Raw genomic sequence first — 142,015 nt, 5'->3', positions numbered from 1 at the left:
GGACTATCAAGAACTTTAAGGAGAGAAGTTCAATTGCTTCAGCTGCATGGCCCCACCAGAGCTAGGCTCCCCCAGGAATGGCAGCAGGCTGGATGGGAGTGCATCTGTACACATGGTGAGGGGAACACTTTTGGAGGAAGGTGGGTGTCAAGTAGGACGGCAAAGAAGCCACTTCCCTCCAAAAAAGATCCAGAACAAACTGATATACTGCAAAAGGGAGTGGACTGCTGGGAACTGCTGAGGACTTCTAAGAACTGCTTAGGACTGCTGGGGAATTCAGAGGTCTGCTGAGGACTTCTTAGGGCTGCTGAGGATGTCTGCGCCTAGCTAAGGACTGTTGAGGTCTGCTGTGGATTGGGGTAAAGTTATTTTCTCTGGTGAATCCCCTTTCCCTTAGGGGATCTGAAAAAAAGCTTGCTCAGAGAAGATCATTCCTGCCAACAGTGAAGAATCTTCAGACTGTTCCCGTGTTGGGGTTTCTTCTCAGTGGGCTCTTCCATAAACTTTGCTAAAAAATACTGCCATGATCGAAAAAAGGAACCACAATGTCCTCAGATTGGTGCTGATTAATGCATTTTCTAGCATAATGGAGCTCCTACGGCTCAGGGAACAAAACATAAAGATTTTGGGTCCATGGCCAGGAAACTCCTCAGATGTTCATCCCATTGAGAACTTATGGTCAACTATCAAAAGACAGATGGACAAAACAAAACCTGAAAATTCTGACAAACTCCAAGTATCAATGATGTAAGAATGGACAGCTATCAGTCAGGATTTGGTCCAGAAGTTGAGGTCTTGAAAAAGAAGCATCAACACTGTAAATATTGAGTAGTTGCAATAACTTGTCAAGAAAATTTGATAACTTCAAAACACTTGTAATCATCTTTTAGTATGCCATAGAAACATTTGAGAGAACACCTCAAAATCCCAGATGCAGGGGACTTTGTGGAAATTTATATTTGCGTCTTTCTCAAAACGTTTGACCCCGACTGTACAGCACCAACTCGCTGTCATCAGGACGCTGCAGCACTGCGCCCCGGAGGTGCGCACAAGCGATGAGGGAAGGAGGACAGAAGAACATGTCCACCATGTCTTCAGGACCTGTGGATATCCCAGTGGGGCAAAAAAAAAGGAAGGACAAAAGAACAGCCAAAAAGGGAGAATGCAGTCAATCTTTCCATTTCTGGTGTGTCAGACAAACGCAAAAGGATTTTCAAACCCAACATCCCGATCCACTTCAAACCTGTTCATAATCTCAGACAAAAACTGGTTCATCACGAGGACACAGTTCCCATCCACACACAGACTAATGTCGTAAACTCCCTCCACTGTACCTCAAACCGCAATGAACAGGACTTTGGACAGACCAAACAACCATAAGGCTCGCTCTAGTGGTCTAGAGTCTACAGCCCCAAACCCCTCCTTGAAGGTAGGGGGTCTGTAGAGAAAAAGGATGGTTTGAGCGAGGAGTGGAGGAAACTATTGAATAATATAAATGTTTCCTCAATGGCAGCCTCAATCGATCTACAACAGTCTCCTGAAACCCCAACAGTCAAAGTCAAAAAGTCAGAGTCAGCTTTATCTGTCAAATATACTGCATACACATGTTAATATGCAGTACACATGATTTCCTCATTCCTCATGATTTCCTCTTGACCCACAGTGCAAACAGCTTATAAAAATAACAATAATAATAATAATAATAATAATAACAGCAATTTAAACAGGATGAGCCAGTTTCAGCATCATCATGAAGGATCTCATCAGGAGAACGATCCCCCCCCCCCCCCCCCCGGTCTACTTTATGTTTAATTTAAAAAAAAAGGAGAAAATAAACTGCATTCTGGGCTTCAGTCTGCGGAAAGCCATCACAGCTTTATCAATGAGTCAACTGCAGCGTTTATGCTTTCTGTTACAACAGGCCTGCAAGCACTTACACGCATGACTGTCACATAAAGCAGTTCCTTTTTTCCTTTGGCCCCCCCATTACACAAAAAAACTGCTTTCAATCTAAATGCAGAAGTAGTTCTGAATAAAGCGAGTGCAAACAAGAAACTGTCATTACTGTCAGGACATGCCTGCAGCAGACAGACACGGTAAGTCATAAAGAAAAGTGTATTTCGTCATCTGTATCAACAGCTCTCTCGCTTGCAGGAAATACGAACCTTGAAGTGGCAGTGGGGCTTTTTTTAAAAAAGAAAAGAAAACAGCGGTTTAGTGAGAACAATTAACAACTGGTTTAATAGTTTCAGTGTTAAAGAAATAACAGAATAAACCACAGTTTGACCTGTTTTTTGAGAAAAATCCACAGTGAAACTTATTTCTGTTGTAGGCTTTTTCAAGGAAACACTATTTCTTTGAGTCTAAAAGCCACTTCCTGTCTGTATGTGTATGCGTGTTTGTGTGTGTGTGTGTTGTACTGTCAGGTCTAAGTGATGCTCAGTTTTCTCCAGCGCTTGAGTTTGTCCAGAATCGGGCCAAACAATACAGGAACAGCTCAGTCATTGTAGCAGAAAGTCCATAAGTCATGCTGGTAGAAAAGTCGAGTGTTGGAGCTCAGCCAACCTGCCTACTCCTGTGGAGACCAGAATAGAGTCGGTCAGTCAGAGATTCTGTAGGTTCTTCCTCAAAAAAATCTGAGTTTGGTCTGAAATGTTCACCAATACTCAACTATGAGATCGAAAGTAAACAAGAATCCAGGAAATCACATTAAGAATTAGCCCTGTATAACAGAGCAGAAGACGTTTTAATAGTTCACATCAGTAGTTAGTAATGGAACCCTGGTTGGTTATGTCGGAGGTCAAAGTTCTGCTGTTGGTCTTTAGTAGGTTTGGTCCATTCTTCATGCAGATGTTTTGATGCTTTTGCTGGAAAATTCTCTGTTGAATTAAGATCCAGAAATGGAATAGAACAGTCCAGAATCTTAAAACGCTTCATGTGATATGGTGATTGTTAGAGCCAGTTAGATATGCTTTGATAAATTATGCTAAGTTTGATAAGTCTTTGCATGAATGTATGAATGCTGATTGTATTGTTTTGTGCATTATTCTTGCTTTGATTGCTTGAAATAAACCATTTCAAATGAACAAAATAAAAAATGTGATTTTGACATTATTTGCTTAACATTGCCTTACATGAGTTTGTTTAAGAACTTTGTTAAGCTTTGGATTTATTACTGTTACTTGTTGCTCGACACACAGTTGATGGTGGGCGTGTCATTTTTTGTGCAGCACGATTGAACGCAGATGTTTCAAAGCATCAAGCGCAGTGTAATCATTCAGACACTTTGCGCCTATAAGTGACATAGTCTTTTCACTGCCATGTTTGATTAGTTACGCTGTAAATCCTAAATAACAATGTACTGTACATAAATGATGCAAACACAAATGAATGAATGACTGAGAGATCAGAGAAGCGGATTGTTTTCATTGGGACGCCTGGGTGTGGAGGCTGAAGAGTTCACTCCTACAGTGTTCTTGAGGTGAAGCTCAGCATCCTTGTCCATCCAAAAATAGATAAGATAAACACAGAAATACTTTGTTGTTACCCTGTACACTTACCGGCCACTTTATTATAGATCATAACGGGTTGGAGACCCTTTTTGCCTTCAGAACTGCTTTAATCCTTTGGGGTATAGATTCAACAAGGTACTGGAAACATTTCTCAGAGAGTTTGATCCATATGGACATGATAGCATCTCACAGTTGCTGCAGATTTGTTGGCTGCACATCTATGATGCCAATCTCCTGCTCCACCACATCCATCATTCTTGGAATCTTAATCTTACGTCATCAGTCTGACCAATCAGAAGTGGTTAAAGTCTTTACTTCCTTTTTCCGATTCTGCTCATAAAGTCTCTCAGTTCCAACAAAAATACCAGCTAAAGCTCGTCTTTAGCAGTTTAGCTTTCCAAAGAATCCGGTGTCAGACCGTGGAATAAGTGAACAAAACAATGAAACGCTCAGAGAAGCGAGTCTGTCTGTGTTCAGCAGCTGTTTGCACTACATCTCCCATGATGCATTGGGTTAAAGTGACAGCGTCTCAGTGTAAAATGAGTCTTCCCTGGTAAACGTCTTGAAACCACAACGAACACACATCAAACAGTTTTTAAATCTTCTTAATGAAATCAGAGGTAAACAGTTTAGTTCTCCTTCAGTTTATTAACAGCCAAACATCCTGGAGGTTGGTCCAAGTCAACTTTCAAACTAAAACACTTTTCTAATAACATCTGAATTATTTTATATGATAAATTTAAGAAGAAGAAATAACATTTAAGAAAAAGGATTAAGGTGAAGTGGCCAACAGACACAATTAAACTAAACAGAAACAATTTAATAATCTAAAAAGAAACAAAACAATTTTTCAAAGTTTTCAAATACTTCATCTTTGAATAAGACAAATGAAAAACTAATAAAACTTCAACATGTTCACTTTTTGTGTAGCTACAGAAAACAAAAATATAATGTTAGTTTTATTGTGTAAAATTTATCAAACATATTGTGATCATATTATTGTTCAAAAATTACAGTTGCCTTTGAACTAACATAAAAAATAAAAAAATAAATCACTATTTAGAAAGAATATATTTGTTTTTTTGTGAGGTTACATAAAATTGCACGTTAATAAACTGGAGGGAAAAAACAACTACTAGGGTTAAATTTCAAATAATTTAGTTGAAAATTATTACGCAAAACTAACTTTATTGTAGCTTTTAGAAAAAAGCAGCTGCAACTTTTTCTGCCACAATTATCACAAAAATGCATGTGAGATTGCGGGGGGCTGTGCATCAATAGAGACTATGAGTTTCTCCATTTTTTAATTTTTGGATGGCGGTGTGCCACGGGATTTTTGTCAAGGATAAAGTGTGCCTTGGCTCAAAAAAGGTTGAAAAACACTGATCTATTGGGTTGAGATCTGGTGACTGTGGAGGCCTTTTGAGGCCAGTGAACTCATTGTCATGTTCAAGAATCTAGTCTGAGATGATTCCAGCTTTATGACATGGTGCCTTATCCTGCTGGAAGTAGACATCAGAAGATGGTACACTGTAGTCATAAAGGGATGGACATGGTCAGCAGAAATACGCAGGTAGGCTCTGGGGTTGTAATCATGTAATCATGTACTAAGTAGCACAAAGTCTGCCAAGACAATATCTCCCACACCATTACACCACCACCACCAACCTGAACCGTTGACACAAGGCAGCATGAATACATGCTTTTATGTTGTTGACGCCAAATTCTGACCCTCCTAATACAGCGGTGGAAATCGAGACTCGTCTGACAACAACAGGCAACATTTTTCCAGTCTTTTGGTGAGCCTGTGTGAATTATAGCCTCAGTTTCCTGTTCTTAGCTGACAGGAGTGACACATGGTGTGGTCTTCTGCTGCTGCTGTAGCCCATCTGCCTCAAGGTTGGAAGTGTTATACGTTTGGAGATGCTGTTCTGCAGACCTCGGTTGTTACCAGTGGTTATTTGAGTTACTGTTGCCTTTCTATCAGCTGGAATCAGTCTGACCATTTTCCTCTGACCTCTGGCATCAACAAGGCCATTTTCTGATCATTCTCAGTAAACCCTAGAGATTTTTGTGGGTAAAAATCCCAGTAAATCCACAGTATATGAACCAGTCAGACCAGTCCTTTTGGCACCAACAACCATACCACGTTCAAAGTCACTTCAATTACCTTTCTTCCTCATTCTGATGCTCGGTTTAACCCTTGTGCTATCCTGTGACACAACCCTTACATTGACATGTTCTCCCTACCAGGACAAAGGTGGAAAAAGGGGAAGAGGATTTTGTGTAATCCATGGACACCAATGTAGATCACAAATCATTGAAGAAAAGAGGTTCAGCGCACTGTCTTGTGGGTCTAGATGACCCAGCTCCCAATGTTAAAGTGCCTAGGATAGCACAAGGGTTACGCTGCAGCAGATCGTCTATATGCCTAAATGCATTGAGTTGCTGCCATGTGATTGATTAGATATTTGTGTTAATGAGTAATAAAGTGGCCAGTGAGTGTATCTGCATGTAAATAGGCTCTTTGATAAAATAGCACTACAAATATTAATATTAACTGATAATTAAACATCAAATAATTACAAACGCCTCTTGCTGTGTGTAGGTGGACACATTGACAGAGTGAAACTCAAACACAGCCCTCCACACATTAAAACAGTAAATGAGCTAGCTAACGTACAAGAGCAAATACAAAGAGAAAATCCTAAAATTCACTATTGTGAGGAAACTTCAGACTGTCCAATGTTAGCAATTTTAACAGAAATCTGTTCATTTTTTGTCAGTTTCCACCTCTACAGTCCCGCTGACAGCTGTGTGAAAGATTGGTCAGTGTGGAAGTGTCAGGACTGCTCTACAGTAGCATATTTCCACAGCTCTGTCCCTGATGCTTGGAGAGTCTGCAATGATAGCAGACGATTTGTGTTTTATTGTCTTAGTGGACCTGCATGTGCTGTTTCCATGGAGCTGTGATTACACCATGTGTTTGTTTCCTATAGAGTTTCCTTGTGCTACGTGAAGCACCAACGTCCCGTCTTCTCTGCGTGTCTGCTGGAGCTCAAACTGAAGACCTTCTTTTCTACCAGATCAGGTGCACAGAAACAGGTGAGGCAGGAACAGCTGTCTGTGTGTGGAGTCACTGAGTTGTCTCCTAAACAGATTCTTCTGTCACTTTCTGTGCTTCCTTGTGATTCATTGCTTCTGTTAAACCAGTACTAACAGACAACAAAACAAGTTAGACTCTGATGTGATCTGCTGTCTCTCTTTCTGCTCATTGTTTTATACTTGATCTCCTTGGTTCTCATGGTTACCAGTAACAGGATTTAGTTAGTTTAGTTCTAAATAAATGTAATATTTAGTTTTGAATGCATGCATGTTGTAAATCTAAAAAAATACATGTTATTTTGTGACACAGTAAAAAAACTTGAATTACAAAAAGCAAAGTTCCTGTAAAGTTCTTGCATTAACAGGAAGAGAGCTTTTTCGGGGCTTCCTGGTCAAAGTTCTGTTTCCCTTGAGAACATTTTCACACGGATCTTCTGCTCAAACTCTGAAGCTCTTTTTTCTGTGGAACAGCCTTCCAGGTCTCTGGGTCTCGACTGTCTTTCCCAGATTTGGCTCAGCTGGTTCTTTTCTACTCTCTGAGCAGGTAAAAGGTGGCATTTACTTTAAAATGAGATTATCACAAATGTTGAAATGTAGAATCTCCCCTTCATAAACTTCAGCAGCAGCAGTCTGTTCATCAGAATCACTTCAGACCTTCAGAGTTAATCATTTCCTTCGTGTGTGATAGAGATGTTCTGGATGTTTGTCTGTTCATTCCTGGATGGATCCACAACCTAACTGACAAGAACAAAGGTCCTTCCTGTCAGCTTGACCCCAGTGAGTTTTATTTACTTTATTAATCAACCCTTTATGCTTCACCGTGTGTCCTGACATCAATAGAAATACTCTTCTAAATACTTTTAAAACTTTGTGGCATTGGGACCTTTTTTTCCTGCAGACACTTGGCTCTCTACACCGCCTGAATACGAGTCCCAGAAAACAACCAGAATGGAGCCGAGCAGCGTCATGTGCTCCATACAGGTATGTGGTTTGTTTAGGACATTCAAGGACACTTCACATCAAACCCTAACTTCCTCCTTTTTTTTCAAAGAGGAAGCCAGAAAATGTCACTTAAGCTGCTTTGGATAAAATACAGAACTGCTAATAAACTCTGATTTAACTCTTCTTACTTAACCTTTAGTAAGATGATTCCCGGCATTTTGGCGAAAAAATAAAGCTGTAAAACATAGTTTTGAGTCTGTTTTTTCAAACAATATCAAGTTCTCTGGGTTTTTAATGACAGAAATGTTGAACTCTGAAACTCTGAAGACGTTTGTTTTGTTGCTTTTTCAGGAATGATAGCAAAAATAACCTCATATTGTAAACATGTTTCTTTGACTTCTTTTGGGATTTCAGTGAACATTAGTCACAAGTTCAGTAAACATTAGTTACAAGTTAAGTAAAGATCAGTTACAGGTTCATTAAACATTAGTTACAGGTTCAGTAAACATTAGTTGCAGGTTCAGTAAACATCAGTTACAATGTCAGTAAACATTAGTTATAAGTTCAGTAAACATTAGCTACAATGTCAGTAAACATTAGTTATAAGTTCAGTAAACATTAGCTACAATGTCAGTAAACATTAGTTATAAGTTCAGTAAACATTAGTTACAGGTTCAGTAAACATTAGTTGCAGGTTCAGTAAACATCAGTTACAATGTCAGTAAACATTAGTTATAAGTTCAGTAAACATCAGTTACAATGTCAGTAAACATTAGTTATAAGTTCAGTAAACATTAGCTACAATGTCAGTAAACATTAGTTATAAGTTCAGTAAACATTAGTTATACGTTCAGTAAACATTAGTTACAGGTTCAGTTAACGTTAGTTACAGGTTCGGTAAACGTTTATTTAAAAACTAACGTTTACTCTATGTTCTTTGGATGCAGTTTCCTTCAAAAAGCCAAATGTTCTTATGTTTGTTTGGTTCTGCTGACTTCTGTAATGTTGTGTCGATCCAACACAGTTCTATCTTCTATCTTCTGGATTTCTTAGCTGACCTCCACCAACGGGGCACTGTGCATCATTAACCCCCTGTACCTCCATGAGCACGGAGACGACTGGCTTACCCAAAAAGCTCTCCAACCTTCAACTTACAAGCGGCCGCGGCGCTTCAGCAGCACGCGGGTGTGGTCAGGGGCGGGGTTACAAAGTCAGCGTGCCATCTCGTTAGATCAGGATATCTTTGCTGGCGGCACAGAGATCTCAGGTCAGAACCGGAAGCAAATGAGATCATTCATCGTTACATAGAAGAACCAAAGTGTTATTTCTGTTTCCTGTTTGTCTCTTCAGCTCTATCTCGAGCAAGGTCGGCCGACTCCCCTTTCGTTCTAGAAACATCAGCAGAGGTGATCCTCCGGAGGCCCAGTCGGGACCTTGCCTACAGCACCGGGAACCTGTCCAGTCCCTCCACTCTTGGAAGCACCACTCCAGAGTCTCAGCGACACAGCAGCCCCCTGCCTCAGTCTCCTCACAGGGTCTCCTGGATCCAGGATGGATTTTGGCTGCCTCCTCCCAGGCCCTCCTCCTTGCTGCAGCCCCCATCATTGGAGCTGGACTCACTGTCAATCAGCAGCATCGAGGAGGAGGCAGAGTCTCCGCTGCCAAGCCCCGCTCCCCACTCCCCCTCACACCACCGTTTGGCCGACAAAGTCATGCACCGCCTGTCAGCCGTGGGCCAGGTACTGGGGGGGTTGGTGTGCCAGAAGAAAAGGCTGATCAATCGCGTCAAAGAGCTAAGCGAGAAGAAAAGCGGCGTGTTTGCAGACGCTGTGAAGGCGTTTGTTGATACGGCACTGAAGGGAGGGACCAATCCAAGCGGGGTGACAGAGTTCTTACAAGAAGTGAGGTCATCTCTCACGTCACTAAGGGAGACACTACTGGACCATCCTGACATCCAAGCTCTGCTGGACAGCATTACTGACGTCAATGACTCTGAGATCGGTTCGTGTGGTTGTCTTTAGTCTCTATGATGCAGTTTTTGATGGCATGCTCACATCTCATGTCTTCTGACTCTTTTAGACTCCTTCATTGAAGTTTCTCTTCACAAAGTGGCTCTCAAACCCATCTCTGCACACCTGTACAGCTGCATCCTCAGTTTCCGGACCAACGATGGCACTCTGGAGTGTCTTCAGAGCAACCTGCGAGTGCTGGAGAAGAAAGGCATTGAGGGCTTAGGGGGATCTGCAGGAGTTGGGGTTCCTGATTCTGTTACTATGGAGCGCATCCAGCAAAGGTGGATGAGCATGCATGAGGCTTACTCCCCAAACAAGAAAATCCAGATTCTTCTTAAAGTCTGCAAAAGCATTTACCACAGCATGAGTGTCAACGGCAGCTCAGGTACCCTGGTGTGAAGCTGCCATGCTGCTCCTGAGTCTCCTGTCAGGGTGTAGCTAATGAGCTTCTTTTCTGCAGGAGCAGTGTTTGGAGCAGATGACTTCTTGCCCTGCTTGACGTGGGTGCTGCTCCGCAGTAGTTTGACCACCTTACAAGTAGACACAGACTACATGATGGAGCTGCTGGATCCAACTCAGCTGCAGGGAGAGGGTGGGCCAAATGTACTTCCATGTACTGTAAAGTTGCATTTAAGAATTAGTTTTTTTACAGTCTGTTCTCTCATTCACAGGTGGATACTACCTTACTACTCTGTACGCCTCTCTCTTCTACATCAGCAGCTTCCAGCCTCGACTGGCTGCTCGCCAACTCAGCGTGGAGGCTCAAAAGTCCATAAACCAATGGCATCGCAGGCGCACACTGCACTGCAACCAATCCCGCCGCAGCAAGAACCGCAGGACCATTCGCAGGCAAAGCGGCAAAAACGTTGATGCAGAAACTGAGAAAAAAGAGGAACATGGCAGAGAAGATGGTCAAAACGACGGTGTTGAGGCGCAGCAGCAGCAGGTGGAGGGCAGCACGGAGGTCATGCAGACGCTGTCGGAGAAGAAACCAGAAATTAGTGACCTGGAGACAGACGCAGCATCTCAGTCTCACCACGCCGCTCAGCAAGATGTGGAACCATGCAAACAGGAAGAACATCTCTGTCCAGCAGAGCACAAAAAACATGAACAAGCGATCTGAGAGTTTCCTGTCTCCAATTTTGATGTCACAGACAGACCAGGTTCCTCTGAAAGGTACCTGAAAAGATTTTATGGCTTAAAAGTGAGTCTCGGGTCTAAGAAATGTGTAAAAACTGTTTAGATTTTAAACAGTTTAAATGAAATTTACCTCAAAAGATAAAAATATATGTCAAATAGTTATTTCGTAAGGTTTAGTTTACACAAAGTTCAAATGTATTTATATAGCATTCAGCAGATGCTTTTTTGACATATAGAGAGGGGGGGGGGGGGGGTCTTTTAAACATGGCCTGGGAGCTGCAGCCTCTGTGCTTTTTAAAAAATAGCATAAATATTTCAGCGATCACATTGATCACTATAAAGTTGCCTGTTATTGGCTGTCTGTCAACGCATATTAGAAAGCTTTAGTTTCATTCTTTATTTTTTAAGCTTTTCAGAGGAGGGCGGAGTATTGTACTGCTAGTATTTTTTGGTACTGGTTTCTTAGATACAGGACAATTGTATTTAATGTGTAAATGTATTCATATATTGAAAGTAAAGTAAAAACACTGCTTATATTTACTGTGTCTCATTGGCTTCTTAAGCAGTAGCGCTGTTTAACCCTCGGTCTCTGACACACTGGAGTTATAGAGCTCTGAAAATTCTACAAAAGAAATGTTTAATTGTGTAGAACTTTACATTACAAACTCTTGGTATGTACTGTATGGATCAAATAAACATGGTTTAACTTTATTCAAAAGTAGCAAATTTGAAAGGTCTGAATTTTCACAAACTATGTCACCTCTATCATTGGACCACTAGAGGGCAGCATTCTAATGACAGTGAAAAAGGCACTACTGTCCTGACTAACAAAAGAAATCTCAACAGATGAAGTCAAAACTAACTAATGCAGAAAAACTAAAACTACAATAAACACTTTTGACTTCATGTACGAGCAGATGTGTAGAGGAATAACAGGATAAATGCTGAACTCTTAAATGCCTGCACAATCAAAAGGTAAAGTACAAACATCTTTTTAAACCATTGGTTTTATGTTTTACTAACCCAAGACAGTAAAGCAATTGATGTTATTTTCTTATTTTGGTTGTTAAAAATGAATCAAAAATTTTAATAAATCAAAAACTTAGAAGAAAATGAAGGTTAAAGATATGAAATTACACATGAGAGCCTAACCATCCACCACACAACCATCCACTACACAACCATCTACTACAGAACCATCCACTACACAACTATCCACCACACAACCATCCACTACACAACCATCTACTACAGAACCATCCACTACACAACCATCCACCACACAACCATCCACTACTGAACCATCTACTACAGAACCATCCACTACACAACCATCCACCACACAACCATCTACTACACAACCATCTACTACAGAACCATCCACTACACTAGTGTTTTTCAACCAGTGTGCCGCGGCACACTAGTGTGCTGTGGGAGATGGTCAAGTGCGCCGTGGAGAAATTGCCCTCATTAACTGATCTAAAAACATTTTCCATCTCCAGGAAATCAGCTCTTTGTTCATCCAAACAGGCCCTGATAAAACACTGAGTAGTTAGGAATATAAAAGATCTTAAAATTACTTTTTCTTTGTGTTTATTTAATTCTATTAAAGACATTTTGATAAAAATCACGGTACCGCGATTTAGCTGCAGCTATAACTGTGTAAGGAAAAGTCCCGCCCCTTTAACTGTCTCCGCCAATCATTCTTGAAGGCTTAATCACATGTCATCAGTCTGACCAATCAGAAGTGCTTAAAGTCTTCACTTCCTTGTTCTTAATTCTGCTGATAAAGTCGCTCAGTTCTAACAAATATTCCAGCTGAAGACGAGCTTTAGCTGGTGGTTCATCTCTTAGAAAAAAACAGCCGCAACTTCCTGCTTTTTCTGCCACAATTATCACAAAAATTCACGTGAGATTGCGGGGGGGGGGGGGGGGGGGGTGCTGTCGATCAATACAGACCATGAATTTCTGCTTTTTTTTTTTTTTTTCGGGATGCTGGTGTGCCGCGGGACTTTTTCAGGGTTAAAGTGTGCCGTGGCTCAAAAAAGGTTGAAAAACACTGCAATACACAACCATCTACCACACAACCATCCACTACACAACCATCTACCACACAACCATCCACCACACAACCATCCACTACAGAACCATCCACTACACAACCATCCACTACACAACCATCTACTACAGAACCATCTACTACAGAACCATCCACTACACAACCATCCACTACACAACCATCTACTACAGAACCATCCACTACACAACCATCCACTACACAACCATCTACTACAGAACCATCTACTACAGAACCATCCACTACACAACCATCCACTACACAACCATCCACTACACAACCATCCACTACAGAACCATCTACCACACAACCATCCACCACACAACCATCCACTACACAACCATCTACCACACAACCATCCACCACACAACCATCCACTACACAACCATCCAATACACAACCATCCACTACACAACCATCCACTACACAACCATCTACTACAGAACCATCCACTACACAACCATCTACTACAGAACCATCCACCACACAACCATCCACCACACAACCATCCACTACACGACAATCTACTACAGAACCATCCATTACACAACCATCTACTACAGAACCATCCACTACACAACCACATAGCATACATATGAACGTGTCATCTGTAGGGCACAGATGGCCGTGACCTCGGGCATTTTGTAGACTGAACACACAAAACACATGCATGACTCAGATCGTATGTCAGCGTGTTTAGAAAGGGCTGGGGTGCTTATATGTAAAGTCACATGTGTTTGTAAACAGAGGTGGGCACACAGACATGATGGACAAGTCACCCATTTGCAGCGTCTGCTCTGCCAAAGCTCCAGAAGGCAAAGAGTTCGATCAGAAATGTGTCTACAGAATGAATGCATTTTAGCTCCTCACATTCCAGGTTAACTCCATCGTCTCTTTTGTCCTCTTCACCAAAAAACTTCTTTTGATGAGCGTCCTCAAGAGGATAGAGCTGAAAAACGCAAGTAATTCAAACCATGGAAAACAATTACATTATTCCCTCTGAAACTGTCTGATTTACGAGATAGAATTCATATCTGAGAGTTTTCCAGTTGGGAGAAAAAGTTGAGGAAGGTAGAAAAGCGCTATATAAGTATACGCCATTAACCTTTTGCAGCCGCACCTGGACAATGATCCTCTTGGAAAAGTAACTTAAGAAATTCTGAACTCCATCCCTGTTCTGAAGGTTTTTATCCAGTCTATAAACACACGTTTAACATCCTGGAACACAACAACCTTTAACTGGAGTTCCACAAGTTTTAGAAAGAAACCGCTGCATTGTCATCATACAATCAGTTAATTTGCTTTATCCTCCTAACAACAAAAATCCCAACATTTGCCATTGATAGATTGTAAATAAAGCTTCAGCCCAAACATGTTTTAGAATGCAGATTTACAAAGCAAATGCAAAATTACAATTAGAAAAATATGGCAACTAAAACGTGAACAGATTATTTTCAATGATCTCACAGAACAAAACCCCCTGCAGATCTCTGTGCATGCTGGACCTTCAGAGGAAGAAACACAACCAGAAGACAATGAAGAAATGTCTTCTGCCTTTCATCCCTTTCGGGGTCACGGGGCTGCTGGACCCTATCCCACCCACTTTAGGGCGAAGACAGGGGACACCCTGGTCAGGTTGCCAGTCTGTCGCAGGGCCACACACACATTCACTCTCACACTCACACCTAGGGACAATTTAGAGTTTCCAATTGACCTATGAAGCATGTTTTTGGACGGTGGGAGGAAGCCAGAGACCCATGCATGTAAACTCCACACGGTAAGGTTCCCCATTAATGATCTGTTTCAGGTCACCCAGCTTGGACTTGAACTTCTTGCTGTGACGCAAGAGCGCTAACCACTGCGGTACCGTGCAACCCCAATGAAGAAATGAAATCTCATTATCAAGAAAGAAAAGAAAGCAATACTTGTGCTTTAAAAAACATGTATGCACGCAGACTCAGAGATTTTAAATGTTGGATTTTCTTTCATCTTCACTTATATTGAAGTAAAACATCTGCTTCTCTTGTGATCAATGAGATCCAAACCTCCTTCTTATACTTTAAAAATATCTAGTTCAAACTATGAAAGATTCATGAAACTTGGCATATTTTTTAATGAGACCAAAGATAAAAAATATTTTTTTCTATTCAGTACTGAGTAACTTTACTCATTAAAAAGATCATTTTCAACCCAGAAGATAATTTTAATTTTATAAAGCTCAAGAAGGTTCAATCACAAAAAATGAGACAAAGTTCTGCTGAACAAAAGCTGCTGAATATTAAGAAAACGTAAAAAAACCCTGCTGTGTTTCTGAAATAAGCACTGAAATGAAGTCAACAAAAACAAGGTTTTCAGGTTTTAGGTAAAAACCCGCAGAAACCTTTCTTCTCCTTTCAGTCCTCTTGAGCTTAATGTGCTCCTCCTCTTTTCTACTCCTCTGCATTCCTCCTTTCCCCCCTCCATCCAGAGCCCCCTGCCCACTCCTCTGAACTCTGACAGGTGTGTAATTGAATGATTAATGACCATAAGAGTCTCCCCCCTTCAGCCGCATGCTCCCTGCGTGATTGTGCATATTCATGCACACGCAAGCTCACACTTCAGACACACAATCACTGTAACACAACAACTGTAGTGCTTCAGAGCATGAGGTTGATCAACAGTTTACAGATAAATGTCTGTTTTTTACCAACTGAGCTAAAGAAAATCCCATCAACAAATAACCAATAAAAACAATAGAGACATTCAAGCATACAAACAATAAAGGCAAAAAAAGAGAACAGAAATGTCACAACAGAAACAACAGAAAATAACATCAGACAGAGTTAAAGTAGATTTGATTTAGCTGGAAACCCAAACAGACTATAGTAATGAAGTACTTGAATTTATATTTACAATACTTCAGTAACTTTTTAAAGACTGTAAGTTTTGTCTCATCCTTTTACTGAAGATTCGTTGTCTAGAACCGCTCATCTGGATTCTTTTGCAGATGTCAGAAACACTGCAAACAAACAGAAGTTGACTTTTGCTTAACTTTTATTTTAAAATTTATAATACAATTATTTTCTGCCTAATTAAAGTTCTAGAAAATTAATAAATTAGACATTTCACACAAACTATAAACTGGTTCTGGTCAGATGTTTTTTTATCTCTTACTTTGGTTACATTTTTGAATTGATGAATTTTATTTTGAAAGTACGCTACCTTACTGAAAAATAATTCCAGTTCATTTCATCAGTGATGGACTTCTTTCTTCTTAAAATTCAATGTATTTGCAGAAATGCATAAGCCCCCGTTGGGGGGGGGGTTGTTTTGTGGGACAAATCTTCGATACCCCCCCCCCCCCCCGTGCTCCCCACCCCCGTTCCTGTAGGTGGACGACTATTAACATCAGTTTCCTGCAGATTTTTTGCGTTTATTTTAATAAAGTTAAAACATTGTGTTTTTTTTTGTGAGTCTGTGTTTTTCTGTCTCTGTGTTTTTTTATGCTTTTGCTGAAGGAATTTCTTTTTTGCAGAATAATTCTTTATCAAAGCAGAAGGTCTGAAGCTCTGATGGTTCGTAAACCTCTGCAGGCCAGCTTCAATAGAACCTGGATGGATGAAAACAGGAGGTCTGCAGGAGGTGAAAGTGAGGACAAAAAAGATAAAAGGGGAGGGGGACTGAGGTCAAGACTTCAGCGCCAGGAGAACAGCCATTTCCTGTTGACCTCTGTTTGAACTCTGGCCCCTGACCCTTGGAAAGTGGGGGTGGGAGAAGGGTGTGCTCAGGGTCCTGGATGGATGTGGGGCAGCAGAAGGTAGAACTTTGTGAGGAGTTTTGATGGATAAGGCGTCAGTAAGGAAGGTGAAGATCGTGGAAGTGCAAAAACAGGGGTTGCTGCAGTTTCCCTACATTTTTTTACAACAGAGAGAGAGAGAGAGAGAAAAAAATCAGGGTTTGCAGTTAGAAACAGAAATCTCCTCTATATGCTCACTGTGATGACCCCCCCCCCAGCCCTCCCCAACACATAGAACAGTTTTTTAAAAGAAAAAAACCCTCTGGACGTTATGGTTGAATCAACAGAGAAGGGGGTCTCTCCTGTTTGAACAAGAAACATCTCATCCTTCATTTTATCCTTCATCTTGTCCTTCATCTAATCCTTTATCTCATCTTCGCACAGCAGTGAAATCCAGTCCCAAAGTTCACAAAGTTCAGTTCCAAGAGTCCAAACCAAACATGGAGTATGTGCATTTAGCTTATATGTTCCACAGATCTAGAAAAGACTTAGATCAGCTGAAACAATTTCTTTAAATCCAGGTTAAAGACCCACCTGTCCTCAGCTGCTTTTGATTAGTTTGTTTTCACGAATCTATGTCCACACTGTTACTTTAACCCTTGTGCTATCTTAGATGACCCCACCCTTACTTTGACGTGTTCTCCCTACCATGACAAAGGTGGAAAGATTTTGAAGAAAAAAGGTTCAGCGCACCGTCTAGTGGGTCTAGATGACCCAACTCCCAATGTTAAAGTGCCTAGGATAGCACAAGGATTATGGTGACTTTGAATCCAGTTCTTTTGGACTTTCTTTATATTTTTATTTTAAGGATCACTCCTTTAATTATTCTAATAAGTTTTTCTATGACCGTTTTTATGTAAAGCAGTTTAAAATATCACTGTACATGAAAAGTGCTGTACTAATAGACTTACCCTACCTTGTAAACTGACAGCTGTGAAGAGCTATGTTGCTTTAATGGAAAAATTTCACATGATGTCGATAAAAAAGAAGCGTCAAAAACCCAAACCACAATAAAGTTTGTTTATACACAGTGTTAAAATGTAAATAATATTTTTCTAAATACTCAATGCAAATGACAGTCAGCATAATGTTCAAGTCACAAACCATTAGAATGTGTTTATTAAATGTTATTGAAACAAACCTAAAGATAACAGTTTGCTTTTCAAAAATAAAAACCTTCAAATGCACTATTCCACATTTTACGTACAACAGAGTTCCACAACATTTTAGAGATTCTAAAGAACTGAATTGCATTTGTTGCATTTACCCTAGAGCACTGTCATCTGGGGATTCTCACCTGAGCAAAACTATTTACATGAATTTCAACATGTTTTGTGTCAAGAAGTCTGTGCCTTCACCAGGGAAGTCTCACATGTCCCAGAAATGGGTGGACCAAAGACCCAGTTTCTTGAATCATTTTAGTTTTTGGTTCTCAAATTTCTTAAGTCAGTTTTGAGCATGTTTTTAGGATCTTCATGTGTTTTTCTTTTGTTACACATACCACGGTAAAATAAAAGAAAACCACTCTAATTTATCATGTGTTGTCATGTTTTGATCTATTTTTTATGACAAGTACTTTTTGTTGAGTATATTATATCGGGAAAAAATTACCTGGCAAAAGTGATGGTGTAACTTTTTATAGCGAAAGAGTTCAAGGGTTAAGAGGTCATATTTACTGAAATCAAAAGATATTTCAACCAAAAACATTTTAACAGGTTAAGTTACATTTGTACAAAGGACTGCTTATCTTGTAGCAGCTTCACAATTCTTGCATCCATTGAACTTGTGACTTTTTGGAGAGTTTCTGCTTGAATTTCTTTGCAGGAGGTCAGAATAGCCTGTTTGAATGTGAACTGTCTCCACCCTCATAGATATTTTGCTTGAGGATGTTCAGGTTCTCAATAGGGCTGAGATCAGAGAAGGATGGGGGTGCAACACAATCAGTGTGTCTCCTTTTATGTCCATAGCAGCCAATAATACAGAGGTATTCTTTGCAGCATGAGATGGTGCACTGTCATGCATGAAGATGATTTTGTTACGGAAAGGATCCAACCAGCTCTCTCCCCATGATTCTGGCCCAAAACACGACTCCGCCACCTCCTTTCTGATGTGGCAGCCTTGTTTGGACATAGTTGGCATCCACCAACCACCCACTACTCCATCCATTTGGACCATCCAGGGTTGCACGGCACTCATCAGTGAACGGGACTGTTAGAAAATGAGTTTTCATCTATGTCTGCGCCCACTGCAGCTGTTTCTGCTTGTGAGTGTTGCCGAATAGAAGGTTTACGTATACCTGCAAGCCTCTGGAGGATCCTACAGGTGTAGAGACACCAGCAGCTTCATATATGTGCTTGCTTTCTACTTAGTAATGGTTTTATTGAAGCTGTTCTCTTAATCTGATGTAATTGTCTGACAGAAACCTTCCTCATTCTGCTTTTATCTACACCAACCTGCGTGTGTGCTCTAAATTAGCCACAAATCTCTTAAGAGGATGATTGATCACACCTACATTTTCCTGAAATGTCAAATGCTTTCATACCTTGTCCAAGGCATTTAAATATTTTACACTTTTCAGTAGCAGAGAAACCCTCTTTTTCCCATATTGCTTGAAAATGTTGGTCTGCTCAATATTGTGGACCGTCCTTTTGTAGTTTTTCCTTTAATTGAACTCACCTGGAAAAATAATTATCACAGGTGTCTGAGATTGATGTCAGTGATCCAAAAAGCCAAGAGACACAATATCATCCATGAGTTTAATTGAAAAACAAAGAATTTCATCTTTTTGACACTTGCAAAAAGATGAAATTATGCAATTTGCATAATTTCTCCCTTTTCTTTTCTACCATTATCCACCATCTCTATAACTTCCTGCTCTCTCCTCTCTTCTTTTACACCTTGTGTGTTCTGATGAGTCAGCAGCCCCTATTGTAACAGTAAAATCTGTCCAACACAAGAGGCCTTCAGCCAGTATTGTTTGCTCAGCTGCTGGACAGGATAAATTACAAGTTATCTGTATTTAATCTGAAGGAATTTAAAAAATAAAATCTGATTTTGTCCGACCACCATCACACCAGTCCATAGGTTCTGAAAAATGTGTTTTCTTAACCCTTGTGCTATCTTAGATGACCCCACCCTTACATTGATGTGACAAAGGTGGAAGGATTTCATGTAATCCATGGACACCAGTGAGGTTCACAAATCATTGAAGAAAAAAGGTTCCGCGCACTGTCTAGTGGGTCTAGATGACCCAACTCCCAATGTTAAAGTGCCTAGGATAGCACATGGGTTAATAGTATTATTTTAAGGTTTTCATGAATCTGGCTACTTTATTAAGGTGTTTTGTTTCATAAAACTATTTCCAACCATACTTTATAACATCTTAGTGTGTCCAGCTGTACTTTGGAAATCTTTTTTTGAAATTCAGCTAAAAGAAGAAGTTTGTGTTGAAATACTGCAACAAATCCGTGGTTTTCTGACTTCCCCCTCCCTCCCCCCTCAAGTGCTGACAAACACACATCACAAATACGACCATAAAACACATAAGGATTGACAAGTTTACAAAAAACATTTTATTATTCGAACTGTAATCATGATCATTAATGTTTGGGTGGTCCAAGCAGGGAGCAAAGGGAGCCCAAAATGTAGAGTCCTTTGGCTGCAGCCCCCTCCCCCCTGCTCCCAGTGAACCAGGAAGTTGTCCAGAAGTTTGTGTGCCTGGATGGCTTTCTCTGAGTGTGTGTCACAGTGTGTCGCAGTGTTGATGTGTGTCCCTGTGTGTAGCCGTGTGTGTTTGTGGGCGCCCTAAGGAGGTCCATGATACAAGAGCGAGGCAAACTGGAAGTCATTCAAAGTTTGTAGCTTCATGCTAAGGAAGGGCACTCACATCTCAACAAGCTGACATGAAGCTGAAACTCCTGGAGTGAAGAAGACATAAATATAAAAATATATAGAATAAGAAAGGAAGTGGCAGAACGTTCAATGGAAAGGACTGTGTGTTTGTTACAGACAACATGTGCAGGAAGACGGGAGAGGTAATCCACTGACACCCACAGGCTGCAGGTTCAGACCAGCGCCCCCCTGTGGCAGGCCTGCAGCAGGCATGATGGGAAGTGTAGTTTAAAGCATGTCTCACCCACAGGACACAGTGGAAACATCAGAAGAGGAGGAAGCACTTCTATTTTGAAAGAGGTATGGCTTAAAGCTGTGGGTCCAGACAGAGAGTGAAGCTGGAATGTTGCATGCATGTGTGTGTTTGTGTATGTAGGTGTGTGTGTGTGTGTTAGTGTGTGTTAAGCTACATGGAGGTCAGTATCTTTAAGTGGGTTTGTAAACTTTTGGAACAAGTCTTTTCTCTCTTTTTTTAAATAGTGTACTGAATGACTCACAACACACAAGCAGACACACACACCCATCCCAGCACACATACACACATTCACACAGTCACACACGCACACTGGCTGCAGAGCTAGTGTGCATGTATGTCCAGTCCTTGGGCGAGGAGTGGCTCTGCAGGGTGTGGGTGAGGCGGCGGGTGCAGCAGCATTGCCGGGTGAGGGTGCGGGCCCGGGTACGAGTGGATGGACTGTCCTGGGTGTGGAGGGTAGGCAGACTGTGACAGCAGGGCAGCAGGGTAGTCACTCTGCAATGACGACACGCCCTGGAGACCTGCCGAGAAGAAAAATATAAATAAAGAGGTAAAAAAGAATTACCTTTCAGCAGGAAATTAAGTGAAGCAGGAACTTTTTCTGCTTCTGATACAAACGTTTCTAGAATTTCTGGAAAGCAGAGTTCCAACTTGAGTCTTAGGTCCATAACATCTTACAGCATCTTTGGGGTTTGAATCTACATTTTAGTTGTGATTCCAACCAAATATATGTACATTATGTTCAAATTCTTGCTAATTGAATCTCTTTTCTAAAGGTTTTAAAAAAATCAATCTTTCAAAACCTTCTGTTATTTGAAATCATTCTTTTAAGTGAGAGTTTCCTGATCTTTGGAAGAAATTAAACTAATTGTTTACATTTAATGCCAGATTTCTCCCTTAAAACTTATAAATAGCCAGCTACAAAAAGTCAAATAATAATTCCTTTAAATAGCTCCTAAATATTTCAATGTATAAAATTCAACAAGAATAGTTTTTTGACCAAAGTGTTTTTTTCCATGTCATGTTGAAGCTGCGTTGTCCAGAAAAGCTTTAGGACAGAAACTTAAAGATCTTTAGTCGCACTCTGGTTCCCTCTATACAAGGAGTCCAGAGGAGCTCAGCAGCATCAGTGACCTGTTCATCTGTCTTTACTGAATCTTAAGAAAAAATAAACATAATCGTTTGCAGTACCTGCTGTTCGGAGCCCAAGGTGGGCCTGCCCATCCAGCCCATAACCCCCCAGAGCTGCTCCCTCTGGGCTGTATGGACCCCCCTGACCTGTGAGACATATTAAAATACATGCTGAGATCCACACACTCAGATTGAGGGAGGTTCTAAGGAAAAACTGACCTGAGCGGTTTGATTGGTCAATCATTGGTTGAACTATTCTCCGTCTGGCATTGATGAACCTGCACAGGTAAACAGAGAAGGCGGATAGTCTCTGGAGAGAAAAACTAAGTGCCACACAGTTAACCTTTTCCTCTTACAACCACTTATGCCTCTAAAGGGGGGGGGGATAAATAATAATTGAATTGGAGATTATTTTGATTTCTCTCGTTAATTAAATGATCTGAATTAGTCATGTTTCTGTGAGAGACGTGCTGCAGAGGAAACCAAAAAAACATCTGAGTTGTGAAAACAGCTCATCATGAGACTGACAAAAACCCTGACTAAACCTGACAAAAACCCTGACTAAACCTGACAAAAAGACAAAAACCTGACAAAAGCCCTGGCTAAACCTGACAAAAAGACTAAAACCTGACAAAAGCCCTGGCTAAACCTGACAAAAAGACTAAAACCTGAGAAAAACCCTGACTAAACCTGAGAAAAACCCTGACTAAACCTGAGAAAAGACCAAAACCTGACAAAAACCCTGACTAAACCTGAGAAAAACCCTGACTAAACCTGACAAAAAGACTAAAACCTGAGAAAAACCCTGACTAAACCTGAGAAAAACCCTGACTAAACCTGACAAAAAGACTAAAACCTGACAAAAACCATGACTAAACCTGACAAAAAGACAAAAACCTGACAAAAACCCTGACTAAACCTGACAAAAAGACTAAAACCTGACGAAAACCCTGACTAAACCTGACAAAAACCCTGACTAAACCTGACAAAAAGGCAAAAACCTGAAAGAAGCTCTTCCAGGGACTAATAGTTCTTGCAAAAAAGACAAAACTATTTGCTAGAAATTAAAGCAAAGTGTTTAAGTGGGACTTTGAGTGTCTGTACATATAATACGCTTCTGCGTATTATACCCACATTGTACCGGTGGTTACCGGTAGTACTGGATAAAGAACAGAGGAAAGCCGTTGTGGTGGATATGGCAGTGCCAAGTGATGGAACATCAGGAAGAAGGAACATGAAAAAAACTAGAGAAATACCAGGGACTCAGAGAAGAACTGGAGAAAGCATGGAAGGTAAAGGTGACAGTGCTGCTGTGGTAATTGGAGCACTTGGGGCAGTAACCCCCAAGATGGAGGAGTGGCTACAGCCGATCTCTGGAAAGACCTCAGACCTCTCAGTCCAGAAAATCGCAGTGATAGAAACAGCTAAGATCCTGCGCAGGTCTCAAGCTCGAGCTTGAGAGAGAAATATTAAGTGCAGAAAGCAGTAGAGTATTAATCTACAGCTGAAGAAAAAATGCTTTGTGGGACGTTTTGATGCACCATCAGATGAGCATCAGTGAACAGGATTATAATTCTCTCTGAAATTATAATTAACAAGCATTCAGGCTATATTATTATAATTAATATTTGCACTAGAAAAAAACAGACAGCTCCAGTTCTAAAAATAGTCTGGTTGGTGTCATGCTGTAACCCTGGTGCGTCCTCTTTAACTGATCCCTGATAAGCCATAGCCCTGGAATTGGTGTATTTATTAAGGGGCACTGACCAGTTGTTGACCTGCAGGATGGTCAGGCCCGTGTCCTGGGACAGCTGTTTCTTCTGCTCCTCTGAAGGGTACGGATGCTGGAAAACATAAAAACAAATCTTTGCTGAGTGACATTTGCAGAAAGCAGGCCCTTTGCAGATACCTCCTGAGGGTTTTCAGGAGCTCCAAGCTCTTAGTGTGAATCCTGATGACCTCCAGATTACCCCCCGTCTATGTCTGCAGGATTCTCCTTCTGTATTGTAATAACAGGGATGACCCGCCTCATTTAGTTGCTAAGTACTGATTACACACCTCATTTCCATCACTTCCACAGCATTCAATAGCAAGCACATGACTTCCTCTCTTTTTCTTCTCCTTTAATTTAATTGACCTCCATTATCCCCACACATATCTCTGATGTTTCTCTGGATCCAGCAGAAAATCCCTGTTTTTGTTCCATCTTGCATCAAAGTTTCATGAGCATTAATGATCTTGAAGCAGCGGGAAGAAGCTCACCGACAGGTGCTGGAACAACCACGCTCTCATGATGTTAGTGGCCACTTTGGGGAAGATCCCTCTCTTCTTGTTGTTCCTCCTGTCTCTGTCACTTTCATCCTCCTCTCCTGTGCTGGGAGAGGCCACGCCTCCATCAAGACCATCGCCTGGAGGGAGTCAATGCGTGTCTTCTTCAGGCTTACACCACATTTAAAAATATTCTGTTCTACAGGGCTAACATAGAGTATTCATCACGAGTATGCATAAAAAATCCTACTAGAAAAGATGACATTTTTTCGTTTTAAATTCATTTAAAAAACTTACAGAAATGTGCAACAAGACAAAGCAAGCAAATAATGTAATATTGCATTTTTCTTTTATAACATACGAATACTATAAAGTAGATTTCCTGATACATGAAAAATGTGAAGATCTTAAAGTCTGGAATAAATTGATGACCAGGGGTGGACGTATCGATCTGAGTATTGATAGTATCGATACCAAATTTAAGTCTCATTGCTAGTGTGATGAGATCGATACTTTTTGATACTTTTTTTGCAGTTTTTCCTCAATACGTACAGTAAAGAGCTCGAATTTACTTACGGAATTCATGAAAATCTGTCTAGTGTTGCCAGATTGGGCAAAAAACAGCTAAATTTGAGTAAATACCCACCCAATTTGTGCAGGAAACTGCCCAATCTCCAATCATAGTCTGTCTGTGTAAACAGCGCACCTCCTCCTCTCACTGCTGCTCCCACCTTGCCCCTCCCCTCGCTGCTTCATCAGCGTGCGGCGTCATTAAAGAACCACATATTTGCTCCAATGGCAGGATATTTTGTTGGGTTGTTTATATCTTTTCAGTTCTTACAGTGTGGCTATTGTTTTCTTTTTTCCCTAGTAACATTGATATTTTATTCCTGCCTTTTTTTTTTTGAATTAAATATATGTTTATGATGCTGTTATACTTAAATAAATTTTATTTTTTAATTTTGCACTAGTTAATGTTCTCTTACTATTACAGTAGTATGCTATAAGTGTTTTATATTTGATGTATGTTCAGTTCAGATTGTTGTAATGAGTTAATTAGCATTTTAATTTGTCAAAAGTCCCTGTCCTGTGTTTTATTATACATTTAATTATCAAAACATTGTGTATTTCTGAAATTGTTCAATAATACAAGATTTAAAGAAAAAAGTATTGATAATGATGTTGCGATACCGGCCCTGTAATTATATAGAATTGGATCGATACTCTAATCCCCAGTATCGCCCACCCCTAATAAAGACGGATGAGGACACGTGACTAAGTGGTGAAATGTTTCAAAGAAAGAAGACGCCATAACTCAACTTCTGGATAAACCTTCATGGACACATGGCTCAGGTGAGTTCAGGAGTTGTTGCCAGGAGCAGGAAAATATTCTAACAGTTTTTTTTTTGGATCATTCAAAGTCACAGACTCGCCAAAGCTCTAAATAAGAGACTTTTGACCAGTAATGTTCTTGTTCGCTTCCACCTGTTTTTTGATGTCTACGTCCTTTTTGTTGGGACTCATCCAGGAAGCTTCAGAGAGTATTTTCCAACTGCCTGTGTTTTTTTACGTACCTGCATCACTGCAGTTGTCTGCTGTGCTGTGTGAGGGCAGCCCACACGTGCCCGGTGTTCCCAGAGGGGTGGTGGCACATTCATCCGGCTCCCGTAGCCACGACACGTTCTGCAGGGGGAAGAGGGACACGGAGGTTGTAGCTAAAGCATCTCCACCTCCATGAAGTGCAGCACAGTCTTTGACATTCAGGGTCTGACCTGCTCTGACAGGCTGGTACAGGACCCACCAAAGTCCTCTAGATCAGACTTAGAGCCTCCCTCCCGGTCGTCTAGGACAAGGTCTGTGGGCATTTTTCCTTTCAGGCAGGTGATGTATCGATGACAGAAGTTATCACACAGGTCGTGCACCTGGAAACCAATCGTTGTTATCAGGACACACCGAAACCCTTTCCATATCTAAAGTATGATGCATTTTCATCACATTTAAAGGAAGTTACAACGACTTTACTGACGACATTATTAAGATATACAGTAGGTTACAAAGGATCAGGCTGGATATCCTCAGAGAATTTCAGAGGAGGCAATGAAAAGCTAAAGAATAATGATTTTGCCTCTGGTTAAATATTGTAACTTGTTTTAACGTGTCTATACTGTAAAGCAAAGGCTCTGCATTAGATCTCATGCATTTGTGGGGATCATGTTGCAACGCACCAACACATCATGCGGCGTCGCATTAAAACTCTTTGTACTCCGCAATACTGTTTAATCTAATACATGTTGTGTTAGGGCAGGGATGTCAAACTCATTTTCACCGATGGCCACATCAGCATAGTGGCGGTCCTCAAAGGGCCAGATATAACGTATACATGTAACTAAATGTAATGAAAAATAAATGTAACTACTCCTTAATGTTAAATAGCTCATTATTTATTTACTATGACTTTTTAAAGTGACTATTATGGTTGTATAGTAAATATGTTTGTTGTTACTATAGCATAAATCCTTTTACATTTGATTCTGTCAGGTTAGGTTAGTGTTTAAGTCCTAATGTTTAGTTGCCCAATCTGATATTTCAAGTCCATTTCCCCCTAGATATGAATAAATACACACCAATTTTTTATTTTAAGAAATTAAAAACTTTGAAGCTCTCGCGGGCCACATAAAATGACATGGGGGGCCACATTTGGCCCCCGGGCCTTGAGTTTGACACATGTGTGTTAGGGTGTAGCATAGACATTTAATTAGCACACAATCTTTTACCCTTAAAAATATGAGCAATGAAAAAAAACGCTGATATCTCTCTGACCTTCTCTAACTCCAGCAAATGAAAGCGAAGGACTTGTATGGCTTGAATCATCTGTGGAGAGAAGAGCTTCCATCAGGAATCTGGACATTTCCATGAACAAAGGACGTTGGTTAGTCTCCTCATACCAAGTTGTCCAGTTCAGGATTGGAGGAAAATATGGGTTTCTCCGAGCGAATCTGCAACGCAAATGCAACCATCTTTGACAACAAAACACTCAACCAGGTTTTTTTTGGTTTCTGATCCAGATCTTCACCGACCTGCTTTGCAAATGCAGCGATGTCATCGTTGAAGGACTCCGAGGAGCAGACGTCGCTGTGATTGGTCATGCCAGGAAGGTGGGAGGTGGCTGTGAGTGAGGAGGAGGAGTCCCGCGGGGAGCAGGTGGCCAGCTCACACTTCTCAAACACTAAGGCCAGCAGTGGAAACAGTGGGTGACTGCTCACACGTGCACACACACACACACACACACACACATAGAGTTAACATATGTAAACACAGTAACTGTGACACCATCATCAAACTGAGCAGAGGGAGGGAACGCTGAATGAACACCGAGGTATTCCTCTCACCCATAGATCAGGTCTTTGTGGTGTTTGAGGGAGTCGGGGAGGGTGGGTCCGTACTGTGGGGGAGGAAGCGCCCTGACATCGTCCCCGTACCCCCCCATTGACATGCCGTCCGACCCTGAGTAGTGCACCAGTTCTTCATACTAAAACACAATCACAGGTAGACACAGTAAAACATGAGACACATCGAAACATACAGAGATTTCATGAAGTGACCAAGCTGTAAGGTGGGGGGTGGAGCTTAGCTACACTGACTTCTGAACCAGTGATTATCCTAAGTTTGATATGTCTTTGTATGAATGTAAAACTGCCGTTTGTAGTGTTTTGTGCATTAATCTTGCTACGATTGCTTGAAATAAACCATAAAAAAAAAAAAAAAACTTCACATTCATGAAGTCTTTCCCTGAAAATGATCATGCTGACAAAATAGTGAGATGTTGATAAAACACTTTTAAAAACTTTTGAGGATTTGCAGCGTGATACATGGATTTCTTCTGAGGAAGAAAATCAGTCTCTGACATGTCAGAAGACGGCAGTCCAGAACCTGTTCTGATCCCTCGTGACCAAACCAGAGTCTACACTGAATCATCTGATGCACATGCGTGCACATCTTGATCATGTGTTGATGTGGATCTAATGTGTGCCAGCTGCAGCTTTCAGCAGAACTGCCTCTGGATCTTCAGAGCTGCTGGGATTGCAGTTTTTGCTCTGAAAATTTCATTTTACATATTTTTGCTTGACTTCTAAACCAAGTCCTAAAAAGCTACAGCCTTAAGGTGACATGTGGGGACATTTGTTCACATGTTTTACCAACATTTAAACAAAAAAGGGGAACATTTGAGGAACATTTTTACAATTATAGAACAGAGATTTTAATCTTTGGATATCCATCTGGAGGCTAACTCCAGGTCACAGGGATGCTGGAGCCAATCCCAGCTACTGCTTCTCTTTGGGCAACTAATTAGTTTATGGAAGACCAACTGCACACACATTCACAAATAGGGGACAATTTAGAACTACTATGCAGTATTTATAAAGCATGTTTTTGAACTGTGGGAGGGAAGCTAGAGAACATGAACCACAAGAACATACAAACTCCACCAGCAGGGATTTGAACCAGGGCCTTCTCACTGTGAGACCTTTTATACCTGTTGACCACTACACCACTTTGTTGATATTTGGATAAGGGAAATCCCCCCACAATCCTTTGACAAACATGTACGTTCTCTGGAGTTTCAGTAGAAGATCATATGTGACCTCTGTCCATGGAAATCTCTAGAACCTTCGGTTGGAAACCACTGTCCTAAACGGCTTGTGGACTTGTTTTGTTTCAGGGTCCCATCTGGCTTCTGGGATCACAGAAAGCACCTGCTCTGAGGCCCTGTCCCGGGACACCTTCTAGTTTTATGGAGACCGACTATTAACACAATCACTGCTATCGGATTGCGAGTCTCTTTTACGCTCAAGCCTGATCGGGTTTCTGTGCATCAAGCGGATCAAAGGGCAGGTGTTTGGATGACAAATTCCACAAACCTGCCTCTTTTGTTAAGGTAGTAAACATACTTCAGTTGGAAATATGACATTTTCGTTATACGCCTGGATTATTTTCAATGTTTTGATTTAGTTTTAGCTTTTTTATTAATTTTTCTTATTTAACTTGTATTAATCAGTTATATGCATGAACATTTGCTTAAAGTCCTGCAAAGTCCTGATTTAGCTGTTAAATGTGGTCATAGTTAAATAGAATTATTGTCATAAAAAAGCAACTGAACTGATTTAAAGTCATTAACAATCGATCCAGCTGCATATTTAGGGCGTGTTTGGATTTTCTTATATTTATTTTAAACAAAACCAACGGGGAATAAAGCCGTTTAAACAACTTTAGTAAAATTCACCTTTTAAACAACAAATATATCAAAAAGTAATATACATTTACAAATATATATTTATAAGAATATTGATGAATATTAATATATATGATGTATAAATAAGAGAATATTTGTACATAATATTAAGAAACAGAAATTCTTTTTGTGTTTTATGATTTCCTATATTTGTGTTTTTTTGTCTTTTTCCATGTTCTACGCATGTTAACAAAAATGTGCTTCACAAATAAATTGACTGATTGAAAAATTAAAAACTTAAATTGATTTTGGAAATAATTACTTTTTAATATAAATAAGCCTGTTGCAGATCTAACCATCAAATTACAAATTTAAAGATAGAAAATTTGAGCAAAATATGGAATTGTTCCGTTTTTTAAATGAATTTTCTCATAGTTTTAGGGGGAAAATGAGAAAACTGCTTGTTAAGAACTTCTATAAATAAAAGTATATTGAATACTATTTGTGAAACCTTAACTCAGAGGAGGACTCACGTCTCCATCCAGATTTTCTGTCTGTTTTTTTCCGCTTCGGTTGGTTTTTAGATCGGTTCTGCTGTCGTGGGTTTTCCGTGCACCGGAGGTCTCCCGCATGGGGGGGCTCGCTCCGCCGCTGCCCGTCCGCGTCTGCCCGCTCGTCAAAACACCGAGCCGCTGACCTACTTACCGGGATTCGGAGCTGCTTTTAACGACCATTTGACTGACAGTCTTAAGTTTGACCGGAGTCTCGGTCTCGAACCCGCATCAGCAGTTGCTGCTTGTTTCGTTAACGGAGCGGAACCTGCTCGTTTCAGAAGATCATAAAGGAATTGGACCAGAAGTTAATTTGCTGCGGTGTTTACGCCGGGCCTGCTGTGCTGGACGCTGCACCCCCGTGTCCAGACCATGTGCTCCTATTATGATGGGATCGTCTCCTCCGCATCGCGGCCCTTCGGGGTCTCGGGAGGATGAAACAATGGTCGGAAGGACACCTACCCTCTTCTCCATGCGCCCCAACTCGTGGACCCGCCGCAGGGATGACGGCGCGCGGCGCTCCGCTCCTTCCGCTGCGTCTGGAAAAAGAATGAGCATCATCAGTTCTCCTCACAAGCATCCCCGGTTCGGATGTAAACATGATCAACATCAATGCGAACAGCGGAACCAGGGCAGAGCGGCTCCCGAGGCGCGTTCCATCTCCATCACGATGTTACACCAGGATGGAGACGGGGGTTAACGGACGCTACCGACCATAGCCCGCGAGCCGCCGTGATAGCCCGGTGCTTTGCGGTGCGCAGAGACTACTAAGCTAATAAAAACCGTTAAGTGATTCCCGCCGCCCCTCTAAAGCTTCCCGATGAACCAAAACAAACGGAACTCCTGAAAAAACCCAGTCAAACGCCCCACCGAGACGAGAGTATCCGCCGGATCCAGTCCCGGGAGGGCCGTGTCCGGTGGAGTCCAGCGAGGGTGAAAGGACCAGCGGCTTCCTGCAGCTCCTCCCCACCGCCTGGCGCGCCTCTCCCTCCGGATCGCGGGGCGTTAGGATGCTCGGTACCGTAGACGACACACGCCGCCGTCCCGCCTCCCTGCTTCCCCCGGGCTCTGTCCCTCTCTGTCGGCGCTCGCAGCAGAAATGTCACGGCCCGGGATGAACGATGCTCTCAGAGAGGGAGGGGGGGGGGGGGGGAGAAGGAGGAGGAGGACTTTAGTGGTGGCTGATTGTGGGGGGGCTTCTTAGGGTCAAAACGCAACGGGCCCCCCCCCCCCCCCCACATTACCTCCCATACCCTTTCCATCCAGTTCTCCTCCTCCTCCTCCTCCTCTTCCTTATCACCACATAGTCTTTTTTACTCCTTCAATTTTATCTCAGCCCTGAGCCCCCCCCCCCCCCCCCCCCCCCCCTTCAAGAAGAATCTCCTCTCTTCTGTCTCTTGGTTCCACAGAACCCACGAAGAAATCCAGACCATCAGACTGACCCGCAGAGCCGGGGTCTGGGTTGTTGCTCATTCACAAATATGATACCACCAATGTTGGCCGCATGAATAAAAAGGAGTGTGGGGTGTGTGTGTCTGTGTGTGTGAGTGTGGCTATAGAAACAGGTTTTAGGTTCAGATCATCATCATCATCACCTCTGATGAAGGAAGAACTTCAGAATCAAATGTCTTTCATTTTTGCTGACCTGACAAAAGCAGAGAAAATCAACATTTTTCTGATGAGAAAGTTAAAGAGAACTTCTCTGGCCTGTTGGTGGCGCTGCAGTGTTGTTGGCCTGTATGACACTTCAGTGACGTCATCATGACCTGCGGCCTCGCTGTGAGGGCCAATGGGCGGATGCACTTCAATCAGTGGCGGCACGGCAGGGATCAACAGCGAGGGAGTCCCTGTGGGGTGGAGCCCCCTGTGGGGCCCCTGCACTGTCTCTGCAGCCGAGGGCCTTTCAACTCCGCCGGGCGCCGACTTCCAATATAGGTGATCACAACCCCCCCACTGACCTGTAAATTCCGCAACAGTTTTTGAATTTCCAGCTGTTTGTTTGTTTGTTTGTTTGAGGGATGGAGTGGATCATACAGGCTCTGTTTTATTTATCTAAAGCTACGATCTAACCATGTAAATCATGTGGTGCATTACACTTCATAAAACACTTAATGGATCAATGGCTTTATGGCGTCTTTGCCACGCCCACTTCCACACAGGACAGAGAAGCTGATTTGAGCATCATCAGATGTCCAAATGGCGACACCTGATTTTAAAAAAAGTTTATTTAAATAATGTGGAATTGAAAAGGTGGAATAACCTAAATATTTTAAACAATTTCCTTCATCACGGGTTGTGGTGTAGTGGTTAGCACTCCTGCCTTGACAGCGAAAACGCCTTGGTTTAATGGTGGATGAATGGACGGGCCTTTCAGTGGTGGAACTATTTAGTCTGTTAAGGCTAGAGGAGAATCTGTAGTCTATCACACACCAATAAACTGAAGTTCCTATTTTGCAATTTGTCGAAAAGTTCAGAGCTCCTCAAGATCCTGAAACTGGAAGTTCCTTTCTCAGCTTCTGTGGTTGTCATCTTCTCATGTTTCTTACAAATATAGTCAGTAAAGTCTGTGAATACAAAGTCTGATGATGCACAACAAATCATCCTGAGAGTTCTACTAAAAAAAAACAAATTCCAGTCCATATACAGACATGTGGTCAATGCAATGACAGAAGTACGAATTTCAAGAAGCTAAGAAAGTCTTAAGAATACAACACATGCTTGAGACTGGGTGGGGGTCTCAGGAAGAGGGTTAAAGATTTTTAACTGACTGATTTACATCAACAACTGCTGACAACAAGCCTCCAGGAACCTGAAGAGTTAGGATCTTCCCACAGGAGCAATGGGACCAAACTAAACAAGAACCAACCATGTCTGAAGTTAAATGTAAAGGATTTGTTTTTGTTACCGAGTATTCCAAAAGGTTTAAATGTAGAAGAAAGTTTCTGCCTTCACGTTTTGACTCATTCCATCTCATTTGCACATAAAGTGTCAGTTTCTCTAAAAGATTTGATTTTGAAGCCGGCCTGCTTCTAAATCTTTAAACTACTGCTGTGGTGCAGAGCAGTGGTTGACCTCTGATCGGAGGGTTGCAGGTTTGGTTCCCACCTTGCCCATGTGTTGAAGTGTCGTTGGGTGAGACACTGAACGCCACTACCATCAGTGTGTGCGAATGTGTGTGTGAATGTGACTTTATTAAGGTAGAAAAATGTTCTTTATTATATGAAAGAAAAAAACATGTATGTAAAATTATTTCTATCAATGAATTTTAATTTTTCAAGCATTAATTAATCTGTTTTTATTCAGGAAATGTAAGTAATCCTGGGAGATTTGTCTTTTTATTTTGTCATGATGACTTCACAAAAGTGTGTCTGATTAATGATTGTTTGAATCAGAATATCTGAAATGTTTAAAATCTAAATTAAGAAAGAGTGATTTCTGAAAAGTTTCTTTTCTGTCTGTTTCATGTGTTTTGTTGACTTTCAGTGTATGAACTGGGATTTAATGGAATAAGTTGATTCTCGTCTCAGCGCCTCAGCTGCACGCAATGGTTTGGTCAAAGAACGGTTCGTGTTCTCCGCCACATGCAGGTGCTCTGTGGGTCCAGTCAGCGTGTCAGCGCTGCCGCAGTTATTCGTTACTGTCACAGCTTCAGCTTTTACTGCTTTCCCTCTGCAAAGGGCCCGGTGTGTGTGTTCACTCATTTGCCTTTGTGCTGGAGGGTCCCAATGCCCCCCCATTGTTACTCTCTGCAGGCAATGGCCAAAGAGAAGAGGAAACTACAAGCAGGAAAGCACTTTTTAAGTGAATTTCTATTCATAAAGGCTGATGAATTGTTTAACTCTAGTCATTCACAGTGTACAAATGTCATCTGCGCATGAAGAAGTGCATGGTGGTGTAGGGGGTTGGCCTTCTCCAGTTTCTTCCCACAGGTCTGAAACATGCTTCATAGCTTTATCATGGCTCTAAATAGTCTTCAGCAGTGTGTGGCCCTGTGACAAACAGGTGACTTGTCCAGGGGGAACCCGGCCTTCATCTAACAGCACTTGGGATAGGCTCCAGCAACCCTATCATCCTGAAAACAATTTAACGGCTACTTAAGAAGGATGGTTGCAAAACAAACAATACTATTTGAACAGTCTCTACGTTTCCATTACACATATGCGCAAAACTTTATCAAAATTCTAGAAATATCGAAAAAACACAGTTTCACAATCACACTGTTTCCATGAATTCATAATTATGCAAATAAATATAAACCAATGCTTTGATTTACTGCAGATACATCCAAATTTCTGCCACGGCACCAGCTTTTGATTGATCATCATCAATCAAAAGAGACGTTGGCGTCTTTTTCAGGCCATGGAGCGGCAAGCTCCTTACACGTGGGAGCGGCTACAGATGAAGCCATTCTGGAAAATTGTGGTTTGTGATTTTACGGAGGAGGTGTGGATCCAACAATTTCACTCAACTTTTGATGAGCTGTGTGATGCTGGGGGAACTCCTGTGGTGCCTGCTCTACAGCCAGTTGCTACCAAGAAGTGCATTGCCATCCGGTTGTTGGTCACCTGACTTATTCAATTAGAAAAAGGTGTTTCCACTGCAGTTTTGCGAATCATGCCCATTTCCATGGTCACAAATGAAGATCACAAATCATTGAAGAAAAAAGGTTCAGTGCACTGTCTAGTGGGTCTAGATGACCCCACTCCCAATGTTAAAGTGCCTAGGATAGCACAAGGGTTACTTAGTCTAGAAAATTTTAGTTGAGGAAAAAAAAACATTTTTAATGCAATGATGAGACCATATATTAAAAACTGCTTCACTTCATCAACAAACCAATCCTCAATAAGATAGCCTTGAAAGATAAAATACAATGGCTTGATGCTGTTACCACTGAATATCCATGATAAACGTGTCAACCTGTTATAAAGCGTAGTTTTTTAAGCATAAAGTAAACATGATTTTACATTTTTGAAAAAACCTTTAGCACCATCAGTTTCCGTCATGAGGTTCATCAGTCGCCATTCACCTTCAACAAGATTTAGGACTAGAAAGAATCAATTCTAAATTTGTGATCAATAATTGTTCTGGCTGTGCCAGGATAGCTTCCTGCTCTTTGTTTAATGTGATGTTGCTGTTGGTTTTGTATATGTCCGTACTTCCATAGTAAATTCTGCTTCGCATGATGAATAGGTGTTTGTAGAATAGAACATAAATGAGAATAAAATAAGGGACTGTCGTATACGGAGTATAAATATGAGAACATTTTGATAAAATAATGAAACAGAAAATTATAATCCATTTCTAAAGAATACCACTGCACAAGAAAGACGATACTTCTAAAATACTGTAAGTTAATGAAAACTATTAAAAGCTGATATAATTGCATTTGAGAAGAGCTGTAAAAACAGTCAACACTTCCTCCTCCATCAACACCACCCATCGTCTGGAGACAGGAAATGTCCACAAAAAGCTGCAGTTGGTGTGTTAGCCTCAGTCTCCTTCCAGAACATCGTTGAACCTTGTTGACTTCAGTGACTCCACCATTAAGGAGATGTGGCTTCTCTGACCCCCACCCGAAACATCAGACAGCCTTCAGAGACGGAGGGGGTGGGGGGTGGGGGGGGGGTCGGAGGGACGGAGGGAAGGGAAGAAGGGGAAAATGAAGAAAGATCCAAAGAAGAAAAAAGAAGGCTAAAGATGGAGAAGCATACGGGTGGTGGGCGGGGGGGGGGGGGGGTATGTATTTTTATGAGCTTGGTATCTCTTGTTTCTCTGTCATGACAAAGAAATAAACTTCCTTTTTTTACATTTTCTTCAAGCATTGTTTTTCCCTCACCCCACAATAATCCAGGTTTTATTCATTAAGGTTCAGCTGTTGTTTCCACCTGGGGGGGCAAAGTACCTGGACCAGTTTCCTTCCAGCCTCCCTTTAGCCTTATATGTATTTTGTTATTATTCTTGTTATGTTTTCTTTTTTTTCTAATCCTCCTCTGCAATTTCTCTTTTGCACCCCCCCCCCCCACCCCCCCCCTTATAGATGGAGATTAACTGGGGAGTGCAGCACCATCCGTCCTGGTGACTGTTTGTTGTTAAGGAGATGGATGGAGGCCCTTTCTGCCAGCCGCATGCAGCTGCAATTACACCAGCCGCCATGATGGATGGAAGGGCGGGAAGGGGGTGGAGATGGAGGGAGATACAGAGAGGGGCATCTATCATGCTTCTTAATCTACCTGTCACTGTACAAGCCTGGAGGAGGGTGTGTGTGTGTGTCTGTGGGGGTGGGGGGGTGGGGGTGGAGGTTTACCTTGACTTCTGGTCAAACGTTTATTTCTTTTCTCTCTGTTTCTTTACTTTATGCAGAAATAAACTCCAACAGATTTAGTAAGACCTGCCATGTGTTCAATGATCCCCCCTCCCTCATACACAGCTGTTTGTTTGTGTGTATATGGGTGTGTGATTGTGTCTGTAGTTATTGTATGTTTTCTGTGTGTATGGTTGTGATTTGGTGTTATTGTGTGTGTATTATTGTGTGTTAACGTGTGTGTGTTTGTGTTTTGTGTGTATGATGGCAAATAAACATGATTGACTGATTGTGTGTTTTGTGAGTGATTGTGTGTGTGTGATTGTGTTTTGTGTGTGATTTGTGTGGGATTGTACGTGTGATAGTGTGTTTTTGTGTGTGTAGTTGTGTTTATTGAGTGTGTAATTGTTGGTGATTGTATTTTTTATGTGTGTTTGTGTGTGATTACATGTCTGATCGATTTGTGTGTGTGATTGTGTGTTTTTTGTGTGATTGCTTGTGTGATGGTGTGTTATTTGTATGTGTATATTTGTATTCGGCAGACTAAGTTTTGTTGTGTAGACATACAGTGTATCACACTGATCAAACTTATTTTGTTTATTTCAATCATTTCTTGTGTTTGTTTGTTTTTCTCAATCTGGCGTTGATTTCTGATGTCCCGTTGCTCCGCCCCCTTACCTGTTGAAGCTCTCTGGTCGTGAACCATCCCAGAATACATCTGCATCTTTTCCTCCTGTAGAGCTGCACGCTGTAAATGTTATGAAAAGTAATCTGAAGGCTCCTGCCCTCTGATCCACCTCCTCCCATCTTGCACCTCCATCTCCTCATCTGTCCAGAGGAGTGAGGGATGGGATGGTGGGATTAATACTCCTCCACCAGCGCCAACCCTGGGAATGATAGATGGAAAGATGCAGGAAGGAAGTGAAAGAGGAGAGACAGATTAAAAGAGAGAAGTCTGAGGGTTCATAAATCCAACATGGGGGGTGGGGGGGGGGCTGCACCACATTCTAATAAAATCTTCAAGAAATCTATGATGATGCAGGCAAAGGAGCAATGAGGAGGAGGTGGGAGCAGCTTAATAACATTAGGTGTAATCTAATGACAGGATGAGTGCGGTGATGAAGATTCACAGCAGCGTGTTGATGTCAGTGTGAGCGGCATGATTGGACGTCAGGCCAACGACATCATAGACTTCTGCTGCAGAGACGTCAAAAAAAAGTCAGTGGCTCAGATGAAGGAAGATCCCGCTGCCAGATGTGAGGAACATCTGCTGATCACCTGATCCAAGCAGTCGGCTCAGCTGCGTCTGCGCAGGAATCAAACCTGTGTGCATGAGTGTTGTTGTGCTGCCGTGACCTGACTCAAAACAGATAGGGGCTTTTTTTTTTTTTTTTTTTACCTCCCCCCTCTTCTCTGCTGCCACATACCCCCCTCCCCAACACCTCCCTTCATCCAGCAGACCACATTTTTCATGGCCCAGCTGTCGGGGGGGGCGTGAGTGGTTGGCCCGGCAGACAGATAGCCGATAGGCTCTGATTAATAGAGGAGCTCCAAGAAGTTCCTCATTGATCAACTGAGCAGGCAGCAGTGGGGAGAAGAAAGTCCTTCTGGGTTTTCTGGTTATCCACATCCTGCATCGGGCGTTTGGGTGTTAGCATGATAAAAAATCAGAAGAAAACAACGTTTTTGGAAAAATAAAGAGGTTTCCACTCCGCCCCACCTTCCACTGTCCTGGAGAACACGCGAAGAAAAAGGTGTAAACATGTTCATAACATGTTCATATCAGCGTTGTCTCCCTGCAGGTCTGTTCAGCCTGTAGCTGATTGATGATCATTACTCCCACAGGGTCAGGGGGGGTCACGACCCTCTGCTTTTGACCCCCCTATTGAGAGGTTCACAGATGTATGTGTTCACACGTGCACGCATGTAAATACACTCTCTCTCACACACTCACCTAAATGCATACACACATACATGCGTACACACACACACACACACACGCACGTACACCCACACACCCACACCCACCCACACACACACACACACACAAATGAACATTGGGAGAACTAAAGTCCTTTCCAAAAACATCCCATTATTTCATGATTTAGTTATTTCATGATTCGCTGTGTCCAGAAAAAGTCAACAAAGTGCTGCACAAAAACACCACAGATACTGTTGAGCAAGACAACAGATTTTATATCAAGATATTTAATATAAAAATCTACAATAAACACTTATAAACACAAGATGAGAAAATGGAAAAGGCTTTTAGGAAAATCAAAATCTACAAATCAAAAGGAGAAAACATATGTTTTTTATTTGTTATTTTTTACATTTCCCAGATGGAAAACAATTAGAAGACATAGGAAAAGCAGAAGGAGGGGAAGGAGAAACAGAGCAGAGCAGGTCACATTATCATCCACTCCTTATCAGTTTCAGAGGACAGTGATAAGAGCTGATCAAGGCTTAATGCCATCTGCTCCTTTGTCCATCTTCTCCAGAGAAGCTGTCCTCAGCCAGTCTGAAACCTGTTTCTCAATCTCCTGTTAGATAAAAGAAAAATAACACATTTGCTTCAAGCCGTCAAAGACCAGTTTTAAATATGCAGAAAATGTTACAAATATGAGACTTTGCAGCAGAAACCGGTTTCATTCATCATTTTGGTACATAATACAGTTTAAAAAGAAACAAAACACAAACACACAGTGCAGACCATATTGTGTTTTCATGTTATTGACTGGTTGCTTTAGGATTATTTAAACCTGTTGATTTGAAACAAAGCAAAAATTAATCTGAGGCTTCCTGCAGATTAGCACCACCACAGACAGGTGCACTCACCTGCCGTGCTCTCCTGAGTGAATCCCGCTTTACAACTCTTCTACTTGACATATCAGCACAGTGTGCAGTGTCCTCAATGAACACGGACTGGACCTCTTGTCCTCCTTGAACCACTGACAGCTCCTTCCATGGATCAATTCCCCCTAAATTGATAGGAATTTATTTCAACTCTGATGATCCGTTCATAATAAAAGGCCTTTTACTGTCTTTACATGTTCTCCTGTGTTGGATTAAAGTCTCACCATTGATGTAAAGCACTCTGTGTGTATGCGGCTCGTCTCCTCCATAGTAGCTGTTAGTGAAGGCGATGTTTGAGGGCAAAGAATGCTGGGAAATTCCAAAGACTGCAGTACACAGTTTAGTCTGAGCCTGCAGATTTATCAGCCCAGAGAAAGGACAGGTGGAGTCCTCGCAAGTCTGGTCTAAACACAAACGCACACATCACAAGTATTTGAGACAAACACAAGAAACAAGTATGACTGTGTATGTGTATTTGTGGGTGTGTGTATCTGCTTGTGCATGTGTTTGTATCTGTTTGGGTCTGTGACGGTATCTATTTGTGTGTGTGAGTATCTTTTTTCGTGTGTGTCTGTGCGTATCTGTTTGTGGGTTTATGTGTGTGCTTGTGTCTGGGTATATGTGTATCTGCTTGCGTGTGTGGGTGTGTAAATTTGTGTTTATCTGTTTGCGTGCATGTATGCATGTGTGTCTGTGTGTGTAACTCTTTGTGTATCTTTTTGTAACTGTTTGTGTATCTGTGTGAATCTGTGTGTGTATTTGTCTGTGTGTGTGTATGTATGTGTGTGTGTGTGTGTTTATCTGCTTGCGTGTATCTGTATGTGAGTGTGTGTGTGTGTTTGTGTCTGGGTGTATGTGTATCTGCTTGTGTGTGTGGGTGTGTGTATTTGTGTTTATCTGCTTGCGTGCATGTGTGTCTGTCTGTCTTTGTGTATTTGTTTGTGAGTCTGTGTTTCTGTGTGGGTTTGAGTGCTTGTGTATCTGTGTGTGTGTGTTGTGTTTATCTGCTTGTGAGTATCTTTGTGTATGTGTGGGTGTCTGTGTTTATCTGCTTGTGTGTATCTGTGTGTGTGTGCTGTACAGAAGCCAAACTCGGTGCAGGTCTGGTAGGTCCATTGTCTCTCAGCTCTCCTGCTGCTGTGGACGGACGTGTCCATCAAGTGTTTTATCGTTTCCTCATGAGAAACGTCCAGACATTTGTCCTCTGTGGAGGATCTGTAAACCTGCACAGAAACAAACGATCTGCTGCTGGGCTCAGAGTTACACATCTGTCTACCGACCTTAGACTCTTTCTTGGCTCTTTAGTGACATCTACTGGTGTTAAGTGGGCATCAAAGCATCATTTAAAGGGTTTTCCATACATACTGTACCTGTGTGAGTTTAATGAGGCGGCTGTAGGCTTCCATGTCTTTATCTTCTCCACTGACGTTGGTCATGAGGTCACATAGCTCTTTGACAGACAACAGCACACCCTCTTCATTGTATTGTACAGTTCCCATGAAAAGATCTGCCAAGTTCTGCATCAACTCAATCTGATTGAAAAAAGATTTCAGATAGAATCATTATTGTAGAGATGGTTGGATAACAAAACTGCTGAGTAAGCAATTTCTCAGAAAAGTTTAAAACACAACATTTAAGGACAATGAACACTCATAATATCACAACACGTAATGAGCTGTTTAATGTAGAATATAGAATACATTTTTAAAGTAAATGTGTAACACAGCAGAAATGGTAGAGCAAACTGCAGAGCTAATCTAAGCGGATCAGCATCATCAACAGAGTTTTATTTTGGAATCAAGCTTTCCTTAACATGCTGAAATGTTTCAGGTAAAAAACTGAAGGCTGAAACTCCCAATGCCAAAGTATTTAAAATCTCTTAATCCCTCAGTTGAAAAAGAAATGGTTCAAATGGTATTTTGTGCTTTTATGTGTTTATTTTTTTTAACTCCTCCTAAATTTTATTCTGCAAATCTTAAATACACATAAAAAAACTTTTCCCCCTGTTTTTAAAAGGACATGTTTCTTATTTGATTTTTTTTTGCATTCAATTTTCTCAAAGCTGGAAAGTCACAAGTACATATAATTTTTGTGTTACTCTGTAAAAAACAACGTTTCCTGTGTATTGGGGTGATTGTGACCTAGAACCTGAATATTATCCATTCATAAGCATCAAACAAAAGAAGAAAAATACATTTATTCAATTACTGCAGTGTGGAGCAGGTTTTCCTTACCTGATCATCCAGATTTTTGGGAATCTGACAGCAGTTGAAGTCTCCGGCCACCTGACTGAGGTTTCCAGTGAGAAGTTCTGCTTCAACAGCAGCAAAGGCCTGCTGTACCTGAGCCCAACACTGCAAGAAGAGCAGGGATAACCAAAACCTGCAGTCAGAAAGGTAAAGGGATGAATCACAGGCATGAAGACAGGTGGACGCATTCACACCTTTTCAGAGCCTCCCACTGCCACATTCTTCAGACTCAGACCAACAACCTAAAACAGAAGAAGAAATGCTGAACGAGTATTTTCTAGTTTAGAACAGCGCTTAGGGATCAATCAGGAACATCAACATTTCTTTCAACTTTAATGGTTTTGATTTAGAGGATAAAAAAATCGCCTATGTCTGTAAAACTGTCCATAAGTCATGTTTTCATGGATTTTTGCGAACATTTACATGATTGTAGTCAGAAAAGTCCAGCTTTGCTTTGATAGGAGCAGATGAGGCCACCGCTGCATACACCAGACTGGGAAACTGAAATTGATGCACAGCGACAGAAGAAAAGGAAATCAACACAGCATAGTAGATCTGTGGAAAAGAAAATCTACTTTATGGATATTAACAGAAGAGAGACCAGGAGCATCATTACAGAAAAAAATGTAATCTTTTGAAACAGGGGTGGGCAAAACAATTTTACATTAACAATCCTTATTAATGTTTGTTTTTCCATGTAATGCTTCTGTCTCTCTATAGATGGTGCTCTACAAATACATTAACTTTTGCTTGGATGCAGAAAGTTATTCTGCTATCATGTGATGGTGTAGGATTTGTTGTTTTTCTGAGGTTTATGTGTGTTTTCAGAGTTGGACAGTCATTTTTCCAATAATTTCAACACCACATGAACGCAGCATTTCTCTAAATTTGTGTGTTTCCCTGAAGAACATCAACCTGTTGGTGCAATTGGTACTATAATGAGGAGAAGAGCCACAGTTTTGAAATAAAAATTTTTTCAAAATGTTTTGTTTTAAAATATTAATTTTCAATCACAATAAAGCATGTTTTTGTCCGGATTGCATGTTATTTCTGTGTATTGTGTGAAATTTTGTGGCCCAGGAGTCACACAACAAATACGTTTTAAATTATGCCCATTTAAACATAAAGTAAAACATGCCTTGTTACACTGGGTAAAAATCCACCATGAAGAATGAAAATACAATCTAATTGGGTCATGAGCTTGGGTTCAGAGTCTATCCAAAAAAACTGAGGACACCAGATAAATGGTATTACTGCAGAAAACTACATTTTAAGCATTAAATGTTAGCATCCAGCTGGATTTTTGTTAGCTTGTTATTAGCCACTTTTTCGTGACCCAGATTTGCAAATGAGTCAATTAAATCACAACTAATGAATTTCAAAAACCATCATTTGCTAAGCTCACTCAAAAGCAGCACACTTTTAAAAGAATATTTGTAAAGTTTCTCCAAAACTATAAATTGAAGCCATTTTCATGGCAAAATCATTCAGTAAACAAATTCTTGTTAAAATTTAGTGATGTTCTACAAATACAGTTTCCCTTTTGGAAAGTTTGCCTATTTTCTTCTTTAGGGCGCATTCTCACTGAGGTATGATTTGAACTGATTCATTGATTTGGAGAGGCCAGGGTTCCTGTCTGGTGTGAAACCTCATCCACAGTCTAGTGTGGCGCAATCTGATGGTCTTGGTTCACTCTTAAAATGGTTTCTTCTCACTGAAAAAAAAAGAAACTAACCCAGCCACGCCCCCAACCACATCCCATGATGACACCAGTATCGACTAAGTGCAGAAGTTCCAAAGGAGATGGAAACAACAGTTAGCCCATCTTTGTTCTTTTCCATGAAGCTGCATCGTCTTGACTTCCTTCATGCTGGTTTGGACCTGTTAGTTTTGATAGTTAAGATGTTCCGATAGTTTTAGCTTAAATAAACACATTTTTTTAAATTATTCCAAATAACCTTCAACTTTACTTTGTACTGTTCCTGAGTATGCTCCTCTGATAGGCAATGGTAAATTCTGAAAAAAAGAACCAAGCTACAGCTTGTGAAGGGCGATAATCAAAGCACATGTTCCTAAATGTGAGGCATGATCGGGTACCTTTCCTCTGAACCAGGCAGACAGAGCTCCAGAGTAGGAGCCTCCAAAGCTGATCCACGGGTTCCTGCTGCTCAGGTTGAAGCTCCGACAGATGTAACCATGAAATGTTGCTAAGTCTGCAAGCCTAAGAACAAAGGGGCATTTTTCAGCACCACAGTTACAAACAAATGAAATGACATACATCTCTGAAAGTAACTCTGAAAAGATGGCACACTGAATCTGATGGCAACTCAGAACAGTGAAGAAACTTCTGCAAGGACTGTTTATTACAAAACATTTGAGCATCAGCTAAAGGAAAGACACAAATGAAAGAGGAGAGGAAAGGAAGAAAGAACCCACACACATGCGAAAACCAATACTAACGCCTGCTGGCTACTCAAGTCGGCCAGACTCTCAGTTTTTAGGCCGTCTGGGTTGATGCTGTCACCATAGAAACGGTGTTCCACTGCAAGCAGCAGAGCCCCGTGCTGTTGAGCCATTTCAACATGGTGACCTGAAAAAAAAAGTTACCAAAGATGTAAAAGTTTAAAGAGGAAGAGGAAAAACATATCGACACACAATAATCAGCTGAAAAACAATAGATGACTGATGATAGTCTGATTGGTACTTATCAAACCAACTGTTGTTTTGTTGCTGGCTATTTTGGGAACAAATAAAAACTTAGTCCTTTTCCCTGTCAGTGGGAGGCGGGGCATCTGCAGTGAGAAGAGGAGCAGAGGGACTGAGTGGTTAATTGTTTTGCTGAGACTTTCTAAATCAGATAAGATGATTTCCAGAACGATGTTGGCTAACCATTTCCCTCAGATCACTTCTTTGAACCTCTGTTTCCAAACCAATAAATGTTAAAAGAATGTTAAAATCACGTCGAAAAATAGTGATATGTACTTTAAAGACATCAATTTAATCTGAAAATATAGTCTTTTTACTGTGTTTTGCTGCTGACGCATCTGACCCAGAATTCTCATTTTGGATTGTTATCTAAGAACATCCTAAGGTATCTAGAGCCTGTAACTCACTGTAACAGTTCTCCACTGTGGGAACAAAAGTCTGCTTCTTCCTGAAGTCTATTAGCATCTCCTTGGTTTCAACGTTTTATTTAATTGACAGATGTTCTTCACAGCAAGAAGGCCCCCAGTTCAAGTCCCGGAAGGGGCACCTGCAACAAAACATCACTGGGGGCCTTTCTGTGTGAAGTTTGCATGTTCTCCCCATGTATGCGTGGGTTTTCTCCAGGGAATCCAGCTTCCTCCCACTGTCCAAAAACATGCTCTATAGGTCAATTGGAAACTCTAAATTGTCCGATGGTGTGAGAGTGTGATTTGTGGCCCTGCAACAGACTGGCAAACAGCCCAGGGTGTACCCTGCCTTCACCCATAAGTGGCTAGGCTCCAGCAGCCTTCTGATCCAGAAAGGCGCAAAACAATAGAAAATGAACAAATGAATGAATGATGAATGTTTTTCACCAAATGGGGATGAAGTCTACCACTAGACTTCACTCCTCTTCCTCATTCTGTTGCAGGATTATCAAGGCTGTGTCATCGGGGACTTTTAAGATGTGCATCTAAGTAAAAGTGAGGAAAAATTCAAGGCAGGTGTTTTTTTAATTGTGTCCTTTAATTGTGTGCTGCATTCAAATGCACTCCAGTGACCTTCACCTCTGTAGTCCCTAAACTCAACCTTCTTTTTAAATAAAAATAAAAAACATATCTTGGTTTGTAAACTTTGTCCAGAGAATGAGAAAAGCCCAACACGTTTTACTGGTTTTTACTTGGAGATGTTGACTACCTGCCAGTACGTCAAAACTAAAGATGGGTCCTTCCCCACCAATGAAGAGGAACACTGGACCATCGGGACGCTGCCAGTGAGCCTCATTCACAAAGAATTTCTGCAAGAGCAAAGGGAGAAGATTAAGACAAAGAAACATAAAACTGAGGAGGATCTGCCCTGAATGTAGTGATGGTCGTAACGGGGAAACAAGGTGAAAACTGAGACTCTTGTTGAATGCGGTAAATGAACCCCTTCAAAATGTTCATCTGGAGATTCTCCTTCAGGCTGTTCTTAGAATCTTTCAGAGTTTACCAAAGTAAAAAGACAAAATTCATTTAACATCACAGTCTTATGAGTTTTGTTGTGTCAAGGGAAATAACACAAAAAGATTTTACTAATTGAATAAAATATGTTTTGTGCTGTCATGGAGACTTTATGAAGAAAATTAAGGAAGTATGAAAAATATTTTTAAACAAACCTTGCATGCATTGACATGTAATTCTGTACCACTGAGGGCTTGTATAACTTTAAAAAAAAAGAATGTTTGTTTTGTTTTTGTTGATCATTACGTCATAACGCCTCCACTGTACCTGAGAAAAGGTCTTGCCTTTCAGTCGGTTGAAGTGGTCCAGCGGCTGCTCCAACCAGGACTCTTTCACCTGTTGGGGAGGCTGTCCTTCGACATTTAACTTCAGGTTAACTTGTTTGTTCTTCTGCAGCTGCTCTTTGATTTTCCACAACGTTTTTCCTGAACGTGAAAGGCGGATGTTCCCTCAGAAGATTGTGTTTGCAATAAACTTTCTTTTTTCTCCAAACCACTAACTAATTCATGAATTTCCCTGTAGAGTTTTCAAAGTAAGAGCAGTACAACAAAATTGTATGGTTCAAGTCTCTCTCTCCAGGGAGGAGGTCCTTCCACCGTACAGAACAAACAAGAACGGATGCACAACTGAGACTGAACAGGGAACACAACTGGCAAAAATGTCCATGAGTTCATTTTTTGTTTATGTTGTTTTCATGGTGTCATCTAACCTCATCATTTTCATTTAAGTTTTATTCTTGTGAAGTTTAAATTTATTTCTCATATTTGTTCGACTGTATTCTCCAAGAAATGTGACTTTTTATAATCATAATGAGACTTCATTCAGTCAACAATGTTGACTTTTACTGATAATATATGTCTTTACTCTATGAAAGTTTTGACTTTTTTACTTATAAATGCACGATTGTTTTCTCAAAAATTTTTGTTTTGTTTCTCATAATTTTACAGCTTTATTCTTGTAATTTTGACAAATTTCTCCCGATATTACCACATTTTTTATATAAATTGTTGACTTTTTTCTCCAAATTGCACAACTTTACTCTCTTAAAAAGCCAACTTTTTTTCATAACTTTAAAATTTTATTCTTCTCAATTTAGACTTTGTTCTCCATAATCTTTCAACTTTTGTCTCATATTTTTATCTTTCTTCTGCTATCGAGGCCTAATACTCTGTCAAAAATTTCAGTTTTACCCTTGTGCTATCCTAGGCACTTTAACATTGGGAGTTGGGTCATCTAGAACCACTAGACAGTGCGCTGAACCTTTTTTCTTCAATGATTTCTGAACCTCACTGGTGTCCATGGATGACATGAAATCTTTCCACCTTTATCCACCTTTGTCATGGTGGGGAGAACACGTCAATGTAAGGGTGGGGTCATCTAAGATAGCACAAGGGTTAAAAATTCAACAAAAAGAAAACATTTTAGGTTAATTCTTCTCTGGTTCTGTGGGTAAAGTGGTAAACTTTTCGGAAATTTGATAAATGAAGCTTGTTTTGTTCCAGGAAGGGTCAATTATTTTATATTAACTGGATGGCCCAGGTGGATGGGAAATCACGGTTTGATTCCCAGGCGCTGCGTTGAGCTTTATCTAGTGTGGGTCTCGGGACAAGACCCTTCATGCTGCTGCCAAACTATGCAGCCACAAGTGGACCCAAGTCGTGGTCTCCCTGTGCCAGTCCCCAGCCTGGATAAAATACAGGCTTCTGTCAGGATGCTAGTCTAGGCATAAAAATCTCTACCAAACCACTAATCAGTGTGAATCAGTAAAAGCTTATTCGCTGTGCACATCCCACAGAAGGGATGTGCTGAAAGGGGAAGAATATTAATCTATTCAGATTCCTGATTTCAAACATTATAATGATCAATTCTATTACGTCAATGTATTTAAAGTAAAGTTTTTCTACTTACCAGAATCTACAGAGCTCAGGAACAGCAGAAACACGAGGCAGCAGCCAGGAAGGTAAAGCATCTTCAATCACTTCAAGATTCCTATCACTGAACTAAATGCTAATGCAGCTGATCAGCTACTGATGGGAGGATGCTCATCAAGCTCTTCCAAAAGCTGCTTTTATAGAAGCTGTCAAAGTGAAGGATAGGATGAACACATGATCTCTGTTTTCCACATGAACTGTGAGAAAGAGAAGCTGCTCAGCAGAGGAGTGTCAGCTTGGGGATGAAACTGGTTTTGCTTCATAATGGCTTTTTAGAGTGATTGAATTACAAGCACAGCTAAGACTAATTCTGCTTTCCAGTCTGCAATGGAAGATAGAAAGAAAATCACTTTTCTTTTTGTTTTCAAGAAGAAAAAAAACTATTTATTCCGTCTGATTTAAATTTTAGTTGGTCACTTAGCATTAATTCTATTTCTTTTATTTTGTCTCATCTTCAATTTTTCTCTAAAGTTCTTGGAGTCTGATATAGTACCCTCACACACATGGTAAATTCACACACGTATGCTTAATTCACACATGGTAAACTCACACACATGGTAAAAACACACACGTATGCTTAATTCACACACATGGTAAATTCACACACATGATAAACTCACACACATGGTAAACATGACATATGGTAATACTATCATACTTTAAAGCCACACAGATGCCTGCAGATTTAGTTTTTTAAAAGTCACAGTTGGTCATGAAGACCAGCCTTAATAAAAAAAAATAAAAAAATTCTTGTTACATAATATTTTTAGTTTTAAATTGATTTGGATGTGACCGACTTATTTTCTGCGTTTGTTGAATGGTTGGAAAGTTTTCGTCAATCGCTGACTTTCATTTGCTCTCCAACATGAACGTTGAAGGAGAGCTAAACTGTATCTCAAACTACTGCGCCCCACCTTTAGCTGTGACTTTTGTTGTAACTAAAAGACTATGAGCCATGTCAACATCACTGCCTCAAGGAAGTGGAGGCATAAGGTTTGATTGGATGGACCCACGACGTTTAGGTTTCTCTCTAGACTTGATTGGCAGATGACAAGAGTTTGATGGTGGAACTTGTTCATAATGAGAGCGACTGGCCAGTGATTCTTTCTGGAAAGTTCTATGGGCTGCCATTAACTTAAAGAGGGAGGTTGTCAGTGTATATATATAGAAATTGTACAACACTTGTTTCAGTCATGTTTATTCACAGACAAAATATATATAGATCAAAAATGGTTCAGTTCAGCTACCATGAGTTTTGTTTGCATGGACTTTAGTCCAGTCTCAGGACTAAGGCTTTAGACGTCGTTTTTACAAAACATTCTCCGAGTGCCACTTTGCTCTGCCCCACAAATACATGCAAAGGCAAAATGTTTCATAGAAGTGAGGAAAAAAGCTAAAAATAGGTTCAACAGAACATGAGTGTGACCTCAAAAGGGTTACTTATAGGAGTGAGTGCAGTCTAAAGCAGCCTTCCTTATGAGCTAGAAAGCAACAAGCAGGCAAGGGAAGATGCACGCAAGCAGCAGGAAATCCTTAAATAATATTTACTTCCAAAAGCAAATCAGCATGCTTTGCACAGATGACTGTTAATTCACCCTCAAGGGATATAAAAAGAAAAAAAATAAAGAAAAAACACGGTCTCCTTGGCAACGCATGGAAACGGTTACCTTCTTACAAATCCCCGAAGAGGAAAAGGAGAGGTCCTGAAATGATCCCTTATTACTGGTTTAAGGATTTGCTACATGAAAATCCTGTGATAGAACCAAAATATCAGTATTGCATCACACTTCAGCTTAACACCTATGAAACAAAAGAGTCAAACAAAAACACAGGCAGGAAGTGGTGGGAAAAAACGTTTACAATAAGACATCAAAAAATCACAAGTAAAGTGCAACTCAGACACGGTGAAATCCACAGGGATGGGGGGGGGGGCGGGGGTGCTACAGTGGCTGGGGTGGTAAGTGGAAACATGTCTTTAGGTGCTTGGCTCTTGATCGCAGATGAGCGTCTCCACCACAAAAGTGTTCTCAAAGTGGCGGATCTTGTGGCAGTCCTTCACCTCCCGCTTGTTGATGCCTGAGGAGAGAAAAAAACCCAGAAACGGGATTAGTCTGGATCTCACCTTCCGCATTTCCTACATCCAGGTCACCTCAGGAAAGAAAGGCTTACGTTTGCGGGCGACGCGGCGGCTAAGGCGGTACGTGTCCTTCCCGTTGCACAGCCGGTAGATGAAAGGTCCCAGCTGACGCATGTTGTGCACTTTGCCTGTCACTACCATTTCTTCATGGATGATGTAAGTCTGAGGCAAGTAGGTTCCCTTCTGTCAGAGGTAGAAACACAAGTCAGAGGGAAAAAGAAGATCTAGCCGGCCTACTAAAGACTTGAACCAAATTGGGGGGAAAAGTCATCAACCAGCAGTTACAATCACTGGCAAATTAATCGGAAAAAGACTAACAGTAACATAAAAAACAGGTTTCTCATTGACATCAGTTTTAGTGATGGAGAAAAGCTTTTCCGCTGCTGGGACGGCAGGTCGACTCTTAGCTCCAACAAATCTGAAGGCATTTCCAGAAAACTCATGTTTTCTTTTTTTCCCCCTCAACTTTTGGGTCACATGACCAAACCCAGCATGATGTGACATACTTAAATGGGTCAGCATGAGATAAAAGTTCATTATCTGTAAAGTTTAATACTTTCTTTGAAAGAGGTAAAAGTTAAAGCTCTAATAACATCCATTAAGTAGCAGTGGGAAAAGATGGAATTCAACTAAACTAGCAAATGTGGAAATGCTCAGAGTGAGCAGGATTCATTCATCCAGGATGGTTCTAAAGAAGAAAAAGTTCATTTGGACTTCAGTTGTTCAGGTCGGACATCCTCATCGATCAGAGACATAATATCTTCAACTAAAATCTGTATGAACTTTTCTTGTGTTTTTGTCAGATGACTAGAAGACGCTTGCATGGAGACGGCGTGTTGCTGCTGTGCTACCTTCACGTTAACCAGGAGCTCCCAAAGACTGCGTGGAGGCATCACAATAGTGGTGTTGAGCTCAATAACGTAGCATTTGTCCAAAGCGATGTCGTGGTAAGCAGTCAGTCCCTGCGACAGGAAAAGGGGAAGCCGTCATGAATATACAGACACCTCTTCATTTGGATGCACATTATACTTTCAATACATTCACTGCTTTAAAATATCAGAAATACAAACAGTAAAGAGATATCCATTTGGGGTAGCAGTAGAAGTCTGCTGGTTCGTAAAAAGACTCAAACTGAGATTTAGAAGGTCGGTAATATGTAGCTAAAAATAAAGTTTTTGGAATTGAACGAATGTGCTCTTCACCCTCTGGAAGTCGTGAATGATGTCTGCAGGGTCGCTGCCTCCAAAGTGAGGCACGGTGATCTTCTCGTAGTTGTCGTTCAGGTAGATGCCCACATTCTCCTGCAGCTCCTGGCGCCCGCGCAGGGGGGCGTACACCGGGTCTTCGTAACGCACCTGGCAGCGGAACAAGTTCTCCTCCGGCATCTGTACAGCAACGCTGGTTAGCATTCAGATTAGCAGAAACAGTTAAGAGGAGAGGTTTGCAGGAGATCTTACATGGGGAATGAAGTAGAAACGGTAGACATAGATGGAGGCCAGGACCAGACTCGCCATGAAGACAACCAGTGTGAAGGTCAGGCAGCAGAGGCCATTGAGGGGAGATTTTTTAGGACGCAGCGGCAGGACCAGCCCCTCCTCATCCTTCAAAGCAAACACAAGGGTTTGTTCAGTCTGTGGCGATCTACATTTCAGTGAAGTCTCTGTGATGAAGAGCTCCAAAAATCACAGCCAGAAGAGGAAGTGCTACTGAAAGCTAGACGGAGATGGTGAATAATCGGTTGTACGCCTCCAGTCTAGCAGCACGTCTGCTGCCGCCAACCTGTGTGGGCGGGTGGCACTACACACAGAGCGTAGCGTCTACATTTACAGCCAGAAGGGCTGACACTCCACAGAAGGAGCTGATGTCCTGCTGACTTCCTGCAACAAAGTGATCAAAGCTTCTTCCTTCATTGAGATCTGCAGCTCCTGCATGTTTCAGGGCAAAAAGCTGCAGCTCCTGCATGTTTCAGGGCAGTGACTCAGATGGAACAGGAAGTCCTGTCTGGAAGTCTAATAGACAGAAGGTCAGGACCAGACCTTCTGCAGGGCCTCTCTGTGTTCCTTCTGACAAACAGGTCCATCTGTGGCTGTGCGGCAGCGTCCTCCAGCTGGACACCTTTCAGGTGAGCTCCGTCATGTTTTGTTGATTAGAGCCCTGACACGCGCGCCAGCACGAGGAAAGGAAGCTCGCGGGCCATTTTGTCAGCCAAAGCAGCATTTTCCAGCGCGCGCCTCTAGGGAGGCCGAACTCCGTTGATAAAGGTGTTTAAGGACGCGCGCGCAGCCGCAGTCCGGAAACTCTAACAAAGAAAGATTCGATTATCAAGCAAATGGCTAATCGGAATGAAATACATAAATAAAATTATCAAACGCTGCAGCTCGTGAACGTGCGCGTGCACAAGCTAATAAGAGGCGGCGTCTTTTCACCATCGGATGAGGGATCAGGATCTCCGTCTTGTCGCCATCGTTCTCCTTCTCCTCCTTCTGTGCTGCGACAGCCTGGAAGCTGATCTTCACCATGGTGAAAATGATGGGTCCGTCGGTTCGGTTCGGGTTTTCCTGCTGCAGCGCGTGAGTGAACGGTCTCCTGTGCTTCCACCGTCAGGATGCTGCTCTGTTTTTGTCCCCGTGCGCCGGAAGTCCCCCCCTCCTCCTCCCTTTGTGGTAGTTAAAGGACCAGGCCGCTTCTTTTTTTTAAACTGAAACAAATACAAACATATATATGTACGTTTAAATTTAATTTGACAACATTTTCTAAAACAAACAATTACAGAACCATTTTAAAACTTCTTCTCTATTAGTGTTAAAATGTGTCAGTATTTCTTTCTTTTTTTTTTTGGTTAGATATAAATGAAGATAAAAGTGATGTGTTTTAAGAACGATGTTATTGTTTTGTGATTTTTTTTTATATTGATCCTTTGAAAAAGTTGTCTCCTTGACTGCAGAGAACAAATCAAATGAAAGAGTCAACAAACTTGGAGTTTCCTTGTAGTTCATTTTGAAAGGTTCAGAGGTCCAACATGCCGGATGCCGGGGTCAGATCCAGTTTCTGAGCAAAGGACTCACAGATGTGTCCCATATGTTCGGGAGGGATCGTCTTGATTTCTCATATGTACACGAAATGACATTTCAATTTAACCCCAACAACAAAATCAGACACAACTGTGTTGCCGCCTCACATCCTCTAACAGGGAATTTTTTCGTTTTGTCTGAGCTTCATGCAGTGTGTCTTAGGAAATGTCAAATTTGATAACCCAGTAATAATAATAATAATAATGGATGGAATTTTTCGGCACTTCTGCGGCCGCTGTAAGGGCTTACAATGTGTCCATTGTTCATTCACTCATCATTCATACTTGGTGATGGTAAGCTACTGATGTAGCCACAGCTGTCCTGGGGCACACTGTTAGAGGCCAGTGTGCCAGTCTGACCATCACAAAACATTCATTTGCATTCACACACCAGTGGGGCTACACTGGAGGCAGGAAGGGGGAAGTGTCTTGCTCAAGACACAACAACAGTTGACTGGGGGGGGAAGTGGGAATCAAACTGCCAATCCTTCGACCATTGCCGACCTGCTCAACCACCTGAGCCACTGTCAGTCCAATCTGAGCTGTTTTGGTTGGACCACTACAGCCAGGAGGAGTCAACACAGCCAGGAGAATCATTGGAGCACCACTCCTCTCCCAGCAGGACTAATACATCACCTGCAAAGCACTAACAATTTTCAGGGATGCACACCACCCTGCACACAACCTGTTCAGCCTTCTGCCCTCAGGGAGGAGGTACAGGAGCCTCCACTCCCGCACCACCAGGCTCAGAAACAGCTTCACACACCAGGCCATCAGGATGCTAAACACCCTCTCCCCTACTCACCACCCATCTCCCCCCATGAACAGTGCTCAAATCAGAATCAGAATCAGAAAAGGTCTTTAATAATCCCTGAGGAAATTTAAAAATGGCCATCTGCTCACACTCATAAAACACATACACATATTAAAAACGATAAAAATAGTAAAAATAGCAATAGACTAAAAAGATTAATAGATAAAAAGATCAACAATTTAAAATCAGTGGGTAAGAAAATGAAATAAAATAAATAAATAAAAACAAGAATTACAAGAAATTGCTTCTAAGATGCCCTGCCAGAGAATTGTATTGCCTGATGGCACGAGGAACAAACGATTGCTTCAGTCTTTCTGTGGAGCAGCACTGGGACAGCAGTCTGTTGCTGAAAGTGCTCCTCCTGCTGGTGAAGGCCTCATGTAGGGGATGTGAGATATTCTTCATGATGGCCCTGAACCTGGTCAGTGTTTTTTGTTCTGCCACATCCTCCACAAGATCCAGCTTCAGTCCCTCCACACAGCTTGCCCTCTTGATGATCTTATTGAGCCTGCAGACGTTCTTCTTGCTGGTATTGCACCAGCACACAGCAGCATAGAGGAGAGCACTTTCCATCACTGACTGATAAAACATGTGGAGCAGTTTAGTGCAGATGTTAAAAGAGCGCAGCCTCCGGAGAAAGTACAGCCTGGATTGGGTCTTCTTGTAAAGCTGGTCCGTGTTGGTAGTCCAGTCCAGCTTGTGGTCCAACACAACCCCCAGGTACTTGTAAGTCTGTACCATCTCCACACTTACTCCCTCTATGTGCATGGGCTGAGGAGTTCGGGCTTTCCTTCTGAAATCCAGAACCATCTCCTTGGTCTTCTGGATGTTCAGCTGCAGCTTATTCTCCCCGCACCAGGCCACAAAGTCCTCCACCAGCCGCCTGTACTCCCCCTCCTCTTCTCCTTTGATGTAAGCTACAATAGCTGTATCGTCCGAAAACTTCTGCATGTGGCAGGTTGAGGTGTTGTAGCGGAAGTCGGACGTATACAGCATGAAAAGAAGAGGAGACAGGACAGTCCCCTGTGGTGCCCCTACACTGCAGCTGAGGGTACTGGAGACAGACCCCCCCATGCGGACATATTGCTGCCTATTGGTCAGATAGTCCATGACCCAGGACACCAAGAATGGTTGCACAGTCATCCTGGTGAGCTTCTCCTGCAGCAGGTGAGGATGGATGGTGTTAACGGCACAGGAGAAATCAAAGAAAAGCATTCTCACAGCGCCGCCTCCTTCATCCAGGTGAGAATAGGTGCGGTGTAGCAAGTAGAGGATTGCGTCCTCCACCCCTACTCTCTCCCTGTATGCAAACTGCAGTGGATCCTGGACGTGCTGCACCTGTGGCTTCAGCTGCTGAAGCACTAACCTCTCAAAGGTCTTCATCACATGTGAGGTCAGTGCTACAGGCCGATAGTCCTTCTTTTCCCTCGGGTGCTTGACCTTGGGGAGAGGAACAATGCACGAGGTCTTCCAGAGGGATGGAACATGTCCTACATTTAGGCTAAGGTTGAAAAGGTGCTGAAGAGGAGACCCAAGCTCATTTGCACACGTTTTCAACAGCCTGGGACACACTCTGTCTGGACCTGCTGCTTTCCTGGTGTTCAGTCTCTGCAGTTCCCTCCTCACCTGATGCTCTGTGATGCGGTGGGGGTACATCCTGCAGGTGGAGGGTGCGGATCACATGTAGAGGACATGGGAAGAGAGAGATCATGGCTGATTAATGATGAAGCAGCAGCCTGAGCAGCTGGGCCCTCCTCTGGCTGAGGGGTAAGGACATGCAGTGGGAAGGGCACTGTGATGGGTGTAGCGTGGACCGGGCTGGTATTGGAAGTGGGGGGAGTGGGGGTGAAATGTCAAACCTATTAAAAAAGGTATTCAGCTCATTGGCTTTTTCTACACTTTCCCCCACTACTTTGGGTGACCCCCCCCTTCCCCGCTGCCTTGAGATACTGCCTTAAGTGCACTTGCACTTTAATAGCTAATGTTGTAAATTGTCTTTCTTTTCTTTCCTTTTATTTATTTTCTTTTTTCTCTTGAACAGACATGAGAGAGTAAGAAACGGAATTTCGATTCATTGTATGTGATGCACATGTGAAAAATCGACAATAAAGTTGACTTTGTCAGGATATAGAAACTGTGGAAGATTCATATTTATTCATCTTGTAAACCCGTTTTGTCCCTTTCGGGGTCACAGGGCTGCTGGAGCCTATCCTGGCCACTCATGGGCGAAGGCAGGGTACACCCTGGACAGGTCGCCAGTCTGTCACAGGGCCACTATGGAGGATGTAATATTGAAATGTAAATATTATGCAAAGCATAAAGACACACTAAAAACAGATTCAATAAATGAAAATTCCATTGAATATGAAATTTAAAAAAACTAGTAATATATATTTGATCAAATTTTTAAGCAGTACACGCCTGATGGGACAAACATAAAATGCCCTGAGTAGGACATGTCAAATCTATTGACATGATAAAGCCCTCGACCCACCTTCCAGACCAGGTGGTGGCGGTAATGTGCTATTCTTTTGTTTGCCAAGCGACGTAAAACAAAGAAATAGTATTAAGTGTACTATTTGCGCATGCGCATTGTGCTCCCAGCGTAAACAACCGACAGATGTTTTTTTTCCCGTCAGATTAAGTAGCATCGGCTACGTCTTTTTTTTTTTGCATCGGCTACGTCTTCTTCAGGTCTGTGCGGATGCGTGACGTTGTCCACGTTGCGTGATCGGTCGCTGTGGTGAGTGATAGAGTGATACCGTTTTCGCTGGCGACCTACGTACGTCCTAACCCCAAACCAACCTTTTTTTCAAAACCTTTATTTAAAACACCAGAAGACAAACGTTGGGAGAGAATTTCCTTGAGAAAAAACCCGTAATTATCAGGAATTAAAAGAGTCAGGAGATTCACGGGTCTTCGGCCTCCATCAAGCCCTCTCCTCATCACACCAACTAGCTCCATCAACATCCTTTGGGTTTTCTTAATCTTAGCTCCAACCTCTATTACGTTTTTTGGCTCCTACCACTCAGCCTCAAAACCAGGAAGCTCAGAGGTAAGATGCCCCCCTTACCTGGAGCAGAGCTCATCCAGACATCTGTGCAGCTGTACAGGTACCTGCTGAGGTGCTGCAGGCAGCTGCCATCCGCCGCCATGCAACAGCACTACAGGCACGCCATCAGACAGGTGAGCGCTCATCTTTACTCAGGTTAAATGTAAACAATTGTACTTTGGATTTGAACCCTCTGTTGGGGAAATGGGTACACTACCATCTTTCAGTCTCAGGGCAGACACTACCTCTCCACCAATGAGTTAGTGATAGTTTGCTCTTTGTCCTCTGCAGAGCTACAACAGCCATTCTGATGAAAAAGACCCAGAAAGGATCCTCCTCATGATAAACCGGGCTGTGGCAGATGCAGACTGGATCCTGGAGAAGGTAAGGATCATGGGAGCTGTAGTTTAATGCAGTATGTAGTGCAGTCAAATGAACCTGCTTTCCTTTACAGTACTGCCAGGGGAAGTGACCGTGCTACCCTCACCCTCTGTTTCCAAATGTGACAAAGCTTGGGAAGTCCTCAATGTTGCAGCGGCTCAAAAGATCAGCAGGTTTCAGGATGACTCCATGATTTTTTACTAAAAAATAAAGGTCCAGCTTAGTGCCAAAAAGGTTTTTGATGTTTTCCTTTTTTTTTTTCTTTCAGGGGAGGAATGTTGTTTTTGCTACTTATAGTGTTTGAATTGTTTATATATTCATCGTGTCTCTGAAGGAAACAGATCTCATTTGAACATGAAAACTTTATTGTACATCTCAGTTACTCAGCGCCCGCTCCACCCTCCCATGCACAGATGTAAACAGCACCTGCTGAGTCCGACCCAGGTTTGAGTTTCAGTTCATGTCCATGTCAGGATCTTGTGTAGCGGGAAACAAACCAGCCGCCTTGATGAGTGTGTGCTCTCTGAGCAAGGGGGTGGAGGGGTCACAGTGTGACAACACATGTGGGACAAACAGGAAGGTGTCCTGGAGCCTCCCACCACCACCACCCCGACCCCACAGCAGGGTGGCTTAAGCTGTAGGCAGCAGCCTCAGACAGGTGAGTCCCGCCTCACTTTTGCAGGATGAATTGGTTGATGAACTCGCTCTGCTCCGCCTCTACCCGGGAAAGGGCTTCGTACTCCACCCGGTACCTTAAAGAAAGTAGCAGCTGTTAGCAGGGAGCATGGACGCCACTCCTGCAGGATTTAGAGGGGTGGGGGGGGTGGGGTACCTCTCCAGCTGCATCTTCTTCTCAGCAATAAGACCCTTTAGCAGCTGCTGATGCTCCTCCCTCTGCTTCGCCACAGATGTCAGAAGGTTCCTGGCTCCAATGGCCTGCAGGAAGTGATATCAGCCAATGAGGAGCAGTTTTTGTTTGATCGGGTTACTGAATGTTTGACATAAACTAAAAACAGTAAATCAAACGCAGCTCCAGCAGCTTTTCCACCACAACATGTCTGTCAGGAGGAAACTGGGCAGCTTACCAGAAGGTGTTGGAGTTCCTCCAATGTAAATAATGTTAAATAAAAGTTTGGGTCTATTTTACTCATTCCAATTGAATTGTTAAAACTGGTCCAAAAAATCTACAAAAAACAGTTTTTCTTTAATGTGAAGTAAATAGTTTTTTCCTGCTAAAATTGGTTACTTTTATTATAGAATAATTCAACTGGTTAAATCTATTACTTATAGGATTAAGTACTGGGTAACTATAACTGCCAACACTGATGAACTGTAGGTTTTGACCTAACCTGAGAAGAGGGGAGCCTCACCTTCATCTTTTCAGTCTCCGCCTCCTTGGCCAACCCGTCCACTGTGCTGATGAGACCGCCCACAATCTTCTGGAATTGTCCGATCTCTGCAGAGACACAGACCTATAGGAGCTTTGGGTGGGACGGGGTGGACAACAGATCCGTGGATTCTTACTGTCCACAAACTCTCTGCACTCCTCCTTCAGCTCCGCCGTGCTCTGGCTCACATCTGGCTCTAGAACCCGCAGCTTGTTTACCTCGTCAAAGTGGAAGCCAGCTTCAGCCAACGGATCTTTAGCCATGGAGTCTCCTGTGGGTCAAATATTGTGTTATTTCCAAAACTCCTCAAACACTCAGCACCAGTTTAACCACCTGACAGACGCAGGAGTTTGATCCACAATGATAAACACTCTTTATAAAGTCTAAAAAGAAAAAAAACATCTTTTAAAATGAAAAAATTATTATAAAGAGTTGTTTCACATATGGATGAATGTATGTAGGCTAGATTTGACTTTATCCTTTTGGATGTAACGGACACTGAAGGACTTGGGACTGATGCTTACCGTTTCTTCCATTCACCATAATACTTTACTGACCGTACCAGAGTTACCAAACATGCTGATACAGTCCAGTGATGTCTAGCGTCAGCCACAAGTCCAGTTATGGACTGTTAACAACCAGCAGGAGTTTAGAAAGATACAATTACTGCCTTACAGGACAAAGATTGAGAAGTAATTTGAAAGCTTTGCATTTTGGCTTGTCTATTTCTTTAACACAACAGATAAATTCCGCAACTGCATTACTTTAGTCCAGTCCAGTAGGACAAAATAATATAATTTACCATAGTATTATGTACTTGGAAGCTTATGAACAGACCTTCAGTCAGTGTTAAAAGTTTTCAGAAACAAATGGAGGAATGAAGATGTCTGTCCAACATTCCGAAACCGCATAAACAGATGTTTATTTAAATTCAAAACTCTAAAATTGCGCTTAAAAGCTTTTACAAAAATAACGTTTTAGCAAATAAAAATAACACACAAATTACACCCATTCCAATTTGCTTCCACACGCCTCTTCACCTCTGAGCTATGTATTTAAAGTCCTCCACCTTCTTCTCCTCTGCTCCCTGTAACCTCACCGTTCCTCTTTAGTTCCTCTCATTTACACATTCAGTCTTTCTGGAGCTAACCTTCATTCCTCTCCTTTCCTGAACAAACCTTTACCTCTCTAAAGTGTTCCTCCTTCTGCTCCCTGCGCTCACTACAGATCCACAGGTCATCTGCAGACATCACGCTCCACAGAGATTCCTGTCAGTCCTTCTGTCAGTCTGTCTAGCACTACAGCAAACAAAAAGGATTAAAGCTGATCCTTGGTGCAGTCCAACCTCCATCCCCCCTGAACAGATGAGTTCAGGATGGATTAATCTGATTAATAATAATAATAACAATAATAATGAAGTGTTTGTGGCAGTTTGCGTAATTGTGTGGCTCTGTTATACCCTCTCTACATCCAAAAAGCGTCAGAAACAAAATATACATTGTTTAGTTTTTGAGCTGGGCTAGACTTTTAAACATTAAAATTAGTGAAATGCTGCCTCCAGCGGTCTTTCATAGCACTGCAGTGTTGGGTACTTCCTGGTTTCGGGGGGGGGGGGGGGGGGTAGTGTTACTGTACAAATTGTTTTCATCTTTATTGTGAATCTTAGTCCATTTAGCACCAATTCAATGAATGAAGATTATTTATTTTAATTTCTACATTTACACCTAAACAACCCCCCTTCATGTTTTTAACCACGTTAAATGATTATCGCGCCGTTCAAAGCTGTAATCCATGCCACAAGAATTGTTTTGGTGACTAATCTGCACACATTGTTTGTGTATTTTAGATAATAAAGTTTTCTTTAAAAAAAAATCTATGGGTGACGTCACAAGCATCGATTTTCTACACTACAGTAAGAAAATACGTCAAAAATAAATGAATAAATAAGCAACAAACTCAGACTAGATCTGAGTAAACAAGAACGTTGAGTTTTTCTGTCCCGGCGACCTCAAAAAATGCCTCTAAACTTGGAGCTCCACAGTCTCAGACTTTGGCAGAAGTGTTTGTACACGTTGTATGAACCTCTCAACCATCTTTTTTTCCCCTCTTCGATTTTTTGCGGCTAACAGCTAACGAGCTAATACGTAGGAGATGACAAATTAACAGCTGTTAGCCTCCGTTAACCATTCGTAAAGAATAGTAAACTAAACTTTGGTTGTGGAAACGGACACTCACCTTAATAAACCCCTGACGTTACTCTGCACGGCTCCGGTCCTCCTCATAAGGGGTCCTACTAAGACGTTCCGCCTCTTCCTCCTCCTGCTACCAAGGCAACCGCACAAAGCGCCACTACGCGTGCGCACTAGCTTACCGCCGACCTCTGGTGGTACACATTCTCGAGAAGTCTTTTTCACGTGTTTCTGATATTATCGTTCATTTAAAAACAAGAATCAATTTACAGTCAGTTTTAAAGCCACCATGTGCGCGTGCAATCATCAGGTTCATCCTCATAGTTAAACCAGGTTAGGCTAAACACCCCAGTAGGTAGACCCACCCAGCGGTAGAAGTTTAGACAAGTCTGGTTCCTTTCGCAAGTTCAAACGTCATGACTGGATGAAGAGATAAGCTCAAAGAACCAACTAGTTCTTTATGAATTGAGATGATAAGACATTTTTTAAAAGACATTTTCGTTCACTCATAAGAACACTTTAAAATGTACAGACATGGATGATGTGGCTTCACTGAAACTTCAAGTGGAAATGAGCAGCAGCTATCTAGACCAGCTGGAGGCGCCAGAGGGGAGCCCATCTGCCTGAGATACATTGTTACAGTGATCCAACGGGGATGTAATGAAAGCATGGAATACTGTTTTATGTTTTTTTTTGGAAAAAATGCACAACTGACATCTCTCTTTTCCCCTTCTTGACCAATTGCAAATTTGTCACATGCAAGATATGACACAAAATCAATACAAGTGTAACATACAAAGAGGATGCACACATGCTTTCATCAGTAGTACATACCTTAAAATCGTAGATTTTTATCAAGGTGTTTATGGGCTGTGTTAAATTTAAAACTAATACAAACACTAAAGAAAAAATATATCCCATTCAGAGTATGTTTTCCTGCATAAAAAACTTTCTTAAGCAGGAAAAAACTAGAAAATCAGATCAACAACTATCAGTATCATTTAAACGCTTTATTAAAGAACACTGTCCCAAAAGTCCCCTTTTTGCAGCATTACTCAGATATTACACCTTTCCGTCAAAACCTTTCATCCTGTATCTGTTCATCCCCTAGTTCTTCTCTGAGACTTCCACTGCAGGAGATAGAAAAAAAAATTATGCATTTGTTAATTAGGCCTTTCATGGAAAACATGGAGGAGTTTTATGGCTGGGGGGGGGGGGGGGGAATCGGAGAACTACTGAGTGCTGCTGGAGTTGTTAATAGCTACAAACATGCTCAGCTGAGGCGGATTGTGAAGCTGGCTCAGGTTCATGTCAATGTAGTTGGAGGCTTCTCAGATAGATCAGGAAGCTTTCATCCTGATATGTCTTGTAGCTGCTGCTCACTGTTAGATTTTTTGTTTTTATTGTTATTACTGCTCTGCACTGGATTATCTCATGGTGTGGATTGGTGGACGATTTACCTGGTTTGTTCTTACCTGGACTTTATTGGCACTGTTGCCTAAAAGCTGAAGTACCCAGCCTCTAAACTCCTCCAGGTACATAATCACCCACATGGACTTCCACTACCTTCACTAAACCTCCACCCAGATATAGCTCTCCGTCTCTGTATAGGAGGGATGGCTCAGTTGCCTGCATGCAGCACTGGCACCTGGGAAACCAGGGGGGGGGGGGGGGGGGGGGGGGGGGGGGGGGGGCGAAGAGCTTCATCCAGTCCTTGGATCCTTGGGAAAAACTCTTGGATGAGTGCTAGACCCTCTTTGCTACTTCCTATCTATGTATAGGCTTGTATCAATAAGGGCATCCGGTGTAAAAATCTCTGCCTAACCGCTTCCTTTGGAGATGCATTACTATGAGAAGTACAAAGGCCTGCTGGTCCCGGTACCTCTGTTTTCCACATTTGAACTATGAATGTATAAATATACCTTCACACCACCCTCAGCAACGTACCTTCAAGCACTTTCAATGAAAAGTCCAGACGCGTCTGTAGACTTGTTTACATATATGTACTGCATATGGAATGTGCATTTCAGGCTTCCTTGGTCAAAACTCTCGCGTTCACACGTAGCTACGCACATTTTAAGACCATTTTTGGGCTCTACGTACAAAACATGTGGCCATTGGACTTGCGTTGAAAGTTAAACCAGTTGAACTTTGACCACTCAGGGATCTACTTTTGGTAGTGATGTATAGATGGCATCCTTTCCAATTTACAGAAGTTCCTACAGTTTAAAAATTGATCACGGAAGAGAGATTAATAATTGTGCTGGAATTATGTGACAGCAAGTCTTTCATATATCATTCAGTTTTTGTGTCTTATTTACTTAAAGAATAAAGGTTTAAGTGTCTCTGTCCAACCAATATTTGGACGCCACCTGAGGTCAGATCTGCACCTCACAAGCCTGACTATAGCACCCCACCGTGTCAACAAGACATCAGTCACACCACTTAAAATGAGTAACAGGAGTTATCACATCACACCACTTATTTCAATTCCAAAAGATAGATGACAAAAGGAAAATGTAGTTGGTTGCTGTGATTGTTTTGTTGCTGTTCCCATGCAGTTCTCATTGCGGCACCATTTCCTGGACCCAAGAACAACATGGTTGTGATGTTTGCAAAAAAGACAAGTTGGATGTCAAACTTCCAAACATGACAACAAAAAGGTCAGTCTTGTTGGCAGGTAAATTCAAGTATCTCCTTGAAATTTGGTTTGACAAGACAAAATTTAATATCAGATCTTTAATATAATGACCCAAGAATGTCACAATAAAATGAATACAAACTGCATGTTAGAGACCCAGAGACACAGTGTCTATATGGCACCAGAACTGACAATAACATGAGTTTTACGCAGAACTGGGGTAGGAGAGCAATCAATCCCCAGACACGTTATTGGCATAAAACAACAGAATAACATAATTTGTCTGCAATTTAATATATTATCTACTTGGAAGTTTATGAACAGAACTTCTGTGTTAAAGTCCTCGCGAACAACTGAAGGGATATAGATATCTGTCCAACATTATGAAACCGCTTAAACAGATGTTTATTTCAATTTAAAACTCTAATATTGTGAAACTCTAAAAATGGTTCTCCATCTGCTTCCTGCTCTCACTACAGATCCACAGGTCACCTGCAAACACCATGGCCCACAGAGATACCCGTTTAACATCCTCTGTCAGTCTGTCCATCACCACAGCAAACAAGAAGAATCAAAGCTGATCCTTAGGTCAACTTGTCTGTTAGACCCAATTCCCACTAGACTTTTTAAATAAACTTTTCCCCTAATTAAAGATTCCATATTAACAATGATAAATACCTCTCTGGAAACGGGTTACGTGCCACAGTCTTTTAAATATGCAGTTGTTAAACCTCTTCTGAAAAAGCCCAGTTTAGATCCTAACAACTTGGCCAACTATAGACCAATATCAAACCTCCCCTTTATTTCTAAAATCCTAGAAAGAGTTGTAGTTAACCAGCTTTACTGCCACCTACAGGACAACAGCCACTTTTAAGACTTTCAGTCGGGGTTTAGACCCCACCACAGCACGCAAACTGCACTAGTTAGAGTCTCTAATGACTTGTTATTGGCCTCAGAAAAGGGACTACTTTCTATTTTGGTCCTGTTAGACCTCAGTGCAGCCTTTGACACTATCGTCCACGGTATTTTACTCCATAGATTAGAGCAGGACATAGGGATCAGAGGATCTGCTCTCCACTGGTTTAAATCCTATCTGTCCGATAGGTATCAGTTCGTTAATGTAAATGGCCATTCCTCTCAGTGCACTCGAGTCCCACAGGTCCTATGGAGTCCCACAGGGCTCAGTCTTATGACCCTTCCTGTTAACGCTTTATATGCTACCCCTAGGAAACATAATCAGGAAACACAGCATTCATTTTCATTGTTATGCCGACGATATGCAGTTGTATTTATCCATGAAACCTGAAAACCATGAAAACTGAATGCCTGCATCAGAGACATCAAGACCTGGATGACAATTAATTACCTCCTCTTGAACCCAGAAAAAACTGAGGTCATTATACTTGGTCCTAAAAACCTCAGAGATACTCTGTCTGCTCAGATAGTCTCCCTGGATGGTGTAAGTATAGCCCCCAATTCCACAGTTAGAAACCTTGGGGTTTTATTTGACCAGGATTTATAATTTAAGGCTAACATATCTCAGGCGTGTAGAACTGCCTTTTTTCACCTGCAAAATATAGCTAAGATCAGAAATATACTTTCTAAGAGTGATGCTGAAAAACTCATCCATGCATTTGTTACGTCGAGGCTAGATTACTGTAACTCCTCGTTAGCAGCGTGTCCTAAGAGTTCCTTAAGAAGTCTCCAGCTTGTTCAGAACGCAGCAGCTAGATTGTTAGCAGGAACTAGCAGAAGAGATCACATCACTCCTGTGTTGGTTTCGCTCCATTGGCTCCCAGTTGATTCTAGAATCAAGTTCAAGATCCTCCTATTAACCTATAAGACCTTACATGGAATGGCCCCGTCCTATATTAAGGACCTCATAGTCCCTTACCACCCAAACAGTACACTTTGCTCGCAAAATGCAGGACTGCTTGTGGTTCCTAGAATTAGTAAAAGTACAGTTGGAGGTGGAGCGTTTAGCTACCAAGCCCCTGTTTTATGGAATGAGTTCCCAGTTCATGTAAGAGAGGCCAACTCAGTTTCTACATTCAAAGTTAGACTGAAAACATTCCTCTTTGGACAGGCTTATTGTCAGACTAGTTAGTACTCAGAGATTATTTAACTTAATGTTAATGTGTTTAAATTAAACTTAATAACAACAACTATTTGTTTTAAAAGGCTGCTAGAAGTTGAAGCTGGGGTAACTATGGTGCACTGGGGTTCTGTCCTCTTTTCTCATCTACTTCTACCCTTCCTCTCCTCTATTTTTGATCATCATTTATCATTTAGTTCTCCATGCCTCTGTTTGGTACAGTGCGATTCATGTATTGTCCCTCTTTTCCTCTCCCCTCCTGGGGAGTGGGAGTGCTTCCAGACTCCAGTTGGCTCATCCGTGCTCCTGTTCCTGACCGAGTACCTCGTCTCTGCTCCTGCTCCTACACCTGGCTGTGGTTCCTGTCTCAGGCTTGACTCGCGCCCCTGACTGTCACCCCAACCACGGCTGGATGAAGCTTGTCTGCTGGACTTTATATATGTAGTTGTAGAGTTAGATAAGTTAATTCTTCTCTAAGAGTTCTGGTAAATCGCCTGTCCGTCCTGGGGGAGGATCCTTCTTTCATGTGGGTAACCCCTGAGGTTTCTTCGTTTTTTCCGGAACCCGTTTTTTTAGGAGATTTTCCCTACCGCGAAGGGTGGTCTAAGGCCAGGGATGCCAGTACAGCTTAGTCAGTTTGTTAGTTCATTTTAGTATTTTCCTATTGAACTCTTTGTATTCATGATCCTTTTGAGTTCATGTTTTACTTCGAAGCCCATCGAGACGACTGTTGTTGTGATTTTGGGCTATACAAATAAAATGTAATTGAATTGAATTAGTGAAGTCCCACCTCCACCCTGAACTCATCTGTTGCACTGAAAGACCATCTCAGCATCTGATTGATAATAATAACGAAGTATATGTTAGAGTGTGTGAAATTGTGTGGCTCTGTGATACAAAAAAAATACCAACAGTATTTTATTGGTATTTCAAGAAATAATAATGAAAATCAAGATTAGAACATCTGAGTCCAACCCTGTTGATCACAGATGTTCCAAAGGTTTTCGATCCATTCTTTGTGAAAACTCAAATTTCCAAGTTAAGACCCGACATTGCTGCTGACTTAAATTACCTGGCAGTAGAAAATGAGAAAATAGCTCATGTGTGGAACTAAAACAGAGTTTGGTTCTTGACCACATGATCAACCTGTCTAGCTAGACCTACCAGGTGTTAGTGTGAGATCAGGAATGCTGCTGGGCTAGAAAACAAGGAAAAGGCTAAACGTACAGGAAACTCACAAGGCAGAAAAAAACAAGGCAAATAAAACTTTCGATTGGACCAGATTAAGTTCACCTCAGCCTACCACACCTGCCAGCAGAGGTTTTTAGACATCCACTTCAGCTTTGGGACCACATTAAAAACCAAAAAAGCGAGGCCTCAGTTCAAAAGGTCCGGCGACAACAAGGGGAAAATGTGGTTTTAAAAAATGAACCCAAACTACATAAAGGAGACATGCAGGAAAAGGTGAATATTTTACACATTTTAAGTCTCTCTTTGCATGAACCACTAAGATGTTTCACAGTGAAATCAAAGACATTTGATGGTACAAAGTGAAAGTAACATACATTTTCATGGACATGACAGACAGATGACTTTTTTGTCACCACATGGGAACATATTTATTAATAGTGGCATGAGAATTGTCTGCAAATTTAAAATCTCTATTTTCTGCAGTTGCAATGTAAACTGTCTCAACCCAGTCCCTCTGGAAGTAAAACACAGTAGCTCTGTAAATTGTGCATGCTTAAATAGTGCTGGATATACCTGAATTAAGCGTCAAAGCACTGGACAGTCACAGTCCTTTACACCCATAAGCACACAATCACACACTGATGGTGGCTCTGCTGCCAAATACTATCATCAACCTCAACTACCAAAAGCAATGTGAGGTTCAGCGTCTTGCCAAAGGACATTTCAGCACGTGGTCAGGCTGGACGAGAACTGAACCTGCAATTCTCCAATCAGAGGTCAATCTTTACATCATGACTGCCCTGTATCAAACCGCATGGTTTGTGATCCAAGTTGCGAGGTCAGTGACCTCAGAGAGGGATTACAGACATGTGTTTAGATTTTTTATAAGTGGTCGCTTGAATGAGTGTCTACCTAGACTTTTCATTAAATGTGGTTGCTTGAAAATGTGTTTACATACTTGTCATAAGTGGTCACTCAAAGGCGACTTTACACAGTCTTTTCATTGGAAGTGGCTGCTTGAACACGTGTACAAAGACTTTTTCAAAGAGGTCGCTTGAACACGCATTTACTTAGACTTTTCAGAAGTGGTTGCTTGAATGCGACTTTACAGTTTTTTTATTGGAAGTTGTTGCTTGAATGCATGCTTACCATGATTTTTCACAAGTGGTCAATTGAATACGCGTCTACATAGACTTCATTGGAAGTGGTTGCTTGGATGTGCTTTGTAGAGGCTGGTGTGAACATAGCTGTAGCATCAAGCTCATTTTCTAGTCTTTGTAGCACATACAAACGTTTATTTCAATACTGCTGTTTTTGTTGTTAATGATTGCATAAATTTTTCACTTGATCAGTTTCAACAATCATCACTTTTAATCTAAAACTTTTTAAGGAAATTATGTTATAGGTTTTTACTGTTAGTTTTAGTAAAGGTTTTATAACAACTGTAACTGTTATTGTAACTCGACGTTGAGATAACTAATCTGTCTTTGTAGGTTTTATGATGACGCTGAGGGTATATATTTAAGATAGGAGACTTAAACTTCTCTCCTTTTTTTCTTTGGCAACATTGCCTTTACACCTAATTTTACTTAATTTAGTTTTGTCGTCCTGCAAAACAGCAGCCCGAAGTCCAGTATATCTGTCAACCGGTGGTCTGCAAGTGACTGAACTGAACCTTCTCTGAATAGGAAATGAAGATGACAGAAAATCAGGTTGAGCCTCACTAAAGAGAGACTCTATTTTCAATGCTTCATTTCAGACCATCCTGACTTCTGACGCCTCGCTGCATGCTGGGTAACATTTTCCTCCTGTTTCTAATGACGTCAATGTTCATTGAAGGCTGCAAAAGAAGCCTCGTGCCACACGATGACGGGAGGGGCTGCTATGGAGATGGCGCACGAGCCTAAATCACCGCTGACAACAGACTGAGACTTGTCAGAACCAAACTGAGTCCGTAATGGTTCGTCACACCGGAGGGGAAGCAAAAAAGCTTAGACATCATCCTCCCAGACAGGAGATTAAGCAGATGCTGAAAAAAGCTCGCAGGTTTCTCTGCGGGGACCCGCACCGGCCGCCCGCCCTCCTGTGATGCGTGAGGAGGGGGCGGATCCTACCGCGACCTGGCTGCGTGACACTCCGGGAAGAGGCGAAGACACGACAAGGAAACGAGCGGCACCGCAGTTCTGGACGGCTGGGAGGAGCGGATCGGGCTGACCCGACTGCGCACAGGCTCTTGCACGCGCGGAGATGGAGGAGGACGAGATCAAAGAGAAGTTGCTATGGAGCGTAAAGCGGGAGGTGAGCTCTTACGCACCCGCTTCATGTGGGATTTACTGTCATAGAGTTATCGATCACCCCCCCCCCCCCCGCGTCTGATTATGTGACAAGTCAGAATGTATACTGTAAAGATTGTGCGCGTGCGCGTGTCCAAGTCCTTCACTAGCTTTGGTTACGTAACAATTTTAGTCTGACATGAAAACAGAGGCAGCAGGCAGCTGCATCGCCTTGACATCAGAATTAATCATTGATTGAACCCGTTCGATACTGAGGATTATTATCATCTTACTGATTTAGATCATCGTGATTGCCACTTCCATAACCACAAATATAGTTTACTCTTGCATCAGAGTATAGATGAAAACTTCCCAATTACAGAATTGGGTTATACCAACTGTAAATGATGGGGCTTGATTTCAGATTCTTTGCTTTTTATGTACCCCTTTTAAGATAAAATGATAAAATAAAATAAAGCGTTTATTGAAATGTTGCCTGTAATTATTTTTTAAAGTGTCAGTCACTATGTTCATTCGTCCAATTTGTAATTACAATAGATCAAAACTGAACCTAAAACTCGAGAATGTTCATTATTTCAAGCAGTAGTATGGAAGTTTCCCCCCCCTACACATATTTCAAAGTAATATTTCATTCTCAATTGACAGTTCAATTTGCTATTTCAAAATAAGAAAACAAAATGTTTTAATTTTATAAAGTAACATATTTTCAGACTATGCAGTGCATCAGGCAAACCAAACAGACAGATAAGTCAAATATTCAACTCATTCACAAACAGTTGAAGCAGTACGGGTCAATCTGCAAGGCTTTGACTATAGTACCCTGTCACGGGGAGCGGATGAAGGAGTACCCAGGTGCAGAGAAGGAGAGGAGGCAGGAGGTTGCAGGGGAACGGGGGCTTTAATAAACAAAACTAAAGACACAAAACCAAAACCACTGCATACGGCAGGCTAGAAACTTGAAACACTAAACACTCGAAAGACTCGAAACAGGGAGAGCAAACTTACATACTATGGACCAGCACAGGAGGAAGGGAATGACAAGACTTAAATACATACAGACAAACGAGACACAGGTGGAAACACTCAGGAAGGATGGGGACCAAAGTAAAACTCAAAACTACAACAAACCAGGAAACACTACAAAATAAAACAGGAAGTTAAACTCAAAACATCACAGAACAAAAAGGAAACCAGGCACAAGGGCAAAGAAACAGAAACTGTAACAGTACCCATAATGTTCCAACAATGCATCAAGCTGTTTTTCTTTCCAAAGCCTCACCTTTTGACAGATCTATGAGTGCCGTGTACCACAGTAATTCAATTTGAGGTTAGTTTGTGCAACCAGGATTTTAAGGTGGACTGTTTGGAATTGAAAATGTAAAAAATGTAGTTAGCTCTGATTTAATTGAATCTTATTAGATTTACAAATTAATGGTAGAGATGCACCCACAATTATAAAATAATCTATCTATCTGTCTGTCTGTCTGTCTGTCTGTCTGTCTGTCTGTCTGTCTGTCTGTCTGTCTGTCTGTCTGTCTGTCTGTCTGTCTGTCTGTCTGTCTGTCTGTCTGTCTGTCTGTCTGTCTGTCTGTCTAGATAGATAGATGTGTGTGTGAGTGTGTGTAAGTTCTCCCACTTAAAAAGTTGAGTCTGAAATTTTCATCATAGGTATTTCTTAACTCCGAGATACAAAATGAGAAAAAAAATCCAGAAAATCCCATTGTCTTATTTTTAAAGAATTTACTTACAAATTATGGTTGAAAAATCAGTATTTGGTCACCCACAAACAAGCAAGATTTCTGGCTCTCACAGACCTGTAACTTCTTCTGTAAGAGGATCCTCTGTCCTCCACTCGTTACCTGTATTCATGGCACCTGTTTGAACTGGTTATGAAAATATAAGACACCTTTAACACAACCTCAATTAGTCACACTCCAAACTCCACTATGGCCAAGACCAAAGAGCTGTCTAAGGACACCAGAAACCAAATTATTGATCTGCACCAGGCTGGGAAGACTGAATCTGCAATAGGTAAACAGCTTGGTGTGAAGAAATCTACTGTGGGAGCAATTATTAGGAAATGGAAGACATACAAGACCACTGATAATCTCTCTCCATCTGGGGCTCCCTGCAAGATCTCACCCCAAGGGGTCAGGATGATCACAAGAACGGTGAGCAAATATCCCAGAACCACACTTGGGGACCTAGTGAATGACCTGCAGAGAGCTGGGACCAAAATAACAAAGGCTACCATTGGTAACACTACGCTACCAGGGGCTCAAGTCCTGCAGCGCCAGAAGTGTCCCCCTGCTAAATCCAGTATATGTGCAGGCCCGTCTAAAGTTTGCTAAAGAGCAGTTGGATGATCCAGAAGAGGTTTGGGAGAATGTCCTATGATCAGATGAAACCAAAATAGAACTTTTTGGGAAGAACTCTACTCGTCGTGTTTGTAGAATAAAGAATGCTGAGTTGAATCCAAACGACACCATACCTACTGTAAAGCACATCATGCTTTGGGGTTGTTTTTCAGCAAAGGAACCCGGATGACTGATCCATGTAAAGGAAAGAAATATTGGGGCTAGGTATTATCAGATTTTGAGGGAAAACCTCCTTCCATCAGCAAGGGCAATGAAGATGAAACGTGACTAGTTCTTTCAGCATGACAACAATCCCAAACACACAGCCCGGGTAACCAAGGATTCATAAGAAGCATTTCAAAGTCCTCGAGTGGTCTAGCCAAATCAGCACTGCTGTAGAGGTGATATGTATGGAGGAATGGGCCAAAATACCAGTTTGTGAAAACCTTGTGAAGACTTACCGAAAACAATTGACTGCTGTCATTACCAATATATAGTAAATAACAAAGTATTGTGTTGAACTTTTGTTATTGACCAAATATTTAGTTTCCACCACAATTTACAAATAAATCCTTTAAAAATCAGACAATGTGATTTTTTTTTCTCATTTTGTCTCTTATAGTTGATGTATTCCTATGATGACAATTACATCTATTTAAGTGGGAGAACTTTTTTTTCACTTATAACATCACACTGCCAACTATTATATTTGCTGCATTGAGATGGTCCAATGTGGGACAGGGTGTCTTTTATTTTGAAAATAAGCCATATGAATCTCTGTAAAGAAATTTCACAAAAAAAAAAAAATTACGTTTAATTTGTGCAAAAAATCCCAACAGTTTATGGAATATTTCTTAGTATCAATAATATTAATGTACCTCCGTTTTTTCTAAAAAGTGAAGTAAAACTTTCTGTCTGCTGGGGGTTGTGGTCAGTGATAATTAGACCTGAATGGCTCTTAAAGTGTTGAAGGATGCAGACCCCTGATCTAGATCTAAGTAGAAAGATAAAGGTGGACGGAGGGTTCAGGTGTGATGCGTGACCAAAGAATTAAAGGAAATGTGGAGAATACTGGTGAAGACTGGTTAAGAGACTCTAAGGCTGCATTTACACTGCAGGTCTTGATGCTCATATCCGATTTTCTAACTATATCCGATTTTTTTGACGACCCGCTTAAATCATCTTTTAAAAGTGACCTGTATCTGATTTTTGCATTTACACTATACAATGCTGAAACTATCAAACGTAGACATTCTGAGGTCTACGTAGCAGCATTTCCGCCTTCCGCGGACCTCCTTCAGACTTTTGTGACTGCGGTTGTCATGGAGGCAACTCAGCGACGAAGGAGGCGTTGCCTTGGGCGCTCCAGAGGGGAGGGGAAAAAGGAGGGCTGCTCGTCTCTCTCTGAATTTTGAATGAGGAAGTTTTTGCAGACGTGCTGCACTAACAGTTTGATCCAAGTGTTGAACCTGTCCTGCGCGATGACTTCTCTTTTTCCAACCGTGGTCAGAAATGCACGGGAGATTTTCTCCAGGGCCGAAGGCGGATTCTCCTTCGGGGTTCACTTTCCCGTTCTGAACCCTCAGCCTCCAGAGTGGGTTAAGAAAGACTCCAAAACTTTTGGGGGAGACACCTTATTTTTAATTTACAGTTCCCCTCTCCTCTCCTTACACACACACACACACACACACACACACACACACACACACAGCACGCGCGGTCCCCATCATACACGCCCCCACTCCGCAACACAAGCAAAGAAATAAACAGCTTCTAGCCTGTTCCAGAGCAACGGTGTCCCGCTTGATTATTTACCGTTTGCGTCCCGACCGGGACCGGACCGGGAATAATAGTGGTTTCCGACTAGGGTCTGAAGCCTGAGGCTGAAAGGTAACACGCTCACAGCAAAATCAGCGCACAAAAGTTGATGTCACTGACGTACGACTCACATTTACTGGGGAATATCCGATTTGTCCGCTTTCATGGCACACCCAAATGCACGTATCCGATTCATATCCGATTTATTTCCACATATGAATGAGGCCTGTATCCGATCTGAGAAAAACGGAATCCATGCGCATGAGAGTAAAAAAATCAGAATTGGGTCACTTGAACCATGCAGTGTAAATGCGGCCAAAGAGACAGGAGGCAGAGCTGGAGGGAGCAGAGATGAAGATGTTGAGGTTTTAGGACCAGGAGGCATAGGTTTAGAAATGAATCCATCAGAGGAACAGATCATGCTGGATGTTTTGGAGATAAATGCAGGGAAGCAAATGGAGTGTTTGGACACATTGAGAGGAGGGACAGAGATGATTTTGGTAAAAGGATGCTGAGGTTGGAGCTGTCAGGAAAAAGGTCTAGAGGAAGACCAAAGAGGAGGTTTATGAATGTAGAGAAAGATGACATGAGGGTGGTTGGTGTTGCTTCAGTTATTTGTATATAAAGATTCTTTCCCTCTGTGCGGTAACCGTGCTTCTTGAGCAGTTTTTTGGATGCGTGTAGTCTTTGCTTTTGTTGTTCAGCTGGGGCAGGATTTTTTGAGGGGGAGCATGACTCTTCAGGTCGCTCTGGCCACCTGTCTTCCAATGGCAACAACTCCTGGACCCCATGGGACATCTTGCAGAAGTTTGGGAGATCTTGCAGCTAATAGAAGCAGTAAATATAGCCTCTGTATTTGACGTCATGCCTTGGCTTATAAGAAAGAGTTTGAGTGGAGCCAGGGACAGCAAACAATAAATCCCCTTGTGATGCCTGGAAACTGAAGATTTTATTCTGTTTGATAAACTGACAAGGTATATGGATAATGGTCTGCTTTTCTTACAGCTCTTTTGCTCTGCTATTTGCTCATTCATTTGTGATACATCTGTGAAAATTTCATGTAAAGACCACAACTTTTCTCACTTTTACCATGTATATTCACATATGACCAACTTTTATCTGTGCAATATGCTTAAATAGTGGCTGTGGGACATGGCCTGGAGAAGCTGAAGACTTTACTTTTTACAGGTGATACAACAAGTTAGGGCTGGGCGGTATGGGCTAAAAATAAAATCTCCAATTTTATGATCAGTTTTGATCCTTTAGTTTGGCGTCAAGATAGTCTGATATCAACCGATTCTGCTTTACAGGTGAAGCAGTTAATGGAGGAAGCTGTCACCAAGAAGTTTGTCCATGAGGACAGCAGCCATGTCATCGCTCTGTGTGGTGAGTCCTAAAGCTGTACTCATGCACAGACATGCACACACTCACATGAACATCAAGGACATTCTTTAAATTCTCAGTGAGAGTTGTTGCATCAGTGCAAAATGACTAGACATTTCTAACTTGGATCTTAGCTGCTGTTTTTGCTGCAGAGTTTGTCTTAAGGATATTTTCAAAGTTAGTATTGGGTTATAAATGATGATGAGATGCAGTTAGGGCTGGGTTGATAAGGTCAGTTAATCAATCTGAATCGATCCAAGCTTTATAAACCAACAATCGATCCATAACAGTAGAGATTAATCTTTTATGCCTTTCCTTTTCTGGTGACCTAACACATAATAACAGTTAAAAAGTTCACTAGCTTCATGCTAATGTATAATGGAATTTCCCATAAGGGGCGGGTAATGCTAATGATCGGTTGACCTAAACGTACATTGCTGCCTAGTTGAACAGCTTTATATACTGACAGGCATTCATTTTCCAAACTCTTTTAAGGAAACATTTTTTAAAGTAACTATTTGTGGTCTAAAGCACTGGTTTTTGCTACAATCTCCTTGAATAAAGTATAATGCTACAGTGCAAGCTCCACCTGCAACGCCCCTTTGGAGAGGCAGAACATAATTTTTTTTGGGGCTTCTCTGTTTGAAAAATAATATAACACTGTATGGTGTTAATGATCCATTGGTTTATTATTTCACTAATACATTTTACAGTATGTGAACTGTATCACTCATCTTGGTAGATGGAGAGGCTTTGGGGTATTTCAAATTTAGTGTTGGTGATATTGTTAGGTTCATTTTTACATACTGCAACAATGTTTTGATGTTGGTATGCGGGTTGCAATGTGAATTCCCCTTTTATCTGCTGAGTTAACGACAGTTTTGTTGAAGTTAGTGCCTGTTAAATTATTCACTTAAGTTTTAGTTTCAAAGTTAGCTTCAGTGAAATTTAGTCATTTGCTAAGATGTTGCCAGTAGCAACAACAGTGTCTTCTTGAATTTATCAAGGTCCAATGTGAGAATTATGTCTTTGAAGAAGGAACTGTTAGATTAAGCTTTAGTTAAGGCAAAAACAGTAGGTTTCTGCTGGGATTGATGCATTTCCAAGTTTGATACATACACCCAAACCTCCAGCTTTTTGCTGTATGAGGCTCTCATGGAAGTCAAGTCAATGTTCTTTATCACCAGCCTTTTACATCTTTCTCTAATGGTTTTTTTCATCCATGCTCTACTCTCTCTTAGTCCAGAAGAAGACTATTTCTGTTGCCTAGCAACAGAAATACCCCCCTTAGAGATACTTGCTCTGTGAGGAGAGAGTTGCTGATTTCATGATCTAACAGGGGATGAGCTTCAGTTTTTCATTTCATGACAAACATGGTTCACTGACTGGGACTCTGTAATGTACATGTGCCAACAAAACCAACAACAAAAGGTTGAACAGAACCTATATAATAAACAGGAAATTCTCCTGAAAAGTAAAAATTTTAGATTTCCATTTAGTGTTTAAAACTCATTTTGAAATAGGGAAGTCTTCCTCAGTTTCACTCTAACCAGCAGTTTTACTTAGCTGCTCTTCTGTTACTAAAGAGGGTGTTGTGTTGGTGTTGTGTGCTGGTTTCTTTATGGCATAGTCTGGAACATCTCTTCTTATAGCCTGGTTCTTTGGTCTGTCTTTAGAACCTGCAGTAACTAACTCACATCTTTGTTTGCTGAATGATGTAACGTAGCTATGCTGACAAAACCCAAGGTGTCCCAAGAACCAAACCTAGAGGAGCTCCTCATGAGGTCATCATAGGTACAATAACATTGTGGCAGTGAAGCTCTGCTCCTTTTAAACTAGTCTGCACAGTGGAACATTTTGCTTCTGAGTTTGTCTTGCAAGGTTCAAGACAAAACAGACAGAAGGTGGGCTAGACTTAGAACAGCGTCTGATCTTCCTCTGGGTCTGAAACTGAAGCAGAGCTCTGAACAGAATGTTCCAAGAATTCTGACTGAAATGCTCTAGCTGTTGGATATGGAGTCCTGTACTGTTCATAGTTAAATAAATAAATATGACCCCATGCAAATACACAATCAACCAATTAATATCTGATAAATATACAAAAGATCATTCAATATATTTCATTTTGCTTTAAAAACCTGTTCATTATTTTAAAACAGCATTTTAAAATATTCATTTTAATCATGTTGAATATTATTATAATTCTATGTCTTTTTTCAGAACCTCGGATTTCCAAAACAATATTTTCCAAAGTAGCTTTGTTTTTATTTCACATTGCTGTTTTTCAGAATGACTTATTTATTTCATGAAGAGCTTTTTCAGCAGAATGAGTCTGTCTGTCAATCAGTGAAAGTGGGTGGGTTTATAGTGGACATCTTATGACAATGCTCCTCTGCTTAGTTGTAGTGTACAGACACAAAGGTGTGTAGGTAAAGGCATTCAGACACCATGCCTTAGTCACAATCGCCTTTACAGGTAGATATGGGCTGTCAGTAGGGGGAAAATGGGCAAGCCTGTATGGGGCATGCAGGGGGTCCACGCAAAAGTTTAAGATCGTCGACTGATAAGTAAAGTCAGGGGCTGAGAAGCTCTGAAAAAAATTAACCGGACAAAATTTTTGGTTTGAAGTGAAGTCAGGGGCCTTAAAAGTTTTCAGAGTAGGAGGCTACCACCTGAACACTGCAGGCGTGAGGCGTTGACTGATGGGAGATCTAGGGGGAGTCCTCCCCCAGGTAAAATTTAAAAAAATAGCGCCCTTTTTCTAGGCATCTGGGGTCATTATTTCAGAGCTGTGTCAGTCAGTCACCTGTAGTCGGAACCAGGTAAAGATTACAAAAATGATTTTCTTAAGTTGTTAACGAAAATGAAATTGCATACAAGTAACTCATAGATTGTTGAAATACATCCTTAATGTCATCTGACTATAAATTTAAATTAAAACATGCTCAGAAAATGAGCACAGATTTTCAAGAGGGGGTAAGATTGGCAAAATGCCCTCTTTTCCTAATTCTGCCCCCAGATGATTTCTTTTTATGTGAAATTATAACATAACTGGTTCATCAGCCAACGCTACATGGAGGTGAATTAACAGAAGTGATGGAGTGGAGAGTTTAATTCATGTGTCGCGTGTGCTTGTGTACCTCGCGCGCTGGTCAGTAAGGGAGAAGCATTAAAGAAATTCAACAATAGGAGGGCTAACATGCATGGCTAATTTAGCGCAAACATTAACTCACCATGCTCGCAGTTGGAGAGTGCCAAGTGTTAATATGGGACCCTGCTTACACAGATCATTTGCTGCAAAGTATTAAATCAAACTATTGTTTCTTTATCAAAAAGTAGCCGGCGACTGGTTCCCTCACAGGTGAGTACTTTTCAAGCTTCTGAAAGTGAACATATTCATGCCCGTTTGGTTTCTATGGGCATGCTGCAGGCAGTAGGTCATAGCAAACACTTTAACAAAACATAAGGATACAGTAAGGTTAGATGCAGGCATGTCGTACTGATATTTCACTTTTTCTACACCCCTCCCACCCTCTGATCTCTGTGCACTGGGACCATTGATGATGTTAAAGTGATCAGTGCACATTCTTTGTGTGCAGCCTGACTGTTAGAAATGAGGAAATTAGACAACCAGAGTGTAGTTTGTCTGAGTATCCTATGAGCACTTACGGATCACGTGCGCGGGCAGTACTTGCACCCCACTAATGACTATAGTGCAGCGCAAGGACACTGTATGACAGCATTACCCATACGTCACAAGTGTGTGTAACTTACATCATGCTCACAAATACTTCAAAATACATTTACCAAATGGACGACAATTGTACGTTCCATTTTCATGGTGTCCCTAAAGGATCTTGAGGCTCAATGGAACTGCAAGACACACCTGAACTCTCTTGAACGTCTCTCATGTAGTATATTTATATATATATATATATATATATATTTGTGTGTATGTATTGAAGATTTGTGCAGCTTCTTTTCCGTCTTTGTGATCCAACGGAGTCATTGAAGATGAATAGCTAATGGATGCATTGCAAATGAGTAGATGTTTAGAAGGATAATAAATGCAACCATGAAAGGATGGATGGTAAATGTTTTCCTGCTTAGTCTGTGTTTAAAACTGGATTTTTGTCAAAAGAAAAAGAGTAAGTTGTTCCTTGTCTTTTCTTCAGTCCATCATCTTTCTACCCTTTTTTGCCCTGTCTCCCCTCTATCTATTTTAGTCCTTAAAAGCAATCCTTTGTCAGCCTTAATTATTTTGACTTTAGTCTGTAGTGGTCTCAGGAGGAGAAGCATGACTCATGAAGTCAGAAGGGAAGAAAGCCACCTTAGTGGCTAAAAATAGCCGTTAGTCTATTTAAATTCAGGCTTCAGATGAAGTAATGTTTAATAATTTGTAGAGAATCAATGAACTTGATGAAGTCCATCTGGACTAGACTTGACTTCATTGTGCCAGAAATAGATTTAGCTGGTAGAATCTAATCCAGACTATTTACAGACGTGAGTTAAAAGTAATTGGAAGACAGACACGAAGAGCTGATATTTCTAGCTCCTTGTGAAGATCTTGGTAGCTCTGCTTTAGATATATTGTAGTTTCTGGGGACTTTATTTGATGCTACGATAATCCTGTCTGGAGGAAACAAAGACGTCGGCTAACTTCTCAGGATCAGGTAGGGGCAGAAGCATGGATGTGTCCTTAAGATGAAAAATAAAAAAAACTTTGCAGGGATGTCTGATTTGAGCTTCAAATAAAATTTAGGGGTACTATTTGATCCCGCTATAAACCCCCCACCTTAACATGGTGGGGGGTTTGAGGAAACAGAGTAAGAGGAATTGTAATGTATTATATTAAAACTTTTAAAACAAGATCTGCTTCATCTTCGGGAATGATGTAACCAAAATCCAGTTCTGTAGCTAAGTCTGGGATTTGCAAACAAGCTGCCTTTGGCTAGGCTTCCTCTCACGTCAGCCGACAAGACTCAACCGAAAAAGACTGTGGAAATGACATTAAAATTTTGAAGTCACTAACCATTAAGGCACGTACACACCGGGATGAATTTCGCGCGTGATATTCGCCGACGTTTGACGCCTCGTGACTAAACAAAGGGCACCAATGTGAGTGTGCACACCGACGCGAAAAACGCCACGCGTAAAAGTGGCATTTTTTAAAAAACGCCTCGGGTTCGTTTTTTTGGTTTGACGCGCCACGTCAAAAACTATACGACCAATGCGAATGGCGCTTTTGCACACGTGTCTGGAGCTTCTGAAGTTACAGTAAAACACAACTTGGGGGCGCTCAAACAAAAAACTGCCTTTCTGAGCACACAAACCAGCGAAGAAGATATACGCCAAGTAGCATCTACACTGCCGCAAAGAAATAATGACGGACATTCTAAAATATCCCCGAAAACGCTCATGATACATTTTCAGCTCTTGTACCAGTCGATAAAACTCCCCATGCTCTTCTCTTCTCGTAACTATGGGATGTACCCAAAATCGGCGTCTTTTCCGGCGTCTTTCATCATTCAACAGAACAATAATTTCTTCATCGCTGGAACTGGAGCTACTGGTGCTTGAAATATTCATGTTTTCTTTGTATGATTCTGACAATCGCGTAAATACTTGCTCTCTTCTTCTGAGTGAAAAGCGACGTTAAGAAGCGTAAAGTTGCGCAGCGCCACCTTGTGTACAGGAGTATTTCTGTTTTACATTAAGCGCCATCTAATGTCAGGGAATGAAATTGCATGTTCGCTCGGCTCATCGTCAGCGAAAATCGCCTGGGTGTGAACACAAAAAACGTTTTAAAAAACGCTGGCGAAAAACGGCTGGCGAATAATCGTCCCGGTGTGTACGGGCCTTTCGAGTATATATTTAAGTCATTATACACACCTCCTAAAGATATCACTATTTTTTTCAGACATAACAACTTTCAAAAGAACTATTCCACATTATTAAGTACAACAGGATTCCACAACATTTGAGAGATTTTAAAGAACTGAAAATGGTTATTTGTTGAATTTGTCGCATTAAGAGGTCATATTTACTGAAATCAAAAGATATTTCAACCAAAAACATTTCAACAGGTCAAGTTACATTTGTACAAAGGACTGCTTATCTTGTAGCAGCTTCACAATTCTTGCATCCATTGAACTTGTGACTTTTTGGAGAGTTTCTGCTTGAATTTCTTTGCAGGAGGTCAGAATAGCCTGTTTGAATGTTAACTGTCTCCACCCTCATAGATATTTTGCTTGAGGATGCTCCAAAGGCTCTCAATAGGGCTGCGTTCAGGGAAGGATGGGGGGGCCACACCATCAGTGTGTCTCCTTTTATGTCCATAGCAGCCAATGATAGAGGTCTTCTTTGCAGCATGAGATGGTGCACTGTCATGCATGAAGATGATTTTGTTACGGAAAGGATCCAACCAGCTCTCTCCCCATGATTCTGGCCCAAAACACGACTCCGCCACCTCCTTTCTGATGTAGCAGCCTTGTTTGGACATAGTTGGCATCCACCAACCACCCACTACTCCATCCATATGGACCATCCAGGGTTGCACGGCACTCATCAGTGAACGGGACTGTTAGAAAATGAGTTTTCATCTATGTCTGCGCCCACTGCAGCTGTTTCTGCTTGTGAGTGTTGCCGAATAGAAGGTTTACGTATTCCTGCAAGCCTCTGGAGGATCTTACACCTTGATGTTCAAGGTGTAGAGACACCAGCAGCTTCATATATGTGCTTGCTTTCTACTTAGTAATGGTTTTATAGAAGCTGCTCTCTTAATATGATGTAATTGTCTGACAGAAACCTTCCTCATTCTGCTTTTATCTGCAAGAACTCGTATGTGTATGTGTGCGCTCTGAATCAGCCACACATCTCTTAATAGTACAATGATCACATCTATGTTTTTGTGAAATCTCCAACATTTTCATACCTTGTCCAAGGCATTTAACTATTTGACGCTTTCAGCAACAGAGAGATGCTTATTTTCTGATATTGCTTGAAAATGTTGGTCTGCTCAATAATGTGGATCGTCCTTCTTTATTAGTTATTCCTTTAATTGAACACACCTGGCAAACTAATTATCACAGGTGATGAAATTGATGACAGTGAGCCAAAGAGCCTCAACACATGATATAAGCCATGAGTTTAATTGAAAAACAAAGAAATTCATCTTTTCAAAACTTAAATACAATTTGCGTAATAATTTGGAACGGACTGTATATTTATTATGTAATACAATACAAATAAAATCTGTCAGTACTGACACTCCTCCTGTCTCTACAGCTACCATCGAGGCCTGTCTGGGTCATCTGCTGAAGAGAAGAGCAGCTGGTTTTCTGCGCAGTGATAAGATTGCTGCCCTTTTCACCAAGGTGGGCAAAGTGAATGACACCGTCGCCGATGTCTGCCGCAAGGTTCAAGCACAGCTGCAGCAGCAGGCTGATCTCAGCAGGTGAGACGTCTGAGGGCCTGCCGGTATTCCCCACACAAAATTCCCATATTAGTGTTTTAATTCTCATAGAGCAGCAAAAGAGACTGGTTTGTAATAATATTCTGCATGTAGGAAGAAGTATGGTTCAGAGCAGTCTTTTCATGATGGCAGTGTCAATTGAAGATGTTAGAACATCAGTGTCTTAATCATATAAATAGACTTTTGCCTGTCCCGCCCAGTTTGCATGAAAGCTGTACCTTTCAGTGAGTACTCATCAGAACCTCAGCTCAGATTAGTGTTTACCCAAGATCACCCATGTGTACACGGGGTAATGTGTCTTAAGACCAGCTCAGTTGTGTGCACATGGAGGTGTGTATACTGTGTGTAGATGTAGACACAAAATACACAACTATCTGCTTTCTGCAAGCTCTATGCTACTTACCAAGCATTTTCCAGTTTAATTGTGTACCAGGTTGTGTGTCTCCAGGCTGCTTTTTTGGCAATAAAATAGTACATACATGTTTGGTTTTTGGCACCAAGCATGTACAGTATGTACTCGAGCAACTACTGCAGCCGTAAAGGTGGAAAACATAGTCATAGTGACAGAGCTGGCGATTGGTGGAGGTAAACACCGTAAAGGCAAGCAGATCACCTCCCATCTGCACACGAGGTGCTACCCCCCCCCCCCCCCCCCACACTGTCACATCTCATTGGCCTCTATCTCCCCACACAGAGCACACAACTTGAAAGCCTGCTGTACCAGGAGCCACACATGCATACACACACACACACACATGTGAATATCCTCCTCCAACATCAGAGCTCTCATTTGCTCTGGTCTCCATAGTAACATGATATGCGCCACTGGCGGTGGAAAAAGAAAAAAAGAAAAAAAAAAGGAGAACAATGGGAAAGAGAGAGGACAGGAGCTGAGACAAAGACTGACATAATGACAACAGCACTACTTCCATTACTGTCATAGACACCATGTTTGTTTATTAAGCTACGATGGAAGGAAACCACACAATTTCAGACTTGAGGAGACCAACAAAGACGTCATGCACATACTTGAAGCTGCTCACAAAAAACTAATGAAAAGATTTAGGACACATTTTTATTAAACTGAGTTCTGTATAAAGTTTGCAAGTGGAAAGATGTGCAAGTAAGACCTTCTCACTCATCCTGCTGCTGCTGTTACCGAGCAGACACCCATGTCCAGGTCCATCATGGGTAACACGGTAAATATAGCCCTGGCCAAGCAATGGGGTCAATTGCTTTCGTAGCCTAATAGACTAAAGGTCCTGGTTGGGAATGAGCTTAAGCCATTCTCTGATAAGCCCCTGACAAACGTTTGGGTTTTTATTTTATCTTTGAACATCAAAACTCTGTATTCTTTATGGTTTGTTTTTAGGCTCTTCATCATTATAGGTGTGAATAAAAACAATAAAGAAATGATGACAAAACACAAAATTGTCATGCACTCCAGCCACATGCTCCCAGAGGAAGCAGCCCTAAAATGTCTAAACAATTTTTCCGTTTTTATTAATTCTGAAAATAAAAAATTCTTTTGAAACATCAGTGAAAAAGAAGTCTACACCCATTTGTGTGACTTAGTATAAAACTGGATACAAAGCTGTTTGATTTCACCTTAAAAGTCATGAACGATAAAAGTGTACCAACAATGAGCAAAGTTCAAAAACCTCTACTAGCTCTTCACCAGCAGAGCCTGATGCTCACAGTTCCATTAGGCTTTCATGCTCTCCGTCTCCTAGAGGTCAAAGAAGAAATGTCTTCAAGAGCAGTCAGCTGGATCGGGTTCTTTTCAGTCAATCAGAAACGGGGCTCACTCAATCCAGCTAATCGCCAATTACTGAAGCAGTGTTAGCTGCTAAACAAGCAGGGCAGGAGATCACGAGGATCAAGAGGTATTGGAGACACCTATTCTAGAGCAGGGGTGTCCAACTCCAGGACTCAAGGGCCACCCAGAAATCCTGTCTCACCTGCTGCTGATGACCTAAATCAGGTGTGCTTAGCCAATCAGGGGCGTCAATGGCAGGTTGGTTGGGAAACATGTAGGACATGGGTCCTAGCCTGGATTTTGATGTTCTGGAGCATCTGTTCACTCTCAAATGTTGGCCTGAACGTTCCACCCTGAACTCATGGGGGCGGCTCACTGCTGCTATTCCTGGCTTTTGTCATTGCCAATGCTTTCCATGCTCCTCACAGCTGTCTTCTGTGTCTTTAGGAGACTCCAGAGTGTGGGCCAAGAGGCTCTCAGGAGACAGGGCTCCTCCACAACCAGCCGTACCCCTCAACCGCTCTCTGCTCAGGCCATCAAGCATATTTGGGTCCGAACAGCTCTCTTTGAAAAAGTTCTGGATAAGATTGTTCAGGTCATTGTGGACAACTCCAGGTGAGTGGTGTCTATTCCTCTGTTGGGTGACCCATTCCTTTTTGTGCACATCTGAGCTTGTACTCATCCTTTGGTCACGTTTCATCTGTTGTTCCTGTATAGACCACATACAGTTAAAAAAAAAAACAGGCTAAACTGATAGTTGGCAGATTTGTTGGATCAAGCTCATTTTTTTAATCTGGCTCAGATATCTGTTGTGTGTGAACATATATCTGCACATGTATTTGCTCATGTGTCTGCATGTGTCTAGACACCTGCTTTCAAACGAGTTTGCACATGTCTGAATGTAAGACATGTCTATCCTCATGTGTTCTCATATATATATCTAGACATCAGCTTTAAAAAAAAAAAAAAAAGTCAACACGTGTCTTAATTTACATATCGGCACATGCGTCTCTTCATATTCATTATTCCATCTGTTTTCAAATATGTCTTCTCAATACTGAATGTATAATCTCAGATGTACCACTAGACGCGTGTTTTCACATGTATCTTCATATTTTTCTTTTTATTTGTTTTTGAATCATTTTGAATATGGGTGTAAGTATAAATCTGCATATTATATGTCTGCACGTCTCTGAACATGTGTCTACATATTTATCGAGACATCTATTTCAGATGTATCTGCACATGTATGGTCTGCTGCAGTACAAGTTACCTTTTACATTTGTGACAGGTAACAAATTGTAATAATTACCTGAAAAAGTTAGCCAACTTTTCAAACATTTGCCAGATTTCTATGACCTTTCTAAAATGTGAACATGAAAGTTTAATGTAATGCAAACTTAAAAAATGAAAATGTTTAATCTTAATAAAAAAAATATATATGTTAAATCTAAAAGCTACAAAAAAGTCCAAACATGTCAGAGCCACGCCCACACCACTGTACTGTGACACTGCAAAACTGAAAAGACCACATTGGATGGTCTCAAAAATTTCTTATGTGTCGTGGTGCTATGTATGTATCTGTCACTTTTCTACTGCAAATAAATGATTGGTCTACTGCTTCAGTAACTTGTTTGTAATATATATTTTTAGCACGCCACATTTCAGTTAAAATATTGGAGATGATACGGGTCAATCCCCATATGGGAACATGTAACTAAGGCTTAACCCTGGTGTAGATTTACGTCGTTATTAGCTAAACCTGGCTAATCCAAAATATTTATTAATCAAACTGGGATGAGGTAGCATTTTCACAGAGAAAACTGTTTGAGGACTGTATTCACAACTTGCAAAAAGTAACAAAAATACAAAGTTACATTGTTTGAGTTGTCCCTTTTTATTATGAATGTTTTTTTTTTAGCATTCATGAATGTTAATGTTAGATGTAAATAAATATATATTATTATTATTATTATTAATAATAATAATAATAATAATAAATAAAAAAATAAAAAAACAAAAAAAAATATATATATATATATTAAAAAACAATTGGCGAGAGGGATAAAAATCATATTGTGGTGTTCGTACCAATTTTGAAATGGTAGTTACTTGATAAAAATGACATGATATACTTTTTAATTCGTCTGTTCATATACCCTTTAATGCATTGGCAAATGTGTGCATATTTTTCTACGTTGTAATAGGTCTTTGTCTACTGGTTGATACTTTCTTCTCTTTCTGTCCCTGCAGTAAATACTATGAGAAGGAGGCTCTGATGCACGATCCAGTCTTCGGGCCTATCCTAGCTGCGTTACTTGGTGAGGTTTCACTTCCATCCTTCCATGTTCTACATCCGCCTATTCCTGTTTGGAGTCACAGTATTGCCAGTCCATTGCAGGGCCGCACAAGATGGACAATTGTACACACCCCCAGGACAAGTTATTCACTAATTCAACTACGAAGCATGTTTTTGGACTGTGAGAGGAAGCGGTAGTGCTTTGAGAAAAACCATGCACGCACAGGAAAACATGGAAACTCCACACAGAAAGGTGGTGCAAAAAGTGAAAGAAATTGTTCATATGTTCTTGGTTAGTTGGGAATGATGTTGAAATGCGTTTTTTTTAAGTAATATGAAAAGGTATGTTGGAGATGGAACAAAGTTTGTTTAAATCAGTGGGATCTGAACCTGGCTCTTTCATGAGATGAGAGAAGGCTGCTGTTCTGAAGGGGGTGAGAACAAGACCAGAGGTGAGTGAGGTGTGGATAATAGAGAAAATCAAATGGAGGGGATGTTGGATTTAAGGCTGCAGGGAGGTGGTTGAGCTGGTGTGGAAATGTTTGGTTTAAAAATGAGGTTTGAAATTGCTGTAGATCTGCACATATCAATATCATGCCAAAACTATGGTGCATCTTTAGAAAAAAGTGCACAAATGTTACAAAGTAATTCAACTGAAACAAAAACATGACCATGAGCAGCATGATATGAATTATGTTTGTTAAGGTGTTGAGATGATAAAGCTGCAGGATTTCTGGTCGAGCAAGTTTCTTGTGGTCCTGCTTTAACAGGCAGCTGCGTTTTACAAGATACGGTTATTTGGCGATTTCAAATCCCGGCTGGGATCTTTCTGTGTGGGGTCTGCGTGTCCTCCTCGTTCATGCCTGAGTTTCCTCCGGGCACTCCGGTCTTCTCCCACAGCCAAAAAACGTACTTCATAGATTCAATGGTGTCTCTATATTGTCCTTAGGTGAGAATGTGAGTCCGGCAACAGACTAAACTGTCAAAAGTAGCTGGGTTGGCTTCAGCAACCTCGTGACCATGAAAGGGATTCAGCAGGTTCTAAAGATCGGATGAATGGATGGATGGTAATTTAGATGAGTCAGACATGATGTCAGCAGGTTTCTGTTGCAGAAGCTTTTTTGGTTTTGTTTTGTTTTCCATGGTCGTCATACGAACACTAATGTTTGACAAATGTCCTGAACTTCTGAGTGCAACTAATTAGTTTTAATTTGCTAGAAGTCGTGAGCTGAAGATCTGCCCACATCCAGAGGACGAGGTTTATGTACAGACAGCCTCCACATGCAAAGTCACTGAAACACAGAAAGTTAAAGCTGCATCTTGCCAGTCTGAAATGTTCTTAATGGGAGTTGCTGGTTAAAAGCTCTATCTTGGTGTATTACATTCTCAGTGGGGCCTTGTGCTCTGGAGTATACCAAGTTGAAAACTTCGGATCATTTCTGGACTGACCCCTCAGCTAACGAGCTAGTTCAGCGCCACCGGATCCATGGGGCACATCGAACCCTGGACGTACCTGCCAGCCGTCGGCCCGCTCTTGGGGTGAGTGTTTAGAAGGTGTTGGTAGTCTTTGAGTGCCTGTCTGGGCGAGCATTCCCTTGTGGGGTGAATATACGCCTCAACTGACTGTAAAATTTCCTCTAGATTCAGAAGAGACAGTCCAGCGGCAGCATGTCAGAGGACCGTTTTGCTGCATCTGCCAGAGAGTATGTTGAGTCTCTGCACCAGAACTCCAGAACCCACCTTCTGTATGGCAAAAACAATGTCCTGGTGCAACCGGTATGACAACCATCCTGCTTGTTGGCTACAGTGCTGCCTTATAAAGTTCTCCCACTTAGAAATTACGGGGGGATCTGAAATTTTCATCTTGGGTGTATGTCCACTGTGAGAGACATAATCTAAAAAAATGTTTTAAAATTACGTTGCATACATTTTTAAATCATTTATTTGTATGCTCCTGCTGCGAATAAGTACTCAAACACCTGAGAAAATCAATGTTAATATTTGGTACAGTAGCCTTTGTTTGCGGTTACATAGGTCAAACGTTTCCTGTCATGTTTCACCAGGATTGTACACACCGCAGGAGGATTTTGGCCCACTCCTCCACACAGATCTTGTCTAGATCAGTCAGGTTTCTGGGCTGTCTCTGAGAAACACAGAGTTTGAGCTCCCTCCAAAGATTTTCTATTGAGTTGAGGCTCGGTGTGCCTCTAAAGTTTCAGATAAATAATTGTCAATAGAATTTAGGTGAGCAGTATCCAGGGACTATGTGCTGAGGCAAGTGGGAGATGTAGTGAGTCAATAGTCCAGGGATGGCTCCCGCCGGTGACCGAAGGGGTAGACTGAGCTCTTACTCCTGACAGTTACTCCTTTCTTACGCTCCATCACCCTAAACATCCTCTTCACCCTCTTTCTCTTTTTGATCATGTCAAAAACCTCAAAGATTTACATTATAACTATTTTCTTTTTAAACAAATTTAAAAAAATTAGTTAATGCATAAATACACCTTGTGTGGCCTAAGTCCACATAACCCCTTATTGTAACAATAAATCTATCCTATATAAAAGGCTGTTTCTGTCTACTGAGCTAACAGAAAGATCAAGTAAGAAAAGAACCAAACACCTCTGCTCTACCGTCTCCAAGCAACATAAACCCGTGGGTCAGTGAGGAAAAGTTTATGACTTTGCTCTTGTCAGAGGAGGACATATGATAATGTGACACTCTGAAAGTGGATGAACCAGCAGGTTTGGATAATCTGTCAATGACAAGGAGAACAGGTTTAAGAAATGTTGGGATGTAGGTCAATGAAGCAGCCAATCAGCATTGCCCAGACATGTGCCTATACATTATTATAGCCTCCACCCCCTAAAGTAGCAAGCAAATTATTAAAAATTGTTCCCTTTTGTTTGTTTTCACCATTTTGGCTTTCTCTCCAACCTCCACCCTGGTAGAAGAAGGACATGGAGGTGCTGCGGGGGTACTTGTCGCTCCACCAAGCAGGAGATAACCTGACTTTGAAGTGGACGCCTAACCAGCTGATTAATGGCACTATGGGGGACTGTGACCTGGAGAAGAGGTTACCAGTTCTAACTGATAGTTCAACTACTTACTGGCTAAATATGTGACAGAAGGCTTTCCTGACCCACTGACATCTGCTTCTTTTAGCATCTACTGGGACTACGCATTGACTGTTCCCATGCGCCAGATTGTCTGCATCCACTGTCATCAGCTACGTAAGCATCCTCTGTTGCCCATCCTCACCCACTGCATGTCCTCCTTTAGATGCCAGCTCTGATGTTCCCTTCTGTTCTGTGCTAAAGCTGATTCTGGAGGCACCCTGGTTCTGGTTAGTCAGGATGGGATCCAGCGCCCCCCCCTGCACTTTCCTGCAGGAGGTCACCTCCTTGCCTTCCTTTCTTGTTTAGAAACAGGCCTGCTTCCACGAGGGCAGCTGGAGCCCCCCCTTTGGTCCCAGAGGGGAAAGGTAATGCATAAAAGTTATGTTAGTAAGTAAGTTAGGACATTATGGCTACAAAGCTCCCAGGTTTTTTTTTTGATGTTCCCTTTCTAAAGGTAGTAGGTAATATATTTTCTTAAACAGAATTTGTACCAAAATTGATTACTTTGAGAATGAGTTGATTATAGGTGCAACTAGTGAGGGAATAAAATATGATTCTGTGGATTTTACAGGCTAATAGGGCTGCTGACCCGACACTTCCACCTTCAACTTGAGGCTAGCTGGAGCCAGTTCAGTTTACCATGTACCGGTTACTACTAGGAGGCTTATTGTAGAATGAAGTCAGTCTTCATTCACTTCTATTTAAAATAGTTCAAACTAACAACAGAAATGAACAATCTTGCAGTCTAATAAAAATATTTTTTTCCATAATAAGAATATATAGATACTTAAAATATAAAATGTAACAAATAAATAAAAATTAATAAAAAAACAAAAATGGGTTTATACAAATTTACACCCTGGTTACCCAAAGATACATAACCTCTTTTTGTAATAGTGAAACCTGTTCAACACAAAAAGCCTTCAGCTCTCATCAATTTGCTCAGTTGTTGGACAGAACAAGTTAAAAAAAATAAAATCTTTTTTCCCCCCTCATCTATGGTAAGAGTCAGGGAGCCGGTTTAGCTTTCCGCCTTCCGTTCGTGAAACCAGGGTTCGAATCCGGGCTGCTCCTTGTTCCCATCTCCGCTTCTGTGCCGGTCCCAAGCCCGGTTACAATTGAGAGGGTTGCGTCAGGAAGGGCATCCGGCGTAAAATATTGCCTAGTTAACCTAGACTCATTCTCAGAGGAGAGGTTGTTTCACTGTGGCGACCCCTGATGGGAAAAGCCAAAAGAGAAAGAACATCTATGGTAAGAGTCAATAGCAGCAGTGAAGTGCACCCAGCTTGAAGCTGCAGTTACATCTGGGCTGTAAAAGCATTTGTTTGTTTAAGCAGGGAGCCTTGGGGTTTTAATCTTGCCCTATGGCATGACAGTGAACCTTTTACCTATCAGCCTCACGGAGAGCACACCACCACTAGGCCACTGTATGGGTGTGAATAAATAGATGCCCCCATTGACCTTATTTTAACAACTCAAAAAGGTATCACATGTCCCTCTGTGCTCCTGGTGATTGGACAGTTTTTACAGAAAAAGAAACAATAAACTCTTCAACAGTTAAGTTTAGTTTAACTCTGTATACTTTGGAAACATCCATACACAACGGCATTTGTCTTAAGATAACACACAACATACAAGAAACCTCAAATTAAGAAACCTAAAATACCAATATGATCCAATTCAGTCCAGATAATTTCAAGAATAGTGTTTTTTCCTATAAGCTTCCAACAGATAACGTGGAAGAGTTTATGGTGTTATCTCTGCACTGACCTACTAATACAAACAATAAAAAGGCAATATAGAGAGGTAATTATTGTGACATTGTCTGAGCCTGTTTAAAAATTATTAGGCAGACTCACAAATGCCATAATCTTTTTTAATTCAGATTTGTCTGAAGAACACACACAATCAGTTTTATTTTTATGTTTTTACAAGTGGTTTTAATTGACTGAATATGGCTGTCCAGTGCTGGTAGCCTTTACCTACCTGCTGCTAATTGCCAGCATCAGGTGATTCTAGGTTTTAACAGCAAAACAAAAAGAATTTAGTAATCAGCAGCAGACAGAACAGAGACAGCTGAAAAACTAGCAAAGTGATACATTTCCACAGGTGGGATTGGGCTGCCATGACTTCATTTCCTAGTTCTTCACCCTTATTACAAATAACTTTTAACTCTACACACAGCTCAGTTCACAGTGACTTGGCCACACTTTATCACTTGAATAACTGAACTACTTGTGTCTTCAGGGAAAAGTGTTCCCTAAACTGAGGAAGAGGAGCAGTGCTGCCAGGCTAATAGACCAAGACAGAAACAGTGAAGAGCAGACAGCAGCTGACTATGTGTTTCGCATAGTTTACCCCGGTTACCGATATGATGCCAGTAAGTAAAACACTTAAAATTCCTTGATCTCTGCTGCAAAACATCTCAAAATCAAAAGGCTGCTTCTTCTTTTTGTGGCTAAAGCTCAGTATGTCTACATGAGTTCCCTACAAATGATTGGTCTTTGACATTTTAAATCAGTAAGCATACATCAGTACGTTGGTCCTGTTATAACACATAAATCAAGCACAATGAATCAGTTAAATAAACATAAAGATTTTTTTATATCTTTGATCAAGCTTTATATAACACCAAAACCATATTTTCTGGTTTGTCTGCTTTAAAAACAACAACAAAAGAAACCCAATAATAAAAACTAATTCTCACAGCAAAACCAGCATCTGCAAACTTTCTGGTTTGCTGGCTCTGCATTTGGTCTTCAGTTAAAAGTACTCAAAGCATTGAGGCACAGTGGAGAACAAAATCAACTCAATCAACATACCCAAGGGTTAGGGTCAGACAGTCCAATCTTGTCCAGTCTTGACAATAAATGGAAATTAACTATTAGCATTGGTGCATGGAACGTCATCTGACTGAGTGGGAAAGAGCCTGAGCTTGTGCGGCTAGGGTTAGAGTTAGGGTTAGGCTAAACATACCGGAGATACTGGAGATATTCCGGCTCCCCTTAGTGCTTTGGCTTTGAAACTCAACTCATTGAGAGTGGTTGAAATCTCCTCTACTCTGCAGTTGAAATTTAAGTCACACCAGTTGTCATACACCTTGGTCTGGCTAAATTGTTCTCTGCATTGACCAATCCCCCAGGGAAGTGGTAAGCTGCAATCACAGACACACTCAGGAGCTAATAGGTGGTCTTTTGCGACATCGCGTGGTTGTTAGAGACAGTTCCCCATGACTGGCATACTGCAATGGGAAGACCAGATTGTCTGCTTAAACTGCAGGGGGATCATATTAATCAAAGGCAGAGTCGGAACTGCTAAAGGAAAAGTCCACTCTAGAGTAATAATAAAGAGAATCTAACTATTAGTCAAACCTCTGATTTCGAAGGTACAATGGGATTTTCATCCCATTTGTGGAAAGGAGGTTTAGCTCTACACCTTACAGTGTAGCTGGGGGTCCTAAAGAGTTCAGGCATCCAATCAACATGAGTGTTATTCATTTAAAGAAATGCTTGATCTCGTGTCTCGCAGTGTTTTGTGCTATGTGCTCTGGGAATATTGGGTCCCGGACCCCTTACTAAGGGCCTCAGAACTTTGTACAAGAATAGGAGCTTGGTTTGCATTGCTGACAATAAGTGGGACCTATTGGCAGTGCATGTCGGACTCTAACAGGGATGCCCTTTGTACATAATTTTTATAGACAGAATTTCTGGACACATCCAAAGCCCAGAGGGAGTCTGGATCTAGGACATCAGGATTTCATCTCTGCTTTTTGCAGATGATGATGTTCTGTTGGTTTCATCAAATCAGTACCTTCAATGTGCACTATGGTAGTTTGCATCCAAAGCCCCTCTCCGGTTATATTCTGATCTATTAACAAAGCATTGTGAATGTTTTGTATTTATTTATGATTATGCTGTTTTAGGTTCAATCACAAAATCCTGTGTCGTTTTCTAGGACATTAAGTCTTGTTAGGAAGTTGGGAATGAGTGGAGTTTGACAGGTAAAAAAGGTGCAGCAACTATGTTCCTACTCTCATCTATGGTCATGAGCATTTGGTCATGTCAAAGAGGATGGGATCCTGGATACAAGCGACTGAAAAGAGCTTCCCCTATAGGGTGGGAGTAAAGTTGGTACCCCTCCACATCAAAAGGAGCTAGTTTAGGTGGTTGTGGAATTTCTTTAAGATGCCTCCCTTTGAGAGGTATTCCTGTCCTGTCCCACTGGCAGGAGGCCCCTGTGTAGACCACAGACAAGCTGAAAAGACTATGTCTCTGAGATGGTCTGGTAGCGCCTTGAGGTTCCCCAGCAGGATTGGAGGAAGTTTCTGTGTAGAAGGAGCTCTGGGCATCTCTGCCAGGACTGCTGCCCCCTTCACCGGAAGATAAAAGGATGAAGAAACTTTTTAAACTTAACTAAAACTAAATAAACTGAACAGAATTGAATCCTAACCCTAAACTTAACAAATCTAATGAATTTCATATAACTAAACTGAACTTGACTAAGCTAAACTGAACATAACAGAATTTCACCAAACTGAAAGACCAACTATCTTAACCTAAACTGAAACAAAAAGAATTGAACTAATCTGTAGTGACTCACATTGAACTAAACTCAAACAAACATAACAGAACTGAGCTGAACTAACCTGAATGATATGAACTAAACAGAGCTAAACATATCTAAACTAAACATATGGGCTATGTCTGAATTCCCACCCTGCTCCCTAACTACAAAAAAACTATAAAGTGTGAGACTATGTAGTGCCCTGGATTTTAAAGGAAATTCAGACACCATGCTCACTACTTCTTTTTTTTTTAAACGTCGGATATGACGTCATCAAATTCACGAAGTGAAAATCTCATTGATATGAGCGTTTTGCGACGACCATAAGATGAAAACACAGATGAACACACTAGTTTTTCGCAGAGTCTTCTGGGAAATTTCTAGGACACTTGATTTTGGAATTGTGGATCCGGACAACACTACAAAATGGCACTATTTAGTGAATAGTGAAGGAATTAGTGAAGGCATGTTCTCCCTTTGTCATAGTTCCTGTGGGGTCAGTGATAAAGAAATAGTCGGAATTTATCTTGTGGAATCAATGGAGTATTGAACTTTACAGTTCAAAGAGACATTAGAGGATGGTGAAGATGATTTGCTTTGGTTACTCCTGAGGGGCAGCTGAAAGAGTAGGACATGGAGACATACTGAGCCTCTTTGCCTGCTGTGTCTGTTACGGCTCTGTCATGGCTTCTGTCCTACAGCAATCCTGAAGAGGCTGACAGGAACCCTCTTTTCTAACTGTGATCTCTGTTGTTCTGCTGGTGTGAGCAGTCACCATAAACTACCACCACACCACGGGCAGCCGTGCTCCATCACTGGATGATGACGAAGAAGAGGAAGATAGGCTCCATGCTATGATCTCAATGATCTGCTCGCGGAACCTCACAGACCCTAATGTCATGAAAGGTTTTTATCACCTGAACACACCCACCAAACCCCATCTCCTCAACCCTGAGACCAAGCTTCAGACAAGCTCCCTGCCTCTTCTCTCTCCATTGTCTTCTATCTAGCCATCCTTCTGAGCTGTATTCAACTCCCCAACCCATCTATGCCTGCCTGGACTGTGTGTATGCTTTCTGAAGCTAAGCCCAACAGTGATGAGAAACTAATGTCAGCAGGTGTGTGATGAGGGTTTGGGTCATGAATAAAAACTGACCATGAGATTGCTAAAACAATGAAAGCTTTTTATCTAAGACTACATATGGGACAGAGATGAAAACCAGATTTCTCCCCAAGAGCTTCATTGTTGAGGTCTGAGGCTAGGAAGTCTGCTTAGCACTAAAACCCAAAGAATAATAGTCTATGGTGGTCTGAAAGGGCTTGAAAGAGGTTAGTACCTTTTTTCTAGTGGATTTTTTATTGGCTGTGTTTTATTGACAGAAGTACATCAAAGGATTATGTTGACATCTACAACTCAGGGGACTACGTACAACAACCACCTTTATTTCCCAGTGTCCACTTTTTTGCTTTTTGACTCTTTTGGCTAGTTGCTGCAACAATTTCCAGCTGTTTTCACTTGTAAATGCCAAACATTTTTTAAGTAAAAGTGTTGTTCACATAGAGGAGAAGGAAACATTTGTAATGGTGAGCTGCGTGACTCACTTTTCAATGCAAATAAAAGAAAATAAATCTGGCTTGAATTCATTTACATTCAAGTTAAAAGACGTGATCAGCTGGGGAATGGCAGCAACCAATGTATTTTCATACAGTTTTAGCTATCAGGTGAAAGATGTTACAAATAAAATTGTTGATTTAGTTTATCTGTATGAACTCCTCTTAAAGATGGTTGCTAATCCTGGTTGTGGATGATCAGAAATGATTAGAATGTTTGAGCTTCGAAGGTCATAAGGCTCTTAGGTAAACAAGTATAGGAAGTTTTACAATGCATCTGTGGATAAGTAACAATGTGATGGATACTTGTGTCTTTGCTCACAAAAGTAAAACATTTCAAAGTGAGAAAAATGCATCTCCAGGGGCCTCATTTATAAAACTTTGCGTAGGATTTGCGTCAGAAGTGGCGTACGGATGAAACATAGGACGTGCGTACGCACAGAAATATTCGGATTTATAAAACCGTGCGCACGCACATCCTACGCATCTTTCCCTTTATAAATCACAACCGATTCTAAATGCAGCGCAGCTTTTGCGGCTACATGACACGCCCATAGTTGCCCATAAATAGTCCGTGAAACGCCCACAAATTAATATTTATGGCTTGCTAAATCATGGCAAACACAGAGGGGAAATCAAAAAAACGTAACTTCACTCAATGTGAAGTAGAAGTTATCTTTGGCGAGCTGGAAAAGAGGAGAAAAGTGTTGTTTGGAGGGCACAGTGTGGGCATTGCTAATGCCAAAAAGGCACGTGAGCGGCAAACGGTGGCAGACGCCGTAAATGCTGTAGCCTCACAACCTCGGACCGTGGCCGAAATAAATAAGAAATGATCGGACATCAAAGTCGAGGCAAAAAAACGTCTAGCGCTGCATCGGCAGAGTGTGTCCGCCACGGGGGGGTGGGGGGGGTGGGGTGGGGGACCGGAGCTGACCCCTCTTGATGAGAAACTGGCCGCTATTATTGGGGAATCCCTATTAAGTCCCCCTTATCGGCGTCCTCCTCCGTCTCAGTCACGGAGGGGACGCCGACGCGCCAGGGTCAGGCTGACACAGGTAAGAGAAATAATTCAAATGAATGCAGTCAAGTCACATGTATGCGGGCTACACAATTACAGATTATTAATATAGAAAAATTTTATTTTAGCTGCTGGGTGTTCCAGCGGGGCCAGTGGTTACGATGCTGCAGCTGAGCAGCCGTCGGGACCCAGCGTCTCCATGGCACGCGGCTCTCAACCCTCCAGCATTGGACGTGTCCTCACCGATGCAGTCCTTGAAATGCAGCGGGAAGTCATTAGTTCAATCAGAGAGGTGGCCAAGGAGTTGGGCGAAATCAAGACTGACTGAAATAAACTGCACGATGAGGGAATTCTTAAATAAATAATATTTTCCACACCTTTTGTTGTTCTTCACAAGCGACGCATCACTTCCAAACGCTGGCGCACAGCAGCATTTGGCTCAAATGCGTGGGGATGGGGTTCAGGGTCGGGGCCAACACAGCAATCGGCGCCAGGGGTGTAGAGGCATGTTTTTAGGCTGTGCCACATTGTGTAGCACAGCACATGCCGGCACGATTTGGCACACACTGTCACTTTCACGTGTTTCTTCCATCTGCCGACGGTGTCGCCGTTTCTCATTTCACCCGTTTTTGTGCGTACGCCTGGGTCAGAGCTTGCGTGGAGGACCGCACATTTTCCCGTCAAGTTTGCTTTTTATAAATCTCAACTATTGCGTAGAGAGTGGCGTACGCCTTCTTTTGTGCGTACGCAACGTTTATAAATGAGGCCCCCAGATCCTTTTATTGGGTCATGGGTGTTTGATACAATCTTTTTTCTGCACGCCCTTATCAGTCTGATGATGCACTTCAGATTCAAATGGTTTGCCAATGTTCCACTTTGATGTGTTTAAATCAGCTGCTTTTGTCGTTTCATTTTTAGGGCAGGAATGATAGATCTGAGTAGTTTCACTCTACATATAACAGTTCAGTGCTGTTTTGGTTCAACGAAAAATGCTTAATTTCACCAGACTGCTAGTTGGTAGGTAGAGCAATCATCTGATTGAGAAGGTCACCGGTTCAATTCCTGCCTTGCCTGCCCATATTTAGAAGTGTCTGAACCTCACATTGCTCCTGGTGGTTACAGGTTAGCGCGCTGTACTTCGGTGGAGCTGTCATCAGTGTGTGAATGGCTTGAATGGGGACCTGAACCTACGTAACCCTTTGGGGAATTCTATCAAGGCAGAGAAGAGCTATATAGGTATACACAATGTTTACAATATTGTACTGTAGTGAGAGATGAATGGAGCACCACTTCTGTGGACATCTGACTCCTCCCTCTGTCTTGTTCTCAATGCTGATTGAGTCTGTTTTTGCGGGATTTTAATGCAGTTGTGTGACACACTCACATATTTACAAATGCAGGAGCAGCTTGTCTTTATAGTCTTTGGATCTGTGGTGCTAGTTTCTGCTTGGTCCCCCTTGGTTTTGTCAGGACAACACCTCAGCACTGTTGGGTTTAAAAAAAAAAGTGCTTCTTTTTCCTCCAATTTGCCCCTTACTTCATTTGACGAACCACTCTGGTGGTTCCTCGCCCTTCCTACCCCAGCCACATGCTTGTCAGTCTGTGCATGAGGATATGCAGCATCGTCTCTGTGTTTCTCTGGTTTGAAGTGGGATCATGTCTCTCCGTTCTTGTGATGAAGAAGTTTCCTTGCTCCAACCTTCATGGTTGTTTGTTGTTTATGTGTGCAATGCTGTTCACTGTAATTCTTCACCGCCCCCCTCCCTCCCCGTCCTTTCCTACACCCTCATGATGGTCCTGTGGGGTTCCGCAGTAGTAGAGACGAGGAAACTGGTCTGAGGCCAGAACCAGTTCTGGTCATGCCTAGAAAGGGGTGGGGGGGGGGGCAAATATGGGCCTTGCTCCAGCTGTTGTTTTGGTCATTTTTTTCCTGTTGATTATCTGCGTCATATGGGCGGGGGGAGGGGGGCACAGAACAGCTTCATATTTATGACAACAGGTCATCAGCTCCAACCTGAAGAATTAAGGTTAAGAGCATTTAACAGTCTCTGGTTTTCTTCTCCCTCCTGTGTGTCCCCCTCCGCCTCCCCGTGAAGTCCATTTGTTTCTATTGCTTCTTTCAGTGTCTGTTGTCTTCTTCTGTCGTTTCGTTTCCTGCAATGTCTGACTGTGAGCTTTGCCCCGTCCCAATCTCAGCGTCTTCCTCCTTTTGATCTGTGTGCTGTTCTTTCTCAGCTTCCCACCCCTTTTAGACAGCATGGACCCCCTTGCATCCTTCCTGCATTTCCCCCCAGAGCTCTCCCCCTGCTTCTTCCGCCTTCCATTTTGGTTTTCTTTCCCTCTCAGTATTTCTTCCCCCACAGTTCCAAACCCTTCATTCACCCGTCCATCTCCTCCATACATTTGCAGAAGTGTTTTTGGTTGAGCTGAGGAGCCGAGGTCATAATATGCAAGACACTACATCAAGGCAGAATAAAGGGGTTTAAAAAATAGGAATATGAGTTATTTGTGCAATTATTGACACTTTTGCCTTCTTACTGTCGTTCTGCCTTCTTCAGACCACGGGGAGGTGATGGAGAGCCAGGCTTTTGGATGCAGTCCGTTGTCGTGGCAACTGGCTGAGGCAGCAGCTCAGGAATCCCTGTGCCACTCATGTTCCACACTCGGCAGCAACACGTCATTTGACTATGCAGCAAGCTGTACCTGCACGCAGCAACCATCAGATATTCACATGTACGCAGTAAGAGCCTCTGCTGGATCCTGTGCTGAGTCTGCATCAGGGTCAGAACCAGGGATTTCAGTCTGCGGGACAACTGAGATGTTAGACTCAACAGACATGCACAAGACAACAGTCTAGCAGATCTAAGACCAGCTCACACAGCAGCATCAGCAGAGGCCTTCCTTCTCTGAACACACTTTTTGAACACTATGTAGTTAAAGGTGTGACTAGTCTGAAAAATTGAACGAGCGGATATTGTGTTTCCACAGAATCCCTTTGAAGATGCTTTGCCATAACATGAAGAAGCAGATCGTCTCTCGAGCTTTCTATGGATGTGAGTACACCAGGCTCCTTCTACTGTGTGTTAAAGCTGCTTTGGCAATGTTTAGTCATGTCTGACATATGTAGTAATGTGTGGCAGCAGTATTTTGTTTTTCATTGGTTTGCTATTGTGCTTAACCTGTATGTAATAAAGCTCCATTCACTCCAATTGCAGAAGCTTAAAATCTGAGGCTTTAGAAATGGCGAAGGGGTTAAAGCGTCAACCCTGAGTCTTAATGAGCTTTTCCAGTTATTAATATAGCCTACAACTTTTCTGAATATCCTCTGAACTGCTAGTTGTTAAAGGATAGCATGCAGCTAAACATGTCCTCATTGATATAATTTGGCAAGGGCCTTTAGAAACCACTCAGTCCAATGTTATTTTTGTATAATTGCAGATTAATTTTGGTGACCTCAGATTAACAGAAACAAGTGTCATCACCTAAAAGAGGAACAATTTTATTAAATTTATCCTTAGACATCAGTTTTAGACATGTATCAACCTTTCAAAGAATATTAATGCTTTTGACTATGGATGTTAGTTTATCTAATGCAATGACTACGGAACTCCTAAGTTTTAATGCAGGACTCTGCAGCTTCCCGACAGTCATCTACCCAGTCTAAAGGTTGTGTCACACATCCACTATATTTTGCACATTTTCCGTATATGAAATTTGGGTCTTTTGTGATACATCTGTGATATACGTAATTCGTAAGGGTCTCTTGCGTTCGCCATTTGTCGATGAGCGCAGATGTCCGTTGAGGGTTTAGGCCGACACGTCTTTATGTTAATTCGGTTTTGAGATACTGGTACTCAAAGGTTTTTCGTCGGTCTAGGATTAAGCAGTTTATGCGTATTTCATGTAGTTTATACGCAATTATTACATAAATCTTAGGCATTTATGCAGTTCAAGGGCTTCCTTTTAATTGCATTCCACGTGTCCGCCAGGGCTGGCATACTGCCGACATCTGTCCACTGTGCGTACCCACCTGTCGGCTCTGGTCAACCACAACATTGTACCCCCTGACAGACCTGGTGAGGCATCTGGTGGGCTTAGCAAAGAGGTGTGGAGTAAATACCAGAAAGACTGTAAGGTGAGTGAGCTTGTGACGCCCACAAACCACATGATCTACAAAAACACTTAGCAGAGGCCGACGTGGTTCTCTGGTACAGCCTTTTTTAATTCTTTTTGGTGAAGGTTCGTTACATTACTCTGCTTCAATCCAATCCAATCCACTTTATTTATATAGCACATTTCTCAAACAGGCAGTTTCCAGACATGACGAGAGCTTTTCTTTCCCAGGATTCAGGGAGTTAGGATCATATTTGTCTGTTCCAAGAAAGCATGTCTATTTTGCAGATGTTAACCAGAAATAAAATAAAAAACTAATTTTTAAGATGTCACCCAGATGATGCCCTGTGATTAAATTATGATTGAACAGTCATTGATGCATTATCTTTAAAAAGAAATGCATATAAAATTGGATATTTTTGTTATGCCAATATTTTTTTAAACTTGAGTATATTTAAGATAAGTTAATAAAAAAATACTCTAACAATAGTCTAGAATCCCTTAATCCCTGAAGTGATGGCTTCAACCAATCATCACCCATCTTAAATATTGATTAGCTTGGAGTGAAAACACCTCATGTTCCAGACCAGGTAAACCTTCAAGGTGTCTTTTTCTTCTTTACAAATGGCCGCCATTTTTGATTTTTCTGTTGTGGCTTACATGCTTTCCTGTAAGAGGGGATCCTAGGTTACATCCATGCCAAATTTGGTGCTCGTACCACAATTTGTCTGAAATATCAAACCATTCGGCTCTGCAGAAGGAGCCACAGTAGTCTCTGGAGAAGCAGAAACAAAAACATTAAGACCAAACAACACCAACCCTGTGACAGCCAAGTGTCTTGAGGATAAGTGCAGGGATGCCACATCACAATGGTTTGGACACATTTAAATAATTCAGTGAATTAATGTGTGGCAGGACTGTGAAGGGGGCATCATCTCTCACTGGAACACTAAATTGCTTTTTACTCTTCCTTTGTCTTCATCAATCTTCTGTCACCCTCGTTAGAATCTGAGTCCATTTTCTAAACGATGCATTTTCTCTTAATACCCTTCTGTAACACCCTTCTTTTCCTGACACAGTTGTTATTAACATGTGTGTGCAGAATTACAAGGAGCTGGAACTGCTCCGGCTGGTTTACTATGGTGGAGTGGAACATGGCATCAGGAAAGAAGTCTGGCCTTTCCTGCTGGGACACTACAAGTTTGGGATGGGAAAAAATGACATGAGTCAGGTAAACATAACCCCTCCCCCCCACACAGGTAACTGCATACACATAACACACGTCTACCCCCCCGCACAGGCATGCACAAGGACGTGCCCCGATAGGCCCTAATGTTGGCTCAAATTCTTCTTTGAAAATGTCCCTCTTTGTACAGATCAATGCAAAGATCAGCGAGCGATACCAACAGGTTATGAAGGAGTGGAAGGCCTGTGAGCTCATCGTCAAGCAGCGCGAAAAAGAGATGCAATCAGCCATTTTTTCCAAGCTGTCATCCGGAAGCAGTATTGACAGTCATGTGTTGCGGCTTGCGCACAGAGACTCCACTATCAGCAACGAGGTGATTTTTCACTATTATTGACAAATAAATAAGCAGCAATCCATGCACTGCTGTAGAGACATAAAGGCAATAGATTTTTGGATCAAAGAGTTTTCTGTTCTACTTTCTGTTCAATAGCTGACCTTAAAGTTCCACTCTGATCATCTTTTGATCTAGCGTAAATGCCTAAAAAAAACCTGTGTCATTTTCTAGGACATTATTTCTGCAGAGCGGCAGGAGTTCATTAGAAATAAGCATCATGAGTTGTGGGCGGGGCTGTTGAAGAGCACTAGCTTACAGCCCCTCACAACCCCAAGCTGACATTAACGGTTCAGCAAAAATGGCGAGCAATATCTGAGATTTTCAGCCATACTGTTTTAAAACAGATGCCAGCTCAGATGAGGAAAATGAAAAAGTTAACGTATCTATAAGTCCATCAGAATTGGAGCAGAGCGGGGAGCTTGTGGTCACACCGATTGTAGTTTGTATATAACATCTACAAGCTTTTTCAAACCGTTTTTTCATCTGTTCCTGATTATCTCGATTTGAATGAAGAAATACTCAAAAATACAATTTTTATCGTACTTTTCTTAATGTCTTCCATCATGAAAACCCCTACAAGAAGATGTTAAAAACACCAAAAACGCTATTTTTATTGGAGTGGGTCTTTAAACTCAAATAATTTTTTTTCTTTTTCCCATGGTAGTAAAATTGTTAACAGTTAAAAATAAATATAACAACTTGGACTAATTCAGTTGGTTTGACATTCTCCAAATCATCACCATTTTCAGTCTTTGCATAATGTTTCATGTGATTGTTGTGTATGAGCCAATATGTTTTTGTAAATAGTAATACGGCAAATCAATTTAACTGTAGAGATGAAAAAAATCTGTTTTTTCAAACATGGCTGTCTTCTTCAAACCTTATAACCAGACACGCTGTGAAACATAAAGCTATAGTCTATTCATGATCCTATGTGTCAGGATTAGTCGATTTAAAAGGAACCATGTAATGCATGTTTCCCAGTTTGTGCTTCCTCCATATTCAAACTTGAAATCTTGCAAATTCAGCAAGTAAAGTAAAAGTTAAATGGCGTATACTTGTATAGCGCTTTTCTACCTTACTCGAAGGCCCAAGGCGCTTTACAGTCACAGACCCATTCACCCAGTCACACAGACATTCACACCAACATGGCACCAACCTCCCATGAGAGGCAAGGTGGGGTTCAGTGTCTTGCCCAAGGACACTTCGACACATGGGTGTGCAAGGCGGGAATCGAACCTGCGATCTAACGATCATGGGTTGACTGCCCTGCTGCTGCACCACTGCCGCCTTAAAGTTAAGAATATCTAACAAATTACCGGTTGTTAATTGTTGATTTTTATTTCTTAGTCATATGAAATCACATTTTTTCACAGAGTTTAAGTCAGGCAGTGGCTCACTACAAGACTAAAATCGGATTTAAACCAAATCCTTTAACAATCTTAGAATTGGTAACTAACTCTATTCTGAATTGGTAACATGCCACATTATTCCACTATAGCTAATCGTCAGCATAAAGAAACGTCATAGAACCATCAAGACTCTTTACACAGATGATTAAGTTACGTCAGAACAGACATGTTACATGTGTTTACACATGTGTTGTTCGCAACTGTGTGGTCACACCCGTCAGTTTACATCAATGAATTCACATCTGCTTTTTTCACATTTGAGTGCTTACGCCTGTGTTGTACACATCTTTTTGTACATATACTTGTGTCTGCAGCTGTCGGCGTTTTCGTACATGTTGTTCACACAGAGACACAGCGTTGGAGTAAATAAGATATACTCCATTTGGACTCGTATTTCATGTCTGACACCCTGTTTCCCCCAACCTATAGGTGTTCATGTCAGTGGATGAGCCAGATGCAGGGAGTCAGGAAACCCCCAGTGCCGATGATAACACTCCTACCATGACCACCCTGGCCCCTCCTGTTGCCCTCCCGCCTGAAGAACGCCCTCTGGTGGAGTTTGACTCCCCCGACTCAGGCCTCCCTTCTTCCAGAAACTACTCAGTGACATCAGCCCACTCTCAGATCTCCTCCAGCATGGATGAGGGTCAGAGCACAGAGGAGGAGGCTCCAGGAAGAGAGTTTCAGGACTCCCTAAGTGAGAGCAGGGTGTGCCATCAGCTGGATAAACTGGTGACAAGTGGAGCCGCCACTGAGGGGAGTCTGGCCTCCCTGTCCTCCTACACGGTGAGAAAACTCCTCAGGAGCTTAGGGACTTTGATGTCTGGCAGCGGTGTGTGAGTTGCACCCCTGTAATCACTTCTGCATTCAGAAACATGAAGATGATGTTCTTCTGCTCAGATCGAGCTGCTGGATACAGTGGCCCTGAACCTCCATAGAATTGACAAAGACGTCCAGCGCTGTGATCGCAACTACTACTACTTCACCACGGCTAACTTGGAGAAGCTGCGCAACATCATGTGCAGGTACAAAACATCCCAACACACTCTTATGTGCATGCTGGCTGTGGAATATTGCAGTTTTTTTAAGTTATGTTACAGTCACAAATACAACAGCCACCGTACAGGCATCGACAGACTCTTTAAGATGTCATGCTGCCAGCTGATCTTTCTGAAAATCGTTAGCATGGTCATGAATGTAGATGGCGGCCAACAGGCATCAGTCAGTCAGTCAGGCGGAGATAACACCATTATGTAATCAGACGACTCTCGATGTGGCAGCCATCCACATCGAGATCCACCAGCTGCCCTGTAGCCCGAGGGTATACAAAAAAGCGGCACACAGTATAATTTTCGTAGCATCAACTGCAATTTGTCAAGATGCAAGTTTCAGAGGTGCTATCAAGGCCATGATGAGTTTTGTGCAGCTTCAATGCTGTCTACCCATTTATAAACAGGATCCCTGGTGGCTGGGATCGCCAGATTGACGTCCGGTCAGTGAGATGGCAGCATGAGGGGAGGGGGGTGGTTGGAGGGTGGCTGTCTGAAAGCGGTTGATCATCAGACGATTTCAGACATCAATTAGCACGCTGCTGCTTTCCTGCCACTGGACTGCCACCGTGCGACCTTCAAATGTGCCCAGACGACCATTGACCGATGTTAAAAAACTATCCCTCTCGCCATTCAATTTAAACTTTTTTCTTAAAACCTCTGTGGTCACCACGCGGTGTGTTAAAAAAGCGACTGATGCCTCTTGATTTAAAAAATGCCGCCGCACCGCCACCTGCTGAATTTGCTGAAAAACTTTCATTTAGGTCGTGCATTTTTGGATTAGACTGTAGTCTTAGTTCAGTTTTTGTCAAAGTCTCAGGTTAGACAGCTATTGTATCTCTCTTTGGGAGACACCAAACTGCTCATTTCCCATATGAAAAGTAAATAATCTGTTAACAACTGTGGACAAAACTTTCCAATAAATGCTCCTAAATTCAAAGAGTAGAAATAGACTTTTCAGCTCGACTCCTCGGTGAATAAACAAATGAAAGACAGAAATAATGAATGGATGTGAAAAAACAAACATAACAAAAGATTTGTTTGATGAACAATTGAATCAACAAAGACATGTAAGAATGATCAAGGAGACAAGTGACAAATGATGTTCATTTTTATGCAGCTATGTGTGGGAGCACCTCGATATGGGCTACGTTCAGGGAATGTGTGACCTGCTCGCTCCACTCATGGTCATCCTGGACGATGGTGAGAACCCATCCTCACGCTCTTCTGTCACAGTTCATTCTTTTGGCAGCAACAGCTTCACTGCACCAGTAGAAGTAACTGCGCTGCTACAGTTGAAGCTGGATCGAAACTGTAAATGAGAGAGAATCTCTATGTAACAGAAAATGAAAATGCAAAGACCACCGCCACCAATATAAACCATATGTTGGGTCAAAACAACCTGCAACATCAGAATGAAAACATAAGGAAAGACAACAGACCAGAGGTACCTTTTACGAGGAGAACGAACAGATCATACCCAGCAACAATTTCTCTCCGCTCTGGCGCATAATCTGTCGCCTCCTCTTTTATTAAGTTTGTTGGTTATTCCCTAATTTACATATGCGCTGAGCTCTAAGGGAGGGGAAACGGATAAAACACAGCTTCAGTGCTCAGAAAACATTAATTGCAACATGCCTGCTTTTCACAGTCTTCCCACATCATCTTTGGACCTGCAATTTCTTTTCTCACGGATAACTGACACAGAGCATCCTTTGATTCCGGTCTTGACACAGATAACACATAGTTCTCATGCCGATGCTGGGAAGACGCTAAGATAGTCGGTTTCCTCCCAAGAGTTCAACTTCACCTTCCTGTGAAACAGAACTTGGACACAAACACTTCTGCATGTATGATGATATTACCTATATAGCTAGGTAATGCATAAAAGCAAATATGAGATAACTTGTATATATTTTCCAACACCATAACACAAAGTTTTGAGTTAGAGAGACTTCCGGTCAGCATGAACATGTTAGCAGGAGACCGAATGTACAAAGCATATGTTTTCAAAACACACAACAAGGAGATTTTATGAGCACTACAGTAGATGTCAGAAATGAGTGGAGCCAGGAGTTGAAACAACTGAAACGGCTTCTAATTCTGGATGAATCCAAACTTGAATTGCATTGCTAACTGGAAAAGTGTGTGCTGTGTAACTGTCAGACAGGAGTACAGAGAAAAAAATTAAATGACAGCAGGTGAGTTGAAATGATAGCAGCTCAGGAGAATGTGATGACAAACACAACCGATCTCCCTTAGTGAAATGATGCCAGAGCTTCACCAATCAACTGATAACTGCAAGCATCTAGATTCAGCAAGACCTGAAAAAGCGGTGCTTCAATTTTACAGTGTTGAAATTCATGTTCTTTCTATCTGCGTATGCAAATGTCCATGCATTTTGTGTTTTGTAGAGTGCCTGGCGTACAGCTGTTTCACTCAGCTGATGAAGAGGATGAGTCAGAACTTCCCCAATGGTGGAGCAATGGATGCACACTTTGCTAACATGAGATCTCTTATCCAGGTGATGGATCACACTCTTGATTGTTTGGTGTGTTTTCTGGATGTACACATGTATGACATTGCAAATAACTGGGCTGTGTTCCCATCAGATCTTGGACTCTGAGCTCTTTGAGTTGATGCATCAAAACGGAGATTACACTCACTTCTACTTCTGCTACCGCTGGTTTCTGCTAGACTTTAAGAGAGGTGAGTCTTCGTACTTTGTCCTCTTAACAGAAGCCTGCAGAGCTCCTCCTCCTCATCAGTACTGTCAGAGGCCAAAGCATTCAGCTAACAGAGTCAAAGCCTAGCCTGCTAGTGATGGCAAAAGTGTTCAGTGTTCTCAAGCCATTTAAAGGAAAAAGACAAAGTTTCTGCCATGTGCTGAAGGAAGTTGCCTGTTGCTAATCCTATAATATGTGTGTGCAGAGCTCCTATACGAGGACGTGTTTGCAGTATGGGAGGTAATCTGGGTTTCTCCCAGGATCTCCTCGCAGCACTTTGTCCTGTTCCTGGCTCTTGCACTCGTCACTGTGTACAGAGAGATCATCATAGACAACAACATGGACTTCACTGACATCATCAAGTTCTTCAATGGTACTGGCCTCACCTGTGCATGCTCATTTAATGGTTTATCTATCACGGCAGGGAAGCAGTCCCAGCACAATGTTTTAGGTTCTATCTTTCTGATACCATTTTCCAAAGGCCAGACAAAAGGGTCCACATTTTTTCTCCAGATGTTATTTAGATGTAGATGGTATTTGTTGCAATACTTTGGATTATAATTGATCAATGACAATATTTAAACTACCAAAATGGTTGCCAGACAAGACTGTGACTGCAGCTCATAACTACTGTGGGGAAATTTCAAATTCAGAATACAAATTTCCGTTTATCGTTTGAGACTGCATTGGAACTTTGACTAACTTTACGAAAAGAAAACCTGAACTTGCCCTCAGAAGTTATAAAATGTTTTTCTCTGTCAGCCTGATGGCTTACCGCATCTGTCTCTAATCCACAGAAATGGCTGAACGCCACGATGTCCAACACATCCTGAAGGTAGCACGCGAACTGGTACACAAGGTCCAATCTCTAATGGACAACAAGTGACTGTTGGAGGAGGAAAATGAGGGTTCTGGATGCCTCATCACAGACAGCTCTGCCCTACTCCCCACCCCACCACTTCCAGAGCAGGCTGAGGGGTCTGGGTCTCTGCTCTGGAAGTCTGTTTACATATTCCTTCACGTGGAATGCTCTGGTTTCTGTGTGGATCTGTGTGCATGCTCGTGACTGATCACACTCTGTGCGTGCATAAGAAACAAACAAACAAACACACACACAGACAGCAGCGGATGACTTTGCCACGTTCTCATTAGTGACCAAATAGACTGTGCCAACCACCTTTCTGAGTGTTTTATACTCCAAGCATGTGTGTTTTTACCCAGTTTGCTCTAAAAGACCATTATGACACGAATGTTGCCTTCTGTTAGTAACAGCCCAAGGTACTCACATGCACTTTGTTTGCGGGTTCCTGTGTTGTGTTAGTGATGGCCTCACTACAGATGCTGGGGCCGGAGACACCAAAGACTTTGGGAAGCAGGGAGGGATTGATACAGTCAGTGTTTGCAGCAGTCGTGGCTCGTCCGACGAACAGCACAGCAAGACAAATAAAGCACACGGCTTTGTGGTTCTGAAAGCAGTGACGTGACAGCCACAGCTGCCTTCATCACCAGGCAGAGACCTGCAGGGAGACGGGGGGGAATTCTTCCAGCAGGTGTTACCATGGAGCCCAGCTGATGAAGTCAAAGAAGCAAGACAGGCAGCCGGAACTCAAGTTTTAGACTCATTTCCATCCCACTCAGCAAAGTACACCCAGAATCTTTCAGCTACCTCCAGCACAGCTGCAGCCCGACGGCACCTCTTTGCAGCAGAACTTCTAAGCTGCAACCTAGAGCTGAACATGTGGTCGATCGTTTCCCAGAGTGTAAATGCTGCTGAATACCTGTTCCCCTGATTCACCGAGAACGATCTTGATGTTGGATAAGAGGCCTGCACATTCAGGGAACCCAAGAGTGTTAAGGTGACTGGTGCATATCTTCCCTTCTGCTTATACACAAAAAAAAAAACAACCTTGCAGCTTCTGAGGTTTCAGGTGTAGAGCATCATCCCTCTATAGTTTGCAGTGCTCTCTGCTGCATATATGCTGCATTTTCCCAGATCCTTAGATGAACCTATCCAAACGTTTGTCATATAAATATTTTATTTTTTTTATAGTGATTAATTTTTAAGGTTTAAAAGTGAGGCCTCCCATCCAAAACCTTAGGTACTTAACAGCAACCCAGGAAGCACTGTGTTCAGATAACTAGAGCAGAGTTTGATATAGGGTTCTGTGCAACTCTTAAGTCTTGGTTCTCCTAGAGTCTGAGTCCTGCAGGTCTAGCGCTATATGAACAGATCTACATTTACAGAAGAAGAGGGCATTTTACAGCCTCCCTCTCTCACCTGAGTGTTGCAGTTAGCTGTTTTTACGACATTAGCAAAGCCTGCTGTCATTTCCTTGTATGTGTGATTGGTCAGTTTGCACGAACCTCCTATGATTTAAGTGCCAAGAGTCTTCCCAGACCTGATGTGTACTCCAGTGGTTTTGCTCCCTTTGTTAGACTGATCCAAGTAAGGGTTACTGCCCCCCACCATGGGAGCTTTTTCTTCCAATCAAGACAGTGACCAAAACCTTGAAACAGCGCCCTCTGTGGTACCATAATAAGGTGCAGCCTGCATCCTGAAGACTGTTTCCTTCCAGTTTCTTGAGGACTTTGCTGTCCATCAGGGTCTATGTTGTGTGCATATTAGCCCAGAGTTTGTATAACGAATATGACTTTTATTTCAACATCTATTTTTCAGTTGCTTCAGCCTATGATGTTCTTTGTTCAGGCGCTGCACTGACTTTTTCGAATGCTGAACATGTGCTGTGAGGAAGTGTCCTTGGCTTTGAATGTAAAGTATTAAACCACAGTTAGTTGATCTGTGTGACGGTGTCTTTTCAGCTCCAAACAACGACAGATTTTTTATAATAATACTCCAATGGAACTTTGATGCAAGTTCTATCCTTAGGTTTTAGATACAATGTCTTTTGAGATGATATGTAAGATTTGACAGGGTATCTAGAGGAAGTGCTGTTATAAGACAACACCTCCAAATTGGCCTGGGAAAAACAAAAGACAACATAGAAACAGAACAGCGGATGTCAGCCAGAGGTATTCAGTAGTTAATCATTACCAGTAAAGATGTATCTGTGACAGAAAAAAAACAAACAGATAACGGAAAACTAAACATCACATTACAATAGAAAAAGAAACAACCAAAAAGGACTAATTACTGACAGACTAATTACTGACAGTTTTAACTAGTCTGCAAAATAGACTAGTTAAAACAAACTAAGCTAGACTACCAGAGTTCGCTGCCTTAAATTAAAATAAGAAAAAACGTACTTCATTCAGAAACATTCTAAAAATCTTACTGCATCATTAAAACAATACTAAACACTTGAACCGCCCAACTTTCGTAAACCACAACCTTGACGTTGTGTTGTGAAAGCTTGAGGGATCATAGGAGCAGTGCTGTCCAGAGCAAGTGTGTCCCATATGGGGATTTATTTTTCTGAATCAACGTTTGTTATTCTATCAACATAAATGTATAGTTAATAAGATATTTAGTTCTAAAAGTATTTCAATGTTATTTTTTGGGGTGTTTTTTAAAATGTTTTCTTTTCTCCACATTATTTTAAGTATGTAAAATTTAACTGATGAAATTAAAATTCTTATTGCTGATCAAATTTTGGGGGTGATATTAGAATGTAAAAAACAAAACAAAAAGAGGGCGTTTATAGAGCAAAGAAAAGGATTGGGTTATGGTTAGAAAAGAAAAGCATTTGGACTCCTCTATCAATATGAATGCAGAGTCAGTGTACACTCCATCCGTCCGTCCGTCCATCTGTCTGTCCATCCGTCTACCTGCCTGAACTCCAAATTTCAACCCTCCTGGTAAGTATCACACTCTATAGTAATTTTTTTATTTGATTTTCAATTAATTATTCAATATGTGTTTTTATTTTAGGGGGATGGTGGGGGTATGTTTTGATTTGAGTTCTTTTCAGTAGCTTTTCACATTAGTTAATAGTAATCAATTTTCTGGGATTGCGAGCCCCAACCCCAGGCTTGGCTCCAGCAGATGATGCTCAACCCCACTGCAGAGTTCAGTCTTTAGTCACTAATGAGTTTTGAAACAGGGCGGGGGGCTGTTTAGATAGCTTTACTGTGCTTTTTCAGATGATCCACATTGCTATGTTCGATTTGAAAACAAACAAATGAGTGACCTTTACTGACATGCAAGGCTTCTGCATAGTCTAAAATTTCATACCATTCAGTATATGATAAGAGATTATTGCAGGTTTTATTGCAGATTTTATTACAGGAAAAAATAGAAGCATTATTTCACTGACTTTTGTCAGCTGTCATTTCAATGAAGGCATACAAGGTGGACATTTGTACACTTAGAAAAGCACATATAACATAAAAAGTCAGACATAATTTTGTAAAGTCTTTTTCCAAATGAAGTTGTTAAAGGTTTCTTTATTTTTAATTTTCTTGATTTTTTCACCTCCATCACTTTACTCTTTCACTCTAAGTACCAACATCAATGAAAGATAAAAGTATGTGTTGCATATTCAATAAGTGCATATATAATATAGGTTCAAAAAAGAACTTCAATCTGATAGATGGATCAGATGCATGCATACACACACACACACACACACACACACACACATTTAACAATGAGGTGATTTATATCATAACTTAAATATTGGTTCATTAGTTTTGAACAATCTGATTGGATCTACCACACTGTATGGTCAAGTCTTTCTACAAAATTCAAAGTGCTTCCACAAATTGGACTGGAATGATGATTTGATTATTTTTTGCTGCCATCACATGTGTGTCGACTGCTGAACTTCACCGATCCACTTGGTAAATGGCTTATACTTATATAGCGCTTTTCTATCTACAATGCCCAAAGCGCTTCATAGTCACAGACCTATTCACACAGTCACACACTGGTGGAGGCTCCACTGCTGAAGACTGGAGCCAACCTACCACCAGAGGCAAGGTGGGGTTCAGTGTCTTGCCCAAGGACACTTTGACACATGAGTGTGCAAGGCGGGAATTGAACCCGCAATCTTATGATCATGGGTCGACCGCCCTACCACGTCTCAATCCAAATGATTTTTTCCAAAATTTGTTTATTTCATTTAGAAACTATTTTCTCATGACTTAGTTTGATTTGATGAACAGCTAACCTCAGGTTGGGAAAATTGATGAATTGATTGATCCTTACACCCCTAATATATATACACAGATAAGCTACAGTGAGTTAGTGTGATGTCCTTGACTCCTGGCACAGCCAGAACTGGCTGTTCTTAGATATTTCTTCCATCTAAAACCTGTTGGATATTTTTAAATGAATATTTGAAAAATTGGGGATTTTAACAGATGTGCTTTTGTTAATCTCTAGAATTACAGGTGCATTTAGACTTACAGTCTTCTTGTTTACAGTTGGGTTGATTTGCTTTAGATATGATCTCCCATTTCTCAATAGCAATGGAGCTATGAACTTGAGAGTTGCAAAAGTAGAGGATGAAACATGAAATAGACCTTTACAAAGTTCCACTGCAGCTGGTCAAGATGATTGCATTAGAAAAACTCATGGATAAGTTTGAGCAAAGATAAATAGATGTGGATCACTGACTAAACAACAAAATATGGTTTAAAAATAGTACCACTTGTGCTTTTATTCCTTTATCACTGAAAAAAGAAAAGAGGCAGTAGTTTCCAGCTTCAGTCAGACAAATACTCTTAAGGATTCACTGTTTACCAAGAACAGCAACTTTGAAGACTAAATCCCTAAAAAGGGAAGGTGGCAGTGTGAGGACATTATAAAACACATTAGGTAACAGAGGTGTAGATATAGACAAAAATAACCACTAAAAGATTCAGAATGGTTCCAATGATTCCCAGCACAGCTAAGATACGCTCTTCTTGATCATTTGTAGAGTCATCATCTCCTGCGTGAGCACTGCAGACATAATGGCCGCTGGGGAACATGGTTACTATCACAGAACCCTACCCCCAAAAAGTCTGATGCCTGAAAGAGAAAAGGGACAGCAGTAGTATTAGGAAGGACAAAAGGAAAATTGATTAAAAAAAACAGCTGGGTATATGAGGCAAAAAGTAAAAGAGCAATTCAATAATTTATACATTAACTGTCTATGACGTACATGCACATTTTGTCCTGCATGAATGTGCAGTACATTCACACCAAACTTCATTTAAAACATATACTTTTCCCATTAAATTGGAAAAACTCAGACTAGTTTATATTCTAAAGTCATTTTTTCTGCTTGTCATTGGAAGGTGTACGAGAGACAACCATACACTCTAACCCTTGTGCTATCCTAGACACTTTAACATTGGGAGTTGGGTCATCTAGACCCCACAAGACAGTGCGCTAAACTTTTTTTCTTCAATGATATGTGATCTTCACTGTCCATGGATTACATGAAATCCTCTCCACCTTTATCCAGCTTTATCATGGTAGGGAGAACACGTCAATGTAAGGATCGGGTCATCTGGACCCCATAGGATAGCACGAGGGTTACAAGGCTATGCTGCCATTGCCAAGCTCCTGAAGGATTTGTGCCAACCTGAAGTTGTGATCACAAAATACCTTCTACCATATCAAAACAAGACCCAAAACTGTATTGTGGTGAACATTGCACTGCTTTTGACACTCCTGTTGACAAATTTAACACTGCCCCATTCCTTGGCTTTGCAAATCCTAACCACCCATAAACTCTGCACACCACAGCCACCACCACTGACCTTTGTGCTGCTCTTTACCAAAAGCAATTGGGAAAATTGGGTATCATAGCATATGCCAGCTGTGGTTTTTTTCAGCAAATGCAGACATCCACCCTATAAACTGGAGTTTTTTTAACCCAAAAATTGAGTGTTGTTAATTAGTTTCATTAATATTTATATAGCTCCACATATGTTGTAGTGACTGACTACAATCCCTTGGCAGATGTTTTAACAACTGCAACGTTAGACGCTACCGGTCATGGATGGCAATTTAAAAATGACAGAATTGTGTTTGCTTGTTCTGAAAAGTGCATGATGACTTGAGCTATCTCGGGATCAAGGGAATCCCTGACCACATTAGATCTCAGTTCTATTGGCCACTTGACTGCAGAGGTGGAAACCAGGATTAAAACTTGTAGTTGCTGTGTCTATGCAGCTCATTCAAGCAGAGCTTTTTGTCAATTAGTGAACAAAAAAAATACAGACTGCTTGAATTACTTTGCACCGTTTTTTAACCTTACACCTAAAGGTAGCAATACAAAGGACATTTTGAACTACCTAAATCAATTCACCAAGTTTTGCCCTGGCCATACGCCTACTGATCATAAAGCAAGAACCGCTGCTGTTGTGTCATGGCTTCCTGCGATATAGGCACATACATCAAGATCCTCATTTTGAGACGAAATTTATTTAAAAAGTTTGCGCAGTTGCTAGCCGTGTGAAAAGCCAGGACCACACACTGCATCCATGTTTGTAACTTTACCCTGACTGAGGCTTCAGTTTTTGCACTGTATGAACTCATGTAAAGTTGTTCTAGAAGACTGCCTGCTGACCCAGTTTTTGGCTAACTCGCCAATGATCGACCATCATTGTCACACTCCCAATACGTTTGGAACCTGTGTTCAACATCAAGCTATATTCACACCGGGCATGTGTTGCACGTTCAAGAACATGCTATATGTGGTTTCACGAGCGCAAATTTAGGCCGTGGAGTTCACGCCAGACCTGCACCGGACAAGCAGGGAGCGAAAGGGAGGAACTTTTTCTTCTTTTATTTTTCTACCATTTACTTTCACATGTCCATCACCAGTTGTAAGAGGCTTGGTGTGAAATGTCAAATTTTGCTCCAGGCTTTTTCTTTCACAGCTCTATTGTAAACTTTGAAATACTTAGTGTCCCAGAATTTCAGCTGGACAGAAAAAGAAAATTATTCATTTCTCCTCCATCATCATCTTTACAATGGTTGTCACTTCCGTGTTTTGAAAAGGATGCTATCCACATGTCACTTATCGATCCAGGTTTAGCTGTTTGGCGTTCCAGCAGTCAAAGGTTCAGCTTCTTGCATTCAGCATGGGTTTAGGACTTAGAAACTTGCGCAGCAACGCATGAATGCAAGAATTTTGAACGCAAAAGCCCAAGACGCGGGTTTACATAGACTTTTCATTGAAAGTAGTTGCTTAAATCCCAGCTGCCGCGGCCGGTGTGAACGTAGCTTTAGAAGAGAGTTACCACCTGTATTCCAGAAATGTAGGAATGTCAGCAGGAAAAAACACAACACACTTCCATCAATGTGTAAAATTATTATGTCTGTAAAAAGGAGATGAGTTCTATTCTGATGACTGGGAGCGAGATATTAACGTGATTGGTAAATGTGCTTGGGATCTCCCTGTTTACGCGGCATAGCTGGAGAAGGATGAATCTGTACATACTCACAGGTTGCATCGAGATTTCCTTTCTCTCCTGAGGGAGAACTGCAGATTACAGCAGTTTGCAGACATCAAACATGCACTCTGAGGCAACCTGGGGATGCAGAAGAGGAACCAGTTGAGTAGGAAGTGAAATGGATGTCCTTTAGCAGCCCTGACACCAGCAAGGTTCAGTGATGTAGGCTTTCTTCCCTGTTAACCTTCAACCATTCATCCTCTAAACCAGGGGTGTCAAACTCTAGGCCTCGAGGGCCAGCCTCCTGTTGGTTTTCCAAAAATCCTACCATATTTGATGCTAATTGCCGGAATCATGTGTGATTATCCAATAAGGAGCTTCAATGGCAGGTTGGAAGGCAAACGCCGCCTCTCGAGACCCGAATTCTGACATCTCTGTTCTAAACCTTCAGCCATTTTAACCCTTGTGCTATCTTAGATGACCCCACCCTTACTTTGACGTGTTCTCCCTACCATGACAAAGGTGGATAAAGGTGGAAAGATTTCATGTAATCCATGGACACCAGTGAAGATCACAAATCATTGAAGAAAAATTGTTCAGAGCACTGTCTAGTGGGTATAGATGACCCAACTCCCAATGTTAAAGTGCCTAGGATAGCACAAGGGTTAAGTCAGTACTTTATCTCTACCTGAAGAGTCCATGGCTGTGCCTAATCCTGTAGATTTTGCATCTTCCAATATAGATCTATTCCCTGAAAGCCTGTGGAGAAGGAGAAAGATTTGCCTTGAAGACTCACCTACGACTGGAGAAATGCACCAAACATAAATATATTTAAGGGAGAAAGACAGAGTAGAGGCATCCTTTCAAATTGATATAATCACATTCTTCTCGTATTTCTTTCAATAATTCTGATTGTTGCAGAAAATGCTTAATGCTGAATATTTGAATTAACAGTCTGATCATGTTTTTCTATTGTTTTCAAAAAGGAGGATACTGCAGGAGCCTAACTGACACCATGACTGGAATTAAAACAGTGAACATTTCACTAAACTGTCTGTTTCCTTTTGATAACAGACATTACTTTTTATGATCACTTTTGTGATTGAGTTGACTCTAGATTGCAAGTCTTTTTTCTTTTATGTATACAATCCTGTTAAATATACATGATAAAACTGTCAGATTAAAGATCTGGTCCCCCTTAAGGTGCTCAACACTGCATCAGTATTCAGAGGCAGTGAGTGAAGGACTTTTTCGTTTAATTTAAAAATGTAAACAAAAATACAGAAAAGATTGTTAAAGTAACGTCCAGCATTAAGGAGAATTATCAGCAATGAGATAGTTAACATATAATTATTGATGCTGTTGTTTTTTTTATGCTGTATAACCCTGCTAAACAGCACTCTACCTTTTTCAACTTTCACCAACTGGTTCTTAGCTCCACCTTTGCCCTCTTCATCTTCCTCACCACCAAAGTCATCCTCCGCACCACTGTTCTGTCTTGCTAAACCCACCCAAGCCACGATCTTTTTAAGAGTATGTGGCAGGCACAGGATGTCCTCCTCTTCTTGAAACATTGTGCATGCAGGTTGCTCCTACTATGATTCTCTTGTCATCTATATTATTTTAAAACATCCTTTACCTGAATCTATGAACCTTGCTTCTGTCTTTACATTTAAAGTTCCTACTTGAAGTCCAACACTCCTGCCTGAACTTTTCTCTCTCTGCCTATGAAAACACCTTCCTCCTCTCCTGTTTTGTACTCAAATTTCGGATGGATCCAGGATGAAAGTTTATTTTATTTTAGTTGCACGATTAATTGACCTTTGCATTTACCCTGCACGCAAAAGTACTAGATTGCGCCCCTTGTGGTTACATTAACTACATTTACTGTTTTATGTCCGGCTTTCTCACTACATTTTGCATGCAGACCAGATTTTTATAACCTTATGAAACTAACACTTTATTTGCTTTGGGTTTTTCACTTGCAACTTCTTCTTAGCTATAGGAAACAAAGTCATATAAATAAGTGCGTATAAAGTGTAAAAGTGCCATTTAACTCAAGCTTGGATCGATTAAACACTGCTGTCAGTGATTTCACAGACAGCCTTAGAAAAAAGGTCTCTGTGGAGATTTAGAGCAGTAAGACGTTTTGTTTACCAATTCTCTCAGATCCTCTCAGCTGATTTGCAGAGTGATAGTGTGAGGGAGCCAGATCCTTGTGACATTATAATATTCTGCAGCCGGATTACAAGCTCAGATGGCCAGCACTGAATTTAACCCCAGCACCCATCAAGCAACTGTCACGTGTCCTCCATCTTTGTGCATGTGTAGAGGACTGTGAGCTCATTTCAAGACTGTGACTTTACATTCATAGGAGCCAAACAAAAGTCAGTAACACACAAAAAAAAAATGTTTTTGGTCTTTTTTGGATCCAACAATTCCTTTGGAGGACATTTTTTAAAATTCGAAAAACTCTTTCTTTGACAAAATACACAGAAAAAACATTTGTTTTCACCTAAATGACAGTTTTCCTTCATGCCTAATTCATCATACACATAATGAATCCTCTAACAGTGACACTGTTACATTCTATTTTTACTTGGCTCCCAGGCTGGGAGCCACATGACCCACATATTGCTGTCATGGTTCCTCCATTAAAGAGTTTGGATCTGAGGGTGAAAGCGTAATGGGTCACAATACCTTCTCCACATCGCCTTATTATCTTATCACGTTACATAAGCTCCATCAAATCATTCTCCTGATCTGCTTAAGCCGTCTCATCTAAGCCTGATGAAAGATTTGCTCGCACACACTTGTGTAGGACACTAAAACAAAAATGTATACTCACCACACATTGCACCAGGGGGGCAGCCAAAGTCTTTGCTGCATTCTTTTTTCTTTTATCCAACCATGTTTTTTCTTCTGCTCCTTCATGCAAGTGTCTTTCACTTCTCTTTCTCGTGTTTCTCCTTCCTTCTCTTGTCTTCCACTGGTATTCAAGTCGAGTCCCGTCAATGGTGAGGAAAATCCAAGTCACACAGCACGCACAGACCTCGGGGTTACTGAAAGATATGCTCAGATACAGCTGTGTCTGCACTCACATTCACACAAGCTGCTGTGTGACAGCACTCGCTCCCTCATCCTTACACCAAACAAACACACACAGAGCTGGACTGTGCAACTGTGGAATCCAGTCATTTTAATTGGGGATATAGCAGCGCTAACTCAGTGTTTCAATGACATTCACAATTTGTCCAATCGTGGGTGAAAAAAACCGTAAGAGGGCATTTTTCTCTAGTACGGACGAATGTGCAAGCTCGGCTTGTCCTCTTTATGTCAATTTCTGTAATAAGATTGTCATCTGAGATGATAAAAAGCTGCACTCGATTCAGAACAAAAAAATGAAAGATTGGCCTCGGGTGTGTTGCTTCATCTGATCTGGAAGTGGTGTGAAGCTGCTGTCAGACTTAGCCAGGGCTGTCAGTCCAGTACTGTTTTTGTGATAAACATCAGCTCAATTTTATTCACTTCCTCCTTTTGACTTCCCTCTGTTGCCTGGCATGGAAACCATTACGAACCCACATCTGACTTATTCTTAAGCCTTGTCTTATTATGGGTGAACATCCACTTGTAAGCATTTGGTTATTGTACAATGAGGTTTTCCTGTTTCTTTAGAAAACACAGCACAAATTATTGTCCATCTGGTTTCTTCTAAGCTGGATGACGTATGATCATGTCTTTCCCAAGTGGCCTCTCAGCATCAGTGTTTAATTGGAGGTACTTGGTGTGTTTTTGTCACTTTTCCAGCAGTGTCTGCTGGATGTCCCTTGATTTGAAAATAGTAGTTTTTACTGTTCATCTTATCGCAGTTTGATCTCACGTTTTCCTTAAATGTGGACCCTTTTCCTTTTCATTTACATGACATCACTGGTCTGTTTTTGAAGGCTTCTTCTGTCTAGGCTTTTATGTGTGTCTGAGGTCAGTCCTCAACAAGCTTCTTCTTCCATCTGTTTGGTTATTCCTGTAAGAAGAGACAGTAAATCAGAGCTCCCTATTTAGGAGCTGAATCAACTATATGACCTTATTCAAGTGTGCCTAACAGCAATCCGTCACTCAACCTTCCCTCACCAGAATTGAATCATACTGAATGTTTAAGTTTTCAACCTCTTGGATCCCTTCTCCTAAAGCACTCTGATTCACTTTTCCTTCTCTCCTATGTTTGCCATGTTATGTCATTTTCTTGTCCTTCGCCTGCCTGATGAGAGCATCATTCTGTTTTACCTTCACACTTTCTGTTTCTGTCCCCATGCCTCTCTTCTTCTGTTTGCAGAATGCCTTGTATTTTAGCTGCTGTGCTCTGAGTCGTTCAGTTCCCTTTTGTTTTTAGTGGTCTTTTCTTCCAAAATCATGTCAGTGTTGGTTAGGATTATTTTTTATTTTCAAGCACCAGAAGGATTCCTTTGCACTCTGCTGAGACGAGCAGAAGTATAGCCTGTAGACAGAAAGTCAGGCAGAAAATCTAAAGAGTCACACTTTGTACCCGGTAGAGGGAGGACTTACGACTTTTTATTCTAGCTTCTGATAAATGACTAACTTTACATGGATACTCTTCTCACTAAACTCTTTTCATCACTCTCTACTGCAAATTTGCTCAGCTTTTCCCTGTTAACAAATGGGATCAGATCAACAAATGCTCACATGCGTTTCAAAATAAAAAAAAACAAGCCGAAAGAGATGAAGATTTAGAAAAGGATGGAAAAGCGAGTTGCCTTTAGGGACTGTGGAGGTGACAGCAGAGGAGATGCTAACTGAGTGAAGGAAGGGGACACAGAAGGGAGTTTGTGTGTGGATGTAATGGAAATATTTTGAGAATGATTAGAAGTAAAGCAAACATGGGAACTGAAAAGTAATGTAGTAATGTGAAGGGAGAAAGGAAGGAATGGAGAATGGATGGAGCATGAATTTTTTGTTAGGGGTTTGGCACGTTGACTACTCTACGACATCCTTCTTTTTGTCTTTCATGCTGCTGTCATGGAAGTAAAGATCCCCTCCTGCTCTCTGCTGACAAAACTGTTGCAGATGAAAAAGACATTTTTGCATTCTTTGATGTTTTACCTGTTTGGGAATCCTGACGAGCTCGCCCAGTCAAATCAGTCAAAGCTCTTTCCTGCTTAATTCTACCTTTCTCATCGCTCCCTGTCTTGCTGCTGGTGCCACACTTTGTGCTACCACAAAAAGGCAGCATCATACTTCCCTCCTCATCTCTCGCTCGACCCCTTTCCACCCACCACACTCGCTTTCTCTCTTACATTTGCCTTCCTCTGCCTAACGTTTCCCTCTTTCTCATATGTTCGCTCTTCCCCACTTCTTTTTCTTCTATCTTTCCACATATCCCTACCCCATGCTAGGTTTCTGCTCTCTCCATCACCATTTCTCCTCCCAGTCTCCCATTCTCCATCTTACATTTGGATTTTCCACCCCTCCCTCTCTGAGAGAATCTACCAGAATGCAGTAGTCTAAGGGGACATGTTAACACCACACATAATGCTACAACATAAATAATGCACTCGCAAAGTCATTCCTATCCTCACTGATGAAAGCACGTAGAAACACACACAGCCTACTCTCTGCACCTTTAGGCTGACAAAAAATGAAACATCTCTGTGTAAAAGAAACACCCATCAATGGTATTTGAATGCTTGCAAGCCTATAAGCAACATTCCAAAATTGATTTCCAAATGAATAATACTGAAATGATAGAGACAACATGAAACACATCTTTTCTGCATTTAATAAGGAAAACGTTTTGCATTCCAATGCATGTATGGAAAAGTCAGCAAAGTCATCATCTTTGTGCTTCAATGATTGCCTGAGTAGTCATCCCAATTTCAGGTTCAAGAATGCACAATAATATACACTTTCTTTGAATAATTTTAGTATACTTTTTTCAGCTTCACACATGTGTACAATATGTGCATAATGCATATTTACATATTTATACACTTCAACCATTCTTTGGAGGTGTGTTAGAGGACAAGATCACCCACCTATCTTCAGTTCCAGCAACAGCATTGCTTTGGCCCATGTGTCCCATGTTAACTGCTGTCTGGACACTGATCTATGACATATCTTTATGTATTTTAGGAAATTGATGTTTCACAGATGCCCATGGGGCTTCATGAGACTCCAGGACTCTGTCGAACAAGAACTGCAACAGTAACCCAGAACATTAACAAACGAAAAAAAACAAAAACACATTCAATGAAAAAAAAAATCATTGATAATATTAAAGCGAAATAATTTATTTTGGTGCATTTTTGGCAGTGTTCATTTGATACATTAGTAGAAATAATTTAGTCATTTACTATTTTAACCCTTGTGCTATCTAAGATGACCCCACCCTTACTTTGATGTGTTCTCCCTACTATGACAAAGGTGGATAAAGATGGAAAGATTTCATGTAATCCATGGACACCAGTGAAGATCACAAATCATTGAAGAAAAAAGGTTCAGAGCACTGTCTAGTGGGTCTAGATGACCCAACTCCCAATGTTAAAGTGCCTAGGATAGCACAAGGGTTACGTATTTTGCAGGAAAACAACCTTTTCTTCAGATATTCTTTTTAATTACAGATCAGTTATATATAGATATTAAGATTTATCTAGCAATAGTATAGAGGAACATTATCACATTTTTTTAAACCAGAGTAAAACTTCAGTCTATTTGATTCAATCACAATTCTTTAGGACTTGTCTTTCTTTTATTTTGCGGGTGCAATGAGCTTCTAAAACATACAACAAACAATAATAAATGTAGGGGAACAAAAAAGAGATTTTGGGCGATCACTTTTACATTCTGAACTTAACTGGTTTGTTTTCATGTCAATGATAGGCCATCTTTATTTTTTTATTTAGAAAATGTGAACAAAAGATTAATTCAAAACCCCATCCTGCCTTTTTAAGGTCAAGACTGTCTTAAATTGTTAAAATTGGACAATAATACCACCGCTAAGTCATCTGCTGGCAAAAACCACCCAAGCTTTAATGTAATTCATTATTGCCCTCAAGTCTCTCTGGAATGCATTGGCTCATTTTAATTGGCTCCTTCATTCACAGTAAAGAAGTTCTGACAAGAATGAGCTCAAGCTGAAAAAGGAGTCATATTTAAGATAATCACTCAAAGTTTAAAAAATGATTAGCCAGTGCATGGCTATTAAAAAAACAGAGGTTCATTAAAATGATTTGGTAATGTCCACAGATCCAGTGCTCATTTTCTTTGAAATCTTTTCACGTTAGTTACTTTATAATAGGTTTAACAGGTTAAACGGAATAAAGTAGTTATGGGAAGCTGATGTAAAAATTGTTTGTGGATAGTATCTACGATCAGCCTTTAACTTGTTATTTTTTCATTTATACCATTGCACTGGGCTTTGGTTTCACAATGAGGCTTTATTTGCAGATTCTGACCTCTGCAACTCTAAGATGAAAAATTTAAGGCAGTAATGCTCAGGTGTGCATGACTTTGGACATCTGTGATACTCCTTCCTGAGACAAAAGCATGCTCACTAACCTTGCCAAGGTAAATAAGATTTATACAAGCTCCCCCTGAGACTTAAGTCAGCACAGTAGAAAATACTGCAGACAGATGGGACAAGGAAGCCTCAGGCTTGTCTTGGTTGTAATTATGCAAATGAACTGCAAATGAAAATCAACTGCAAATGAAATCAACACACTACTACATGCTATGTCATTTTTCTGTTCCTACTGTTTATGTATAACTAAGTATTATTCTTTTATACTTTAACCCTTGAATAGGAAGAGCTGTCAATCAATTTCATCTTTTTAATCTAGATATATTGAATGATATTTAACTCCAAATTACTTGCAAAATAACGACATGAGCTGTCTAGGCAAATGTAAACACCCATTTTTACAGTTAATAATTTGCACATTGGGTGGAGGGGTCACGGTGAAACATCCGTGCTCATCTTTCACTGGTCCCCCCCCCCACAATTTTAACTTCCACTTTAGACACACACACTGCATGTTAGCAGCACACACACAGCAAATACCCACCACACACAGAGGGATCCCGGAGTGGGGGGGCTCTGTGGCTTGGCAGCGTTGGGGCCCCCCACACTGGACACCTCGTATTTTTCCTGCAGCACACACACAGCACACCCACACCTCCATACATAGGTGGGGTCGGGGGGGGGGGGGGGTTGGCGGTCTTCACCCGCCTGGTTCTCTCAGGGCGGCCGGGCTTGTGGGTATCCTGTCGGCTGCGGTAATTGGTCGGGTGTGCGGCGCTGGGGGGTCGGTCGGCCGGAGGGGGTTACTGCGTGGCGGTGGGGGGTAACCAGAAGATTGTGAGTATGTGTGCGAGAGTGCATGGGTGGGACGGACCTGGGGGCTGGCTCGCTGGGATCCTCTGGGGCTCTCCCTCCCCATCACAGAGGGGGGAGGGCACTAAGGGGGTTGGGGAGGGGGGCTTAGATAATATGGCGGGGGAGGAGGGTTGTAGAGGGTAGGTTTATGGGGGGTGGCTGTGGGTGCGCGGCGATCTCTGGGATGCTCGGGCCGGGTGCTGGGGCTGGCTCGCGGAGGCGGGGTGCCGGTTGGGTGTTTGGCGGCTCATGGGTTCTCGGGGCCCTGGCGTCGTCCCTGGCCCTTGTCTCGGTGTCCGGTGCCCGGTGGCCCCCATGGCTGGCGCCTGGTACGGCCAAGCGCTCCTGTCCTGTGGTCTTGGGGCCGGACGCCGGGTTCGCTTATGCCTTTGGGCGTTCGGGGGGGCCCCTGTAGGGGGGCACTCTCTGTGCCTGGCTGGGTGGGTGGGCGATCCCCTCCTCCCCCCCCTCCCGGGCTACCTGGGTCCGGTGCCGGGGGGGTTCCTGGCCTGGGGGTCTCTCCTCCCCTCTCCTGGTCTGGCTGGTCTGGCTGGGTGGGATCTGGTTCCCCTTATGAACACACGGTTCACTTCGGCAGCATGCATGTATCTCCACCCCCACGTGCACGTGCACACTGCCACACTGCTCCCTGTCTGCTTCATCTCTCCTCCTAACCCACAGTGTATTGATGGACAGATGTTTTCCACTCATCTAAGTGTCAGAATTTCACCTTTGATGTAATATTTGTCTTTCCAGCAGATCTGGTATAATTGTTACAACTTAAAATAATAACTTATTCAAATCAGTACTTGTATCCCCCACCTTCTCACCTCTTCTCCTTTCACCATCCCCCCCCCTCACATTCTTCCCCTCTTCCTCCCCCCACACACTAAATGTAACAAATAAATAAAAAATAATACAACAAAAAGGGGTTTGTACAGATCTACACCCTGGTTTCTCAAAGCTATATAACCTCTTTTTGTGATAGTAAAACCTGTCCAACACAAAAAGCCTTTAGCTCTAATCTGTTTGCTCAGCTGTTGGACAGAACAAGTTAAAAAAGAAGAAAAACAAAAAAACAAATCAAAACAAAACAATTATTTGCACATTTAGTAGGGGTGCAATGGATCATGGCTGATTTAACAATTTTTGCTCTTATTCCCCCTTGTTTGCAGACATACTAATGCAGCTATAAATCTGCCCCAACCACCACGTCACAGCTCTGGCTCTGGCTCAGAGAGATGTCTCTTGCTCTTAGCAAACACTCCCTCATCTCCCTCCGTCTGTTAAGCAGAGTTGAGTTTCTTTCTCTGTAAGCCCTGCCTGCGCTTTTCTGTCTTTGATTACGCTCACACGAGTTGTAGCACGGAGCCATTCAACAACTCATCTTTTTCTTCATACTGCTGGGTGTAAGTTGTCCTCCCTTAAGCTGTGTTCCTTGTAGATCTCTGTTCAAATAATTAGAATTGTATTCTGTATCTGTGTGTAAATAGATACTTTTGTTTTGTTTATTTAGGAATACATTTCCAGATAATAGAAACAATTTTAAGCTCTGACTTACCAAACAACTGAAAATTAAAGCAGAAATGAGAATCACATAGATCAGATTTAAGTAATTACTGTTCGTTTGAAGGACCTTTTACCATATTAGAAAAATCAGTTCAAATGAGATTTAAGATAAAGTGGCTCATAACTGGTATTTCCACTGATCCTTTGACCTAACTTTATAACTTTGTAATGTCCTAAACGGTTAAGATTTGGACTTTTTATATAAATATAAATACAACTATACTAAAGTATTAACAAAGGATTTTGAAAATAGATAACTAAACTTCTTATAAGTTTATTCAAAATTGCAAACCCAAACATGGAGGCAAGTGATTTTTTTTATTATACAAAAAATTGATCTATTTCTTATATAGTCTAAAATTTCTATATAAAAAGTTTTTTAATTATTTGTGTTGAATGGGTATTAACAGTTTTTCTATTTAGACTACTTTTATTTTAGAAATCATTAATTATGAATTTAATGCCTTATAAAGAAAACAATGAGAACACAAAAGATTAAATCAGAAGAAAAAAATGCTAACCAGAATGCAATCTGTGTGAACAGATTGGAAAGGTTGCTTTTTTTCTGCTCCAATTTACTCTTTTGATGTACTGCGGTTTGTATGCCTATTTTAGATTTTGTCTGCTCCTCACTTGATAATTCAAATGTAGCCTTTAAGTTGTGCTTTTTAAAAAGAACACTTGTCATGCAGAAGTTGCCTTGTGGAGTCATAGTGGGGTAGAGGTCAAAGGGATGCCATTAAAGGAGAAAAAAAGCAGGATTTTGCTCTATTAGAGTTGCAGAAAAAGGCCACATATTTTAATCTGGAGATTCTAAAGGGTCACTTTGCTGGCTAAACCAAGGGCCAGCTGGATTTTTTTCAGCTTCCTAAATACAGATGCCTTCCAGGGATACGTTGATAAATATTTATGCATTCTTAATCTTGTTGATGCCCTTTTTTTGCAAATAAGACTTAAGGCAGGAACCCCCTATAGAGGGAGGCTTGAGCCACTGTTAGAATATGTTTTGGTCCCCCAGGTGAGTCGCATGATTAGTGATTTGTCCTAAGGAGAGGTTTACTTTTTTGTCATTGACTTTCCTTACAACAAACCTCAGGAGACGGCTTCAAGTCATTTGTTTTATCACTCTTTTTTGCTCCCTTAGTTCATGGTTTTGTCATGTTCAAGTTTTTTTTCCTCAAACCTTTGAGTTTTATGCCACAAGCCCGGTCTCCTGCATTTTGGGTCAAACACCATCAGTTTCAAACAGTATTTGATGGTTAGAGGGGCATTCAGGGTGTGTTTTATCTTGAAATCCACAACAAATTCCTTTATTTTCTCCATGTTCAGAAAGACATTATTGCACTGCCCCACTTGACAAGGCAGCTGACTTTGCGATGTGCGATGTCATTGTTGAAAAGACCTACCATTTGAGTCTTCTGCAAACAAAACTAGAACAGTGGAGCTGTGTGATGCAGTCAGGTATCAGCAAGGTGAAGAGGAGGGAACCTTGCACAGATATTTGAGGAGCCCCTGTGCTTGTAAGGATGAGACTGGAATTTTTTTTTGCTGACATTCACTAATTGCTGTTGACAACCTAAGAAGTCAGTAAACTTAGAGACTTAAAAGGTATTGAAACTCACCTTTTAAAGTCTCCACCAATCATATTTGGATCTGCTGTAAAAGCGTTCCCTGTGGTCAAACAACCTGTCATTTCCTAGGACAAAGTTTGTGCAGGGCGGAAGTAGTTTAATAGAAATTTGTCTCTGAGTTGATGCAGGGTAGGAAGACTTTGGCCCACCCATTCCAGTTTCTGCATCACAACTTCTGTCAGGCTGGAAAGTTGGCACTGTGGTGCGAAGCCTCCTACCAATGAGAAGCTCAGCAGGCCTGTAACCATCCTGCAGTAGACTAGATCTGTATGCAAGCATTACAAAATAGGGATCAGCAGCTTTCTTTATGAGACCTGGGGGGTATTCCAGAAAGCGTGTTTAAACTACCCTGACTTTAACCCTGAACTCTGGCTGAAATCCGCCTAAACTTGCTTACTCTGGGTATGTCGGTTCCAAAAGACCGGATATGATTTAGCTTAATTACGATCGACTTGGTAACCCTGGGCTAATGCGCGTGCACGGCAAGTAAATGAAGACATTCTCAATGGATCGCCGATATCCCTAGTCACCATGGAAAAAAGAGAGTGCTATACCTTAGTGAGACGGAGTCAGAGATTTAAATGACGGTGTATGAAGAGTATACACCCATAAAAAAGGAAAACGGCTACATTATCAGCAAAAGAAAACGTTTCTGCTTGGAGAAAAATAACGGACAAAGTAAACGCATGAGTTTCTATCTCATTTCTATTTTCATTGTGACGCTTGTGTGTATATATATATATATATATATATATATATATATATATATATATTATCCAACTTAAATGAATTTCTTCAATTGGGAACAAGTGATTGAGATAAATTTATTCAACCAAATTTCTTATGTCTATCCAACTCAATACTTGTTTATATGACTCAAATTTACATATTTATCAAATTCAATGTAATATTACTCCAGTTCAATTATGTATTTTTCCATTTTAATTTATTCCACTTCTTGGACTCTCAAATGTCTACTTCTCAGTTTTATAACATTAAAATGAATGATTCAATGCGGATTTCCAACATGAAAAAGGTATCTATCAAACATGACTGACTTTAACTCAAGTTCTTGAAATTCAGAGAATCACTAGTGGTGCCAAATAATTTCATCATTCTCTCCCTCCCTCTCACTCATGGCGCAGGAAGGATTAAACATGATAAAATAACCCAGCAAAACACAGTAAAATAGCTAAAAAACTAAACACATTTGGTCAAAAACCCACACTTAAACCCAAATCCGTCCAGACAGGCAAAGGGAATGGTATCCCACAATTCCTTGCACTGCCAATCTAACAGCAGCACCACAGTTACACCTACTTAATTGAATTAATTTGAATGAAAGTAATATAAATGTCTGATAACTACGTGTTATTTTTAGGTTGACTGAACTAAAAAAAATGATTTATCTTAACTGAAGCAAATAATTAAGTTAGATTAATGTAAAAAAGTTTATTTTTCCAACATCCATATGTGGTCTTATCACTCTCTCATTGTGGAAAAAGGATTATCTGAGCTTTTTCATCCACTAAATGATCTTCAAATGGACACGCCATGCTGCTTCCCCTCTCTGAACATAAACTAACCTTCAACTAAACCTGCTCCAGACCAGGTTATGTTCAGAGCATGAGTTGCTATAGCAACTTGACATACCCTGAAACATACCTCTGTTTTTGGATCCGAAAGCTGAGGTTATCTGCTTCCTTACCATCAAACTTACTGTGGTAACTAGCATAACCTGCTTTCTGGAATACCCCCATGTAATGATCTTGACGGCTCTTTCAGCTTCACTATTACTTTGTGGATGTTTTGGGCTGCTGGTGAAGTGATAAAAGCCATGAAATTGTGCAAACTCTGCAAAATATCTCCAGAGAATGGAAATCTGTCACCAGTTGCTCCTGAATTCCATGGCGTGTATGGAATTCTTCCTAACCCCCGCGAATAAAGGGGGAATACTGTATTTGTGTCCTCCGTCTGGTGTTTTATTATCTATTATGGGAGCAGTTTTTTTTTTCTCAAATGAAAGAAATTCAATTGAAAAGCTTTTGTTTGTCTTTGCTACCACAATATCTGTGTAATAGAAATAAATGTACAAATACTAAAGCCTCTGAATTGTTTCTCTTTTCTCTCAATGGTAGAAACTCCAGCAGTGGCTTTCATGGATTCTCCATACAATGGAAACACATCCCTGCAGACATCCATGTCTAACCTCAGTGCCAGCTATTCCCGACCCTCAGAACCTGAAGATGACGGAAAAGTTTCCAGTGACACCATTTGGCTGTGGATTGCTGTGCTAGCAACCATTGGCAACATACTGGTGGTGGCTGTGGTTTGTGCCTGTGCATTCTGATGAAGCAGGAGAGTGAAGACACGATCTTCTACATCCTAAAAACCCTTTTTTGGCCAAGTAAAAATTTTAATTAATTAAAATTTGTTACATTTTTTTGTGTGCCAATTCCTATGTTTTTGTCTAAACATCTCAAGGAGATAGTGAGGTGGAGCAGATATGGGAATATCTTATTTAAAACAATTGTAAAAAAGAAAAACAATTAATGTGTGCAATCAATAAGAACAGCAACTAAAGCTAACTTGAAGTACAACTAAAACTTAAAAATACACTTTGACATAATCAAAATTGTCAACAGGAAATGAACAACCAAACAGTTTTGTACTAGTTGATATGCTAACTGAATGTTGAGTAATGCATCATGAAAAATTAAAAAGTTATTTTATTGAAATTATCTCAGTCTTTTTGTCTTGGTTGGCGGCTTTGCTCCCTCACTCAGTCTTTCTTTGCTCTATGCACCTTTTTCTGATTATTTAATTCACTTCACCTTTTTGTTCCTCTCTTTTAAGAATATCTTGTTCAATCATGTTGCCAGAGTGTGAGGGTTGTATGTCTTGCCTCCAGCACATATCCTTGTCCCCATTGCTTGCCTGGAATTCTGAACTGTTGTTTTCCCAACATCTCTACCTTGGATTTGATTTTTGGCTGGCATATTTGTATTAGATGTCCTAGATTAGAGTTCTACATTTCAACGTATGTGTCAAATGCTCCATTGTGTTTCTGCAACCCCCTCTTGAAATAATGTTACTCCCTATTTCTCTGCTGTTCCAGATGGTTAGGATGATTCAGAAGTTTCCTACAGAGTACAAAATTGATAAGTGATGGGTGCATGAAGTTTCATTAAGCATTGAAGCCTTCCATCCAGTTGGTTCAGTCCAGTCCAAAGCTTCTCGAACCTTCATTTTCCCTAGTAACACATCTACTGAAATCATAAACATTAAAATAAAAGTGTGTGACATTTTGCAGAAAGCCTGTGAGTAAAAATGTCAGCAAAATAAAGAAGTATGCAAAACATGTATATCGTAGTAGTAGTGTGTGAGTATGTGTGTTTGTCTGTATACACTTTCTGGCTGCTTCATAACACACACCTGTAGACATGGTCAAGACAATCTGCTGCAGTTCAAACCGAGCATTAGAATGGGGAAGAAAGATGAATGTGGCATGGTTGTTGGTGCCAGATGGGCTGGTCTGAGTATTTCAGAAACTGCTGATCTAGAGGAATTTTCACCCCCAACCATCTGTAGGGTTTACAGAGAATGGTCCAAAAAAAAGAGTGAGCGGCAGTTCTGTGGGTGGAAATTACTTGTTGATGTCAGAGGTCAGAGGAGAACGGCCGGACTCCTCATAAGCCTGGAAGCAGTTGAACAAAACCTTGAATGCAGGTTCATAATCAATGTTTGTGTGAACTAAAATTACAAAAGGTTAAATCACTGGCAATGTTCTTTTAATTTTAGGTCTAAAAAAGATTTTTAGTTAGACAGTGAGCTTTCACTCTGCTAATGGGAATAAAAATGGAGACAGAGAGGCATTAAGAATAATGAGTAAAGACTTCTCAGAAAGTTATGTGATAAATTAAGTGAACTTGTGAGGCTTATTAAAAGCTGTCTTTAGTGATTTTTCAGGACACGCGCTTTATGTAACTTTAACCCAGTCTGGTCCGAACAGATTATTAACTAGTGACCTCTGCTGCAGGCATGTGGTTGTACATGTGTGTTTGCACATGCATTTCACTGACTTTTAACTTGAGCTTTAGCCCCTGTGAAGTCTGTCATCCCACTTTGGTCTTCAAAAGGGTTGTGAGTTGGAAAGAGTTTTGTAAGGATATTCTTTTCTTCCTTATACAACATTCCATCTAAAAGAGTATCCAATGAGGCTTGCCCTTAACTATGTCATGATTTTGTGATCAAACGTATACATCAAAGCATTCAACACTATAGGTGTCGAACAGAGGAGCCAATTAGCAGATTAGATACAATTTGTAAAGAAAGCCACAAGTGACGTTATATAGCTACCTGCCCCAACATCGCAGCCCCCTCTCTACTTGAGAGGCTTCTACATGACTGCCCCCGCCTCCCCAACAAAGCCCTCTTTCTACCCGCCCTTAATGGGTGAGTGGCAGAGGTGTGGAGGTGAAGGAGGGAGGGAGGGAGACTCGAGTCATGAATATGGCGACCTTAGACTCGAATTGGACTTCAACAGCAGTAACTAAATTAAAGTGACTTGGACTTTAGCCCCTCTGACTTGAAAGATTTGGCCGTATTCTCCAAATCCAAAGATCAAAAAAAATATGCTGGCAAAGCCTGCACTGAGGTCAGGGCTCAGCCCTGGGCTCGGTAGTTCTCGGTTGTTTTCTTATAGAAATCCCCAACAATTATACAGAATTCACGGAGCTCCTGCATCATGTTTTTTTGGGGGGGGGGGGGTTGCTCATTTTGATGTGCTTTGTGGTGTTTTGTTTTGGTAAAGAGCCCCCTCTCTCTCTCTGGTGGTCTGAGTTAGGCGATTTCCAAAAGACGTTTTGGAGCGATCTGAACATTGTTAATTTTAAAACCCCATTCATAGCTTTGTTGACTTTTAACCTCGGGAGGAGTCCAAATTTTCTTAAAAAAAAAAATCACTTTTAGTAATAATTTAACGTCCTCATAGGAATTTTCATCTACTGTCACTTTTCCAAATGTTTAACGGTGTTTGTGTGTCATGTTTGCAATATTACCTAACTCAGGGATCTGCAATATTTAACAGTAAAAGAGCTATTTAGTTTCTTCCAAGTCAAAATCTGGTAGGTGCCACAAAGTCTATTCTTTAGGAAAATTTGATACTGCTTTGCATTCATTCATTTTCATAATACATATGAATTATAAAGTGGTGGACAAAATTGTTGGTATGCCTCAGTTAAAGAAAGAAAGTCCACAATGCTCACTAAAATGACTTGAAACATTCAAAAGTAATAAATTAAAACTTATTGAAAATGAAATAATCAAAATCAGCCATTACTTTTGAGTTTTTGATTAACAGAGTTATTTTAAAAAACAAACTAATGAAATAGGGCTGGACAAAAATGTTGGTACCTCCATTAAAGACTGAGAACTAATTACCCAGGGGGTCATGATGAGCTCAGGTATGTCCCTTTCATTGACATCACAGCTGTTTTCAAACCCATAATCAGTCAGTCTGACTATTTAAAGGGAGACAAATAGTCACGTTGCTGTTTGGTGTAAAGGTGTGTACCACATTGAACATGGATAACACAAAGCGAAGGAGAGAATTGTCCCAGGACATTAGAAACAAAATCATAGACAAATATTGTAAAGGTAAAGGCTATAAAACCATCTCTAGGCAGCTTGAAGCTCCTGTGACAACAGTGGCACATATTATTCAGAAGTTTAAGACCCACGGGACAGTAGGCAACCTCCCTGGACGTGGCCGGAAGAGGAAAATTGATGACAAATTGAGGATAGTTCGAACTGTATCCAATAGTTGGAACTGTATCCAAAGAGCCCAGAACAACCTCCAAAGAGGTTAAAGGTGAACTCCTAGATCAATGTACATCAGTGTCAGATCGCACCATTCGTCGGTGTTTGAGCCAGAGTGGACTTCATGGGAGACGACCAAGGAAGACACCACTGTTGAAAGGAAATCATAAAAAAGCGAGACTGGAATTTGCAAAAATGCATGTTGACAAGCCACAAAGCTTCTGGGAAAATGTCCTTTGGACATATGAGACAAAACTGGAGCCTTTTGGTAAGGCACATCAGCTCTATGTTTGTAGACTCAAAAATGAAGCATAGAACGAAAAGAACACTGTCCCTACTGTGAAACATGGAGGAGGCTCATTCTGTTTTGGGGCTGCTTTGCTGCATCTGGCACAGGGTGTCTTGAAGTTGTGCAAGGTAAAATGAAATCTCAAAATTATCAAGGCATTCTGGATAGAAATGTGCTGCCTAGTGTCAGAAAGCTTGGTCTCAGTCGCAGGTCATGGATCTTCCAACAGGACAACGATGGAAAATACACAACCAAAAAAACACCAAAGAATGACCAAGAGAAAAGCGTTGGACTATTCTGAAGTGGATTCTATGAGCCCAGATCTGAATCCCATTGAACATCTGTGGAAGTAGCTGAAACATGCCATTTGGAGAAGACACCCGTCAAACCTGAGACAACTGGAGCAGTTTGCTCATGAGGAGTGGGGCAAGATACCTGTGGACAGGTGCAGAAGGCTCATTGACAAATACAGAAACCGTTTCCTTGCAGTGATTGCCTCAAAAGGTTGTGAAACAAAATGTTAAGTTATGGGTACCATCAAGTAACTTGTTACTTTTGAGCAGTTAAAGTCATTTCATTGAGTTTTTTAGACTTTCTTTTTTTAACTGAGGGGTATATACAATTTTGTCCACCACTGTATGTGTTTTTTTTTTTGCTTTATTAAAAAAAATTGATTAAATTGATTAAATTTTTCAGAGTATAAGGGTTAGATTAATCAATGCAAAATTTCTGTAAAAAAGTGTTCAAAACATAAGATATTTAAAAATGAACTATTAAAAAAAAACTTGATTCACTTGGGAGATTTATTTGCAAACAATTAGTGCATCAGGTTTTATCCCAATGGTTTTACCTCTTCAGGCCACCAGGGGGACATCTGAAGCTATCATTTCCCTTGAAGTCTGAGGCATATCCAGACCTTTTCCAAAAATTAGAATCACATGGAAGTGTTTTCATTTCAATAATTCCATTGAAAAAAAAACTCGTTTTCTCATCCTTCCACAGTCCAAAAACACGTTTTATAGGTTAATTGGTTACTCTTAGTGTCCTCAGGTGTGCATGTGCGAGTGTGCGTGAGAGTAATTGCCCGGAGTGTATAGCGGATTAAGGCTTCTTTGGTGGAAGTTCAAAGTTTAGAAGCATAGACCGTAGATCGACGGTACCGATTCCAGACAAATGAAGCCAATTAAGTTGCCATTTTTTCACAACCGTGACCGTGATTTAGTCGATCTAATCCATATCTACGTGTTTTTAGCTTCTTAAAGCCAGCAGGTACTTCCTATTTGGTACACGATGGGGGAGGGGTCGGCATGTCCAGTTGGTATTTACAGTCAATGTTTAGAAGCCAGCACAGCAAACACACGCTCATCACCAAAACTTGCATTTGGTTCTTGGAACCAGTAGAACCAGACACGTGCACCCTTATTGAGCACCTGCCCTTTTTTTCTTTTTCTGTTTTTGGTATCGACATTAATAAATCTCTGTTAAGAGATACAAGAAAAAATGTGGTTACAAATTCCCTCAGTATTGTATCAAAACGATTTTCTTGTAATCAGAGGTTCTGAGCTGCTTCCGTCTTTGCAGCTCCACTCGGACTCAGAGCCACCAGAGAGAGAGAGAGAGTTGGGGACAACAGGGGACAGAGAGAGAAGCTGCTGCCCAACAAAGAACTGATGAGACTACACAGGGCCGGCCCTGGTCTTCTGGGGGCCCTAAGCGAAATTTAATTTGTGGGCCCTCTAACTGGTCAGCAGCACCAAAAAACGCAACTGTTGTTGTAATATAAATGAGATCTCTCTATTAATACATTTGTGAATTATGGTTGCTGCCAAATAATTGAATACAGTATATTGCCTGGATGTTGGATGCACATTAAGTGGTGCCAAACAAATTTTAAATGCAAAGAAAAAAAATCAATGACAAATGTATATAGATATATAGATATATATTTTTTAATGTATTATTAGGCAGTCAACAAATGACATTCACAAAACTCCAACTTATTAAAAACAGCAACTTAATAGCAAATCAAATGACAATAAAACAATCCAACATAAAGAAAACAACAGCTCAATGAGGGGGAGTTTGGAAAGTCAGAGTCTTTCTCAGTCTGAAAAGGACCTCTTTGCACCAAATCCATTCTTACTGGATCAGAGAGTGTGGTTAGACATTCAGCTGGACCAACTGGATTTGAGGTAGGTGGAATTTTGGATCCAGTCGGCTCCTCTTCCATATACGCCTCTCTTGGAGCCCCTGGAACATAAAAGACAGAACTTCAATAAAAGCAAACAGTGAAAAGTCAAACAGTCAAATGTTTCCCCTTTCAACAGTAGATGTGGTGACAGCAGTTTCTTCTGCAGCTAAAAAACAAGAATTATTATTATACAATAATCAATGATAAAGCTAATAAAATATCTTTAGCAGAATACTAATAATACTTTAGTGGCTCATTTAAAATCTGTGTGCAGGTTTTTCACAATTTCATGATCTTTTGATATATTTATGAGAGGTTTATTGTTTGATTGTATATTTGCATAAGGTCATATTTCATTAATTTAATTATGAACAGTTTGGAGCTCCATACTCTTCAGCTGCTGTTTATGAAAAAAAGGGTTTATGCAGACACTGTTTTTTTTTATTACTTTACATGCTTTTAAAATTACCTGAGATGAAATCTTCAATGAAGTCAGGAACATCTTGGGATGTGGACGCTGCACCACCTCCAATACTTTTGATGCTTTTTGAGAGCAGAAGAAACTGTCGGCTGAGACGGAACTGTGCAAAACATCATCATTATGTAGAATCAAAACTGCAAAATACAAATAAGAAATAAATGTACCTACTTATAAATAATAAAACGTGAACACTAATTTGAGAATAAGTGGAAATATAAGCCTTTTATACACTTCTTTTTGTATTATTTTGTATGTTCATAATTTTAAAATTAGTACATTTATTTTGTTTGTCATTTATAGATGAGAACCTTTATTTCCTATGTATTTGGTAGTTTTTATTCTCCATATTTCATGCCAATGCAAGATTTATGACACACTCATTGTTGTAAAACTCAGACTACCTGACTACCTGTCTATAACAGATAAACAGCAGTTTTTATGCTGTAATAAACCGGAGAATGCAGAACGCACTAAATATGTGTTAGCAAAACAATGAAACAAAACGATAACGTGAGTTAAAACATTTTTCAGCCATCATATCGTTGTCATTATTTACTTTTCTTTACTTTCCGCCGTTTTAGAAGGTCATGTCCAACCTCATCTTGGAAACTTGGGTATCAAAATTATTTTCGAGTTTTCCATGGGAAATTACGACAAAGGGGGTCGTTTATGTGCAAACTTCACCTCAGATCGCTTCGTATTTTACGTAAATTGCGCAGCTGCACAGAAATGCTGGATAATGTAAAAATAAAGCCCCAACATCCTCCAAACTTACCTTGTGATTGATGTTGAAGTTCTTTATCTTTTTTTAGCTCCTGGTGGTGGATAAAGTCTCTGAGGCATGACGTTTTCTTGTTGTCGCTTTGATCAGCGTGACAAAATGTGCTGTTTTTTTTTCTTTTCCCCAACCTTATTGAAACAAAATGCGCTCGTAAATGCACACCGTGCCAGACTCAGATGCAATTATGTTGACCAATCGTTGCTAAATGGTGTAACGTCATTATTTGGGTTGCCAAATTGGTTCATGTGTGCTGACAGGGGGGATCATTAAAGTGCAGGCAACTTTCTTTTGCACAACATTGAGAGCACACGTTGGAAAAGATGTTCTATGAAATGGGTTGCCAGATTTGGGTCTTTTTTAATTTAATTTTTGTCGCCACTTCGGGGCCCTGCTGGTGACGGGGGCCCTACGCGGCTGCGTAATTCGCGTATAGGGAGGGCCGGCCATGAGACTACAGGACAGTGAAGCAACTTCTACCTGTGAGTTCTGGTCTAAGTAGTCAACGTCCACTGATCCAACAAGCATAGATATGGATCATATTTTGGAAGAAATGATCTGTATTAGTCAAGAAGTCACTTTTCACTCTAGCCAGACATCTAAGCACAGTGCATCAATTCAACACAGGCCTGATCATGCAGAGACAGGAAGGTAGGTGCCAAGTTCAAAAGTAAACTCTAGGGAAAGTTCATGATGAGTGAAGAACATTTATGGGGGGTTCATAGCTTTCTCACTACAGGTCTGACACTAAATTTATCTGTTTAACATAATATTTTCCAATTAGAAATTCCGTTTTTAGAATCTGTATCGTTGAGTGTCAAAATGTTCTAGTAAAATCTTTTCAATTAATAATAATTTAGAGTGTAAAACACAAAAGCATGAGTAACAATTTCCTGTAATTCTGAAGCTGTGCTTACCTCGTTACTGCACCGTCCACAGGGGTGCCAACAGCGCCATCCAGAGGTCTGCATGCATAGCACACCCACAACTTTAAAGACACAAGTTTCAACTTTTAACATTTTTATAAAATAGAGGGGATATTTGTCTCTACAGATAACACAACAGGTAGTGTTTTGTTTTGCTTTTTTTAATTTTTAGATCTACTACGTGGAAACCCACATGTAGAAGCAGACACACAAACAAGCAGGCTTCAAGTTCACACAAACACTTGCTAAATACACAGATTGGAAGTTCCCCCATCTCATTGCACTGGCTTGATCTTTGCCCAGACCAGAGTCCAGCCTGGGTCAGATGTAATGATGGATGAGGATGTGCACTGCACTTCTTACTTTTGTCGTGATAAGCCTAATTTGTAGTTCAGGTAAACGTTTTTCAAGGAAATATTTGAAAACGGACTTTAAAATGCATAACACTCGCTCAGAAGGAAGTGTTTAGCCCCCAAACTTCCCCTCATGTGTCATTTTCTAAATTCCCCTCTGCTGAGAGTAAGGATTTAGGACCCTTTGTCACCAAAGAGCTGCAGGCACATGATTGCTACAATCCTGCATATTTACAGTGTCTCATTACCTTTAGAGTATTCTACACTGTTTGTTGTATGCATTGTCCCTTAAATAAATAAATACAAATACAAAAATTGGCAGTCACCTTTTGACACTGCAATCCTGTTCGCCTTGCTAGGAGGGTTTTAGCAAACCGGTAACTCCCTGCCAGAGAACCGTCCGGCTGATAGCTGATAACGTTTTAATCCATGTCTCCTAAACACCTCTTTTGCCATCTTCAGTGGCTTCTGACTTGGCTACTGGCCCTTCAGATCTCTTGGCATCTTTACCACATGATGTAAAGAATGCCCCCTTCTGTGGTTATAACACCAAAGTCAGATTTTCCCCCATGCCAAAAAATACATCTACTGAAATCAGAAGCCATAGAAGGAATCAGAGCAGCTTTTAAATCACACCTGCAAAAGGCAGTGATTCTGCCTTCTCCAAATTCCCCCGTCCTCACCCCAATTCTTTGTCACGGTGTATCAGGATGACCCAGACGCAGGACAAGATGGCAAGATGGAGAGAAGATCTTTAGAATACTTTAATAACCATTACAGTAATGGCAAGATTGAGCTCCTGTTCCGGAAAGTTTTGAAACTTCAGTGGAACTTCTGTTTCGAAACGTTTTTCCGAGCTCTGATCAAACAGAGGAGGTCACGTGACTTTCATTTCACGTTCCATTACGTCAGCAACTGTTCCGAATCGTCTCGGTTGTTTTCATACTCCCCAGAATTATAGTTTAATGAAAGGAAGCAATGTGGTAATCCTGTTGATTTGAAAATCCACGGTTTTACAAAATGGAAATTATTTCCAGCGGGGGATTCTTTTTTTCCTCTCTGTTTTTTCTAATGGCTGGCTCATGAACACTTGTTACTGGCAGAGCATTTCTGATGTTTACAATGGTGTATCACTAAAACACAGTTCCTTTTTTGCTGCTTCATAGATGTTTTTGTGCAATTTTTCATGCTTTTTGCTATATTTTTTATTTATTTTGACTGGTTCAATCAATCTCATCTGTAACATGTCTACGCCACAAAATGTTTTCAGCTTGCAAAGGTGATCTTTGTTTTTGTTCAATAATTCTGGACTGGTTTTCTATTAAGGTTTGAACTTTGAGAGTTTAAACAAGAGAGAGAAGTGTGAGAGGTTTTGCAGCCTTAAACATTTATAAATATTGTACAAAATAAGGTTTATTACTTCACAGATTTCACTTAGTGCGGGTCATTTTGAGATTGTAACTCCAGTGAAAACCACTGTATTTGTGAAGTCTTGCCTCTTGTAATTAGGTTTTAGAAATAAAGCACTTTGGAGAAAAATAATGGAAGGAAGTAGAAAGAGTCCAGCATGTGGAGACACCTGAGAACAAAACATACTGATGTTTCATCCAGTCTGAGTCCAAACTCAATTCAGTGCTGAATCTAATTATGTTTATATATCCTCTAACTGTACTCGGATTCATTAGAGTTTTGTTTGCTTTGTATAAGGAAATGTTTTTTAACTGGTCATTTTAGGATGTGCTTATTGTAATTCATTTACAATTCTCTAATACTTACAAAAACTCAATGCTTCTGCATTCCCACATGAATACAGTTGAGTTATATTAAAATTTATTTTACTAAAATAAACAATTTTTTACTACATCAATGTCAATCGATGTAGTTAAAAAGACACGAAACATTCGTTTCATTAAGCTCAGCTTTTGAAAACATTTTAGCCACTAGATGTCGCTGTGGGGAGATGTTTCAAGTCTTAAACGAGATCAAATCCTTTTTTGGAACAATAGTTCTAAATGATTTGATCTCCCTATTATTCCATTTCTGTCATCACTAAAAATAAGCTTTTAAGCAGTTTATCCTCTTCTTATAACCAACTTAACTCGGCAAAGAAATTGAGTACAACAAATTACACAACCATGAGATCTTATGTTAAGGAAACTAATAGCAAGAATAAACTTTGACAGGTTTTGGTTTTAGTAAGCTTTTCCATTGTGTTTCCGTTGTGTTTACCTGCAAGGATTTTAATACCACTGCAGAGGTAACTATAGAGGGAGCAACACTGTTAATATAGTTTGAGTGATGTGTCAATAGACTTCCTGAGGTTTCATCGCATTACTAGAGTGAAGATCTAGAATACTTTAAAAACAAAAAGCACCACTCAAGGGGGTGAAAGCCTACAAAACACAAGGGAACTCAAAAACCATTATAACAAAACAGACCAAGAAGTATCAGACTAATGAACTAAACTAAAGCAACACAATGTGAGGAAACAGAGACACTTAAATACAGCTCAAACTAATCAACCTAAAGTGCAGACAGGTGTGCAGCACCACTCCATGGAGTACCACAAGAAAGAGGCGGAGCCTTCCAGGAGAAGCCACAGCCCACCTGCACAGAAAACACAAGGACGAGGTAAAACAAAAGAGCTGACAGACTGTGTCATTTTTCCTGTTAAAACTAAGTGATCCACCTCAAAAGCCAGACTGGTATATTGTACAGAACCCTCTAGGTGTGGACTACGCCGTTGTGCCACGCGCGCCTACGGAACCAAATCTTCACAGTATTTTGTCTCAGATACCATAATTTGCCAATTATTTCTCTGTAGATGATGGAGGCAGAGGAAGAAGAAGCGGGGCTGCAGGTCCAGTGTCGTGCTAAGGCTAAGAAAAATGTAATTTAAATCAAAAGTTCCTCTCAGTCTTTTCTGACTGGACTTTCCATGACTGCAGCTGCGGTGAAGCCTTAAAAACCTTACAATCCAAAAGAGTCTGCTGTAATTCCAGCAGGGGTGTAAATGGGACCTTTTATGATCCAAAGTGAAGCCAGATCCTCAAACGTCTTGATAAGATCTCCAAAAAGAGGTTTTCTGGCCTTGAAATGTATTCATCATCAGTGGACCTGCAGTTCTGCCTTCCTTTGCCATGGTTTGAGAAATATATATATTATGGTTGTTTTTTTTTAACTTTATTACAAAATTTCACAAAATTGTTTAAAATTTGGCATCAACAGCCATGTGTATTATTAAGCTATGGAATTGGAAATAGAATAAATTAATGCCACAACTACGTCATTGAAAGTTTTTGAAGAGATCCCTTTTTCTTTTCATGTTAACCCGATTCTGTTGTTGCCTTATTTTATTTTTCAGCATTTATAAGTGTCAGAGTGTTTCCTTTGAATTACCAGCAGGGGTCGATATTGTTTAATTTCCATCCGGAAAATCTTAGCTGCTAAGTGATGAGAATAATTCCCTAACTCAAGTTTTATAAGAAGACCCATTACAAATGATTATAAAACCTCTTCTAAAGCCCGGTTACATGTACAAATTGAGTGTGTTAAAACTAATATCCATGTAAAACAGCCATAATTGGTGAGGGAATAGAGGCCAACAGGGGAGCTTGTGCAACCTTAGACCCGGGTTAGTGTTAGTCCTTCCTAGAGATCCAGCAGAACCCAAAACAAACAGCCGTGTCTTTGTTTCAGCAACAGTGATTGTTTATCATTTTTTGTGACTGCAGAATAACTACTGGAAAACTTTCCAAAGTGGCTAACAGGAAAAAAAGGAGAAGAATGAATACACAATGTGAACCACAAAGAAAGTGAGGTCATTTGAAGCCTTGGAATGATTTTTATTCAAAACAATGGGAACTCAAATCTTTTGATAAATGTATTATATAAAAAATGTTAAAGTAAGATTTTTGAGTTCTGTTTCCATCACTCTTAACAATCTAACCCAAACATATGAAGTGACGCAAGCTGATTGAAGGGAAAACATACAATGACCATGACAGATGGATGTGTTGTAACATTTTATTTACCAAAAGGGGAACAGATGATATAAATACCAACAGTGTGCTGCCCTGCACTGTTGGTATTTCCATGTAGTAAACTTCCCAAGATATTTTGGCTTTGGTGGCTTATTGATTACATGTCGGGGACGGTTAAAGATTTTAATCAATCTACATGTGTTAATATCTGAACTTACTGACCAAACCTTTTATAATTTGGCTTTAAAAATTATATACATTTTGTGAAATAATTTTAACTCAAAACAATATGTTTTAAAGCTTAAGATACT

The 142,015-nt window shown here is 41.2% G+C and overlaps 7 protein-coding genes and 3 long non-coding RNA genes across 23 annotated transcripts in view; 4 read left to right on the top strand and 6 right to left on the bottom strand.

Moving 5' to 3' along the window:
- LOC101155212 (ras and Rab interactor 2) overlaps positions 1 to 11,247 on the top strand; it is a 12,743-nt gene extending 1,496 nt beyond the window's left edge. For both annotated transcript variants that reach the window (XM_011482631.3, XM_020708318.2), the window contains 9 exons: positions 6,512 to 6,617; positions 7,089 to 7,161; positions 7,306 to 7,394; positions 7,516 to 7,598; positions 8,613 to 8,826; positions 8,910 to 9,560; positions 9,639 to 9,956; positions 10,032 to 10,163; positions 10,243 to 11,247. In XM_011482631.3, the coding sequence (XP_011480933.1) occupies positions 6,512 to 6,617; positions 7,089 to 7,161; positions 7,306 to 7,394; positions 7,516 to 7,598; positions 8,613 to 8,826; positions 8,910 to 9,560; positions 9,639 to 9,956; positions 10,032 to 10,163; positions 10,243 to 10,694 (2,118 nt within the window). In that variant the 3' untranslated portion in view covers positions 10,695 to 11,247. The remainder of the gene's footprint in view (positions 1 to 6,511; positions 6,618 to 7,088; positions 7,162 to 7,305; positions 7,395 to 7,515; positions 7,599 to 8,612; positions 8,827 to 8,909; positions 9,561 to 9,638; positions 9,957 to 10,031; positions 10,164 to 10,242) is intronic.
- Positions 11,248 to 20,112: 8,865 nt separating this feature from the next.
- Positions 20,113 to 31,014, bottom strand: LOC101154966 (homeobox protein meis3-B). The gene is made up of 13 exons (XM_011482630.2): positions 30,761 to 31,014; positions 30,353 to 30,429; positions 27,499 to 27,638; positions 27,187 to 27,364; positions 27,055 to 27,105; positions 26,930 to 26,980; positions 25,882 to 26,031; positions 25,684 to 25,792; positions 24,104 to 24,249; positions 23,609 to 23,685; positions 22,061 to 22,119; positions 21,902 to 21,988; positions 20,113 to 21,231 (listed from the first exon to the last, which is right to left on the bottom strand). The coding sequence occupies exons 2-13, from the start codon at positions 30,362 to 30,364 to the stop codon at positions 21,032 to 21,034; spliced, it is 1,260 nt and encodes a 419-aa protein (XP_011480932.1). The 5' UTR covers positions 30,365 to 30,429; positions 30,761 to 31,014; the 3' UTR covers positions 20,113 to 21,031.
- Positions 31,015 to 38,363: 7,349 nt separating this feature from the next.
- Positions 38,364 to 47,955, bottom strand: LOC101175669 (thymus-specific serine protease-like). The gene is made up of 13 exons (XM_011482735.3): positions 47,392 to 47,955; positions 45,751 to 45,908; positions 45,179 to 45,278; positions 43,757 to 43,886; positions 43,394 to 43,517; positions 41,720 to 41,797; positions 41,491 to 41,538; positions 41,282 to 41,401; positions 40,418 to 40,579; positions 40,129 to 40,270; positions 39,272 to 39,451; positions 39,030 to 39,172; positions 38,364 to 38,734 (listed from the first exon to the last, which is right to left on the bottom strand). The coding sequence occupies exons 1-13, from the start codon at positions 47,450 to 47,452 to the stop codon at positions 38,651 to 38,653; spliced, it is 1,530 nt and encodes a 509-aa protein (XP_011481037.2). The 5' UTR covers positions 47,453 to 47,955; the 3' UTR covers positions 38,364 to 38,650.
- A 640-nt stretch (positions 47,956 to 48,595) lies between these two features.
- On the bottom strand, positions 48,596 to 52,228 carry LOC101174610 (integral membrane protein 2C). The gene is made up of 6 exons (XM_004075453.4): positions 51,978 to 52,228; positions 51,009 to 51,152; positions 50,754 to 50,936; positions 50,403 to 50,513; positions 49,584 to 49,734; positions 48,596 to 49,490 (listed from the first exon to the last, which is right to left on the bottom strand). Exons 1-6 carry the CDS (start codon positions 52,068 to 52,070, stop codon positions 49,390 to 49,392), a joined length of 783 nt encoding a protein of 260 aa, XP_004075501.1. The 5' UTR covers positions 52,071 to 52,228; the 3' UTR covers positions 48,596 to 49,389.
- A 3,774-nt stretch (positions 52,229 to 56,002) lies between these two features.
- On the top strand, positions 56,003 to 57,101 carry lyrm9 (LYR motif containing 9). Of its 3 annotated transcripts, none has more exons than XM_011482626.3 (4): positions 56,032 to 56,178; positions 56,468 to 56,621; positions 56,779 to 56,871; positions 56,942 to 57,101. In XM_011482626.3, exons 2-4 carry the CDS (start codon positions 56,496 to 56,498, stop codon positions 56,957 to 56,959), a joined length of 237 nt encoding a protein of 78 aa, XP_011480928.1. In that variant the 5' UTR covers positions 56,032 to 56,178; positions 56,468 to 56,495; the 3' UTR covers positions 56,960 to 57,101. The 3 variants fall into 3 exon arrangements, with proteins under 3 accessions (XP_020563976.1, XP_011480928.1, XP_011480927.1); XM_011482625.3 differs by having other exon boundaries at positions 56,048 to 56,178; positions 56,273 to 56,621; XM_020708317.2 differs by having other exon boundaries at positions 56,003 to 56,621.
- A 111-nt stretch (positions 57,102 to 57,212) lies between these two features.
- Positions 57,213 to 60,624, bottom strand: ift20 (intraflagellar transport 20). Of its 3 annotated transcripts, none has more exons than XM_023961481.1 (6): positions 60,492 to 60,623; positions 59,441 to 59,496; positions 58,393 to 58,527; positions 58,239 to 58,324; positions 57,701 to 57,804; positions 57,213 to 57,620 (listed from the first exon to the last, which is right to left on the bottom strand). In XM_023961481.1, the coding sequence occupies exons 3-6, from the start codon at positions 58,517 to 58,519 to the stop codon at positions 57,539 to 57,541; spliced, it is 399 nt and encodes a 132-aa protein (XP_023817249.1). In that variant the 5' UTR covers positions 58,520 to 58,527; positions 59,441 to 59,496; positions 60,492 to 60,623; the 3' UTR covers positions 57,213 to 57,538. The 3 variants fall into 3 exon arrangements, with proteins under 3 accessions (XP_023817249.1, XP_023817248.1, XP_011480930.3); XM_023961480.1 differs by having other exon boundaries at positions 59,441 to 59,554; positions 60,492 to 60,622; XM_011482628.3 differs by lacking the exon at positions 59,441 to 59,496 and having other exon boundaries at positions 60,492 to 60,624.
- A 7,358-nt stretch (positions 60,625 to 67,982) lies between these two features.
- Positions 67,983 to 109,742, top strand: sgsm2 (small G protein signaling modulator 2). Of its 2 annotated transcripts, XM_023961627.1 has the most exons (24): positions 67,983 to 68,670; positions 74,152 to 74,227; positions 81,512 to 81,680; positions 83,905 to 84,072; positions 85,711 to 85,778; positions 87,147 to 87,295; positions 87,398 to 87,532; positions 88,706 to 88,830; positions 88,920 to 88,987; positions 89,075 to 89,238; positions 91,121 to 91,253; positions 94,208 to 94,342; positions 98,624 to 98,798; positions 99,054 to 99,118; positions 100,055 to 100,200; positions 101,281 to 101,409; positions 101,555 to 101,737; positions 103,600 to 103,956; positions 104,071 to 104,195; positions 105,340 to 105,422; positions 106,634 to 106,743; positions 106,832 to 106,928; positions 107,151 to 107,318; positions 107,743 to 109,742. In XM_023961627.1, exons 1-24 carry the CDS (start codon positions 68,620 to 68,622, stop codon positions 107,829 to 107,831), a joined length of 3,168 nt encoding a protein of 1,055 aa, XP_023817395.1. In that variant the 5' UTR covers positions 67,983 to 68,619; the 3' UTR covers positions 107,832 to 109,742. The 2 variants fall into 2 exon arrangements, with proteins under 2 accessions (XP_023817395.1, XP_023817396.1); XM_023961628.1 differs by lacking the exon at positions 94,208 to 94,342 and having other exon boundaries at positions 67,997 to 68,670.
- A 1,409-nt stretch (positions 109,743 to 111,151) lies between these two features.
- Positions 111,152 to 138,722, bottom strand: LOC105355439. Of its 8 annotated transcripts, none has more exons than XR_002291530.2 (7): positions 138,358 to 138,722; positions 137,360 to 137,430; positions 121,345 to 121,491; positions 118,146 to 119,318; positions 115,986 to 116,056; positions 115,349 to 115,435; positions 111,152 to 112,919 (listed from the first exon to the last, which is right to left on the bottom strand). It is a non-coding gene; the product is annotated as an uncharacterized LOC105355439 (long non-coding RNA). The 8 variants fall into 8 exon arrangements; XR_002291531.2 differs by having other exon boundaries at positions 138,405 to 138,722; XR_002291535.2 differs by lacking the exon at positions 121,345 to 121,491 and having other exon boundaries at positions 138,358 to 138,718.
- Positions 124,438 to 130,248, top strand: LOC111948443. The gene is made up of 2 exons (XR_002874455.1): positions 124,438 to 125,092; positions 129,022 to 130,248. It is a non-coding gene; the product is annotated as an uncharacterized LOC111948443 (long non-coding RNA).
- On the bottom strand, positions 135,052 to 137,353 carry LOC111948442. Its single transcript, XR_002874454.1, has 3 exons — positions 136,440 to 137,353; positions 135,653 to 135,764; positions 135,052 to 135,242 (listed from the first exon to the last, which is right to left on the bottom strand). It is a non-coding gene; the product is annotated as an uncharacterized LOC111948442 (long non-coding RNA).
- Positions 138,723 to 142,015: the final 3,293 nt, after the last annotated feature.

The sequence above is a fragment of the Oryzias latipes genome, chromosome 13 (assembly GCF_002234675.1).
Source record: "Oryzias latipes chromosome 13, ASM223467v1".
Taxonomy (NCBI): Eukaryota; Metazoa; Chordata; class Actinopteri; order Beloniformes; family Adrianichthyidae; genus Oryzias; species Oryzias latipes.
The sequence above is the reverse complement of the archived record's forward strand: the minus strand, read 5'-3'. Positions and strand labels throughout refer to the sequence as shown.

Bases quoted from the DNA above. Each gene is read 5' to 3' on its own strand.
- LOC101174610 (XM_004075453.4), bottom strand. From the start codon at position 52,070: ATGGTGAAGATCAGCTTCCAGGCTGTCGCAGCACAGAAGGAGGAGAAG. The intron at 50,937-51,008 runs GTAAGATCTCCT...GTTGCTGTACAG, and splicing joins GTTTCTACTTCATTCCCCAT to ATGCCGGAGGAGAACTTGTT. The intron at 49,735-50,402 runs GTAGCACAGCAG...TACCTCTGACAG, and splicing joins AGCTCCTGGTTAACGTGAAG to AAGGGAACCTACTTGCCTCA.
- ift20 (XM_011482628.3), bottom strand. From the start codon at position 58,519: ATGGCTAAAGATCCGTTGGCTGAAGCTGGCTTCCACTTTGACGAGGTA. The intron at 57,805-58,238 runs GTGAGGCTCCCC...CACTTCCTGCAG, and splicing joins CGGAGACTGAAAAGATGAAG to GCCATTGGAGCCAGGAACCT. The intron at 57,621-57,700 runs GTACCCCACCCC...ACTTTCTTTAAG, and splicing joins AAGAAGATGCAGCTGGAGAG to GTACCGGGTGGAGTACGAAG.
- LOC101175669 (XM_011482735.3), bottom strand. From the start codon at position 47,452: ATGCTTTACCTTCCTGGCTGCTGCCTCGTGTTTCTGCTGTTCCTGAGC. The intron at 43,887-45,178 runs GTAGTCAACATC...TTTTTTTTTCAG, and splicing joins TAGTTTTGACGTACTGGCAG to GTCACCATGTTGAAATGGCT. The intron at 40,580-41,281 runs GTAAGGAAAACC...TTTTTCAATCAG, and splicing joins CCAAAAATCTGGATGATCAG to ATTGAGTTGATGCAGAACTT.
- lyrm9 (XM_020708317.2), top strand. From the start codon at position 56,496: ATGCCCCCCTTACCTGGAGCAGAGCTCATCCAGACATCTGTGCAGCTG. The intron at 56,622-56,778 runs GTGAGCGCTCAT...TGTCCTCTGCAG, and splicing joins ACAGGCACGCCATCAGACAG to AGCTACAACAGCCATTCTGA.
- sgsm2 (XM_023961627.1), top strand. From the start codon at position 68,620: ATGGAGGAGGACGAGATCAAAGAGAAGTTGCTATGGAGCGTAAAGCGG. The intron at 98,799-99,053 runs GTACGCAGTAAG...GTGTTTCCACAG, and splicing joins CAACCATCAGATATTCACAT to AATCCCTTTGAAGATGCTTT. The intron at 106,929-107,150 runs GTGAGTCTTCGT...ATGTGTGTGCAG, and splicing joins TCTGCTAGACTTTAAGAGAG to AGCTCCTATACGAGGACGTG.
- LOC101154966 (XM_011482630.2), bottom strand. The intron at 27,365-27,498 runs GTGAGAGGAATA...ACGTGTGAGCAG, and splicing joins CACAAAGACCTGATCTATGG to TCACCCACTGTTTCCACTGC. The intron at 21,232-21,901 runs GTACTGCAAACG...TCTTCTCGGCAG, and splicing joins CCTTGGGCTCCGAACAGCAG to GTCTCCAGGGCGTGTCGTCA.